The sequence below is a fragment of the Musa acuminata genome, chromosome BXJ2-8 (assembly GCF_036884655.1).
Source record: "Musa acuminata AAA Group cultivar baxijiao chromosome BXJ2-8, Cavendish_Baxijiao_AAA, whole genome shotgun sequence".
NCBI classification, from domain to species: Eukaryota; Viridiplantae; Streptophyta; class Magnoliopsida; order Zingiberales; family Musaceae; genus Musa; species Musa acuminata.
The window spans coordinates 9,069,343-9,196,677 of NC_088345.1; the positions used below are offsets into that span (position 1 = coordinate 9,069,343).

General features: G+C 43.3%; 13 protein-coding genes and 1 long non-coding RNA gene across 18 annotated transcripts in view; 9 read left to right on the forward strand and 5 right to left on the reverse strand.

Annotated features, from left to right (window-relative positions):
- LOC135619092 (probable inactive leucine-rich repeat receptor kinase XIAO) overlaps positions 1–1,733 on the forward strand; it is a 4,503-nt gene extending 2,770 nt beyond the window's left edge. Inside the window, exon 1 of the mRNA XM_065120732.1 lies at positions 1–1,733. This exon is cut by the window's left edge and continues 2,770 nt beyond it. Within this exon, the coding sequence (XP_064976804.1) occupies positions 1–1,125 (1,125 nt within the window). The 3' untranslated portion in view covers positions 1,126–1,733.
- Positions 1,734–4,382: 2,649 nt separating this feature from the next.
- On the forward strand, positions 4,383–9,074 carry LOC135619093 (rho GTPase-activating protein 5-like). The gene is made up of 5 exons (XM_065120733.1): positions 4,383–5,011; positions 6,367–6,487; positions 6,576–6,695; positions 8,019–8,249; positions 8,341–9,074. Exons 1-5 carry the CDS (start codon positions 4,554–4,556, stop codon positions 8,932–8,934), a joined length of 1,524 nt encoding a protein of 507 aa, XP_064976805.1. The 5' UTR covers positions 4,383–4,553; the 3' UTR covers positions 8,935–9,074.
- Positions 9,075–24,854: 15,780 nt separating this feature from the next.
- On the reverse strand, positions 24,855–26,198 carry LOC135619980 (uncharacterized). The gene has a single exon (XM_065122516.1). The coding sequence runs from the start codon at positions 26,196–26,198 to the stop codon at positions 24,855–24,857; it is 1,344 nt and encodes a 447-aa protein (XP_064978588.1).
- A 1,175-nt stretch (positions 26,199–27,373) lies between these two features.
- LOC135620007 (uncharacterized) lies at positions 27,374–28,885 on the reverse strand. Its single transcript, XM_065122576.1, has one exon. It carries the CDS (start codon positions 28,883–28,885, stop codon positions 27,374–27,376), a length of 1,512 nt encoding a protein of 503 aa, XP_064978648.1.
- A 16,708-nt stretch (positions 28,886–45,593) lies between these two features.
- LOC135582839 (uncharacterized) lies at positions 45,594–51,477 on the reverse strand. Of its 2 annotated transcripts, none has more exons than XM_065120734.1 (8): positions 51,178–51,477; positions 51,038–51,111; positions 50,879–50,960; positions 49,570–49,620; positions 49,309–49,409; positions 46,390–46,555; positions 46,105–46,293; positions 45,594–45,950 (listed from the first exon to the last, which is right to left on the reverse strand). In XM_065120734.1, the coding sequence occupies exons 1-8, from the start codon at positions 51,334–51,336 to the stop codon at positions 45,831–45,833; spliced, it is 942 nt and encodes a 313-aa protein (XP_064976806.1). In that variant the 5' UTR covers positions 51,337–51,477; the 3' UTR covers positions 45,594–45,830. The 2 variants fall into 2 exon arrangements, with proteins under 2 accessions (XP_064976806.1, XP_064976807.1); XM_065120735.1 differs by having other exon boundaries at positions 46,402–46,555; positions 51,178–51,463.
- A 10,005-nt stretch (positions 51,478–61,482) lies between these two features.
- Positions 61,483–77,197, forward strand: LOC135619094 (tubulin-folding cofactor E-like). Its single transcript, XM_065120736.1, has 16 exons — positions 61,483–61,945; positions 63,353–63,523; positions 64,608–64,654; positions 67,190–67,336; positions 67,418–67,492; positions 67,970–68,079; positions 68,216–68,358; positions 68,514–68,575; positions 69,758–69,865; positions 69,947–69,981; positions 74,051–74,119; positions 75,145–75,236; positions 75,316–75,392; positions 76,117–76,194; positions 76,728–76,834; positions 76,940–77,197. The coding sequence occupies exons 1-15, from the start codon at positions 61,585–61,587 to the stop codon at positions 76,824–76,826; spliced, it is 1,674 nt and encodes a 557-aa protein (XP_064976808.1). The 5' UTR covers positions 61,483–61,584; the 3' UTR covers positions 76,827–76,834; positions 76,940–77,197.
- LOC135619095 (probable protein phosphatase 2C 74) lies at positions 76,977–85,591 on the forward strand. Its single transcript, XM_065120737.1, has 6 exons — positions 76,977–77,045; positions 82,413–83,395; positions 83,886–84,059; positions 84,431–84,601; positions 84,867–85,046; positions 85,150–85,591. The coding sequence occupies exons 2-6, from the start codon at positions 82,835–82,837 to the stop codon at positions 85,306–85,308; spliced, it is 1,245 nt and encodes a 414-aa protein (XP_064976809.1). The 5' UTR covers positions 76,977–77,045; positions 82,413–82,834; the 3' UTR covers positions 85,309–85,591.
- Positions 85,592–87,827: 2,236 nt separating this feature from the next.
- LOC135618406 (endoglucanase 3-like) lies at positions 87,828–90,230 on the forward strand. The gene is made up of 6 exons (XM_065119292.1): positions 87,828–88,121; positions 88,259–88,468; positions 88,549–88,842; positions 88,906–89,055; positions 89,537–89,812; positions 89,885–90,230. Exons 1-6 carry the CDS (start codon positions 87,924–87,926, stop codon positions 90,212–90,214), a joined length of 1,458 nt encoding a protein of 485 aa, XP_064975364.1. The 5' UTR covers positions 87,828–87,923; the 3' UTR covers positions 90,215–90,230.
- A 1,718-nt stretch (positions 90,231–91,948) lies between these two features.
- LOC103993190 (heavy metal-associated isoprenylated plant protein 39) lies at positions 91,949–93,138 on the reverse strand. 2 transcript variants are annotated; one of them, XM_065119037.1, is made up of 3 exons: positions 93,006–93,138; positions 92,622–92,697; positions 91,949–92,517 (listed from the first exon to the last, which is right to left on the reverse strand). In XM_065119037.1, exons 1-3 carry the CDS (start codon positions 93,009–93,011, stop codon positions 92,150–92,152), a joined length of 450 nt encoding a protein of 149 aa, XP_064975109.1. In that variant the 5' UTR covers positions 93,012–93,138; the 3' UTR covers positions 91,949–92,149. The 2 variants fall into 2 exon arrangements, with proteins under 2 accessions (XP_064975109.1, XP_009411434.2); XM_009413159.3 differs by having other exon boundaries at positions 92,622–92,750; positions 93,006–93,134.
- Positions 93,139–102,011: 8,873 nt separating this feature from the next.
- Positions 102,012–103,998, forward strand: LOC103993189 (transcription repressor OFP7). 2 transcript variants are annotated; one of them, XM_065120738.1, is made up of 3 exons: positions 102,012–102,420; positions 102,504–103,318; positions 103,443–103,998. In XM_065120738.1, the coding sequence occupies exon 2, from the start codon at positions 102,540–102,542 to the stop codon at positions 103,272–103,274; it is 735 nt and encodes a 244-aa protein (XP_064976810.1). In that variant the 5' UTR covers positions 102,012–102,420; positions 102,504–102,539; the 3' UTR covers positions 103,275–103,318; positions 103,443–103,998. The 2 variants fall into 2 exon arrangements, with proteins under 2 accessions (XP_064976810.1, XP_018685368.2); XM_018829823.2 differs by lacking the exon at positions 103,443–103,998 and having other exon boundaries at positions 102,014–102,420; positions 102,504–103,382.
- A 111-nt stretch (positions 103,999–104,109) lies between these two features.
- Positions 104,110–105,115, reverse strand: LOC103993188 (uncharacterized). The gene is made up of 2 exons (XM_009413156.3): positions 104,516–105,115; positions 104,110–104,400 (listed from the first exon to the last, which is right to left on the reverse strand). The coding sequence occupies exons 1-2, from the start codon at positions 104,962–104,964 to the stop codon at positions 104,310–104,312; spliced, it is 540 nt and encodes a 179-aa protein (XP_009411431.2). The 5' UTR covers positions 104,965–105,115; the 3' UTR covers positions 104,110–104,309.
- Positions 104,907–105,349, forward strand: LOC135619097 (uncharacterized). Its single transcript, XR_010489311.1, has 2 exons — positions 104,907–105,034; positions 105,101–105,349. It is a non-coding gene; the product is annotated as an uncharacterized LOC135619097 (long non-coding RNA).
- A 1,373-nt stretch (positions 105,350–106,722) lies between these two features.
- Positions 106,723–110,503, forward strand: LOC135619098 (probable serine/threonine-protein kinase At1g01540). The gene is made up of 8 exons (XM_065120739.1): positions 106,723–107,400; positions 107,741–107,845; positions 107,962–108,084; positions 109,033–109,203; positions 109,288–109,417; positions 109,538–109,747; positions 109,842–109,962; positions 110,089–110,503. The coding sequence occupies exons 1-7, from the start codon at positions 106,775–106,777 to the stop codon at positions 109,947–109,949; spliced, it is 1,473 nt and encodes a 490-aa protein (XP_064976811.1). The 5' UTR covers positions 106,723–106,774; the 3' UTR covers positions 109,950–109,962; positions 110,089–110,503.
- A 2,484-nt stretch (positions 110,504–112,987) lies between these two features.
- LOC135619099 (beta-carotene 3-hydroxylase 2, chloroplastic-like) lies at positions 112,988–114,826 on the forward strand. 2 transcript variants are annotated; one of them, XM_065120741.1, is made up of 6 exons: positions 112,988–113,620; positions 113,695–113,775; positions 113,886–114,092; positions 114,173–114,298; positions 114,430–114,486; positions 114,565–114,826. In XM_065120741.1, the coding sequence occupies exons 1-6, from the start codon at positions 113,189–113,191 to the stop codon at positions 114,649–114,651; spliced, it is 990 nt and encodes a 329-aa protein (XP_064976813.1). In that variant the 5' UTR covers positions 112,988–113,188; the 3' UTR covers positions 114,652–114,826. The 2 variants fall into 2 exon arrangements, with proteins under 2 accessions (XP_064976813.1, XP_064976814.1); XM_065120742.1 differs by having other exon boundaries at positions 113,716–113,775.
- Positions 114,827–127,335: the final 12,509 nt, after the last annotated feature.

The following is a 127,335-nucleotide window of genomic DNA, read 5'->3' on the forward strand; positions in this document are numbered from 1 at the left end:
TGTTTTGTTTTCAGCCTGTTGCGCTGGCGAAGACGCTTCCTGGATAGTCGGGCCGGCGTGAAGAAACGGAGCCCCGGAAGGGGCAGCGGATCGAGCGCTGGGAGCGGCGGTAGCGGTGAGAACAATGGCGGGCCGAAGCTGGTGATGTTCAGCAACAGGAACACCTACGCTGACACGGTGGAGGCGACGCGGCAGTTCGACGAGGAGAACGTACTCAGCCGCGGTCGCCACGGACTGGTGTTCAAGGCGTGCTACAACGATGGCACCGTGCTGTCGATCCTGCGGCTGCCGTCGACGTCGGCGGACGGAGCCATCGTGATCGAGGAGGCGGCGTTCCGCAAGGAGGCGGAATCGCTGGGGAAGGTAAAGCACCGGAACCTGACCGTGCTCCGCGGCTACTACGCTGGCCCCCCACCAGATGTTCGACTGCTGGTCTACGACTACATGCCCAACGGCAACCTCGCCACGCTCCTGCAGGAGGCGTCCCACCAGGACGGCCACGTGCTCAACTGGCCCATGCGCCACCTTATCGCCCTCGGCGTGGCCCGCGGGCTGACGTTCCTCCACGCCTCCGGGGTCGTCCACGGGGACGTCAAGCCGCAGAACATCCTCTTCGACGCGGACTTCGAACCCCACCTCTCCGACTTCGGGCTAGAGCCGATTGTGGTGACGGCGGGTGCAGCGGCCGCCGCAGCCGCGGCATCGACGTCGGCAACGACGGTGGGATCCCTGGGATACGTGGCGCCCGACGCGGCGGCCGCGGGTCAGGCGACGCGGGAGGGGGACGTGTACAGCTTCGGGATCGTACTGCTGGAGCTGCTGACTGGGCGGCGGCCGGGGGCGTTCGCTGGGGACGATGAGGAAGACATCGTGAAGTGGGTGAAGCGGCAGCTGCAACGGGGGCAGGTGGCGGAGCTGCTGGAGCCGGGCCTGCTGGAGCTGGACCCGGAGTCCTCGGAGTGGGAGGAGTTCCTGCTGGGGATGAAGGTGGGGCTGCTTTGCACGGCCCCTGACCCGCTCGACAGGCCGTCCATGGCCGACGTCGTCTTCATGCTCGAAGGCTGCCGCGTCGGCCCCGACCTCCCCTCCTCCGCCGATCCCACTTCCCAGCCCTCTCCCGCCTGAATTCTGTCTGCTTCTTCTTTTTTTCTTTTCTTTTCCCGCTTAATTCCCTTTTTCTTTGTTTTTTTCCTTTCCCTTATTCTTTTTAATTCGAACTCCCTTTGTAGTATTCTGCAACCATTTTATCTCTCCTCCCGGGTTGGCTTGGCGCGGGCAACCGAAGAGGGGACCAGAACGTGGTCAAATCTGACTCCTCCACGGGGACCACAGGGCCTTGGTTTCCTTCCCGCCTCACCATTCTCAAGGATGGTGAACCGCCACGTTTGAGTACGTAGCCGTTCGAAGTGGCTAGTGAACTGGAGAACTGCTGGCACTGTTGTCTTTCGTTGATTCCCTTCTTAAACATCTCGCCAACTTGGCGGGGGGAGGACGCCAGTGTCAGTACGGATCTGATGCCCTTCTTCCCGATCCGACGGTCAATGCTAAGGAATCGTAATTGGTCAAGTGCAAATTATTTGGTCATTTACGTTTTGCATATCATCGGGATGAAGACAAGGAGAAAATGGCGGGGGAAAGGGGTCCCCTTCCCTGAATCGATTGGATCTCTGTAGGTTTGAAGGGACTTTCTACTTTATATTTAATTGCGATATATGGGAAACGGTTTCCTCGATCCCAATACAGGCCCTGGTTGGGGTCCCCCTTAAATTAATTACAATAATTGTCTGGGAATCCGGTTTGCTACTGGCTTGGACCGGTCGTCGCGACAAAAGCCATGCAGGTGACCGTTTGATTTAGAATACAACACTTTTTTGACCGCTTTTTTTCGTTTTTTTTACTCTGATGATCCGCACTGAAGAGGCCACCGTCGTGCCATTTGGCTTGTAGCGATCGTCGGACGTCCGATCCTGACGACGACGGGTGCAGACGGATACGCTCCTGTTTCTGGATCCTAACTTGATCCGCCATGGAAACATCCATTTCAAACGAACACAATGACGTTCGCTTTGAATCAGGATAATATGCACCAGTAATGAAAAGAAGTCGTTGGAGGCGAGAGAGCATCAGGTGCAGTGGTCTCTGGTGCATGGAGTAAACGACACGAGGAACAGAGCGCTGCTCTGCTCGCGCACCTGCAGAAACAGCACCATCGGACACACCCCACGTGACGGAAGCGGACAAAACAACAGACGGGGGACGGTCAGAAGCTGTCATCTCACCGCCCATTCCTCCTCCGTCTGCCCCGGCAGCCACATGCACGATGGTAACAGCCTACGCATCCACGACGCCCGAGGCAAGTCGTTGAACGGTGACGCTCGAGTTTCCGGGCCCAGGCGAACTGTATCGGCTGCGCCGTACAACACGAAATAAATACGAGACAGACGCCATAACAGCGGTAACAAAAGAAGTCCAGTACTCGGATCACACGCATGCCGTCAATCTCCATCCACTGGCTAATGAAACGAAAGAGATTTCACAAGCATTTACACATGTACTTCTTGTCCACAAGTGTCACGAGAGAATAGTCACCAACTAAGTGGATAGTACGAATGACTGGGTCTGCCTATGCCTGGAATAACCCGATAAGGACTTGGATGCCGTCTTGTCCATTGGGTCAAGACAGATGCGACCTGCCCACGGGCCAGGAATCGAAAACCTCCAATGGTTAAGATCCAGTCAGGCAATTCTGTCTCCAGGATTTCAAAGCCACTCACTTCTTATTTTGGATCATTTTTCGCATTCTTGTTGATGTGCTCAAGCCATCCCTTTTTACTTGTTTGAGGTTACATTGCTACTAATTAAAAGGTTGCAGTGGATGATAACCATCATTAGCAGAGTTGTCTCCGCTCTCCTTTTGACGATGATGGTCACATGGATACAGATCATATCCAACCTCTCGTCATCAATACGTGCTTCATTTTTGGTACCGAGAAAGTAACTAAGCCATATTGCCCCCTAATCATCATCAACCCCACCTTCATAAATACTCCTTTACGTTCTGGACTCAGCTCTGTCGCTCCATGCCACCTGAAAGCATTATACACTCACGTTGTGTGTTGCTGGTGGTCAGAGTCTTTTCTCTTCGGCAAAACAGCAGAGTGAAACTCCACAGTAGCAGAGCCGATCATTGAGCTATGCTCTCTGCTTCGAGACTAATGAGCCTCTACGTGACATTCTTCTTGAAATGGATCAGTCTTATGACGAAGTTTTCTATTTGAAGAATGTTAAGTGGAATAAGTCCCTCGCCATGTTCGGATGAACTGTCTTGATGAAGCTTCGCATATCTAATCCCAAGCAGCACATGATCTTAGTAAACTAAGTAGAAAGTCAGCCACCAAAACTTTGGAAGAGACTGATGCATGGCGAATTGGTGGCGAGTGGTGGTACCACCAATTAACGTGCGATGTCATGTCATTACATTGCTATCTTTTAATGGTTCCTTTAATTCATTTCTACCCGCTTGGGGGTTGGCAACGGCCACACTCGACGTAGTCCAATAATGTCCTTATATGACATCATAACATGTCATGTTTCCAAAGTAAGCAACATGCATTTAACTTCATCAACAAGATGGATTGGTTGCAGATTGTGCTTGGCATCAATGTCATGTTTTCCAACCCACATAAGTAAAGAATCTGGATTGGGTACCCTCCCACCGCCTAATCTTAGATTCCGCCTTCTCTGATCCAAAGTGCATGCCACTATATGCTGCATGATGGATCATATATATAATTATATACATTACATTTCACCCCATTTAGATTCGTGGCTTCATGGTGAATGTAAAGAGTGTGAATCTGTTATCCTCGTCTATTGCATGTCTTCGGCTTATCAAACATGGTGGACGTGTTTTATTGCTGACGCGGACGTTCATGTGACGCGGATGGCGGAACTCAACACGACCAACGTGCGCAAGTAAATGCGACGTCCGTGCCACGTGACAGACAGCTGTGCTGATGGCGTCGTGGTACGTTTACTGCCCATCGCGTTTCGACGGCGCTCACGCATGACATCAAGCAGATGCCTGTGGGCCCGGATCCTGCATCCAATCACAAGTCAGGTAAGTAAGCTGTTCGTTGGTTAGAAAAAGACTGTTCGCAGGAGAACGTACTACTTAGGGGAGTCCGGAGACGTGTGGGGTCGGCCTCTTGTGCTAACGAGCTGATCGCCGTCGATGTGGATCCGTCCTTGTCTATCTTCTCGCCTCTTCTCTCCCTCTCCACTGCAAAGCGGAAAAAAAGAAGGAGAAAAAAAGATTCCAGAAAAAGAGAAGAGCGAATCAATTTGGAAGGAGTGAGTATAAAGATAAAAGTCGCCATCAACTCACCACACTCCCCCCACTTCACCACCACCACCGCCAGCACCGCTCCCACTCCCACCAACATCACCATTCTGATTCCCTCCCAACCCCATCCACCATCCTTTCTTATACCGGTAAGTTGACTCTATTTTAGCCCTATTACTAAGTCCACCATCCTCTCTGCTCCGCCGCCATGGCCGGCTTCCAGCTCCACCTTGGCGCCTTCCACTCCTCGCCGCCCTCGCAGCAGCACTCCTCCTCCGAAGAAGAAGAAGACGAGGAAGAAGAGGATGAAGAAGAAGAAGAAGAAGAGGAGGAGGAGGAGATGGAGGAGGGGTGCCCGATCTCTTCGCCGCTAATCGTGCCCGGATCGGACGGGGAAGAGGGGGAGGGGAAGGAGAACCGTCATCAGCATCATCCCTTCTCGATAATGGCGGTGCTGGTGGCGGCGCTGAGGAAGTCGCTGGTGATGTGTAGCGTCGGAGCCGGGGAGGACGGGGCGTGCCGCCGCACATCCCCCGCTTCCATGGAGATCGGGTGGCCCTCCGACGTGCGGCACGTCGCTCACGTCACCTTCGATCGGTTCGACGGCTTTCTCGGGCTGCCCGTCGAGTTGGAGCCCGAGGTTCCCGGCGGGGTTCCCAGCGCCAGGTCTGTCTTTTCTTTTCTTTTTTTCCCGGACTCGTTCCTTGTTGGGCGAATTTCCAAAACAAATTTCTGAAGTTTCAGCATTTTTTAAATAACGCCTCAAGTTTGAAAAATTTCGGGGAACGGATTTTTTTCAAACCTCGCGGCCAGCAACGACGGTGAGGGTTAGGAGGCGAGCGAGGGCCGGCGGGCGGGGCAGAGGGGAGCCGTCGGTGGAGCGGAGGCGCGGCCAGGGTAGGATAGGAACTTTTCAAAATGACGAGGGTAAAAAAATCATCTTTTGATGCGATCAAAGGTGCTCTGCCAGAATTTTTCAAACTTCAAAGAGTACTACGCGAAAAATTCTGAAACTTATGGGTTTTTTTTTTCTGGGAATTCGCCCTTCTTTGTTTTGGGATTTTTAGGGTTCTTCTTTAGTAATTATGATGTGGGTAGTGTACTTAGCAATCATAGAATGATCTTTACAAACAGTTCTGGTAACTTTTTTTTGCTTCTTTTATGGTACCTAATTTCGTTGGGTTTTGGTCGAAAAGAACTCAAGACTTACAATAGGGCTGCTCAAGAACTATCATCTTTGTTCATCAATGCATCAGCCTATTTCTGACTTTTACCATGTAGGGGAAGAATTTAGGCCTTTCCTTTATCTTGCTGTATGAATCGAGCTATTTGGGCCATTCTTGGTTGACCTACTGATAAATGAACACCACTGGCCATATTGCCCATTTCTGAAATTATCTACAATCCCTACATAAAACCATGGGAGTAAGCCCTGTTTGCAATGGGGGATTTATGGGACATCCCTCCAAATCGCAGATTTCACCCAAACATCCTCTTGTACCACCTGAAGCTGGGAAACTCAAGAATTATGGTCAGATGCCTAAACTATGGGGCCTCTTGGAACTTGAAAGTCCCATGCATAAGGACTTTCAAATATTTTAAGATTAGTATAACATATGCTTAAACCCCCCTGCTAGACACAAATAAAGGTAGTCAAGCACATAAATGGTTACTTCTGTTGGAACATTTGGAACTTCAACCAAATAGGACCTTATATAGTACACACTCTGAAAAGTCAAACAAGTTTGGAAGCAATTTCAGAAGTGTGAACAAAGCACACATGTATTTTTTCAAATCTCTCCCAATATATATAGAGATAGAAAGTTGTAGGATGTCTTCGTATTTAAGCGACCAGGTGACATCGATTATCGCAAGCCAATCCATAAACTGTCATTTCCATAATGCAAGTATATTTGGAGTTTCTGTTGAATTTATGCATATCTTTTATTTAATTCTAGCTGTACAAGTTTCAATTCTTATAATCTAATAAGTGGTCTCACAAGAGGTTCTGTTTTCTTCAGTGCAAGCGTGTTCGGAGTTTCTGCTGAATCTATGCAATGCTCTTATGATAAAAGAGGGAACAGCGTGCCTAGTATTCTGCTCTCTATGCAACGGCACTTGTATTTACAAGGAGGTCTACAGGTCTTGCTCCTTCTTGTAGAATTTTGACAATTATTGTGATATATTTTTCAGTTGGATAATGACCTAGTCCTTCCTTTTCCACATGAAGGTGGAAGGCATATTTAGAATTAATGCTGAAAATAGCCAAGAAGTGTTTGTTAGAGACCATCTGAACAGAGGAATCGTACCACATGGAATTGATTTGCATTGTCTTGCGGGACTGATAAAGGTATTATCAACATCCAACCCTATGTATCTATCTATTGTTAAAGTCATTTGTGATTAATTAAGCTATATTCAGTTTGTTAAGCAGCTACTTTACTGAGCATTATTTATTTCTGGGACATGAAGATATTCTAGGCCATTCAAGATCACATATCTCCTAAAATGGTTTTCATACCTTTATCCATAAAATAACCTTTGTTCCTTTTGAACTACTCTTATTGTTACAAATAAATCGTGCCAATGATCACATGTTAAGTCCCCATGAATCTACAAATTGCTTTAGTATTGGTTCCATTTAACCCTTGGTGATGGGATGGAACATTTATTTCCAAGCCTCGCAATCAAAGAACATGTTTTAGCCATTGATCAGAAGATCTCAATGGTCAAGTTAATAGTATTCTAATGATCATGTCAGATAAACAGGTCTTTGGTCCATGGTATTGGCTGAACGGCCACCCAATCTCAGGGGTTCGGTGAATTCCCAATCTCCAATCTCTGATAAGTACCGGATGAACACTCAGCCAGTTCAGCATTGATTCTTTTTTCTAGAAGGTCAGAGGTAGAAAATTTCTTCTTAAATTTCAAAACTAAGTGCGCAAGGACAAAATGGTATGAACACATTTGCGAAATGTGTTTCTTTAGAATCTGGGTTTCTGCTTCAATGAACAGAACACAATAAACACAACTTTTTGTCAAATATGCTCCATGTTTTCTGCGTCTAGGTGTACTTCAAAAATAAATTCCCGCTTCTTTTCCCCATTTGTTAGTTCGATCAAATTCGATTTATATTAGTGTTGTTAAAAACACAATTAATGTGTTCCCATGTATCAAATTATAGAATGGTTGCTGGTGCTTGTGAATCTACAGTAGTTGTGAAATTACACATATCGTCTGATGTATGGAAGATAATAAGTTACAAGTTAGTATTATAAGATGCAGATCATTTGAGTTCAATGCACAAAATGCCCTTAACTGAGTTATTTATTTCACAAAATTTTTAAACAACATGGGGCAGTTAACTAGTGTCATAGACTGCCTAAGTTATGTATTTTATGCTGCCATCCTAGACAAGCATTTAAATAGCAAGGTGTTTAATTTTGGGGCTAAATGTGTTGTTTGCCTTTGATAGGTGTGGCTGGTAGCTTCCAGTATGCTAGTTCTGTACCAAAAAAATTAATAATAATTTCTCAAATACTTAAATTTTTGTCATTGGTTTCTTGTCGACGGTCTTTCTTTAGCTGGTTTTTTTTATTACATGGGGACATGGTGGCTCTTGAACAATGTACCTATTATTGGATGATTAGAAGCTTTAATTTTGCTGCTGCAGGCATGGTTTAGAGAACTACCCAGAGGAGTACTTGACTCACTGACACCCGATCAGGTGATGCACTGTAATAGTGAAGAAGAGTGCTCTGAACTTGTGAGGATGCTACCACCAACTGAAGCAGCATTGCTTGACTGGGCTCTTAATTTGATGGCAGATGTTGTGGAGCATGAACATTTGAATAAGATGAATGCTCGAAATATCGCAATGGTTTTTGCACCTAACATGACTCAGGTTACTAGAGAAATTTATAATTCTTAGCTATCTCGAAATCTTCCATGCATAATAAATTTCAATTAATTACCATTTCATGTCTATTTTTCAGATGGCTGATCCCTTAACTGCATTGATCCATGCGGTCCAAGTAATGAACTTCCTCAAGATACTGATCATAAAGGCACTACGAGAAAGAGAAGTGGCAGCTTTTGCTGCCAGGGGACTCCACTCCTGCTCTGAGTCTCCAAGTGACAAGGATCAAGCGAAATCAACTAATCCTTCAGAAAGATACACTCTGCAAACGAGTGAGAAAACTCCAAACTTGTATGCTCTTGACAAAGTTGCTATAGGCAAATTCTTGTTCAGTTCTGAGCAATCTCTGGGTAAAGATAAAGAGGGCTTTAATGGTGAGAAGAAAGGTGAAACTGATGAGGAGCGTGAGTTCATTTCCAGCAAAATTTCACCTCTTAGTTGTGATTTGGATGCTGTAGAAGACAAAGAAGTAGAAGGTGCAATGGATAGATCAGGTTTTAGGAAGGGCATGAGGAAGCTTTGCGGGCACCCCGTGTTTCAGTTAAGTAGCTTTACAAAGAAGACGGCAGAGCTTAACATTGTAAACTCACGCGGAGAAGGCTTGGGCATGATGTGCATTGCATGTCAAAGAGAACATGTACTATCCCGACCGACTGACGTAGCAGAGTAAGGGCAGGATAATGTTGATGTGGTAGCAAATGTATTGTATCACCATGGTTGGGTTGCGTAGGTAGGGTTTGCTATTGGTTTATACTGTTGTACTCTGGAAGATGCAATGAAAGTGGCCAAATTGATTGTTTGGATTCCAAATTCTGGAGATAGTACTCAGTTTTCATAGGCTTTTTATATGTCTATTCAAGCATCAGAATTCGATATCGTTCAACTTTTTCTTTTGACAAATGATAAGTGATGAAGATGAGATTTGATTTTAAGATCTTGCTATCAAACAGTCAGACACTTGGGTCATAATCAGGCTGCACTCTCGTGTACCGAACGAAACGAGCATGAGTACTACTAATAACAGGCTTACGAGGTCACCACGGTTCAGTTTGCAAGAGACTTGCAGCTCGACGTAGTAGAGAGAGTCGTCTGAGAACAATAAAACACGCAGGAGAGGAACGAAGAAGGGAGATCTCAATGGAGCATGGCATCACCGGAGGAGCAGGGGAGACGAAAGAATCCGTGTCCTTTCAGTAAGCTCTCCCACCTTTCCGACTTCGAGTAAGCTTCGGCCCAATACGACCACCGGTAATGGCGACGACTTGGCTTAATCATTGCATAATAACGTGGGAAGACAAAAGAAGAGAATCTTTAGACACGAATAATGAAGGCAATCAGGGATTTGAAAGCCTACCTGCAATTGTCGAAACCTTGTGTTTTATCGGTTGTCTGATGCTATTGACAACCAAGAAAATATCCGAGACGTCGGCTTGGCTTTTCTTAGCTGGTAGTATTATTAGGAAAGGATGCACTTAACGTCCCAAATTAGATTTTGTGTGTGAGAGACGCTAATGTTGATTATGATGTTTGCGTCCTGCACAAATGCCAAACTGTCGGTGCTCACAAAGTTACACAGTTATTACGATCATATAACGTTTTCCTGTGAATTGTTGGAAAGTAGGCATTCGTATTGGCCAGAGTTCATTCTATTGTTTGTGTTAAGATCAATTTCTATCAAATGAGTCCAGTGTTGGGCATATGGCCCATTAATTCAGCCAGAATGAGTCTTCATAACCCACACAGCTAATATTTTCTCTTTTAACTTACCCAAAAAAAAAAAAAGCTTGCGGTTACTATGGGTGTGACAGGGAGAAACCACAAGGATGATTGAGGTTAAAGAACAAGAGAGAAAAAAAAAAAAAAAAAAACGAAGAGGAGGGTAATATAAAGATCATTCTCAATTATTCGGATAGTTTTCTCACCTTCAAATTTGCAGTAGTTTCGATTACTTGGAGAGAGAATAAATATTATATACTATGATATAATTCTTGTATCTCTATTATTCTCTTACGGAAAACACTATCATCGTGATATAATCAACGTATAATATTTATTCTCTCTTTGATGATATCACTATCCCTATGGGTAGAAGTAAGTCAAGATTAAGAAAAGATATTGTTTATTGTTATTATAGTGAAAAAGAAATTATAAGAATTAATGCAAGAAACATAAGAGAACAAGAAAAAACGAAAAGAAGTGAAGCCTACATAATCAAAACAAAATAAAATACCACAACTATAGTGCAGAGTAGTTACTATTTGATTTTGTTGATGATATTTTTTTTTATGTGTGTCAGGATCTTGAGTGAGTGATTGACATATGTGCTTCTTACCCTACTACAACACAAAGGGAGTTTTTTTGCTATTTACAGGTCTAAAAATTATGGTGTTGTTAAGATAGAAAATTATGACACAACAAACATCATTAGAATATGTGATATCTACATAAAGACTAATCTTGATCATAAGTTTATGATTAAATATGTAAGGCATGTGGTTGACTTGAGGTTAAATTTAATTTCAGTTAGAAGGCTAGATGATAAAGACTTTGATAGTAGATTTCACATAGGGCGATGGAAGGTTAGTAAAAGTTCTTTTATTGTAGCTAGTGGGAAGAAATATTACACTTTGTATATGTTGCAGGCTATAGCTTGTGATGAGTAATTGAATGCTATGTAGAAAGACTTCAAAGGCGATTAGGACACATGAGCAAAAATGGGTTGTAAGTTCTTTTCAAGAGAAAAGTCTTACCAGACCTTAGAGGTATACATCTGAACTCTTCTATTGATTGTTTGGTTGGCAAACAACGTAAAGTTTCATTTGCTAGTCCTACTTTATTTTGAAAAATATATGCTTTGGACCATGTCTATACAGATGTACGTGGTTCTTTGAGGACAAAAACTTATAGTAAATATATTAATGTTCCTAGTATTAGTGATGTACTTTATTTTATTATTTTTATAGATGACTTTTTTTAGAAAAGTTTGGGCTTATGTTATTAATGTTTTTAAAGAGTTTTATGCTAGAGTTAAAAGATAGACAAAAAGGTAATTAAAATATATAAGATCGATAATGGTAGTGAGTACATAAAATTGTTTGATGATTATTGCAGGTCACATGACATCCAACATAAGATGACATATCCTAGTACGTCTCAACATAATGCAATAACAAAGAGGATGAACCACACCAACATTGAAAAAATCAAATATATGCTTTCACAGGCCGCCAAGCTACAGAAAAATTATTTGAGACGAGGTACTAGCCAAATAATGTATTTTTCTTGGCTACTCACATGATCAGTTTGGTTATAGGCTTTGAAATCTAGAAAAATAGAAGACGTCTAAAAACAAATATGTGGTCTTCTTTGAGGATCAAACCCTTGAGGATTTGAAGAAGGAGGCACTAGCCAAGATTTATGCATAAGGATTATCAAAATATAATCTAGTTACTCATCTAATACCTTAGGGTGATAAGGAAGATATGCAGGAAGATGGTATAGAGATCGATGTTGATATACCTATAGGACAAGTTGAGCAGGAAGAAGATGAGGAGTAACTTTTCATAGAACCTTAGTTGAGAAGATCATCTAGATAATATCAATCTTTCAAAAGATATTCTATAGATGATTATGTGATGCTTACTAATGTAGGTGAATCAAAGAGTTACTAGAAAACAGTTGAAAGTGAGTAGAGAAAGAAGTTATTAGTTGTTACACAGAAAGAGATAGAGATAGATGCTCTACAAAAGAATCACATATATGATTTAGTGCAACTATCAAATAAAATAAATGTCTTGGAGAACAAGTGAGTTTTCAAGTTGAAGACTTAATAACAATGTTCTCAACCAAAGTACAAAGCTGCATTGGTTGTGAAAGACTTTGGTCAAAAAAAATATATTAACTTTAAAGAGATTTTTTCTATTTGTGTTGTTTTTGGTATTGCTACTAGCCTAGACTTTGAGGTTGAACAATTGAATATAAAGATAACTTTCCTTCGTAGTGATTTGAAGAATAAAATTTATATGGAATAATAAAAAAGCTTCAAAGTCAAAAGTAAAGAAAATTTTATCTATAAGTTGAAAAAGAGCTTGTATGAGCTAAAACAAGCTTTAAGATAATGGTACAAAAAAATTAATTTATTTATGGTTGAAAATAAATATAAAAGAATGACTTCAGATTATTATATGTATATCAAACTATTTTGTGAGGATTTTATTATTCTTTTACATTTTATTAATGACATATTTATCTTTGAGAAAGATATGTCTACAATTGACAGATTGAAGAAGGAACTGAGTGAATCCTTTGCAATAAAGAATATAGAGCTAGTAAAATAAATATTAGATGTGCATATTTTTCATTATAGAAAAATCAAGAAGATTTAGTTATCATAGGAGAAATACATCGAGAATGTATTAGATAGTTTCAGTATAAGAAATACAAAGTTAGTAGTTCTCCTCTTTCAGGTTACTTCAAGGTGTGCTTAGACTAGAGTTCATCTAGTGATGAGGAGAAAGAGAAAATACAAAATGTTCCTTATATTTCAGTAGTCAGAAAGTTGATGTACACGATGGTATGTATGAGGTCGGACATTACATATGCAGTGAGTGTTGCTAGTAGATTTCTTACAAATCCAAGCAAAGAGCATTGGGTAGTAGTGAAATAGATCTTTAGATATTTCAAAGAGAGCTCCAAAGTTTATTTAAGCCTTTGAGGTGAACCACTTGTGTTGACAGATTACACAAATGTAGATATGGTAAAAGATATTGATACGAGGAAGTCTGTATTAGATTTTATACTCACTTTTGCAAGAGGAGTTGTGTCATGATAATCTAGATTGCAAATGTGTATTATTCTCCATCACAGAGGCAGAATATGTTGATTATTGCTATAGAGGTTAGCAAAGAAATATTATGAATAAAAAAATTCTTATAAAAATTGGGGTTAAAATAAAAAAATTATGTAGTGCATTGCGACAGCCAAAGCGCTATCTATTTATGTAAGAACCTAATTTTTCATTTCAAGTCAAAGCATATAGATGTCAGATACCACTAGATTCGAAATATATTTGAAGATAAGCAGTTGTAATTTCAGAAAATTCACACGGATGATAATGAGACAAATATATTGACAAAGACCATACCAAAAGTAAGATAAAAGATGTGCTGACGGTTGGTTGACATGACTATATATTAATGAGTCATGGGACAGTTTCCTTTATGGGTTGAAGGCGGAGGTTGTTGGGCATATATGTCATTAATTCAACCCTTGGTGGGCCTTAATAACTCATAGCCCACAATAGCCATTTAATCGTCTCTTTTAACTTAGACAAGAATAAAATAAAAGAGGGCTTGTAGCTGCTATGAGTGTGGCTGTGAGAAACGCAGTAGCAATAGTTGAGATTAGAGATATAAGAGAAGATAAAAATGGAAGAGGATGAGAGCAACATAGAGGCCATTTCATTCTTAATAATCCAGGCAATGTTCTTGCCTTAGGTTAAATTATATTTATAATAGATTCTTGTTGTGATCACTTGAGGTAACTCTGGATATTGTGCATGGTGACGTAATCATTGTATCCCTATTGTTCTCTTATGACTGTTGCTCGAGTTTTAGGCAAGAGATTCTGAGATTTGTATGTTTATTAATTTTATAGAGGATTTGTTTTTCTGGCTTGCATTGTGATTTTTTCCCTTTGCGTTGGAGGGGTTTTCAACGTAAATTTTGGTATCTTTGTGATTGTGATTACTATTTATTTTTTTTGCTGAGTGTTACAACATGCTCGTATTTGTTTGTGTATAAGATTTTTTATCTCATCATCTTGATAAAGAATACACTATCATATATTCATCATTTGATATGTAATTGTCACACGAAGTCCTCGAGGGAAGGAAAAGATTCATGTCATTATCTATCATCTGTCTATGTGGATTAGAGTCCAAAGTAAGTCTAAGGTAGATAATTCGGGGCTATCCTCCCTATATTGTTCATGTGGACAAGAGACCAAGAGCGGATTAATCGAAGTGGTTAGAGATTGCTTTATCACATAATATTCTATAAAATATTTTTATTCATTTATGATCAAGTATAAAAGCTTTTATTCATTAGGTGCTTACTTCTTTTTTCTATTCACATTTGTATCTATACATCTCCGGTTACTAATTTAGACGTTGAATGGACGGAGTTGAAAAATCTTCTCGACCTCAATCTTCATATAGGTGACACATCGAAATAATTGTGCGTATACGGATATAAATTACGTCGAACTAATCAAGATATCAACGATATTTTTTCTTGTCAAATCTAAACCCGACCATGTTGTACAGTTGGATAAGATTGGTGTCTCATCATTTTAATAATAATAAAAATTGTTATTATATTTAATTATAATGTTACATTAAAATTAATAATAAAAAAATTGTTATTATATTTAATTATAATGTTACATTAAAATTGGTAAGGACAAATGAACTATCTTCGAGCATTACGTAAAAACACCTATCAAGTAAAAGAAAAAAAAACTTTGTGGTGACTAAAACGATAGAATCGAATGAGTCAGATTTTATCGGATTCGGGCTAAATTTCAACTCCGGAACCCAAATGCACACTGCGTCTGACATATCCGGATCGCATCCCACAACTTAGATCCGCTTCAGGTGAGCAATCAATCATGGAGCGCTGTTGTCACCAGTCGCAAGCTCCAATTCGAGAAAGTGACCGCACGGCCCGAAACCGATTCAGCCTTATGCATCGAACCACAAGCTTAACATAGATTCGGATTGAATCCATCGAATAGATTTCTTATTCTGTTGGTTATTTCCCATATCAGATACATATTGATCACTGTGATTAGGCTGTCATTTGTCAATCCTCGCCAAATAATCCTCATCGTCGTCATGATTAGAGCTTCCACTTGATGGAGTCAGCAGAGTCGAATTAATCGTTTCATGATTTGGCATTGAGAAAATTAAAAGAGAGAGCTCAGAGAGCCCACTTCGGAGTTTTATTTTATTTTTGTTTTTGGGAAAGCAATACATTCCAATTCCGAGTCAGTGGTTCATAATTGCATACGTCAGTTTGGAATCCAAAGGGAGCCATGGCAGCTAACATATTAAGACATCCATATATCAGAACCACCCCCCACCAATTCCTCCTCCACCGGAACCCGCCCTTCCCTTCCGATGATACCTCTGCCGGCCCCTCCCCCGTTGCCGCCTCCGTGAACTGTTGTTTTCCGCCGCCTCCGCTGTTTCCTGACTCCCATGTCCTCCACCTCCGCCTCTGCCTCCCCCGCCCCCGCCGCAAGCAGGATGACGACGAAGACGCGCCCCTTCTCCGCGAGCGAACTGGCGCATGAGGCCAAACGCGAGGCCGCCCCGAGCGTGGAGCGCAGGTCCTGGGCGGCCATCGGCGCCAACTGCTGCCTTCTCCTCGTCGGCGTCGGCGGCGGCGCGCTGTTGGCATGGTTGGCTCTCTCCTTCCACCACTCCAACCAGCAGCTGTGGATGGTCCCCGTCGGCCTGGTCCTGCTGGGCACGCCCATCTTCGCGTGGCTTTCCGTCTTCGTCTCCGGCGTCGGCCGGAGCCTCGAGCTACTGCAGGCTAAACCCACGGCGTCGCCACCTCCGGATCTCGATGGAGAGAGATGATCGAGAAGAAACAGCGCAACCAACCAACCACTCCTTGGGTGTGTTTTCTGCAACATGTAATTCGTCTTTTCTGGTTTCCATCTCCAAGAGATAGCAGGAAAACTACAGAGATACATATTTCTTTGGTAATTATTTTGATGTTGTCTTCCTCCTCATCGTAATTACGAGTCATCGCAACCTTTTCTCCAAGCAACACAACACATGAATCCAATACCTGTCTGCAACTTGATGTTGGCCTTACATTACGAGGTAATCTATTTAGAGTCATCAGAAAAGCACAGGTGCAGTGGTCCCTCTGTGAACGCAAACTCCTCCTCTGTTCCGACTGTATGCAATTGTTCTTCCTCTCATCTGCTTTGGGTTTGCCAAGGTCGAGGCTTCTTTATAGCCTACTGGACCGAGCATTAACATGGACAACTCGGATGCAAAATAAATATTGAGTTTAGAGTAAGAAACATTGCAATTAAGAGGTGTGTAAAAGCAGAATTCATTTCTTCATCTTTGGTGAGTGACTGTGTCGATAGACCCTCTTTTAAGAGGATAACGGACCGTGGGAATTGCACGTTGTCTTCAACGTAATGGAAGTCAAGTCTCTCACTATGCTCGACTGGTGATTGATTAGAACAGCTAGCGAACCAAGAATTCAACCGTGCTTGATTAGCATTCATCCTGTCGATATGTGTAGGATGTGGTCATATCTTTATTCATCGCTGGAGAATGTAATCATTTCGTGTCCTAGTCAAGGAAGCTTGGGTTTACAAGTCCTTGCCACTCCATCTCAAATCGCCTGTGTAGAATTCTAAGATTTGAAGAAAAATCTCTGGGGAAATCCCCATGTCGAACAGGCCGTAGGGTCGCATCGTCCTTCGTCTTCCTCCACAAATCGCACTTCATATTCTTTACTGTACGAGTGTGCCGCCCCAAAAGAGCCACACCATCGATGTGTTCATTGCAGCATCCGCGGAGGTCGAATAATCCGGAAATTGGTACATCAGGCAGCAAAAGTCCGTGGAGGCGAGAAGATAGATTACTGTACCAGAGGACCAAACCTTCTTCAACGACTTCTACCGTAGCAAAATATTCTTGGGGGGCAGAGCAGACAGCGGAACAGACCCAAAAAGCGAGGGAGTCGCCGCCGACCCAAGACAACGAGTGTTACCTTGGCTGGTGGTATCTGGGACAGTAACAGCCCCGCCCCGGTGGGATTCGGGGGAAGCTCTTCCGCCCCGCTAAAAGTCCAAGAAGTCGACCGCGGTCCTTTTCGACCCCGTCACACGCCGCTACCGAATGATCGAATTGGGCGTCTCATTTGTATGCACTTATGCAAAAGCTCCACCGCAGTTCACATGTCATGGGTTAACTTGTTCTTTGGCAGCTACTATTGCCCTTTCCATATGGTGCCGACACTAGCAATCGAGAGATCAGAGTTACTCGATTTGAAGCACTAAATACCTGTTCCTGAGATCATGCAGACAGAGGGGGTACATATGTGGGGTCTTTTGACCCCGAAGCATACAAGCAACCTGCGATGGAGGGCCGGCCCGCTGCTTCAGCATTATTGTGGACGACGATGTGCACCGTTCCAAGGAATTAAAAGTGGTTTCTACTGTGTGGCATCTCTGACGACCGGTCGCTTGTCGTATCCCGACTTGGGGTACCGACAAGCTGCTGTAACGCATACCGAGATAGGGGTTTGGCGTGCAGTCCAAGAAGGGCAAGGCGTGAAAGACGACTACAGGAATAGAATCCAAACCGAATTGAATAGCTCCGACGATTTATCGATTTCAAATTGAATCGAAATTGATTAACGATCATTTAATTTTATTTTATTTTTTAAAATTTTAAAAAAATTCTAGAAACTATCAGTTGAAGAATAGAAACAGTCAGAATTGATAATTCTGATTTCGATTCGAAACATCAATAATTTTAAAAAAAATAAAAATAAATAGTCAAATAATGCTATTGATCGACCATTGGGTTGTGCTTGGTCCAATGATTCTGGGAGGAGCAAATGATCACTTTACTCCTCTCATAATTATATTAACAGCTATTTTCACGAGGATAATGATTATTTTATAATTAAAAATAAAAAATAATCTCTTCTAACAATTAAATAATATTTAGTTTTGGGGTATTTTAGTAAAAAATTATCTGAAAATCTTATAAATACCCTTGATGCGGTCTGCATCTGTTTAAGCCGTGACCTCGGGGCGGTACGACTCGGTTCAGGGGTCCGGATGCCGAGGATCACAGGTAGAGCTTCTTGACGTCTTTTGGGGAAGCGCTCGCGGCAACCCGATCGGGGCGTGGTCTTCGGAGATGGCTAGTTGCAGCGTCACGGTAACGCGGTCGCCGTGTACCTGCATAAAGGTCGGACCGTATCTTCGGCCCGACCCCTCCGACGGTCTAATTAGTGGACGAGAAGAGGATTTCTGTGTCCAGAGCTCCTGCCGTTGGCCCCTGTTCACCTTTAGGGCTCTGGACTCTTTATAGTTTGGGTCTGATACTACCTGATGTTCCTGCCTGTCAGAGCAGGGTCGTGCCTCTGGCTGGATTTGACATCGCCATTAGGGTCGCGTGGCGGACCATCCTGTCGCAGGGTATGGGCGGCCTCGGTCGTCGCCTTCTGCGTTTGGGTGAGCGTGCAGGGTATGGGCGACGGAGCCGCTGGCTGAGAGGGGGTGACGTTGGCGACGTCGGGTCAGCGTTAATGCCCGTTCACTCGGGCAGGGTGCGGGCCACGCGCGGATGGCGTCGTGGCATGTCGCGTCGCCATTACTCCCTGAGGGGAGTCACTTTGATTGTCCAACCATGGGATGGCTGGCGTCACAGTCCGTGTCCCCGTTGACTCTATGGTGACTCCCCTATCACTTCCCCCCCCCTAGGGGAGGCCGAACTGGAGCGACTCGCCATGATTGGATCGACGAGTCGCGAGTCGGGAACTGAACTGGGGTGACTCGTAATGAGCGGATCGACGAGTCGCAAGTCGGAGGCCGAACTGGAGCGACTCGTAATATGACTGGATCGACGAGTCGCAAGTCGGGAACTAAACTGGAGCGACTCGTAATGAGCGGATCGACGAGTCGCAAGTCGGAGGCCGAACTGGAGCGACTCGTAATATGACTGGATCGACGAGTCGCAAGTCGGAGACCGAATTGGAGCGACTCGTAATATGACTGGATCGATGAGTCGCAAGTCGGGAACTGAACTGGAGCGACTCGTAATGAGCGGATCGACAAGTCGCAAGTCGGAGGTCGAACTGGAGCGACTCGTAATATGACTGGATCGACGAGTCGCAAGTCGGGAACTGAACTGGAGCGACTCGTAATGAGCGGATCGACGAGTCGTAAGTCGGAGGCCGAACTAGAGCGACTCGTAATATGACTGGATCGACGAGTCGCAAGTTGCCTCGCGTTGGCGTCATGCCTAGGACGCATGCCTCTCTTGTACCTGGGAGTCACTGCTTGGCTGTCTTCCAAAGGCAGGAACGAAGGCGTCGTAAGTTGTGGCGGTGGGGTGTGCGGCGCTCCGAGGGGAGGTGGCGCGGCTCTTGGGGATCAGGTTCCCCTGGGCGGGATCTCCAAAATCGGTGAATGTGGGATTCTGAGGCGCCCTGCTGGCCTCGAGGGCCGTGATATGCTTTTCCTTCCTCGGGAAGGTCGACCGTCGTCCACGGCTTATTATACATAAGCCTTCCCCTAGAGGGGCTCCCCTGCCATTGCTTGCTTGCCGCTATTCTGTCCAACCGCTGCTGCTCCCTGTTTGCTCTGTCTCTCGACTCAGGCCTTTTCCCATCGTCTTGAGGTTAGGATGTCTTCGTCTTCCTCATCCTCTCCTTCAACTTCTACCTCCTCTTCCGAGCGCCTCGGGGTTAGGCATTTGTCTCCGGGGAGCGTACCCCTAGAAGTGGGAGGGAGTTCTGCCCTGCTTGAGAAGTTCAAGCAGTGGCATGACGTAGACTCGTTGGTGACGGAGGAGCTTCGGGCTCGCTACTGGATCCCGGAGGGTTATACCCTGTCCGCCCCCCGTCCGGGTCAGCGCCCGTATGACCAGTTTCCCTAGGGGTTTGGTCTGACGGCGGGCGCCCTCGAGGCGGGGTTATGGTTTCCGCTCCATCCCATGATTGAGGACTGCCTCCGTAAGTGGGGTATATCGCCATCTCAGATGGCGCCAAATTCGTGGCGCTATTTAGTCGTCTTCCTTGGAGAGTGTCGGGCGGCCGGGATAGAACCGTCCAGGGATCTATTTCTGGCTTGCTTTCGACTGTGTCGGGGTCGGGGCGGCTATTACTTGGCCGCGCGTAGCAGGTTCAAGATCGGCGGCGCCCCTTCCAACAATAAAGGTTGGAAGAGCCGCTTCTTCTTCGTCAGTTGCAGTCAGAGTTTGGGACTTCAGCATAGGGTGGACCTCCCGCTCTGTCGACAATGTCCTCCCGCTGCTTTCTGGCAGGGAGTCGGCGGATGTGGATCATCTGGGGGGCATTCTGTCTTCTTCTCGGGCAATCGGAGAGATGACCGAGGAGTGGCTGGCCATCGCAGGGCTGAGCCCGGCTGCCGGGGGTATGGTTGTTCTTTATGCTGCATATAGCTTTTTGTCTCGAGTCGCCTGACCAACCGGGTTTTCTCTTGCAGAAATGGTGGATTTTCAATCTATGAAGAAAGCATCTCAGGGCCGATCCAGGGTGGCCACGCCTCAGGGTGGCGACGGTTCGGGAGCCGTCCCGAAAAGGGGGGCGTCGGAGGGTGGCCCGGGCTCTCCGGACGTGAGGCGTCCATCTAAGAAACTGAAGACCGCGGTTAGGAAGGTGTCCGCGAGGTCGGCTGCTCGTGAACGCAATCTTGCGGGAGGCGTTCCGCCGGGCGAGGCCTCGGGGGCTGCCAAAGGCAAAGAGGCGGCCGGGTCAGCCGGAGGGGATCCTACCCCAGGGGCTTCTTTGCGCCCGAAGTCGATGCGGGACTTGTGCCGCGTCGATGGGTTGACCGGCGAGGAGTACCGGACTCCGGGCATGACCTGCCTTCCTACTGGAGCAGCGGGAACTCCCTATGTTCCTCGGTGGTCCGCCCTTAAAGCGGACAGCCGTGTATGGGCCAATGGATCGATGGCCCAGGAGTTCATCCGGGGCGCGCTGCACCCGCTGTTGGCCAAGGAGCTTTACGGCCTGACCTCGGAGGCCTTGGCAGATCGAGCGGCCAAGTCTCTGTTAGGATCGAGAGCACTAAGAGGGGGGGGGGGGTGAATTAGTGCAGCGGAAATCTTACAGCAATTTAAAAGCTAAAGCTGCGTTCGTCTGATAAAAAATGATTTCGATATAAAAGCAGAATCGCAGTGCAGTTTGCGTCTAAGCGCAGTTTTGCGTCTAAGCGCAGTTTGCGTCTAAACACTGTTTGCGTCTAAGCGCAGTTTGCGTCTAAGCACAGTTTGCGTCTAAGCGCAGTTTGCGTCTAAACTCAGTTTTACGTCCAAACGCAGTTTTACGTCAAAACGTAGTTTTACGTCTAAACGCAGTTTTACGTCTAAACGCAGTTTTGCGTCTAAACGCAGTTTTGCGTCTAAACGCAGTTTTACGTCTAAACGCAGTTTTACTTCTAAACGCAGTTTTGCGTCTAAACGCAGTTTTACGTCTAAACGTAATTTTACGTCTAAATGTAGTTTTACGTCTAAAGGCAGTTTTGAACCTTGAAAAGCGTTTTACGTAGAAAGCAATTTGCAGTTATAAATGGAATCTGAATGTAAGCGTAAACTGTAGTGTGAAGATCGTACGAAAACACGATATACGTTTGAATGCAGATTCTGAAAGATCAGAGCTTAGAAACTCGTTCGTAAAGGCGCAGAGGGCAGTAGCAATGTAGGAGGTTTGCAGTAATGGAAAAGTGCTCAAGGTAAAAGCAAACCAGAGATTTAGAGTGGTTCGGTCAGTCTTGACCTACTCCACTTTTGGCTTCCTCCTTCGACGAGGTCACCGACGTCAACTAGCTGCCTTCCTTCAATGGGCGAAGGCTAACTGCCCTTTTACAGTTTCTCTCCTTTTGACAGGCTTAGGAGACAACCTTTACAGATCCTTTCTCTCCTCTCTTTACAACTCAAGACTTAAAGAACAGAAGGAGGAGAACTTTAGGACTTTACACAAATTTGAGCTCTTAGAATCACTGAAAAGATCAAGAATTCGGTGTGGATCTATATCTTTTCAGTGTTGAATGGGTGGGGTATTTATAGGCCCCAACCCAATTCAAATTTGGAGCTCAAAACGATCAAATCCCGGAATTCCGGGATCAGGCGGTTGCACCTCTTGACTGGAGAGGTGGCACCGCCTGGCAGAGCTCGAAGACTGAGCTCAGGCGATTGCACCTCTCTGCCAGAGCTCGAAGACTGAACTCAGTGGTTGCATCGCCTGGCAGAGCTCGAAGTCTGAGCTCGGTGGTTGCATCACCTGGCAGAGCTCGAAACTGAGCTCAGGCTGATGCACCTCTCTGCCAGAGCTCGAAACTTGAGCTCTGGCGGTGCTACCTCTTGACAGAGGAGGTTGAACCGCCCAGTCTAGCTCGAAGACTGAGCCCTGGGTGGTTGCACCGCCCAGTCCCGCTGGAAGACATGGCCTGGGCGGTTGCACCGCCTGGCTGGGGCGGTTGCACCGCCCAGTCCCGCAGCCCTGGCGGTTGCACCTCCTGGCCTAGGCGGTTGCACCGCCTGGTGTAATCAGGGTCCGAATGGTTCGCTCCATTCGGCCCAATTTGAATCTTTTCAGGGGCCCAATTGCCCCAAGATTAAGCTAATGGGATCACCTCCCATTTTCAAGCTTAATCATCGTGCTAACTACGATTAACTCTAAGACAACTTCTGCAGCTATGCTCCGATGCGTCAATCGCTTCTTCCGGCGAGTTTCCGGCGAACTTCCGTCGATCATCCGATAAGCCCTCGGTGATCCTTCTGCGGACATCCGGCATACTCCTGGACTATGCGACGATCCACTTGGCGAGTTCCGACGAGCTTCGCTTGGCAAGCTTCTGGACTTCTCGGATCTGTTCTCGCTGAACCTCCGACGACCGTCCGAACTTCCGTCGAACTCTCGAACTCCCAACGTGATCATGATCTTGACTCCGGCGCAACACCTGCTGCTTGTCTTACTCTCATCGTAGTTAATCCTGCACAACAAAACAAAACTTCAATCGAGACAATTAATCCTAAGCAATTAACCAAGTTGTCCGACATGTCATTGGTCCCTCGACGCTTCGTCCGATTCTTCGGCGCATCGTCCTCTCGTGCAGCCTATTGCCCAATCGGCCAGTTGACTCCGCAACTCCGATATCCTTGGCACAATACCCGCTCTTCTTGGCCCGATGCCCGAGTCCACGGCCCGAAGCCTTCTGTCGATACGCCGACCGATCCACCGGCCCGACGTCCAATCTTCTGACATGTTCCTTCGGCACAACATGATTTTCCTGCTTTAATTGTCTCATCCTGATCGAAGCATCCTGCGTCACTCAAAACGCAGATTAAATCATAAACATATATCAAGTAGTTTCATCATCAAAATACGAGATTCAACAGTCTCTGGTCTGGGTGAGTACCGGCATCCCGCTCCCCTTCAACGGCTATTTCCTGTGGATCTTGACGTTACATCTCGGTGCAGGGCCAACATTACGCCATGGCTCTGCTTGACCGGGCCCTTGACGCTGGGAGGATGATCGAGCGTCAATCGAGCGCCTTCGCCGCGCTGCGCCTCGAGAACGAAGAGCTGAGGCGGTCGTCCAGCCCGGAGGTTGTAGCAGCTGCCGAGCAGCGCACCTCGGCTTTGGAGGAGGAGGTGAGGCGCTTGAAGACCGAGCTGGAGGAGAGCCAAGCTCGGGCCCGAACGCTGGATGACGAACTGCAGACGCTCTCGAACGACATCGAGTCCGCCCGATCTTCGACCTGGGCGACCGAGGAAGCCCTGAAGGAAGAGCAGCGAGCGCTGCCCGAGCGGCTGGAGAGAGCGGTCGTTGAGTATAAGGCCTCGGCGAGTTTTGAGCGTGGCCTGGTAAGGTCGGGGTGGGTGACGTATCAATTCGGATACCGGGTGGCCTGCGCTCGCGCCCGATTGACCCATCCGGAGTGGGAGCTGGAGCCGGACCCTTTTGCCGATCACCCTGCGGATGATGACGTGGATATGCCGGCGAGCGTTCCCTTTGATGACGGGCCCGAGACGCCTCCTCCGAGTTGATTTGTATTTTACTTTTTGCTTTTGGTCGGGTCGGCCTTTGATCTCTGTATCGCCTACCCATTGTATGTACATATCTTTTATATTGGAGGTAGTTCATTCTGACTATTGTCGCATGAGTCCCTTATAATGCATGCCCTCGTTTGATCTTTCTTTATGGATAGAACTTCTTCAGGTTTGCTGCGTTCCAGGTTCTTGGTAAGTGGTTTCCTTCCATAGTTTCGAGTTGGTAGGTCCCTTCTCGGACCATGTCGTAAACCCTGTATGGGCCCTCCCAGTTGGGTGCGAGCTTGCCTCCCGCCCGGGTCGGGTCGATTACCTCTGCCTTGCGGAGGATGAGGTCTCTGATCTTGATTGGGCGGGGACGAACTCTTCGGTTGTACATTCGTGCCACAGCCTTTTTATAGGCCAGGGTGCGCAGGTGGGCCTCAGTCCTCCTTTCCTCAAGGAGGTCTAAGTGCGCTCTCAGGCCTTCCTCAGAACCATTTTGTTTGTAACCCGAGGTGCGAAAAGTTGGGAATACCATTTCGGGCGGGAGGACCGCTTCGGTCCCGAATGTAAGGCTGAACGGGGATTCGCCTGAAGTCGTCTTCGGGGTTGTCCGCATCGCCCATAGAACGCTCAGCAGCTCGTCTACCCAGGTTCCGTGCGCGCCCGAGACTCTCCTCCTGAGGCCCTCTAGAATCGCCCGATTCATTACCTCGGCTTGCCCGTTGGTCTGGGGGTGTGCCACCGAGCTAAACTTCAGTTATATTCCATACGACGAGCAGTAAGCTTTAAACTTGGCGTTGTTGAACTGGGCCCCATTGTCGGTGATAATGGCCCTCGGGATCCCGAACTGAGTGATGATGTTCTTCCACGTAAAGCTTTGAACTTGCTTCTCGGTGATGGAGGCCAAGGGTTCGACTTCAACCCATTTTGTGAAATAATCAACCCCGACAATGAGGAAACGTCGTTGCCCCGAAGCTGGAGGAAAGGGGCCGAGGAGATCGAGTCCCCACTGGGCGAAGGGCCAAGCGATTTCCATCGGGTTGAGAGGGACCACCGGTTGATGCTGCAGTCTGGCGTGCCGTTGGCACGGTTGGCATTGTTGCACGTATGATGCGGCGTCTCGACGCATTGTTGGCCAGTAGTATCCTTGTCGGAGGGCCTTGAAGGCCAAGGTCCGACCCCCGATATGCTCCCCGCAAATTCCCTCGTGAAGCTCGGTGAGGACGGTGTTGGCCTCGGGTGGTGCGAGGCAGAGGAAGAGGGGCTGTGAGAAACCTCTGCGGTACAGCTTCCCACCGACTAAGCTATACCAGGCTTGTGTTCGCCTTAGTCGTCTTGCTGCCGTTGGGTCGTCGGGCTCCGCCCCATCTGTCTTGAAGAGGAGTATCTCCTCCATCCAGTTGGGCGGGGTTCGAGTCTCGACAACGCCGCAGGATGGTATGGTTGGCGCCGCTATGGGCTCAGTCACAGAGGTTTCTTCTAAACCCTGTGCGGAGGCTGCTTTCGCCAGGGCATCGGCTGATGCGTTCTGGGCTCGGGGCACTTGCGTGATTGAGAACCGGCTGAAGAGGCGGGCGAGGGGCTGCGTTTCCGCCAGGTATGATGCCATTGTGGGGTCCCGGGCCTCGTAGCTCCCATTCACGTGTCCTGTCACCAGCTGAGAGTCGTTGAATACCTCGAGGTTGTCTACCTGCATCTCCAAGGCGAGGCGTAGGCCATGTAGTAGCGCCTCATACTCGGCTTCGTTGTTAGTGGCTTGGAATTGCAGTCGGATGGACCTCTCGTAGGTTTCTCCAGTAGGGCTTCTAAGGACGAGGCCGACTCCGGCTGCGCCGGTGATGGCGGAGCCGTCGACGTGCAGGGTCCACGCGCGGTCGGTGTCCTTCCGTCCATCTGCACAATCCTCGGGCGTTAGTTCAGAGATGAAGTCAGCCAATACCTGGGCTTTGATGGCGTTCCGAGGAGAGTATTGGATGTCGAACTCGCTGAGCTCGACCGACCACCGCAACATTCGGCCTGACACATCGAACTTGGATAGGATTTTCTGCAGCGGCTGGTCAGTGATGACTTTGATTGTGTGGGACTGGAAGTATGGGCGCATCTTTCGCGCTGTTTTACCAATGCCAGAGCCAGCCTTTCGATAGGGGGGTACCGCGCCTCGGCTCCGGCGAGGACGTGGCTGACGTAATAGATAGGCTACTGCTTCGGCGGTGCTTCTCGGACCAGTACCGAGCTGACTACTCGCGCTGACGCCGCTAGGTAAAGGCCCAGGGTTTCCCCTGGCTCAGGGGAAGCGAGTCGGGGCAGGCGGGTAAGGTACGTCTTTAGGTCTTCAAAAGCTTCCTCGCACTCGGGGGTCCAGGTGAAGTTGTTGACTTGTTGTAGGGCCTGGAAGAAGGGCAGGCATCTGTCGCCTGACCTGGATATGAATCTATTGAGCGCCGCCAGCTTCCCCGTGAGGCACTGCACCTCTTTGACGGAGCGGGGTGAGTGCATCCGGGTTATGGCCTGTACCTTTTCCGGGTTGGCGTCTATTCCCCTCTGGTGGATGACGAAGCAGAGGAATCTTCCCGAGCTAACCCCGAAGATGCACTTTGTGGGGTTCAAACGCATATTGAATCGTCTGAGGGTCTGAAAGGTTTCCGCCAAGTCGGCCAGGTGTGCCTCCACGGTTCTGCTCTTTACGATCATGTCGTCCACATATATTTCCATGTTCCTGCCAATTTGGCATTTGAACAGCTTGTCGACCATCCTCTGGTAGGTTGCCCCAGCGTTCTTTAGGTCGAACGACATCACCTTGTAGCAATATATTCCTCTGTTGGTGATGAAGGCGGTATTCTCTTGGTCATTTGGTGCCATGTGGATTTGGTTGTAGCCCGAGTATGCGTCCAAGAAGGTAAGGAGTTCGTAACCCGAGGTGGCATCGACTAACTGATCTATCCTCGGGAGCGGGTAGTGGTCTTTGGGATACGCCCGGTTGAGATTGGTGTAGTCGACGCACATCCGCCATCTTCCATTAGGCTTTTTAACAAGGACTACATTTGACAGCCACTGGGGGTACTTCACTTCGGAAATGAATCCGGCCTCTGTCAATCGGTCGACTTCTTCGCTGATCGCCCTCTGCCGGTCTGGGGCGAACCTCCATGGCCTTTGCTTCACAGGCTTGGCCTCGGGATTGATGTTAAGCTGGTGTTCGGCTACCGTCCGATCGATCCCTGGCATTTCCTTGGGCGACCATGCGAATACATCGGCGCTTTCCTTTAGGAACTCGACGAGCTAGAGATGGTTTTCTTTGGGTTGGGCCGCGCTGATTTTCACAGTCTGACCGGGCCGGTCTCCCTTTATCGGCACCTCGGTAAGCTGCTCAGGGGGTTCAAGGTGCGTTGGTGTGGCAGCCTCTTCTCGAGGGTCTGGGATATGGGGGAATGCCCTCTTCGGGAGGGAGACCGCGGTGAGGTAGCACCTTCTCGACTCTCCTGGGTCGCTTCGTGACTCTCCAACCCCTGCCGAGGTGGGAAACTTGATGGCTCGGTGGTAGGTTGAGACCACCGCTTTCAGCTTGTTGAGCGTTGGGCGTCCGATGATGACGTTGTAGGCCGAGGGCAGGTTGACCACCATGAACGTAGTCATTATTGTCTTGGTCCTTGGTTCCTCCCCAATGGTGACAAGGAGTGTGGTGGTGCCGAGCGTGGAGATTGAGTCTCCGGTGAATCCCGTGAGTGCCGAGCTCAGGGGAATGAGGTCCTCGGCAAACAAGCCGAGCCTTTTGAAGGCGTCGAGGTACAAGACGTCGGCGGAGCTCCCAGTGTCGACCATTACCCTCTTTACCCGAGCGTTGGTGATCTGGATGGAGATCACCAGAGCGTCGTCATGATGGGACCGTTCCCCCTCCTCGGCCCCGAAAGAGATTTCGGGTTCTAGCTCGGGTCGGGGGCGTTTCTCGACCGAGCTCCGGGCATAGGATTTCCTTGCGCTTGAGCTGCTGCCGCCTGCCGCTGGTCCCCCGATGATGACATCGACTTGCCTTTCGACGGGCATCCGAGGACGCGGGGTTGCTTCTCGGGGTTCCTTGAGATAGCGGCCGAGGTACCCCCTTCTGATCAGCTCCTCAATATGGTTCTGGAGGTCGTGGCAGTCCTCTGTGTCATGGCCATGGTCTCGGTGGAACCTGCAGTATTTCGACCGATTTTTGTAAGTAGCTCTCATGGGATTGGGGGGCCACAAAAGACCTTTCTCCCTGATTTGGAGGAAGATCTCGGTACGAGGCGTGTTGAGTGGGAGGGGCGGAAGCCTCAGGAGCCGCTGCTCGGGATGGTCGAGCCTCCGATGGGGTTGCGGGTCGACCGACGAGGTGGCGGCTCGGGATTGCTCGGTCCGCGATTTCTTCCCGACCGTGCGTCTTCCCGCTGCCAATGCTTCGCCGACGACGTATTGGTTGGCACGGTGGAGCATCTCAGGGACAGTGGTCGGCGGCTTCTCAATTAGTGACCAGAAGAACCTCGAGGGTTTCAGCCCCGTCAAGAACGCCTGCATGATCAAAGAAGGGTGAGTATCCGGATACCCGCGGATCTCCGTGGCGAAGCGTGTCACAAATTGTGTGAGCGTCTCCTCTTCGTGCTGCGATAGCGCCAGTAGGGCGGCTATGGGAGGCCGAGGCCGCGCGCTGGTAAGGAAGTTTTGTTCGAACTCCTTGGCGAACTGGTCGAAAGATGTGATTGAGGATTGGCGCAGCCGGCTAAACCATGCGCGTGCTGGTCCTCTGAAGGTGGTCGGGAATGTACAACACATAGTGCATCGGACGTGCCGTAGAGGGCCATCTGAGTCCTGAACGCGGCGACATGCTCCGCTGGGTCGGAGCCGCCGTCGTATGTTTCTAGGGCCGGCACCCTAAAGTTGAGGGGAACAGGTTTCTCTTGTATTTCCTAAACAAAAGGGGATCCACCCAAGGTGCCCTCGTTTGATTCGTCTCGAGACTTCTGGAGCTCACGTCGGAATTCGTCCAGGCTGTCACGGACAAACTTTGAAACAGGATGTTTGATGTAATGCTTATATCTGTCCGTGTCTGTTGGCATGTTCATGCCTTGTACAGCATGTAGAGGGGCAGCCGAAGGCTTATAAATCCCATTTTAGTTGGGTGGTGACCTCTTTAGGCTTGTAAATAAAGGTTGTGTCATGTGGACACGTGCGAGAGCTTTTCGGTCTGTAATGGACCATTTTACCCTTTGTTGTGCCACTGTTCAGAGCTTGTAAAGTCTGTTTATAATTTGCATTGCCTATGAAGTGTTTTTCGGACATGTTTGCTTGTGGATCCCGATTGAGGCGTTCTCTTTAACCCGTTCTCTCTTTTGTTGGTCCTAAGGGACGATGGGAGGCTTCGGGGAGGCTGACCTTTGCGGACGGACGCGCAAGGGTGCCCCACGACTTAGGCAAAACTAGCTAAGTCCGTGTCATATGGTATCAGAGCGGGACAAGCACTCATAGAAACACTTGACATGCAAACGTGGGGGACCTAGCGGGGCTGCGTTGAGGGCAGTCAGCACACGCGCGACCGTTTGAGGGAAAACGGGCATGGAGATGTAGGGAAAAGAGTCGCTCAGAGGAGCGGGCATCTGCGATTGGCATTCAGAGGAATGACCAACCCTTCGCGCAAGAGGCACCACGAGAACAGGCAAGCTTGGAAGAATTTGGAGCGCACAAAGGTTGGGATGGCTGAGTTTGAGCTACGGCTCAACGTTGACAATTATACTTGATGGTGCTCTAGGCAAGCGAGGTGCTTGGCAAGAATGAGACCATGCAAGGTGGAATGAGTTGCTAAACGACCAAAAGAGTTATGCAAAGCTCACAGAGGTGAGGGGAATTGCTAACTCGAAGAATTTGGTACTCATGCATGGGCTTGTATGCGGACGACGGAATATTCGTGGCCATCCCAAGGCGACCGAAACTCGGCGCCATGGAGCATTGAAACTTTCTCTTTGGCATGTGAAGGATACGTCCGTCGGAGGCTAAAGTGTGCAACGAGTTCAGCATGTTGCTAGGCCTTGAGGGGTGCAGCGGGGGGGCTGTATTGACATGGAGTCGCAATCTAGCAAGTGCGTTTGCAGGAGGCAAAACAGTGCACAGTTTGTTCAGTAGATCGGAGTAGTCCAAGGGGATGGTAGTCTCCGAAACGAAGAGAGACGTTGCTCCAACGGGATAGTTATCCAGGAGGGATAAGTCCCGGCTCTCCAGAGGGAGAATCATATGAGACGGACCTCACATGTTGAGGAGGAGCACCTCAACAAACAACAACTCTACGAAGCTCGATGGACTGAGCAAGCGGCGAGGAGTTGTCGCATGATCTCACTCAAGAGAATGCATTGGTGGATGCATTGCGAGATCAAGTGGGGGAGCGACCTAAAGCAACTTATGAAGGTACACTTGGAGTCGATGTGGAGATCAGACTCAAGGGAGGGCTGACTCGTGAAATTGTGGGTGCGAGAGCCACCATCGACTCAATGCAAAAACGAGGAGCGGAGCAACTTGGGTGTAACTTGGCGAAATACCCAAGCCGCATGAAGGGAACCAGCATAGAAGTTGGAACATAGAGTAGAGGCATAGTGCTTTTCTTAGACAGAGGTCAAGGACATGAACTCTTGCAGAGGCAAGAGTAGGATCATGTTGTTCCATGGGTCCTTCATTCTGACGGAGCGGACTCATCTTGCATGGTGCCAAAGACGAAGGGAGCTTCGGGGCACATGCACCTTATCTCGGAGAAGCATTTGATGGAGGAACTAAGGCGACTCAATTTGCGGAGGCGAAGTTGGGTTCAGAAGGCCTTAGCACGGGGCAAGAGGACGCAGAGACGGATACTCTTGAAGAATATGCCACAGTGTTGCCATTCGAGTTGCTATGAAGGAAGCGGTGCGCAGCGAAGATTGTGTTGGTAGGGGCAGAGGCCTAGGATCCGGACAATGGTGCACAAATTATAGTGAAGTTGGTGGACTTCGAGAGCTACTAGGCGACGGACTGTCCTAGAGCGGTGCTTCATCTAGGTGTGACCCAAGAGTGGGTGGATGAAGGTCGATTGCCAAAGGAGCGAACAAAATCGAAGGTGGAGGAGACCCTGCGATGTATTGGCAGAGGCCACACATGGAGGGTTCACAATTCGAGTTTATTCCACAAGGATCAGAATGCAATGGAGATGTCACCAGGAGGCGACATGGTGCAGCAGATCGTGGTGGAACAGTTCATGGCAATGCGATACACACGACTGAGTCCCGTGAGGGATTGCTAGTCATAGGTGCCCAGCAAGCCAATCACGTGAGTGATGGCACGTGTGACTTGATACAGAATCTTTTTGCTTATTATATTTTGGCGTATATCACTTTATAACTATTGCATAAATGCATATATATATTGTGATGTCCTTGGATTTGTGCAATGAGAATCGAATCGTGATGAGATCACGATAATGAGATCGATTCACCTTTAAACACATATCCTAAATAATCCCGGTCATAGGTTACTCGAGAGGGACATCGTGATAACCGGATAGACTGGTGTGCTGTATACCCGTCCATATGATGGATGCAGTTGGTCTCATAGCTGCTCGTGTATGGACACTAGGGATACAGTACATGTGCTCATTGGAGAATGAGTTCACTGATTGATCCGCTTACGGAATGCTGGATGGTTGATGATGCCTTATTGTCAGACAGCGATTCCGTAGTCCTAGTGGTGTATCTGGTCCTTAGACTTGAGTCACCAAGGATGTCCTGTATGAGTTCTCCACTCTTTGATACCAGACTTATAGGTTTGGCTGACCTAGATCTAGTACAGCTGGTCATTGGGAGTGGTAGTCGACCTTACGAGGGCTATTGAGTGTCGACAGAGGATCATCCACTCTCGGCGTCATGAGAGGAATATCCCATGTGTTCTTGCTCAGACAAATCCCTGGCCAGGGTCATTCGGGTTGAGAGAGAAAGAGTTCTCTGGGAGAATCCGATTAGAGCGAGACTTGAGTAGAAACCGTATGGGTCTAACAGCACCATGCTCGATATACGGTCTCTGGGATATTATATGAATGAGGGACTATAGGTACATGGTAACTGAGGACAGATAGGTCTAATGGATTGGATTCCCTTGTATCGTCTGGGGACTACGGCGTAGTGGCCTAGTACATCCGTAGTCGATGAGTCGAGTGAATTATTATAGAGATAATAATTCACTGAGTTAGAAGGAGTTCTGACAGGTATGACTCACGGCCAGCTCGATATTGGGCCTAGAGGGTCACACAAATATGGTAGGCATTGTGATGAGTAGAGGTTCGGATATGAGATATCCGACGGAGCCCTTGTCTTATTGGATGCAGATCCAATACCCACTAGGGAAGGACCCATTAGGGTTTGACACGGGATCTCTATAAATAGGAGGGATTCACATCCTCATAAGCTAGAGTCTTTGATTGCCCTTCCTATTCTCCTCTCCCGCTCCACCTCAGAGTAGGCCTGGAGTTTTTGAGGAGCGTCGTCGTAACCCTGCTGTGTGGATCACCGCTAGAGAGGAGGACGCTTGACCTCCTTCACCCTCTCCTAAGGATCTGCAAGGAAACAAGGATATACGATCTCCCTAGGTAACACAATCTCTATACGCAGTTTTGTGTTTTGCGAATTTTTGCGCACCAATCTTCGCACGACGACGAACATCTTTTTGGGAATCGGGGATTTTTGTTTTCTTGTTCTTCCACTGCGCATATGATGTCGCCCCCCATGATTTCCCAACAGTGGTATCAGAGCCAGATTGTTCGTGCGAATGATTGGTTTTGAACTGTGTGTATTGTGTTTAGGAAAAATTTTGACGTCAAAATTGTTGATGCAAAAGCGATAAAGGGTAGCAATAGTTGCTGCCCTCGATTTGCGTGCATGCAGCGCAGCCGAAGGCGGGCTGCGCAGGGGCTGCGTCTACAGCAGCCGGCCGGCGGCCTGCTTGCAGTAGGCTTGCTACCGGCGGGGCTGGCAACCCACAGGCAGAGGCGCCGCAGGGCAGCGGCGCCTGCCGCCGATGCTCCCGCGGGCGAAACCCCCCCCCACAGGGGCGGCCGCCCGGCGGGACAGCACCGCTTGCGGAGGCAGCGACAGCGCCGCCTGCAGGCGAGGACAACGCCCTTGCCCCGCCGCACAGGCCGCCGCCGGTAGGGTGGCGGCGGCGGCAGCAGCGAAAAGGGGAAAGGGTATTAGTGTTTTCTGGGCAAAAGATAGTTTTGCCCATCGGAATTTGAGAAATTACAGTTTCTGTCTTTTATCCAAATTACGAAAATACCCTTATGAATTGAGAAATTCCCTACATGTCCTTGATTTCAGAAAAATATTAATTAATTAAAAGGTTTAGTTGATTATTATTTTTTATTATTATCTAGTAGTCCTACATGATGATGATTATTTATACATGTGATGTATGATGTGTGGACGGATGATCATGGACCGTGTGATGTGTGTACTTGTGATTATTATTATTGAGGTCTGCGAACCTCCATTATATTTCTCGTTTATTGTCGGGCATGCGTGCCTATGATTAAGTTGTAATCACATGAGGAGGCGCAGCGGGAGCGTGGATGCGATAGCGGGACCCACGAGACGAACGATCGTGATGCATGAAGATGCATCAAGATGTCGACGGAACCGACGAGGACGAGATGGACGATCACAGGGCATGGAGATGCACCGTTGCACACATAGATCTTGATGTGAGTGATTAGGCCTACTGGCTCGGGCCTAATCATATTAGGTTGTGGTCCATGATCATCTGATGTGATTGCTTATACACATACTAGATATGTATATATATTTGCATGCGATGTAGATATATATTAAATATGTATATGTGTGACATGTCATATTAGGAGACCAAATTATAGAAACATCTCTCGATAATATTAAGTCGGTAAACGTGAGGCAATTAGATTGACCCATGTGGCCTTCCATCGTTATGAGTAGGAACCGATTCCCGGTGTATGTTGAGTTGGTCGAGTCCCTCGAGACTCACCTATATCGCGATTCGTTATCTTGCTTACGACATAGAGATGTCACCGGTGACCTGAGGGCATGGTATGCTTGGTCGAGTCCCTCGAGGGTATATCATCAAATCAGACTCATCTTGTAACGAAGGTGTTGACTTAACCGAGCATCATGGTTGGTCGAGTCGCTCGAGGCCATGGTGATTCGGAGGCCGAACAGGACGGGAATCACAAGGAGTTGTGATCGGCAAGAGTTGCCTACCTTTTAGGCTTAGTGTGATTGGTCGAGTCCCTTGAGGTTACACTAAGACGCTGATTGGATCCTGATCCCCACTAGAAGTCTGCCGGAGACTTCCGTTTCACGTGCTGAGGGTGTCACGTGACTCGTTAGTAAAATAGTGGGAGCATATTAAGATAGAAGTCCATATCTTGATAGTTTATTTCTTGCAAAATCTGCATGTTATTCATTTCTGCTACATCTTTATTTTCAGAAAAAATGTCGCTTTCAAATCCCTTACGTGGCATACTTGATGTCAACCGCCTCACTGGTCCAAATTATATGGATTGGCTCCGTAACTTGAGAATTGTTCTCACAGCGGAGAAAATCGTGTACGTCCTTGATACAGTGATGCCTACGCCCGAAGAAGGGGCAAGTGAGGATGAGATCGCTCGCTACGTGAAGTACATTGATGACTCCACTCTTGCTCAGTGCTATATGTTGGGCTCTATGACTCTAGAGTTACAGAGACAACATGAAAAGATGGATGCCAGATCCATTCTCCTACATGTTCTCAAATTGTTTGAGGAACAGGGAAGGACTCAACGATATGAGATATCCAAGAGCCTTTTTCGCGCTAGGATGACTAAGGGGACACCGGTTCAGAACCATGTCCTAAAGATGATTGAGTGGATAGAGAAACTCACAGGTCTAGGAATGGTCCTAGAGGATAACTTGTGTGTGGACATTGTGCTTCAGTCCCTACCAGATTCCTTTTCACAGTTCATAATGAATTTTAATATGAACAAGCTTGAGGTGACTCTCCCAGAGCTCCTCAATATGTTGAGGGAGGCAGAGAGTACTATTAAGAAAGAGAAGCCAGTTCTCTACACTAGTGAGACCAGAAAGAAAAGGAAAGCAGAAAGGTCCCTTAAGAAGGGAAAGGGCAAGGGCAAACAAGGTAAAGCAAAGGTTGCTAAGAAAGACCCAACAAAGGACAAAGGCCAGTGCTTCCACTGTGGTAAAGATGGGCACTGGAAAAGAAACTGAAAAGAGTACCTTGCAGAAAGGGCGAAACAAAAGCTTGATGAAGCTTCAGGTACATTCATGATCAGTCTCCATTTGTCAGAATCTTATGATAACACATGGGTATTGGATACCGGTAGTGCTTATCATATATGCAATTCGTTGCAGGTTCTGAAAAGGCCTAGGAGACTTGAAAGAGGCGAGATGGACCTCAAGATGGGTAATGGAGCAAAAGTTGCTGTATTAGCTGTTGGCGAGGTCGCCCTACATCTGCCTAGTGGAGCTTTTATTGCATTAGATGCATGTTATTTTGTTCCTTCTATTATCAAAAATATTATCTCCATTTCATGTTTAACAGTTAGTGGATATAAATTTGTTTTTGAGAACAATGGTTGTTCGATATTATTATATGATAAGATCATCACGAAAGGAACATTGCATAATGGTTTATTTATGTTAGACACCACTCCACATATCATGAATGTAAATGTGTCCAAAAGGAAACGAGATGAGTTGAACAGTGCATACCTGTGGCATTTTAGGCTAGGTCACATCCATGAAAGAAGGATTCAAGAGTTGCTAAATGATGGATATCTAGATCCATTCGACTATATGTCTTATGCAACTTGTGAGCCTTGCATTCGTGGAAAATTGACCAACTCTCCATTTAGTGGAACTGGAGAGAGAGCCACTGAGTTGTTGGAACTCATACATAGTGATGTATGTGGACCCATGTCAACTCATGCCATTGGAGGTTACTCCTACTTCATTACATTTATTGATAATTCTCAAGGTATGGATATGTGTACTTAATGAAGTACAAGTCCGAGGCCTTTGAGAAATTCAGAGAGTATAAGAATGAGGTGGAGAACTAGACTGGAAAGAGTATCAAAACTCTTCGATCAGATCGAGGAGGTGAGTACTTAAGTACAGAGTTTACTCAGTTCCTCAAGGACCATGGGATATTATCCCAATGGACACCTCCTTACACACCTCAGCTCAATGGTGTCTCTGAAAGGAGAAATCGTACTTTATTAGATATGGTACGGTCCATGATGAGTTTCGCTGACCTACCCATCTCATTTTAGGGATATGCCTTAGAAACCGCAGCTTACCTTCTGAACAGAGTTCCAACTAAGTCGGTAGTGTCTACACCATATGAGATATGGAAAGGGAAGAAGCCTGATCTTAAGGTTGTTAAGATTTGGGGTGGCCCAGCCCACGTTAAAAGACACAACCCCGATAAGTTAGAATCAAGGACAGAGCGATGCATATTTGTGGGGTACCCCAAGGAAACTTGTGGGTATTACTTCTATCATCCCAAGGACAAAAAGGTCTTTGTAGCTAAGAGAGCAGTGTTCCTTGAGAAGGAACACATTCTTGGCGGAGACAGTGGGAGAATGATAGAGTTGAGCGAAGTTAGAGAACCAAGCTCAAGCACCACTCTACAGCCCGAGTCTGTTCAGGTACCTAATACACAAGTTTCAACTTTACGCAGGTCTGATAGAATATCTCATCCTCCTGAGAGATATGTGAGACATATTAGAGGAGAGGATGCTGAGGATATTGATCCTCAAACCTACGAGGAGGCTATTATGAGTATAGACTCCGGGAAGTGGCAAGAAGCCATGAATTCTGAGATGGATTCTATGTACTCCAATAAGGTTTGGAACCTAGTTGATGCGCCCAAAGGTATTGTACCCATCGGTTGCAAATGGATCTTTAAGAAAAAGATCGGAGTAGATGGAAAGGTAGAGACCTATAAAGCAAGGCTAGTGGCTAAAGGGTATCGTCAAAGGCAAGGTGTTGACTACGACGAAACCTTCTCACCCGTAGCAATGCTAAAATCCATCAGAATTCTATTGGCTATTGCAGCACACTATGATTATGAGATCTGGCAGATGGATGTGAAACCCGCATTCCTCAATGGGAACCTTGAGGAGGAGGTGTATATAATGTAACCTGAGGGATTCGTGTCCAAGAACTGCCCAGATAAGGTGTGTAGGTTGCTTAAATCCATTTATGGACTAAAGCAAGCTTCCCGAAGTTGGAACATAAGATTTGATGAGTCAATCAGATCTTATGACTTCGTTAAGAACGAAGATGAGCCTTGTGTATACAGGAAGGTAAGTGGGAGCACTATCATCTTTTTGGTGTTATATGTGGATGACATCCTCATCATTGGGAATGACGTAGGAATGCTATCCACAGTAAAGACTTGGTTATCTAGACACTTCTCCATAAAGGACTTAGGGGAAGCATCCTATATTTTGGGGATTAGAATCTATAGAGATAGATCCAAGAGGATGCTTGGCTTGTCCCAGTCCAGGTACATAGAAACCATTGTCAAAAGGTTTGGCATTGAAAATTCTAAGAAAGGGCGAACATGGATATGATACCTTATGCCTCAGCAATATGGTATATCATGTATGCCATGCTATGTACTAGGCCTGATATAGCGCATGCTCTGAGTGTCACGAGCAGGTATCAGGCGGATCTAGGCTTGGAGCACTGGAAAGCAGTAAAGTGTATCCTTAAGTACTTGAGAAGGACTAAGGATCTTTTACTAGTATATGGAGGTAATAGCCTTAAGGTTGAAGGCTTCACTGACTCAAGTTTTCAGTCTGATGTCGATGATAGCAAGTCGAATTCAGGGTATGTGTACACCTTGAATGGAGGAGCAGTGTGCTGGAAGAGTTCCAAGCAAGATACCACTGCTGACTCGACCACAGAGGCGGAATACATTGCTACATCAGATGCAGCAAAGGAGGGAGTCTGGGTGAAGATGTTCATCACAGATTTGGGAGTCGTTCTGAATAGCGAGAAGTCGACTTTCTTATATTGCGACAACTATGGGGCGATTACTCAAATAAGGGAACCCGAGTCTCATCAGAAGTGTTCTGAGGAGGTTCCAGCTTATTAGAGAGATCGTAACCCGAGGAGATGTAGCAGTGGAAAGAGTTTCATCCGAAGATAACATTGCAGATCCACTGACAAAGCCGTTGTCTCAGATTGTCTTTGAGCGTCATAAGAGTCTGATGGGGATCAGACACATAGGTGATTGGCTTTAGGTCAAGTGGGAGATTGCTAGTCATAGGTGCCCAGCAAGCCAATCACGTGAGTGATGGCACATGTGACTTGATACAGAATCTTTTTGCTTATTATATTTTGGCGTATATCACTTTATAACTATTACATAAATGCATATATATATTATGATGTCCTTGGATTTGTGCAATGGGAATCGGATCGTGATGAGATCACGATAATGAGATCGATTCACCTTTAAACACATATCCTAAATAATCCCAGTCATAGGTTACTCGAGAGGGACATCGTGATAACCGGATAGACTGGTGTGCTGTATACCCGTCCATATGATGGATGCAGCTGGTCTCATAGCTGCTCGTGTAGGGACACTAGGGATACAGTACAGGTGCTCATTGGAGAATGAGTTCACTGATTGATCCGCTTACGGAATGCTGGATGGTTGATGATGCCTTATTGTCAGACAGCGATTCCGTAGTCCTAGTGGTGTATCTGGTCCTTAGACTTGAGACACCAAGGATGTTCTGTATGAGTGCTCCACTCTTTGATACCAGACTTATAGGTTTGGCTGTCCCAGATCTAGTACAGCTGGTCATTGGGAGTGGTAGTCGACCTTACGAGGGCTATTGAGTGTCGACAGAGGATCATCCACTCTCGGCGTCATGAGAGGAATATCCCATGTGTTCTTGCTCAAACAAATCCCTGGCCAGGGTCATTCGGGTTGAGAGAGAAAGAGTTCTCCGGGAGAATCCGATCAGAGCGAGACTTGAGTAGAAACCGTATGGGTCTGACAGCACCATGCTCGATATACGGTCTCTGGGATATTAGATGGATGAGGGACTATAGGTATATGTTAACTGAGGACAGATAGGTCCAATGGATTGGATTCACCTGTATCGTCTGGGGACTACGACGTAGTGGCCTAGTACGTTCGTAGTCGATGAGTCGAGTGAATTATTACAGAGATAATAATTCACTGAGTTAGAAGGAGTTCTGATAGGTATGACTCACGGTCAGCTCAATATTGGGCCTAGAGGGTCACACACATATGGTAGGCATTGCGATGAGTAGAGGTTCGGATATGAGATATCCGACGGAGCCCTTGTCTTATTGGATGCAGATCCAATACCCACTAGGGAAGGACCCATTAGGGTTTGACACGAGATCTCTATAAATAGGAGGGATTCACAGCCTCATAGGCTAGAGTCTTTGCTTGCCCTTCCTATTCTCCTCTCCCTCTCCACCTCAGAGTAGGTCTGGAGTTTTTGAGGAGCGTCGTCGCAACCCTGCTGTGTGGATCACCGCTAGAGAGGAGAACGCTTGACCTCCTTCACCCTCTCCTAAGGATCTGCAAGGAAATAGGGATATACGATCTCCCTAGGTAACACAATCTCTATACGCAGTTTTGTGTTTTGCGAATTTTTGCGCACCAATCTTCGCACGACGACAAACATCTTTTTGGGAATCGGGGATTTTTGTTTTCTTGTTCTTCCGCTGCGCATATGATGTCGCCCCCCATGATTTCCCAACAGGGATGAGATCATATGGAGGTATGATCGGGAGCTACTGGGAGCTCCACTTCGGTGAACAACACGACGGCAAGAAGGGCTATGGATTCAAAGAGTGAAGGCCATGGTACCGCAGAGGTGGGTCTTCCGGGCGTTCATCGAATTTTGCATCGGATGAAAACCTTGGTCATCAGCATATGGGGGCTGGGTTCCACCAAGGGAAAAGTTCGAATGCAAGTACCAGTGATTTCCATGGGAGGAACTTGATCATGCAGAGGTATGATCGAAGCAGTTGGAGAGTTGGACTGCTCCAGAGCTCATATTCGCTTAAGGGAGCCCGACAAATCAGGGGACAAGGTCGAGTAAGCAAACGTTGCTACCAAGGAAGCTAAGGAGAACAGAATCGGTGCAAACCCTACAATGTGATGGCAGAGGCCATGCATGGGAGTTGTAGTCTGTCTTTCCATCGACCAAACAAACTGCTTGGAGAACACAGAGGTGTTGAAGCAGGAGGTCGAAAGGGGCGAGGAAGCGACGACGAGTCCAGAGGGACTTAGCTACCCAAAATCAAGCATCAGTCAGAATGGAGGTAGACTCAGAGGAGTGTCATGGAGACATATCTACTGATCGTGAAGAAAAGGGATACAGATGCGAGCAGATAGATAGTAGGGTCATGGGCATGGTAGCGCCATGGTACCGCAGAGGCGGGACTTTTGTGAAAGTCATTGATCCCTTGCTCTCACGGAGGGAGAGCGCTTGGTCGTGAAAGGGGTCGAGGAGGTGGAGCATGCAGAGGCAATCTCCAAGTACCGAGACAAGGCTGAAGGGCAGAGGCCAAGAAACTTCGTAAGACCGGTGTCAACAAGTTTCTCATCAAGATAGCCGTAAGTGAATGACTTTGGGTCATGCAAGAGTGCACGACCAAGGAACGAAGCAGGCAGTACGCGGTGTTGTACCTTTGCTACTCAGTGGAGTAGGCGGCAGGGTTGATGGAGAAGACGGTACAATCCCAGAGGCGACCTCATCTATCAGAGAATTACTCCAAGTTGGGGTGAAAACTTCCCATATTCCAGAAGTTCGATGGCATTGAGAAGGTGAATCACAGTAGCTAACTCAACGCAAGGAGTGCAAACACTTCAAGTGCTTCAGAAGTGTGAGCAAAGAGCAGGCGAAGGCCAGTAACAAGCTCGATGCATGAAGTACAACCTCGAGGAGGCGGGCGAAGTCAAGTAACCTTTGCCTTCTCAACTCTTAAGAGAATGGGCGAAACCGAGTACCCCAATTCTCTTATCTATCCAGCAGAGGAGCGCTGCACAAGTTCAAAGACCCTTCGAAGATAATGGAAGACAATAGTTATCAAATCCTCATCAACGGTGATCAGTGCTACTAAGAGTAGATTGTCCGCCTCATCTCCCAACGAAATGCCAATCGAAAGCGGAAGTGATGCAAACCTACTTGGATGTGATAACTAATTGAAAGAAGAGTCAATGAGCAGATTTTGTGGAGGAAGGACCCAAAACTTCAGAAGTTTGCGAGGCGATGCTCGTTAAAGCTCCAACAAGCATCCACCCAGTTCAAGCAGCATGTGGAAATTTTGAGAGACTGGCGCAGTAAGGATGGTCTTTTCCTTCATTTGCTAGATCCGCAGGAATCAACGAGGATCAACACAACTCAGCCAACCCCACACCAGAGTCAGAGACATTGGCGAGTCGAAGCAGCATAGCGGATCAAAGGTTCAACTACTCAGAAACAGCAACGGAGAGCAACTGGGAGCCGGGAGGCGCATTGCAGCTGGAGCAGAAGATTGAAGACTCAGCAAAGGCGAAGAGTTGCAGTGTTCACAAAGGCTTCGACGAGGAGGTCGAAGGGATAAGTGGGGGAGAATGTCATGGACAAACTTTAAAACAGGATGTTTGATGTAATGCTTATATCTGTCCGTGTTTGTTGGCATGTTCATGCCCTGTACAGCATGTAGAGGGGCAACCGAAGGCTTATAAGTCCCATTTTAGTTGGGTGGTGACCTCTTTAGGCTTGTAAATAAAGGTTGTCATGTGGACACGTGCGAGAGCTTTTCGGTCTGTAATGGACCATTTTACCCTTTGTTGTGCCACTGTTCAGAGCTTGTAAAGTCTGTTTGTAATTTGCATTGCCTATGAAGTATTTTTCGGACATGTTTGCTTGTGGATCCCGATTGAGGCGTTCTCTTTAACCCGTTCTCTCTTTTGTTGCTCCTAAGGGACGATGGGAGGCTTCGGGGAGGCTGACCTTTGCGGACGAACGCGCAAGGGTGCCGCACGACTTAGGCAAAACCAGCTAAGTCCGTGTCAAGGCGGCGGTTGACTTGGGAGAATTGTACCTTAATGAAGCTGTCCGCCGAGTCGGATGATACGGAGTCAGGCTCGGGGCGACGTCGCGCGGCTCGGGAGGGTGCGGGAGAAACGCGTGCGGGCGAACTCTCGTGGTGAACGGCCCCGTCTCGGGTTTCACCGGTTGCATCCTGTCCCATGCTTGGCCTTTGTTGGGTTGGGTCGGCGGAGGCCTCTGTCAGTCGCCTAATTTCGGAAATAAGTGGGACAACGGTCTGCATTATCTCCGCTATTCCCTGTACTTGCTTAGCGAGGGCGAAAAATGCCTCGGGCGGTACGGCCGGGGGGCCGACCGCGGGTAATGGGGGTGGCATCCCTAAGTCGTTGAACAGGCGCCAATAACGATCCGACGTTGACGTCGGCATTTCTCTTTCTCCGTGGGCGACGGGTCCGACGGAGTCGGCGTGAGGATCGCTCGACATTCGGGCCCTCCTTCTATCGCCAATCTGATGCGGTCTGCATCTGTTTAAGCCGTGACCTCGGGGCGGTACGGCTCGGTTCAGGGGTCCGGATGCCGAGGATCACAGGTAGAGCTTCTTGACGTCTTTTGGGGAAGCGCTCGCGGCAACCCGATCGGGGCGTGGTCTTCGGAGATGGCTAGTTGCAGCGTCCCGGTAACGCGGTCGCCGTGTACCTGCACAAAGGTCGGACCGTATCTTCGGCCCGACCCCTCCGACGGTCTAATTAGTGGACGAGAAGAGGATTTCTGTGCCCAGAGCTCCTACCGTTGGCCCCCGTTCACCTTTAGGGCTCTGGACTCTTTATAGTTTGGGTCTGATACTACCTGATGTTCCTGCCTGTCAGAGCAGGGTCGTGCCTCTGGCTGGATTTGACAGCGCCATTAGGGTCGCATGGCGGACCATCCTGTCGCAGGGTATGGGCGACGGAGCCGCTGGCTGAGAGGGGGTGACGTTGGCGACGTCGGGTCAGCGTTAATGCCCGTTCACTCGGGCTGGGTGCGGGCCACGCGCGGATGGCGTCGTGGCATGTCGCGTCGCCATTACTCCCTGAGGGGAGTCACTTCGATTGTCCAACCATGGGATGGCTGGCGTCAACAGTCCGTGTCCCCGTTGACTCTATGGTGACTCCCCTGTCAACCCTCTCAATCCCCTCATCCTTCCTCGCAACTTTGATTAAGTACTATTTGAAATTTGAATGCTCTTAAGCTTTTAAGATCTCTCCTTCGATGGTAAGTGGAAGTCATTGTTTCATTATCAAAGAGATATTTGAAAATCTGCTCGTGACAACTCAAGAAAGGTAACACATCAACATTGATGTGGAGTTGGAGAAAACCAATATGAAGGTCAAAGTAAGTCAAATATTGTTAAGCTACATTTTAAAATTCTAAATTTAAAAGAGGAGGATATGAAACTTTTCAAAAGTATATTGAGAAAAAATATCTAACATAAACTGGTACAAAGAAAAGTCAAACGTTGATTTTTGAGTACCTTATTAATCACACTTTTCGTTTTTCTATTATGAAGCATTAGCTAGATTAATTTTTATTACATATTTATTTTTAGTTTTGGTACAAAAAAATGATTTTATGGATTATTATCAATAATAATCTTACCCACACTTTTGATGATCTTTATAAGAAAATAATAATAAAAAATTGAGCTTTGAATGGCTATGTTTATATTTGTGTTGATATTTGGAATGATCACTCTCAAATGCACTCGTACATGTGAATCATTTGTCATTGGATTGATAGTGATTAGACCATATAAAAATATTTTTTTAGAATTTTTTAAAAACAACATAAGCCAATATATATTTAATTTTTTTAAAAAAATTATTGGTTTTGACAATGCAATAATAATTACCACTTTTATTCTAGAATTACATGAAGTATATCAACTTACTTTTGATAGTATCCCTTTTATATTAGATATGTTTGTCATGTTTTGAATGTATGTGTACAAGAAGGTTTTAGATCTTTGAAATTGTTCTTTCTCCCGTTAAACAAATTATTTCATTCTTATAAGATCATCCATAAGATTTTATAAGGATGTTTCTATCCAATGAATTCTACTTATGAATTGTTTAAATAATCTTTTGAATATAAGGAATTACTATGTACTTTTATTATAAATAATATTAGGCATATTAGTTTATATCCATAGCATTGTTATGTATGTAAATTTTTTTTTAATAATAATTTTAATAATATAATTTATACTTTGTCTAGTGTTTATTATCCTACTACATATTTTTAGTTGTTTATATTAATATTGATTTAAATATGATAATAATTACTATGAAATCAAAATGGATAATTTTTTAAAAAAACATTATTGATTTATTTAGTTACTTATGTTTTTTATCCTAGTACTAAATTAGATGACTTAAGTGATAATTTAGCCACTTAGTACAAAAATTTTAGGAGCAGATGCTAACTATACGAGAGAACAATATACCTTTAAAACTTGTACATCTATGGATCAAATTAGCATGATAGTAAAATCGGAAGAAAAATTATTATTACAAATAATAAAAAAACGAAGGGGGATCACTAGGCTCGAACTTGGAGCTTAATATGTATCTAATAACTTCTTTTGAGATAAACGATAGTCATAATGATTGACATTTTTAGAATGATGGACATAATACATAATGATATTTTTAATGTTGACGATGATCACAAGGCAAATTTGGCAACTCCAGCATCTAGCTGTCGAGCATGCCTTCAACTTGGGAGGACAAATCCTGAAATTTAATTGAATAAAACCCTCGAATCAATTGAAGCTCAACAACAATTAGACAAATGCGACAAAACGAAACCAAGAGATTATTCACGAATACAACTACCTCCTATTTAATGCATCAATCGAATGGATGATTTAAGCAATTAAAACTTTATAATTTTACTCAATTTTATCAACCTTTTTTTTTCATGTCATTTACATAGTTACACTCATTATAGTTGTACGTTTATTTTTTAAAATTTACTAATAAAATTATAATTTTTCATATTATAAATTTCAATTAAAAATAATAAAATATTATCAGTTCAAACTAGAATTGGCCTTGGACGATTCTGAAGCCATAGTTAGGACAATTAGATTGGACAAAGTCGTGATCAGAGCTACTAGATTGTGGACTGTTTTGATTGCCACTAATTGTGGACTGTTTTAATGTAATTTCTCTCTCTCTCTCTCTCTAGTAGAAGCCGATTCTTTTTCCCCCAAAAGAAAATCCATTAAGATTTCAGCATCACACTAAACTAAATTTGCAGGAACATATAGACAAATTTTCCTTTAAAATCTTTCCACCACCATGAAGCATCAGAAGAACCCACACGATGAACCATGTCTTCCGTGTATCGCTTGCTGTCCCATGCAAAACTGCCCGTGATTCAATTGTAATCAAATAATTCTTGAAGGAAAACACTGATGGTTTTTTTTTTTTTTACACCAACAAACAAAAAAAAAAAACGTCACCCATCCAGATCGTTGATCCGTGTCATGAGCAGTAATATAGGCATAGTACTTTTAACAATGGAAGTAGCTGTAGCTTAAAGTTCATATGATATGTAGACATGCCAGACTGTGCTGCTGTTACATAGAAACAGACCTTAGCCATCAGAATTAACTTTTGAACCAGGATAAGAGAACAAGCGAGTAGCGTTTTGGAAACTCAGCTCAGCGAGCTCCTCCTCGGGCATTTCAAGTAGTGTTGCAACATATTTCAACACCTGAAAAATCATGTCATCATTCTTACCGTATTTTAGACAGTGACTAAGTTGGGTTCAGGATTGTAGAGGTTAAATCAACTAAAAAAGGGGCAATGTTGCTCCTTTTTATGTATGACATTTGTAATCTTCGGTGAAATATATATAACAAACTTACACGATGAATGTTGGCAGGATGATTTAGTCCTTCCTTCGACAGACTTGTTGCCTCTGCAGCTGAATCTCCAAACTGGTTTTCTGTCTCTGCTATGGAAGCAACATCTGGAAATGGAAGCGAAGAACTCGTCTTCACTGATAGCAATCCATCGGGGGCATCTGTCTCAATCAAAATTCTGTCTTTGGGTACCTAGACAACAACTCTGGGGTCAAATTAAGTGACTATCGAAAATATTCCGAAATCAGTAAAAAGTTTTTCTCCCTCAGTACTTGCATAATAACGCACGTTAATACCAACCGATTTAAGCATCTTCTTTGCTTTCTCCAGCTTCATGGATGTGAGATGCCCAGAAAATGAAAAGTACGATCCCAACTTTGCCAAGCCAGGGACCAACTCAGCAGATCCGATATATGAATGCAAAATAACACCTGCTGGGAAAGGCCCCGTGGATCTGGTCATGAAAAATAGTAATAAAATTGAGTTGTTACCAGATTCATCAAGGTACAGAATGATATGGATCAAACAACTAAGTTACTTCACTCCTGTTGCAGCCACCATTGGCAAGACAAGCTCCACATTCAATTAACAGAGATACTTTTGATGCATCACATTTTTAAAAACAACAATTACAAAATATTAAAAACCATTTTTTTCTCAACGTAAATTCTTTCAAAGTCTATCACAAAGAAGCCAGAAACTTTATTTGATGAAATCCCAAGGTTCATTGTCTGCAGCCTTACCATCACGAGATCAAGGTATAAATTCAACAGTGGATGAATAAACTAAATAAGCAGGTAGCACTACTGACACTTTGGAATCATGTTCATCCATAATTTTACATTTAACAATCAGATTATCTGAATGGTCATTAATTGTACTACCTGAAAAGAACTTCTGCACATAATTAAGAATCCAGCATAAACAGTTAGTCTCTGAGCAAACAGATCAGCTCAGTACCATGGACTGACATTAAGTACACACACACACCAGCTTCTCCTTGTCTCTTGCAACAAGAAGTTTGGATGCTTCAAGCAAATTGTGTTGATAGAAGGAAAACCAACATAATCCAAAAGTATCAATGTAAAGAAACTGTGAGAAAAATAGAACAGCAAATGAAGATAACACAAAAATAACATAGCTAAATATTGCATACTATCTAACCTTATTCGTATGTTGGAAGAAATGACATTTAGCATCGGCATAGTTCACTAAGACCTCTTCAATGAAACATTTAACATTTGAAGGAAAATAAGTGCTTTGAAATATATTGACCAGCCGTATTATCACGAACTTAAATGGAATTGCCTAAGTCGTGAGATATCCTTGCGACAGTGTCACGGACTTAGCTAGAATTGCTTAAGTCGTGAGGTACCCTCGCACTAATGTCACGGACTTAGCTGAGATTGCTTAAGTCGTGAGGCACTCTTGCGCAAATGTCACGGACTTAGCTGGGATTGCCGAAGTAGTGAGGCACCCTTATATTATCTGTCCGCAAAGGGTTAACCTAGTTGCAACTTCAGTTAGGTCCCGAAAGACCTACAAAAGAGCAAATCGATTAATTCGAAAGCAAGCAGCGGACAAGTTCGGACGTCTTGCAAAGATGTCAACTTTACAAGCAATTCAATAAACACTCGGTGTGCAAGAGAGAAAAGAGAAAACAAGGACTTTAGATGGCAAACGAACAGTTGCAAGTCCGCAAATGACCGCTCACCGAGTGTCGGGCATGATGGCAAGTTCCCATAGGCTTAACGTGCGAACTAGTGAAGTCCAATCTTATGCCCAACACTACCCCAAACCCCTATCCAGCCCAGTACCACCTGGGGGGTTCAAGGGTGTTGAAATGACTAACGTTTTGCACTGCACCACAGTTTGCAGAAAACAAGTCGTGGCATGCAAAAAAGAGGTCATTTTGGGGCTTTCTATTCTGGCGAGTGATCACTCCACAGCGCTGCGATCTGTTCCTGCTCATAGTTTTCAAGCAAAAACACACAAAACCAAGGCAAAACACGCTGCCAAACATATGTACAAGCAAACCAAAGTGGCAAACGGTTTGTTGATCAAGATATTGCGGGTGTGCGACAAATGTTCGTGATATTTTCCCCCACGTAAACTGTTGACGCCCTTGTCAATGCTTACTGGTAGGCTTTGATGACTGCTTCTTTGTATCACAGAGTATCTTCAGGCTCCCAACTGGCTTTTGTTTGGGAAAGCTTTCACCACATCATCAAGTACTCGATCTACTTTGCTTCATTCGGTAGCTTTATCTTGTGATCCGTTAAAATGGTTTTAACTCGCTTTTCATAGAAGACTCTAGTGGGGGGTAGCCGAGTTGGAACGCTTTGGGAAATATCTTATGGGTCTGAGTGGTGGACTCTCAAGTTGCTTGCGTGGAAAAGATTATGAATTTTGAGCTATGCCGATAGTTGCAACTTGTAAGAGACATTGTCTATCCTACTAATAATTGAGAAATGTCCTTTGTACTTAGGCACCAATCCCTTGTGCACTTTATGCCTAAAGAGCTGGAGTGATATTGGTTGGAGCTTCACTAATACCAAGTCACCAACTTTAAACTCCTGTGGTCGTCTTCCCAAGTCTGCCCACTTCATTATCTTTTTGGTTACCTTCTCCGAGTAAGCCCGCATAATATCTACATTTTGGTGTTATTACTTTGCAAAGTGATATACTGACAAACTACTCTTAGTATAACCAATTGCCAATGTGTGAGAAGTCGACGACTATTGTCTCGTAATAATCTCGAAAGGGCTCTTATTGGATGTCGAATTTTGCTGTAAGTTATAGGAGAATTAGGCTGTGTTTAATAACTTCACCCAATCCCGTTGGTTGGCACTCACGTAATACCGAAGGTATTGCTCAAGAATAACACACAAAGTACAAAGTTCTCTGGAGCTAGGATGGTTACCAGTCACAACAAATTGAAGCACTTAATTCTTTGACATCCTTATGACCACCTAGAAATTATGACAATTCTGAAAGTAACAGATATTCTCATGTTGTAAAACTATAAGAGTAGTCATGTGGGAAAATGTAAAAAAGGCAAACAAGAACATTATAGGATTTTTTTTTCTTGGACCAACTTCTTGATGTTTTCATGTTCCAGACTAGCAACTTATTACACTTACTTTCAATAAACAGAAAAACTTAAAATCAGTTTCTTAATTGCCGAGTACTAAATTAAAGCCTTACAACATGATTTCTAGAAGATCCCCAAAAGCACGCAAGCAATGGACAGAAACAGGTTTCTCTAAGACTTTGGCGAGTTCAAGTTGCTGCCGGAAAACATCCACCTAAAAGAAAAACAAAGTTCAATGACAGTTGCAATGAGACGACAACAAAAGGCTCATTGCAGAGTCAGGGAATGAAGTAACTAGATGAAACAAGACAACAAAATGTCAAAGATAAGCATTAAAATCAAATTAGTCTATTAAAAGTTAAAATGGGCTTCACCTGTTCTCCAAAATCAATATTCTTGGCATGGGCACCTTTATCTAGACCAATCTGCATATGTTTAAGCACAAGTTAATATTAGATACATGTACAAGACATAACCATTCAACCAAAAGGATAATGCATTTCCCTTCACTTCTTTTGTTTTTTTTTTTCTGAGGGTCTAGAAGATGGGAAGAAACGACAATGTTTCACTGAACCTGAGTTTTACCATTCAAGAAAATTTGAAACACTAACCCATGTAGATGTCAAATGTACAATGCTCCCAACCCTACAGGTTTCAGAGGTTAAAACTATGCAACATCACCTAGCATGCATGATCCAAAATCATGACAACATATTACTATCAAACAAACTTTATTTCAAACAAATGTATTCTGTGTGTAAAAGATGGGAATAGGCATACTCAGTCATGAAACATCCTATATCATCCAAAAGAATCAGCATAACCCATATATATATAAATATATATTAACATACACTACCGATAAATCAAGATTCGCGATCGTTAGAAAGCAAATTAGAAGGCTTTGGATAATCATCTTTGTGTAATTTCAACAACAAATACACTAGACTTATTCTGCTTTCTGGAGATTTTCCATTTTTTAAAATATACTACTACCATTACATCCAACTGGTACGTAGATCTTGAAGGACCATCAATGAAGATAGGATTATTCAAAGTCAACCGATTTTGTACGTTAGCCTTTGTCTGTACCTAATCCAACATTGCACTTGTAATGATTCAATTTTTGTTACACGGCTCATGCCATAGTTGTGCCTCTGACACAAATCAACTCAACATGAACTCTGTTGCAAACCAACAAAATGTTGACACACCTTCAGCACGGCATGACTGCATAATCGTACCATGTTAATACAGTATGCTAAGGCTAGCATAAAACAAGATTCAAATCTATGACAGATTATTTTCAAATAAAAGAAGTAATCAAAATAAAATTCTGATAAATAACACTTTCCCTTTACATCTTTATTTTTTCACATTATTACAAGGAGGCCAGTTCGAAGTGCTTCTGTTCAATGAACATGCAATCCTCGTGTATGAAACTAAAACACAGATTGGGTCCAAGTCAGTAACAATCATTGGCTACTTTAAGACCTTAGTTAATATATGCCATGCTCATCATTCATCAATACGGAACTTAAGGATATTTGAAAAGAACGTAATGCTATAACTAACCAAGAAAGAACTAGATTAACATAATCTAGATAAAAATGAATCATATTAATCAAGATACATCTAAATCATGGACAATACAAGAACAAAAGAGGAAGAAGCGAACGCAACCTCACCAACCGCGGCCCCCGGTGTCTCAGCGAGGAATTCCCTCAACGATTTGAACCAGTTTGGGGATCGCTCGTTAACGTACCTGCTCGACACACAAACTTGAAATCGGTCATCCAAAACCCGTTCGAGAATACAGGCAGGGGAACGGACAGTTCTCACCAGGGATGAAGACCAAAGCACGGAATTATGCTAGGGTACTCATCCCCCATCTGCTTGACGATATGCCAATCCATCTAAAAGGAGAAAAGAAAGAAAGAAGGTAAAAGGATCGATCAAGAAAGAAGCTGCACAATCCCAACCTCGGAGACGCCATTGACGACAAAGCGTTGAACGCCGGAGTCGAGGGCGGTGCGGATGAGTTGGGGCGCGACGGAGGCAATCCTCCGATCTTGGAGGTGGCAGTGGGCGTCGAAGATCTTGACCACTCCCGCCTGGCGAGCGACGCCGACGCCGCTCATTCTCTTGCCGATCTCTAGTGAGACGAGTCAACGTTACCTCGACCAAGCGTTCGGCGAGAAGGGAAGGTTCTTGACGACTAACGGATCTCGAGGGGTGTCGCAACGGAGAGGCAAAGAGGAAGAAAGGCCACAAGGCCCATAAACTATCTTCGGAGGGGACAAATCCGTCCAAATGCTACGGGCTGTTTCAAGCAGGCCCTTCAGACGTAGGCCGTTCAATTGGGCGGAAGCCACCACTTCAGCAAACAGTACCAAACTTGAACTTGTTGAGATCGTTATTATTATTGGCGGTGTAGGTGTAGCAGAAGCCCAAGCTTTTTAGAGCGAGTGAGTTCGAGTAGGGGAAGCCAACAAGGCTGCAGGTCTTGCATCATTAGAACTGTTGTACTAGGCAACTGAGTATATATCAGAAAATTCACGTGTACACTGGATGACTCGCTTCGTCACTGCACACTAGCAGGTCATGGGAACTCCCATCTCGAAAGAGAGATGGATGTATACGCTGTGCAGTATCTCCAGGTTGGATTCGTGGACTCCTCGGTCGGCAAGCCAAATCAGATCTTAAACTACTGCTATGGTCTGTCCCCCCTTCGTCCGCTTACAGAACCACCGAGGGAGAAGAGGAGAAGCGGCCAAATGTTAAGCAGGAGCATGCATACCGATACAGACGCTGAAGTGAACGGTAAGGCAAGCTGCAGCCGCTGCTTTAATCACCGGCGTTGGGGACTGTGCTCGTCAACTTCTCTCAGGAGAATCCATGATCCAAGGGGGAGGTGAGAGAGGGAGAAGAACCAGAAGACGACGGTGGAACCAACTGAATCCAGGGAACCATTCATTAAGCTTAGAGGATTTAGCTTGTGAGACCAGCGTTCCCTAAAAGAACAACACTGATGCAGATGTAGGAGTCCTACAGAGATGAATGGATCATATGTTTTCATGTTGATACTACAGCTTCTGCTCGGACTAGACATCCAAGTGTCTTTGCTTGTTCCTTAAGATTGGGTTTCATGAGCATCTCCAATTTTAGACCGTCCACTGCTGCTGGATCCAAAGCAAAAACACCAAGTTGCACCCTGACAAGAGAACAACATGATTGACTCGCAGCAGTCTTGATTTGTCCATCTCTGCAGAACAATCTGCAGAATCCAATAAGAATTTAGTAATTCTATGTATTCGTAGATCTGGTTTTAAATAAAAGCTGCCAGTCCGGTAAAGACGATGATAAATACTGTTCACAAAAGGACAACTACAACTTTGCTCGGAATTGGTACGCAAATATAACTACAAGACAAACCCTTAATCATGTCAATACACATCACTCTGCACACAGAGAAGATGCTTTGCAGGCAGTCTTTGGAACGCAATGGGCGAAAGAAAATTACATGCACTACCATCTAAATCCTTCGGGAACATCCTTAACATGATGTGTTGCCCGTAGCACATAATCTGTTCTTGACATACTCATTATCTTGATACGTATTCTTAGACCGAACGCTCGTTCTGTACCATAATAGTTCCCATCGGATGATCATCAGTGATTCCATCAACATGTACACTATGGTTTGTGTGTTTTCATGTCCCTGTCTCTATGCATGCGTGCATATATGTATGTCTTAGCAACTACGTACAAACCAACTATGATTTCTTTATTATTTTGTAGATGATCTTGTTTAGTGTTGTTTGTCTCTTCTCACCAAAGCAGTACTGTTCCTTATAGTGTTCAAACTGGTAACGACGTCTTTAGCAAAGCAATACAGCAAAGAATTATCTCTTTAATTTATGTTGTTTCTCTTTCCATGTTGATTGAAGAGGTACTTCTCTTTCTCTGAGGAGGTAAACATCACTTTAAATTGCTTAAAATACATAATGCATAATTCTCAGCGTACTAATTAATACTAGTCTATATATTTGTCTATTTCTCACTCCTCTCTCGCACTTCCCTGCTTTGCTCTCTGTCCGACTCGCTCTCTGCATCCTCAGAGGGAGGAGAAGGGTGTATGGAGAAGCTGAAGTCTTCCTTGAAGTCACTCCAAGGAGCCATCACCAACATAAAGCCCAGTCCAACATGCATCCAAGAACCTAAAACCCAGTCCTTCAGAGAAGTAGGCATCCACTCCAGATTCTGTCGCCTGTATTGTGACTTTGCAGCCGCCTCAGCTTCCTCCTCTGATCATCTCAAGCTCAACCATCAGCCACCTATCGGTATACTTGTCCTTCAACCCGACGAGGAAAACGTCTGTAGCGACGCCCCAACCATGTCCTCCTCTTCCTCCACCTCCCCCACCCGAAGCGCTCGAGAGAACGACGACGTGGATAACCTCCCGTTGGGGCCGATAAGCTCCAAGAGGTTCTTCTTCTCCCCGCGAACCACCAACTGCATCATGGAGGAGGCCAAGCCGGGCACAGGTGTACGACAGTTGGCGGACACGAAGAGCCGAAACGCTTCCTTCTGCGATGGAAGCATGACGGTAACGATGGACTCGCAGGACCCCTACTGCGACTTCAGGGCGTCGATGGAGGAGATGGTGGCGGCGCACGAGCTGTGGGACTGGCGTTGCCTTCAGGAACTGTTACATTGCTACCTGAGGTTGAACGAGGAGAAGCAGCACAAGGTCATCGTGCTGGCGTTCATGGATCTGCTAATGCAACCCATGTCCCGAACCAAGGAAGGCCACCCTTCTGCTCCTCGCCATCTTACTTGGTACCCCGGTGAGATGTAAAGCTACCGATCAATATGGTAAGATGTGACTATTATCAAGCACTCCTCTGTGGTTTTCCTTTTCTTGGTGGAAGGGATTTTGCTTCAGGTGACTGAACTCAGAGGAGATAGGTGGTGGATAGGTTTCTAGTTAGTGGTTGGTAGCTGTATCTCCTTGCTGCTGGCTTAAGAAAGCTATTTGCTGCACTCTGCTGCTTCTTTGTATACCTATGTAAATGTCATCTATCTCGCCATGGTTTACTTGCTCTGAAAGGTCCATCAGTAGTCTCGGGTGGACGCCAGTAAACAGCTTCCGGATGAAGGTGGTCCTGCGGGAGTGATGAGGGAGTCTGGCGGCCTGCTGTACTTGATGCTCAATCCCATTGATTTCACGCTTCCGGCATGCATGGAATTTTCCTTTTACCCAAAACTCCATTGTGTGCATGTGTGCTTCGCTTAGTATTGTAGGGGGGAGGGGAGGAGGGGAGGGAATTATACCCGATCGTATCTGTTATTGCCTTGCTTTTACCCAAAACTACCATGTGCTTCGCTTGGTAGTTTTCCTTTTACCCAAAACTACCATGTGCTTCGCTTAGTATTGAAGCCTCACGCAATTATACCCGATCGTATCTGTTATTGCCTTGTCGTTGACTGAGGAGTTACCACAGTTTGATTCTGTTGTGAAGGCTCAAGCTCATCTTGTTTCGTTCACATGGTAGTCACGAGAGGTGGCTGAAGTGGGGGAAAAGTCCGGCTAAAGCAATAATGAGGTATTGCTTGTTCACTTGAGATGGATTCCGCATCGGACCGAGGAAATATAGGTTTGCTCGGGATTATGCGAATGAGCTGATGCGTGTCTTGGCTTCGTCAGGATCCCTACACAAGTGGTGGGGGTTCCTAACTCTATCTTTTGATGATTAAATTAGTTTCTAAAAAGAGTGAAAATAATAGTGCCTCCCCTTTCTTTAGCCTTAGGGATCGATTTTTATACCTAAATGATCGATGAAAAAAGGTCTACAATTGATGTGGATGGGTTTTACATCCTTATGGGGCTCATTTATGCATGCAGTCGATGGGTACTATTCCCTGTGGTGTGTTGCCAACGAAGGGCGACTGTAGAGGTGCTGTTTGCCAGGGTTGACGCTTGCTCGGGATAAGTAGATGATGGCCGCTTGTGTCAGGTGACCGGAAATGGAAAATAGTTCCGTTCTTTTTACTTTTTCTTTTTACTTTTTAATTTTTGTTTCATTTGTAGTTTAAGTTCACCATCACTTGAGCTTGTGCTCGAGTGGTCTTCAAATGTTCTATGTCCCAAATCCTTCCTGTTCTTTGGAAGGTGGTTCTAAAGTTCTTCACGTGCATTGCACGTCATTTCATATGTGATCAATGAACCAATTAGTTCTTCAAGTGGAAATTGGTTCAAGTTTTTCGATTCTTGAATAGTAGTTACTTTTGAATCCCAAGTTTTAGAAAGTGAGCGCAAAACTTTGTTAACGAGTTCAAAATCCGAAAAGCTTTTACCAAGTGATTTTAAACCATTGACGACATCTGTAAAACGGGTGTACATGTCAACAACGGTTTCGCTTGGTTTCATATGAAAAAGCTCGAAATCATGCAGTAAAATATTAACTTTCGAGTCTTTGACTCTACTAGTTCCCTCGTGCGTGATTTCAAGAGTGCGCCAAATATCGAAAGCCGTTTCGCACAAAGAAACCCGATTGAACTCATTTTTGTCCAAAGCGCAAAATAAGGCATTCATAGCCTTTGCGTTTAAAGAAAAATACTTCTTCTCTAAATCCGACCATTCGTTCATCGGTTTAGAGGGAAGTTGAAAACCGTTTTCAACGATATTCCATAAATCCATATTTAGAGAAATCAAGAAAACTCTCATTCGAGTTTTCCAATAAGTGTAGTCCAATCCGTTAAAGAACGGTGGACGAAAGACCGAAAAGCCCTCTTGAAGAGCCATTTCTCTCGGGTGTAAATCCGAAATGAGAAATACCCCGCTCTGATACAAATTGTTAGGATCGAGAGCAATAAGAGGGGGGGGGGGGTGAATTAGTGCAGCGGAAAACTTTCTGCGATTAAAACCGAAAGCTGCGTTTGAACGATAAGGACAACTCTGTATGAGAGTTGATACTAAGCAAGGTTACAGTCAATCTATGCAGGCAGTTTGCAGCAATGATGAAAACCAGAATATCGGCGCAAACTGAAATCCGACGTTCGTACGAAGAAACAGATTTACGTCTAAGTGCCGATTCGTAAATCACTTGTTTAGATAAAACGCAGTTTAAGTAGAAGTATAAAGACAGTGTGCTGCTATTGTACAGCTCAAAAAGTAATCTGCAAAAAGCAGATTTACGTCTAAACGCAGATTTACGTCTAAACGCATATTTATGTCTGAACTTTGAAACTCGTTTGTAAAATCGCAGAAGGCAGTATGCAGTTGAAATCAAGACGTAAATGTAAACTGAAATCTGATGATTGTACGAGGAAAGCCGATTTACGTCTAAATGCAGTTTTACGTCTAAATGCAGATTTTCGTCTAAAACTTGAAACTCGTTCGTAAAATTGCAGAGGGCAGTAAGCTATTGAGAAGTTTGCAGTGAAGGTAAAATACTCAAAGGAAATGCAAACCGAGATTTAGAGTGGTTCGGTCAATCTTGACTTACTCCACTTTTAGCTTCCTCCACCGACGAGGTCACCGACGTCAACTAGAAGCCTTCCTTCAATAGGCGAAGGCCAACCACCCTCTTACAGATTCACTCCTTTTTACGGGCTTAGGAGATAACCCATACAGAAGTTTTCTCTCCTCTCTTTACAATTCAAACTTGAAGAATAGAAGGAGGAGAACTAGCAGTTTTGAGCTCTAAGAAACACAGAAAGACAGCAAGATTTCGAGTGTATGTGCTGTGCTTTCAGTGCTGAATGGGTGGGGTATTTATAGGCCCCAACCCAGTTCAAATTTGGAGCTCAAAACGATCAAATCCCGGAATTCCGGGATCAGGCGGTTGCACCTCCTGACTGGGGCGGTTGCACCGCCTGGCAGAGCTCGAAGACTAAGCCTCTGGGCGGTGCTACCTCTGTCAGGGGCGGTTGCACCTCCTGACTGAGGCGGTTGCACCGCTTGGCAGAGCTCGAAGACTGAGCTCAAGCGGTGCCACCTCCTGTCAGGAGAGGTTGCACCACCCAGTCTCGCTCGGAGACTGAGCCCAGGCAGTTGCACCTCTAGTTGGGGCGGTTGCACCACCCAGTCTCACTTGGAGACTGCCTCCTGGGCGGTGCTACCTCCTAGCACTATTTCAGGTCCGAATGGGTTGATCCATTCGGCCTAATTTGGGTCTTTCAGGGGCCCAATTGCCCCAAGATTAAGTTAATGAGATCACCTCCCATTTCTAACTTAATCATTGTGCTAACTACAATTATTTCCCAAGACATTTACTGCAACTTGCTCCGGTACGTCAATCGCTTCTTCCGGCGAACTTCCGTCGATCATCCGATGAACCCTCGGTGATTCTCCTGCGGACTTCCGGCAAACTCCTGGATTTGCGACGATACACTTGGCAAGTTCCGATGAGCTCCTTTGGCAAGCTTCTGGACTTCTCGGATTTGTTCCCGCAGAACCTCCGACGACTGTCCGAACTTCCGTCGAGCTCTCGAACTCCCAACGTGATCATTGTCATGACTCCGGCGCAACTCCTACTGCATGTCTTACTTTCATCGTAGTCAATCCTGCACACTCAAAACAAAAACTTCGATCGAGACAATTAATCCTAAGCAATTAACCAAGTTGTCCAACATGTCATTGGTCCCTCGACGCTTCGTTTGATTTTTCGGCGCATCGTCCTTTCCTGTAACCTATTGCCCAATCGGTCAGTTGACTCCGCAACTCCGATATCCTTGGCACAATACCCGCTCTTCTTGGCCCGATGCCCGAGTCCACGGCCCGAAGCCTTCTGTCGATACGTCGACCGATCCATCGGCCCGACGTCCAATCTTCTGACATGTTCCTCCGGCACAACATGATGTTCCTGCTTTAATTGTCTCATCCTGATCGAAGCACCCTGCGTCACTCAAAACGTAGATTAAATCATAAACATATATCAAGTAGTTTCATCATCAAAATATGAGATTCAACATATAGGTCCTCATTGAAGAATGAGTTCACTAATTGATCCATTTATGGAATGTTGGATGGTTGATAATGCCTTATTGTCAAATAGTTATTCAGTAGTCATAGTGGTGTATATGGTCCTTAGACTTAAGACACTAAGGATGTCCTATATAAGTACTCCATTTTTTGATATTGGACTTACAGGTCCGGAGGTTCCAGATCTAGCACAATTGGTCATCGGGAGTGGTAGCCAACCTTACAAGGACTATTGAGTATCGATAGAGGATCATCCACTCTCCGTATCATAAGAAAAATATCCTATGTGTTCTTGCTTAGACAAATCCTTGGCCAGGATCATTCCGATTGTGAGAGAAAGAGTTCTCCCGGAGAATCCAATTAGAGTGAAACTCAAGTAGAAACCGTATGGGTTTGACAACATCATGCCTGGTATACGATCTCTGGGATATTAGATGGATGAGGAACTATATGTATATGATAATTGAGAACAGATAGGTCCAATGGATTAGATTCCCGTGTATCATTTGGGGATTGCGATGTAGTAGTGGCTTAGTACGTCTGCAATCGATGAGTCGAGTGAATTATTATGAAGATAATAATTCACTAAGCCAGAAGGAGTTCTAACAAGCCTATATCTTATTGGATATCCAATAAGCCCTTGAATTATTGAATCTTATAGATGAGATCCAATAAGAGCCAATGAGAGATTATTGGATAAAGATCCACTAATCTAAGAGGCTTTGGTAGTTGGATGGAGATCCAATACCCAATATGGCAAGATCCATTAGGGTTAAGTCGATATGGGACCTCTATAAATAGGAGGGAACTAATGGTTCATAGACTAGAGTTTTTTGGGTTGCCTTTCCTATTCTCCTCCCCTTCTCCTCCTCAAATAGAAGGCTTGAAGTTTTGAGGAGCATCGTCCTAACCCTACTATGTGGATCACCGCTAGAGAGGAGGACGTTTGACCTTCTTCACCCTCTCTCTGTAGGGATTTAGGGATATACGGTCTCCTAGGTAACACAATCTTTCATACACGTAATTTTAAGTTTTACGATTTTTACGCACTAATCTTCGCATGACGACGAACATATCTTTGGAAAATTAAGGATTTTCTTTTATGTTCTTCCGCTACGCATATGATGTCACGCCCAGATTTCCCTAGATATATGTATATGGTAACCGAGAACAGATAGGTCCAAAGGATTAGATTCTCTTATATCGTCTGGGGACTACAGCGTAATGGCATAGTATGTCCATAGTCGATGAGTCGAGTGAATTATTATAGGGATAATAATTCACTGAATCAGAAAGTGTTCCGATAGGTATGACTCATGGCCAGCTCGATATTGAGCCCACACACACATGGTAGATGTTGCGACGAGTAGATATTCAGATATGAGATATCAGTTTGAGCCCCTATCTTATTGGATAGAGATATAGTAATCTAAGAGGCTTGAGTAGTTGGATGTAGATCCAATACCCAATAGGGCAGGATCCATTAGGGTTAAGTTGACAGAAAGCCTCTATAAATATGAGAGAACTAAAGAGTCATAGGCTAGGCTTCTTAGTTGCCACCTCCTATTCTCCTCTCCCCTTCTCCTCCTCAGATAGCAGGTGTAAAGATTTGGGTAACGATTTGAGAAGCATCTTTGTAGCCTCTGTCCTGTAGATCACCACTAGAGATGAGGACACTTGACCTCTTTCATCATCTCTCACAGGTCTACAGGAATTCAAGGATATACAATCTTCCTAAGTAATACAACAATCTTACATGTAGTTTTCAGTTTCACGGGTTTTACGTATCAATCTTCACATAATAATGAACACATTTTGGGAAATTTGATATTTTTGTTTTATGTTCTTCTGCTGCGTGTGTGATGTCACCCATAGATTTCCCTACAGTCCGACTAAACCTTGTTAGTCGTCAGGGCTGACAAGTGATGCCCCTTATGTTGTCTTCTATTATTAACATACCATAGGGGGTCATACAGATCAGCTGTCCATATAAAATAGGCCACAAAAGGATGTATAGATCAGTTGCAGTCCCCCTCAGGCTTCCCAAGTATAAAAATTGGTCACCGATACTTGAATATGGACTAAGACCCCGCACCCTAAACCCCCTATATTTTCACTACTCTATAAAACTGACTTAATCGTCGAAGGGGTCAGGTGGGAAAATCCCTCCTCCACCAACCCCCCAACCTTTTGTGCAAGACCCCTTGAGGAGACTAGAGCCTACCCTAGCTTAACCTTGGAATGCTTAAGAGGCCACTTGGACGGTCTTATGCCTTTAGGACAAGATCGAGTTGTATCAATCCTCGGTTGATAGCATTCGGGCGATAACAAATCGCTTGTAGAAGTTTCACGATCATTCCATACTATAATTTAAGTGATGGTAGAATGCTTAAGATTTAGGAAAATGGTAGAATCACTTATCGACCTTTTATGCAGGACCCCCGAGGAGACTAGAGCCTGCCCCAGCCCAACCTCGGATGCTCAGAGGCCACCTCGGAACTACTTTAGCTAACTTGTCCCCGACACTGACTTCCTCGCCCGACCACCACAAGGGCCACTCGGATGAATTATGTTTTTATGACAAGACCAAGCGGCAACGAAGCCGATTAATGGCATTCAGGCAATAACAATTCACTTGTAGAAGTTTCATGATCATTTCATACTAAGATTTAAGCAATAGTAGAATACTTAAAGATTTATGGTGACATGATCTCGCTTTGAGGAGGTCCCTTTCTCCTTTGTAGTGGAGCTCTAAGGCTTAGAAGTGTGTGTCGAAGGCTTTTGGCTTTTGAACCGCAAGACGAGCAAAAAACGCTTCTAGGCATCGAAAGCTCAACAATAGAGAGCACAAAGCTTCTACCCATTTCGAAGTCACTTTTTATCTTTTTTTGCAATGTGAACCCAATATCAACCCACTAGTTGGAGAAGAGAAGTTTAACAGACCCTTTTTACCATTAACAATTCTTTTACTATTGATAATTGTATTAAAAAATAATAAAATAATGTTTATATTATTTATAATATTAATATTACTGATTTTACTTTTTTTCTCATAATTCATTATTTCATCGTCATCGTGTCAATGTTGCTTCCCTTGGTTTGTTGTTGCCTCTCGGTGTCATCCTTCCACGGAAAAAGAAAGGAGGAGAATAAAAATAAAATATTTATATCTCTTTTTTAAAAAATAATATAAATAATAATCCGTTGGAGCAATGTCGGTGGACCAATCCGTCCCGTTTCGATGATTTCCCAATCATAGCTTAAGAAAACAATCGCCGTTAGATATAAGCTGAAGAATGGCGATTCAGAAGCCGTTCTCCTGCCCTGAAAAAGTCTTTCATAAACTCCCACCGACGCAAAACACAAACCCTTTCGGTTCTCGGCTCCTCTGCCCCCGGCGATGGACGAGCTCTCGGATAGCCACCCGATCTCGGGGCCGAATGGCCGGGCCGCGGCGCCTCCGGCGGCGGAGGGCGTGGGGCTTCGCATTGGCCAGAGGGTCCACGCCGTCGGCAATCCCCGGCGGATCGGAACGGTGAGGTACGTGGGAGCGGTCGAGGGGTACGCCGGAGAGTGGGTCGGCGTTGATTGGGACGACGGTGAAGGGAAGCACGACGGGTCCCTCGGTGGGATCCAGTACTTCACAGCGAGGGGCGAGAGATCGGGGTCGTTCGTCCGCCCCAAGAACCTTAGCACCGGGATCTCGTTTTTGGAGGCGCTTCATCGCCGCTACCGAGGCAATTCGACCAAAGAAGAAGAGGGTAAGATCAACCGAGATTTTTTGCTAAGGCAACTCCTCGGTTCATGTAATCTTTGGTTAAAAGACTAAGGCAACTCTTCGGTTCGATATCATAATCATTGTGAAGGAAAGCAAGAGACGAGATAAAAGGAAAGAGAACAAAATTAGGGTTCCATATATTGCTGTCCGGACAATAAGCTCTGAGGTGTTTGAATGGATAAAAAGATGAAACTAGGGGAAAACATGGTTGGAGCATGGTGCTAATCAATAACAAATATATGATAAGTGATGCAATCAAGTGGGAATATTAGGTTGTTAGGGCTTAAGATGTGACGACTGGTATATTCATGAGTCACTCAGACAGGGTGAAAGATTGGAGCAAGCATCCCAATATGGTCCAGACACCCAATAATATTGAGGTAAGTTGAAATTGATTATAACCTTGTTACCTGGTGGTGGTGAACCTTCATATATACACCAATGCCCTGCCACTGAAACTTCATCTTGTCTGACTGGAGCTAAAATAGTTTTAAGTTATATATTTAGAACACTAACAGGTTTAACAAGAAATGAATTGCAAAAATATTGTAGGGAAGAGAAATAAAAGAGAAAGAGCTTTCTGGATTTAATGCTAATTTGACATATGAACAATTGAGATGGCTTGCAAACATAAGAGGACACACCAGAATAGATTTTAGGGCGAGAAAAAAGAAAATTATCCACTTGTTCATTTGTTTTTGTTAAAGACAAGGAAGAATAACTATGTTTGTAGTCGGACTTAAAATTAGGCAGTAAAAAAATACGAGTAATATGATGGGATTTGAGATATTGAAGCAAGCAAGAAATCTGCAGTTGCTATACATAGCTTATTTTTAGTAGCATATGAAAAACATATGACAAAAGAAAGTAGGTATTATTAGCTTATTTTCAGTAAAGAATAAGCTTCCTTATTAGGACGATATTTTCAATCAAATTCAAGACATATGTCAATTATTATTTTTTCATAATATTTAATCAAACCTAAGATTTGTCTCATTTCTTTTTTAGTTGGCTTCTTCATTCTTTCTTAGATTACTTAGATGATGCATCTAATTTTTTCAAAAATTCACAATTCACAGTATCATCTAATCCTTGTTGAGGCCTTAAGCACGTATTAATATTTAATATTTCTTCTCCTAAAACCAAATTTTAGTAATTAAATTCTATTACCAACTCTTTTTATCTTTATGACATAATTCTTAAAATTTTTATCTATAATAATGCCTACCCAAGCATATGTTTAACTTTTCTCGTATACCTTATTTATAATTCCTATGTTTTTTCTTTTTCTTGACTAATTGATTTTCTTTCTTGAATCCTATTCTTGACATGAATTTGGTGGACTTATTTTAAAACCGATGATGTGGTTATGTTTATCATGATTATGCAGATGAGATGTATGTTTTCTCAACCAGCCAAAAGCATGTATCCATTCAACTCGTTGGAAAAAATAAAATCCAGGAGAAGTTAAATCACTTTAAGGAGTTGCTTGGTGCATCTGTATCTTATTTGGGAGTTAGCTCAGCTGAAACTTCTAATGAAATTAATGCTATAGTTCCAAGTAAGTTTGTTGCCCTTGACATTTTTGTATTTCATTTCTTCCTTCGTGTTGCAATTTTAGAAAAATGACTTTTTTTTATTACTAAACATGAAACTCTTTGGAATTTTGGCTTGACATTCTTTATTATGGTAAAACTTATCAGATTAGATATGGGAGTTATACTTCCTTAGTTGGTATATGTACTTATATTTTCAGCAGGATTTGTGTCCAATAAATACGTGTAATAGTATACAAGAATGTTGTTGTAACTGTGGTTCCTCACTCAATGCTGTAATTGCAAGATTACTAACATGATTCCAATTTAGTTCTTACATAAATCCATCTTGAGCATCTCTCTTTAGACTTTTGCTTGTAGTTGTTATTAAAAGTAATAAATATGGCAATTTAACAAATAGTAGGGGCCCAAAGCTTTGCTTTGAAGGTTGACTAAATAAATGTGCGAGACATAAAATAATTATCATAATGTGAATAATTGAAAAAGAGAGGATTAAAGGTTGTTAGTCTTGAGAAATAATCCCCTTATAGTGATTATTATGTTTTCTATAACATAGAGTTAAAATTTTTGGACCATAGTTGAAAAATCATGTTCTAAATGATTGCAACAAATGTTGAAGTTTTGATCTTGCTAAATCACATGATGATCTTCCATTTCTTCAGGTGTATCATTTAAATAGGATCCTGTTTAAGAATTTACACACAAAATATTACTGTTTCTGTGATTACAATTTTATGTCGTTTTCAGTTTATCATAACTGCATCAAAATATCCATAAGCTATCAGGGTCTGATTTGCACATTGTTTTGAGAGGTATTACATGATGGACCAATCATCCTGCTTATAAGCTTTAGATAAAACTTTATATATAATGATTATGCATATTCTATATGAAGATCTTAGCTGCAATTTCTCTGTGTCTCTGTATAATTACCTGCTCGTTCTAATTACTTCTAGATGCCAACTTCAGACTTCATCATGGCTTTTGGAATGAACTTGTGGTTCAGCTTGGAGATTTTAGCTAGTATTTTGTCTACCATTTTCATTGTTGGATTTTTTCCTTCTTTATCAAATATATGTTCTTTTTCAGATCTTGAGGAACTTGATTTGACAGGAAATCTGGTTTCAAGTTGGCAGGTAGTGTTTTTATTTTAATAGCATATTTCAAGAATGCTTTTGTAGTACCCCTGACCTTGTAGTGTCAGGAACTTGATTTGACAGGAAATCTGCTTTCAAGAATGCTTTTGTAGTGTCTTGATCTTGATGAAATCTTATTTTAGACTTTACTCTTGGTACAAATTATCTTGCAAGAATTTCTTGTTTGTGTAAATGTTATCATCTTATTATCTTATTCTTTCTTTTTTTTTCTTTTTAAAGTTGGTAGACATCTCTCCTAGAATGTGTAAGACACATCAGTGTTGTTGTGGAGAAATAAACTCATTATTACAATTCTTCAATGTTCAATCAGAGTCAATGAAAATAACTTATAGCTAGAGGAAGTCTCATGATTTTTTGTCTGTCATTGATGATTGCGAATGGGACTTTCTAGTTTCTAGTCCAAACTCTAGTTTTTTCTCCATATTATAAATAAGTATAATCATAATATATGCCTACTTGTGCTTGGTCCAAATTTTATTATCTGGCCCCATGGTTCCCTTTGTAACCCCAAACTCACATGAAGTTCATTTTCTTACTCGGAAAATTTTTTCTTATCCATCATGCATAAATTATGACAAATATATCATTGGTTTTTTGTTTTGTAGTATAAGAACAGGCTCATTATAGTCATAGCATAAAGAAACATTAGAACTGAGAAGTAACCAAAAAGGATTGAATTTGATATAGTGATACAAGATATTGCCTGCATGGCACTAACATGCTACCTATGTTTGCACTAATGTAATGCCTTAGAAATGCTGATGTGGCATAATAATTGAGGACATAGTTTCTACATGAGTCCCTTATTATTTCACATGGAAACTGCATATGTGCCATGTTAACATCACATGGGATCATATGTTGAGAAACACATGAATGATTCGTGCCTACCATTTCTCATGACATTTAATGTTGCTGTTCTGTGATAAGTGGAACCTCATCTGGGTTAAGGGTTACAAAATGAATCAAAGTTGGACAAACAAAAATCATGCTTAAGTACGGCTTGATGTTCATAATTGTAATTAGTCAATCTGTAAATAGTCTGCTGGGTTTTGCTTGATAAAATGGCATTCTCTTTTTCTACAATACTTGGACCATTTCGGAGATTTAGATTTGTTTCTAGATTTCAGCATTGTGCTACTTCTTTGTTATAAATTTGGTGGACATTCATGTCTTGTCACACACCAAAGGATAAGCACAATTAAGGTTTATGTGCGTATCATCCAAGAAACTAAGATGCCTAAAATGTGGTGGAAACCATATGCATATCTTGGTTTTTAGATGGATAACTCTTCTCATTGACTAGTCAGAAACCTACTTACCTTGCCATTTGGTGTCATGTTCTTGCTGTTACTTGAGTTTAGTAATGTGCCTGAACCTCAGTCTATATTATAATAATGAACCAAGAATCTCATGTCAAATCATGCCAACATGGTACTGACATTTGGCACTGCACATTGCAGGAGCAGGAGCATATCAACAAGTAACTGCAATGGCATAATGCTTATCCTGATTGTCAAATACAATGTAGCTTATGTTGCAAAACTAAAATCCTTGCAATGAGGAATATAATGGCTTGCATATTGGACTTCATGACAGACTTATAAGTTAAAATGCTTTGTTCTTCTGCAGAAGCACTCCAAATTTACATTTGCAACAGAGCCACATATGATTTGTTCTATCATTAGAATGCTTAAAATACATTTTGTTAAATGACTGTGTCTAAAATGTAAATGGTTTATCATAAGTTTTAAAAAACGAAATTCAGTCCAAGTTACAAATAAAAGTGAGTTCAAACTGCATATTATGCTAAATTCTTTGCTTGATCATGTTGCAAAGGATGACTATGAGTATAATCTTAAGCATGGATTGCCTGATAAATCCCCTTCCAGTCAAAACAATCATGGTATATGACATGTGTCACTGCTGCATAAAGATCCTATAAGGTAGATCTCAAATAGTTGGGACCTCTAGCTTGTTGTTATTGTTGCTCATTCTACTGCTGAGAGTGGACATCGTTAGTGGTGCTGTTGTCTTGGAAAGTAGACAAGTGAAGTTGATTTCTGGATCTTGATTTTTGGTCATACAAATTTTTACTATTACCATAAGCATATCTTGATTGGATGATAAATCAGACATGCAGAATCTGTTAAAGGAAATTTAGGTTGCACTTTGGCTATTTATATAGTTATAATATGTAAATATCCTGTTAATTGTATGTATGGTGCGTTGTGAAACCTGATTTTTGTTGCTACATAAATTTGTGGTTATAAAATGCAGAAAACACCAGTAGGTATTGAAGAATCATGTGAATTTGTTATGTTCCGTTTCTTGTGGGTTGTACCATTTGTTTCTCCACTTATTTGTAACACAATATGAAGTGAGAATATCATTGAATTATCTTTTATAAAAAGAGTACAATTTTATGTGGTCATGATTTATGACTATTGGATATTGCCTGGTGGTTGGGAACTGTCTTTTCAGTTAAAGGGATAGGCTCTTTTCTTGTTTCAGGATATTGGTACCCTCTGCGAAGCTCTACCATCTCTAAAAATTCTAAACTTGACAAACAATCTTATGGATTGTGAAATTCCTAAGCTTCTGTCACTTGTGAGCATTCGTGTTCTGGTTCTCAATAATTGCGGCATAACATGGAATCAGGTGATACATATAGTCTAAATCCATGTTTTTTTTCCTTTTCTGGCCATCCTGGTTGGTGACCATTGATATTATTGGTAGCAGGTTGAGAAATTCAAAGAATCACTTCCTGCTATTGAAGAGCTTCATCTAATGGCAAATAATTTAAGCATGATAGGGGTAAGAACTTTTATCTTTTTCTTTTTGATAAATGATTCTTCTTAGAATTAAATTATTTGTAACTTGAAAGCACTTGTTCTAATGCTTATTTTGATTTGTGATATTTCTGCTATTCTATTTGTGATATCAAGAGCTTCATCCTGTTAATGCTTATTTTGAATTAAATTATTTGTGATATTTTAATTTGTGACAATATAATAAGAAAACTTCACATTGCTGGCTATTCTTTTAATTTCTTCATCAATGATCTACCAAGATGTAGCCGAAATACTAGTTAGAAGTCCTATATACCATTATGGCAGATTTTTATTCATAAAAAGGAGCGAGGCTTGTAAGCAATAGTTGTCTGACAGGCGACATGTAATAGCAACATTTTCATATTCTCTTATATGTTTTCTGATTCCTTATTCTGTGTCCTCTGTACATAATTCAACAATGTGTAGAAAGAAATAACCAAAATCTTATATTCTTAAACAGCCTACGTCTAGTTCTTATGCTCAAGGATTCGACACATTGCGGATTTTAAATTTGGAAGAAAACTGTATCAAATCATGGGATGAAATATTGAAGCTTTCTTATTTAAGAAGGTAAGAACATAGATGGCAAATTTACATGTCAGTCATTGTTATAGTTTTGAGCAGTCATGAAAATAAATGCATGATTGTGCAATTTGTGGTTCCTTTCTTGAAACTCCTTTTGACGTATTTATGGTTATGATTGCAGTTTGGAACAGCTCCATTTGAACAGGAACAGATTGAAACATATATCCTACCCTCTTGATCATCAAAGGCCAGAGTTACTGAGTGCTTGTGACATGCAAGACACGGTTATTAGGCCTTTTGAAAATTTGCAGTGCCTTCTCCTAGGTAACTTTTGAGTCTCTCTGGCATCTGTTTGTGGATTATGATATCAACTCTTTGTGATGCCTTTTGAAGTTCTTAACACATCTAGAGATCTTAACAATCTTTTTCTGAGCAATCTATGCTCTCTGGTTTTGACTAACCACTGGTAGCACATTCAGGATCCAATGAGATTGACGACTTGGCATCAATAGATTCCTTGAACCTATTCCCTAGATTGATGGTGAGCTCATTTCTTTAAACAATTGTCAATGCACAATATTGTTAGTAAATCTAGAATCATGTTTTGGATTTATATTCTTTACTTTCATTCATCTCTTGTCAAGAGCAAGAATGACCCTTATCAACTGTGCCAAAAATTACTTACCTGCAAGTTTCATGGGCCAAGACATGTACCCCTTCTGATTTATAAAACTAGGTAGCTAATTTTCAATCATGTATTCTTCGCCCAGGGTATCAAAACTTGTACTTTGCAGGTCATCTAAGCCTTGGCCCGAGAAATATACAATATCTCTATATGAGTTTCTGTCTGCCTACATGTTGGTGAATTAATAGCTCGTCTACTCAGTTGAACATACTGTTAGGTCACTGTATATGCTAGGCTGGTGAAATTTTTATATTATGTTAGAATGGTCAAGTTTAAGGCTTCACATAGACAATTACGGTTCATTCACTCAACACATATCATAAATGAAAACATACATTAAACTCTAGTGATGAACCAGTTTAGATGGATTCTTCTAGTTGAATAGTCTTTTTCCTAAATGTGTCACTTTGGTGCCTTATGTTTGTTATCAAGCCTGCTTCCAGATTCTTTTAAGCTTTATAATGATTACAAGTGAAATGTTCAGACAAATGGTCCCATCTGGCGAAAGTGCTCCTTGCTGTTGCTCCCCCCTTGAAAGTTGGAAATAGTTAAAAAAATGTGCTACCTATAGTTTTATTTTTTATTTTTTGTTCGAAGAGAGCTAATAATGCATCATTCTCTAGGAAACCACATGTTGATTCATCAGCAGAATCAACTCCATTCACCTTTTTTTTTTCTAAAAGACAAATAATTACACTTTAAGGGCAATTAAAGTGGCATAGTCTTTTAGTTAGATAAAATGTTTCTGTTTTTCTAGGTCAGTTCATATTTATCAGTTGGTGATTTGATAACCTGAGCCATAAAATAGCAGCTTTTCATTTTCTAGGAAGATCCCTGCTGCTGAAATAGGCTTGAATGGTTTCTGCAAACATCTATATTGTTCTTATTTTTACTAGTCAATGTTACTGAAAACAATGCATATTTATACTAAATAGTAAAAAGTAGCTATTGAAGAATCATATACAGCTTTGATATTGCAGCACCATTCCATGTTCTTTCATAACAGTATGTAACGATGTGTTTTGGCATTCTTTGAAGGACATCAGGCTTTCTGAGAATCCTATAGTAGATCCAAGTAAAGGTGGCCTCCCAAGATTTGTTTTGATTGCACGTCTTGCAAAAATAAAAATGCTTAATGGGAGTGAGGTAGCATCTAAAACTTGTGTAGTGATGGATTCACAAACCGTCTTTTTTTATTTACATCAGAAATTTATTTATTGTGTACAGGTAAGCCAACGTGAAAGGAAGGAATCAGAAATTCGGTGAGTTGATTTATTTATTGCATATATTGATGCTCTGTCTAACTCTAATTTCTTATTGTTGGCATTTTTGGAAGCGACGACTATGGTTGCTCAATTAAGCAAATCTCTTGATACAATAACATTTATAAGTCAAACAATATACTATATCAGGTGGCATCATCAAGCCTAGTATCTCGATCTGTATAAGAGGGTAATTATAGATCTCGTATGTACTGACTATTTGAAAAAAAAGATGCTATACAGGTACACAATTGTTCATGCCTGCAAAGAGTGGATGTGGTTGCTCTATAATACAAGTTGTCAAAGTACCCCTTATTTCTATGCATTAGAAAAAAAAAAATATTGTATCATCATTATACTAAGATATGTCAATAAAATATATTATATAGCATATTTGCATCTTATCATTTGTTGCTTAGGTTGCAAAACAACCTGCCATGAGTAATTTTGCAAACAAGTGCTATTTTTTTGTAGTTGTAATGCTGCATTCTTTGGAGTTACAAGTCATCAAGGATTAAATTCTCAATCCAGTACTCGTCTTTCTACCAACATGACATGGGTTGGTACACACACACACACACACACACTAGAGGTGTGAAAAACTAGACGAGGATAAGTAGCGGCGACATCACGTAGTGATTTTAATAGGCGCTCGGGCGAGGCAAGGCGAGGCGAGGCCCGAGTGCCTCGCTTCATTTCCAGGCGGCGCGCTTCAAAGAGGCGTCGCCTAGGCGCTCGCCCGAGCCCAGGCGCTGGGCGCTTCGGGCGAGCGCCTGTGTTAAACCAAGCGATCAAACCATCATTTTAGGTCTGGTTCGGTCTCCGGTGCTTTAGTTGGTTCAATTGAACCAACTAAAGCACCGATATCAGCACGACTTCCCCAACCCCAACCCTGCTCGTTGTTCACGTTACCGTTGCCGCTCCCGTTGCTCGCTGCCGTTGCCGCTGTCGTCGCTCGCCGCTCTCGCTCTTGCTGTTGCTTACTAGTCATAGGTGCCCAGCAAGCCAATCACGTGAGTGATGGCACGTGTGACTTGATATAGAATCTTTTTGCTTATTATATTTTGGTATATATCACTTTATAACTATTGCATATATACACATATATATTGTGATGTCCTTGGATTTGTGCAATGGGAATCGGATCGTGATGAGATCACGAAAATGAAATCGATTCACCTTTAAACACATATCCTAAATAATCCCGGTTATAGGTTACTCGAGAGGGACATCGTGATAACCAGACAGACTAATGTGCTGTATACCCGTCCATATGATGGATGCAGCTTGTCTCATAGCTGCTCGTGTAGGGACACTAGGGATACAATATAGGTGCTCATTGGAGAATGAGTTCACTGATTGATTCGCTTACGGAATGTTGGATGGTTGATGATGCCTTATTGTCAGACAGCGATTCCGTAATCCTAGTGGTATATCTGGTCCTTAGACTTGAGACACCAAGGATGTCCTGTATGAGTGCTCCACTCTTTGATACCAGATTTATAGGTTTGGCTGTCCCAGATCTAGTATAGCTGGTCATTGGGAGTGGTAGTCGATCTTATGAAGGCTATTGAGTGTCGATAGAGGATCATCCACTCTCGGCGTCATGAGAGGAATATCTCATGTGTTCTTGCTTAGACAAATCCCTGGCCAGGGTCATTCGGTTTGAGAGAAAAAGAGTTCTCCGGGAGAATCCGATTAGAGCGAGACTGAGTAGAAACCGCATAGGTCTGACAGCACCATGCTCGATATACAGTCTCTGGGATATTAGATGGATGAGGGACTATAGGTACACGGTAACTGAGGACAAACAGGTCCAATGGATTGGATTCCCCTGTATCGTCTGGGGACTACGGCGTAGTGGTCTAATACGTCCGTAGTCGATGAGTCGAGTGAATTATTATAGAGATAATAATTCACTGAGTTAGAAGGAGTTCTGATAGGTATGACTCACGACCAGCTCAATATTGGGCCTAGAGGGTCACACACATATGGTAGGCATTGCGATGAGTAGAGGTTCGGATATAAGATATCCGACGGAGCCCTTGTCTTATTGGATATCCAATAAGCCCCTGAATTATTGGATCCCATGGACGAGATCCAATAAGAGCCCATGAGAGATTATTTGATATAGATCCACTAATCTAAAAGGCTTGGGTTATTGGATGCAGATCCAATACCCGCTAGGGGAGGATCCATTAGGGTTTGACAGGGGACCTCTATAAATAGGAGGGATTCAGAGCCTCATAGGCTAGAGCCTTTGCTTGCGTCTCTTATTCTCCTTCCCCTCTCTACCTCAGAGCAGGCTTTGAGTTTTGAGGAGCATCGTCGCAGCCCTGTTGTGTGAATCACCGCTAGAGAGGAGGACGCTTGACCTCCTTCACCCTCTCGTAAAGATCTACAAGGAAACAGGGATATACGATCTCCCTAGGTAACACAATCTACTCTATACGCAGTTTTTCAGTTTCGTGGATTTTGCGCACCAATCTTCGCACGACGACGAACATCTCTTTGGGAATCGGGGATTTTGTTTTCTTGTTCTTCCGCTGCGCATCTGATGTTGCCCCCAAGATTTCCCAACACTACTGCCACTTTTGTCGCTGTCGCTGTCGCTACTCGCTTTTACCACTGCCACTGTCGTCGCTTTCGTTGGTCGCTGCTGTCGTTGTCGCTGCCATTGTCATTGCTCGCTGTTGCCGCTACCACTACCGTTCCCGCTTTTCTCAGTCAGCACCCTCGATCTTCTCTTACACTCTTCTCTTCTCTTTTGCTTCTCTTATCTTTCGATTCTCTTATCTTTCGAAAGTATACTGTTAACTGTATATTAGTAAAAGTATTTGTATTTATTAGATTAATAATATATTATTTTAATTTTAATACTGTTAATTTTTATTTATTTGAAATTATTGTTAGGTTTCAGGATAAATGACAAGTGTATAGAGCAACTCAATAAAGTTTCCAATGTCATCAAGAAGACGCAAAAGAATGAATTTTACGGGAATTTACCAGAAGACAATGCTGAACATCTCAGGAATGAAGAAGAAGATTATTCTGTGAGTATTAACCTAAGTGGGAAAAAAATATACGACAAAAAAGGAAAAGAAGTTATGAGTACTAACAAGGGTAAAAAAGGACCGATGGATCTATATATGATTTAAGGATCACAGAAGCAATAAGGGTAAGCAGGAGGCTCAAAATTTAGACAAACAAATATAAGTGATGCTTGTAATAAAGAAATAAGAGGAAGAACAATTCAGTACATTGCTCGCTTATTCTATCAGGCTGGTCTTCCCCTTAGTACAACTCGTTTAGATAGTTTTAAGGAAATGATTGAAGCTATTGGAAAATATGGTGCGTGATTAAAACCTCCAAGTTATTATGAGATGCGAGTTCCATTATTGCAAAAAGAGTTGAATTATACAAATAACTTACTAAAGGGTCATAAAGAATCATGGGCAACACATATTTGCTCCATTATGTTAGATGTTTGGACTGACAGGAGGCATATATAGATCTTACAAGAGGTAAGCTCAGTTTCAAACTGGATGAGGAAAAATTGCCTGGTCCAGATACTGATTGACTGTCAGATTTGTAAATACCAGTTTCTACTGATAGGTATGGCTGAAACTTAAGTCCATGCATGGTGATCTTACAAGAGGTAAGCTCAGTTTCAAACTGGATGAGGAAAAATTGCTTGGTCCAGATACTGATTGACTGTCAGATTTGTAAATACCAGTTTCTACTGATAGGTATGGCTGAAACTTAAGTCCATGCAGGGTATACACCTTTGCAAAAGATCCAAATGCTGCAAGCACAAAGCTTGGAATCCAAAATGCAGGCAAAAAGTTTGCTTCATATATTTCTCGTAGTTTATAAGATTCTAAAGGTTAAAATTTTATTTGTTATCGGAATCTGAATGTAACTTTTAAAATCATTTTCTGGACAAACTTTCACTCCTATAACCATCGTAATTGTTGTAAAACTTGAGGATATCAGCATGTTTGAATTAATTTTGTGGTGAAGATGGATGTTTCAGATTTCTTGGTGCTTATTCTAGTGACCCATGCAGGTATGTCCGCCTTGTCATGGCCAAGATGCAATCAGATGATTTGGAAGACTTGAGACATTTGCATCCAAGGTAATCCGTTATATTCTTGTCCGATTTTGTCAATTCAGATATTTTTTGCTGTGTATATGTGTGTGTGTGATAGAGAGAGATGCCAATTTTAGAAATTCTGATACTGTATTTTGATAGATTAACTGTTCATGGCAGAATCACCTAATGAAACCAAATTAAGTTGTGAACACATATTATATTAAGATGGATTTTTTGTATGGATACAAATTAGATTAGTTCATGTGAAGTTGTGAACCAAATATTATTTTGGAGAAATATACTAATGGAATTTGCTGCGATTGTGTTGTTCCCTTCCATTAAGGTTGCATGTTTATTCCAATTAATTCTATATCATGATAGATATAGCATGATTTATCAAAAAGTATCTCAACCCTTAACTACCAAAGCGTTATAAATATTAGGCATCTTGCCCAGAGGAAAAGCAATGTCCAGTATTGGGCCAATAATTTGAGTGATGCATCCTAGGTTTTTTTCTTAAGTGTGGAAACCGTAGGACTAGAAGGGGTAGGATTGGTTCTCATAATTATAATTAAAGTGAAATATGTTGAAAGTTTTTTTTAATAGTGCCATGCGAAGTCGAAAGTAAATGTCCAATAGCAAGTTGATCGGTTAATTCAATAAGAAATAAAGGGGAGTTAGCACTTGATTTAGTTGGTATCACCCAACTGAATACGATTCAATCGTTTAGTCATACAATGAGTCAATTTTCAAGTTTGGCCAATCTTTTTTTTTTCCAAACGAAATATTAAGTACATGAAATCACGAGTAAGTACATAAATGGCAAATGTGCAAATGTCGTGTCAGGAGCGGGGTAAAAAAAAAAGAATTCTGCTTCAAGATATCAGCACTTTTCCATGTGATAGGTTTTACAGCAATTGCAAAAAGCTTGATGCACAAACTTTTGGCATTATAGAGATGCACGTTTCTTAGATCATAGATTAAATAAATACCTCATGGTCTTACCAAATGAATCTAGGAGATAGAAAATTACAATTGAACATTTTTTCTAAGTGGTCATAATACAGGTTTGCGGAGCTGAAGGCACTGCATGGTATCGAATATGAGAGGCCATCATCTGGAATTGCAGGACCCCAAAAAATGTCTTCTGGACTTATTAGTACGAATATAAATGAATACTTGGAAGTATATAATCAGTGGCTGTAGTATTATGCTATAGTTTCCCTTTGGCTGTGCAGGTGTTACATTGAAGTGTATTGGAGCTTCCATGGGGGAGAAGCAGCCTTTGGCCAAAAAGCTGCCGCCAACTACTACTGTAAATATACCTCTTGATCCTCAATACAGTCAATAGCATTCAAAATTTATAGCACTCATTTTTGTTGAGCAAGTGTTCACGAGTTAGAGAATCATCACTCTACATAAGGTAACAAGAGCTTAGAATCTTAACCTGAATATGTTAAAACAAGATAGGTAGTATGTTTATGCTTACACATGGGTCAGTTAAAATTTAGGGTCAATTGCATATATATCATTGTTAATTTTGGAAATTCATATTTGTCTCTATAAATTTAAAGTTACACATATATCCAGAAAATATTAGGTTCTTCCATATATACCCCTTCAATTTAAACCAAGCTAACCAGTCATGGTGATAAATAAATAAAAAATGATAAGTAAAAGACCAAAATGTTCTTATCTGTTTTGGAGATATCTGACACCCACCCTACAGGGCTGCCCCTGTACATTTTGTTTCTATATAAATTTATGATTGATTATATCTTGATACATTTGATTTTTGGACATTTTTTATTCCTCTTCTATCAGTACTGGATATGTGTCTGTCATCATCAAATGCTAATAAAAAAGCACAATTTTGCTGATCTAACCTGCCTTTCACTTTTTATTGTTGGAAAACATTGCGTAAAGAATCATTTTATTTTCTCTTATAGTATAATGATATATCTACTTGGTGACATCATCAACAATCTCTCTTCTGTTTTGAGTGGGTTTGCAACTCAATTTCACTTGTCTACCTGCAGGTTGGCAAGTTAAAGGTCCTCTGTGAAAGCTTCTTTAAACTGAAAGATATCAGGTTGAGATTGTATATTCAGGAAGAGGTACTTTTCCTTTTATAGCTTCTTTCGAATATTCTTTTCTACCATGTGGCATGTCAGTGCAACATGGCAACTATGCTTACAGCCTAGAATTATTGGTGCATGTGTATTGGTGGTAACTTTTTCATGATTGATGATTATGCTTCATCAAAATATGCAGTCTTTTCTTTTTATGGGTGTCAATTGCTGTGCAAAATGTCCCAATTTGAAAGGACTGGATGATTCTGAGATGAATTGGGGTCTTGATTGATCTGAGTTGAATTGCGGATCAGCTGATAGTTATAAAGAAACTGAAAGATGTATTTACTTTTTTTTTTTTTAATTTTCCTGATAATGTTTCATTAGGTGAATAGCACAAACCCATGTTTCATACTTAGGTAATTTGTGGGCCTTCGACCATAAACCAGGAATTGATGTTTGAGGTTGGAGGATAACTGCATATTAGAGTTCTTTTTGACTGCATATATCTAATAAAATGAGGGTAACTCTTCTAAGTTTTAGATACATGATTGACCTAATTTTTTGCTTTGCAATAGGGATCGCCACTGCCTCTATTGCTAGAGGATGATATGACTGCCATTGTGGATCTTGGAGTAGGTACCGGGACGACTGTTTTAGTGGATGAAGAAGGTTAGAACCTAAGGTACGGCGATTTTGCTCATTCTTGTGTAAAAACTAACAGAACTATGATTGCTCTTACGAAGCTTGAAAGACTGATCTGTTATGTTGTTCATGGGTTCTTGTATAGACCGGTATCAAGATACCCCGCCTTCGGTTTTGGATACCACGCATTGGACATTGGTTTTGGAACTCCTGCATTGGATCGATCTTAGTTCAGCCTCAAGCATGGCCAGGTTAAAGAATATTAAATCTCTTTGAATTGGATAAGGCACGTCTTACTGATGTTGACTATTACCAGTATCAACAATTAAATCTGTTTTGTTAAGGAATTGGGCTTAATAAGAATACAAGCGATGCACCATCCCAGGAGGATGATGTTTCTTGGCGTCTGGTGTGAATACCTTTATCTCTAGCCATCTTCGGCGGATGAGTTGGGGCAAGACTTGACTACCTCTATGTAATTTGGCCCCGTCATGAATTATCACATTTCTTTATCATTGGTGATTACGAAAAATCTTTGAACATTTTTTATAGGAAATATTTCAGCACTAATCACGGATTGACAATTGGTCGCCATCAAGGAGTCGATGTGGAACGACCTGACACATGTTTGTGTGAAGATTAGCCAACTCAGCGAATGGTGCATCACCACGTTTGCGGATTGTATGGGTCAATGTTGGATAGTGAGGATTCAATTGAGTTGACTCGTGTCATCGGTGACATACAGGTCAATTGCTCGTACAAGCACGTCGAATAAGGCATCGATAACCATTAATGACCTATGTACCCCAAGTCGATTTCGTAGGTATAAATATAGGCTCCTTGACCTCGAGAGGAAGATTGAACTTTTTACACCACAAAAATTACTTACTAATCGAAACATTAAAGAGGTCGAGTCGTGAATTCCCCCTTCCGACGTTGAGTTGTCATGTAGGAACGTGACGTAGGTGAGACGATTCAAGTCCTGCCTTAGATCGGCTCGAGAGTTAACCCCTCAACCTGACCTCGCCTGTCTAGCCTCCTCACGTTAAGAAGCCACATTGATGACTTTGTGCTTGCGGAATAGGATCAAGTTGTACCGATCCCGAGGCCACGACATAAAGGTACATAACATTTTTAATGCTAGAAGGAGGGTTGAATATCACAAGGGCATCCACTAGTGAACTCTCTCCATGAGCGTTTCAGCAATGAGGCTCCCTCACCCTCTCACAATGCTTTTGGCCAAGGGGGGCAATTGCCCATCCTCCCACAAGTGGATGCGTCCACCTTAGCCCAGACTCTGGTGCACTACTGACACCTATTAAACAATCATGGGTTCTCCCCTCCTGGAACCAACACAGGGCAATTGGTGGTCCCTGTCGAGGCTTTCGTCAATCTCACCCACTAGATGCACGCACTTGCCGGAACGATGCAAGCCATCACCCTCGTCCTCTCCTAATTTGCCCAACAAGTGCCACCCATTCCACAGCCACAACTAGCAAACCAACTTACACTCCCACACCCCTCAATGCTACCCTAATCGAACTACCCTCGATGCGTTGAGACCATCCTCAACTAGCTAGGGGATAGCTCGAGGGCCCATGCTCCTCGACGGTGTAGTACAATGCTTTTCTTCATTGTCGCTCCCCCTCAACGTTCACCGAGTCGAACACTCAGACGACAAGCTCGATGAACGACTCATTCAAAGCGCAATTGCGGCTGGTCAACCAATGCCTTGATAAGGTACAATAAGAGTTTTAACAGTTGAAGGAAGGGGCTGGCGACCACATCTCAGGTAGCTCCCCTTTGCCAAAGATATTCAGGACGAGCCGCTCCCGACTAACTTCCGCCTCCCAACACTAGAAGCTTTTGATGGCAGCTCTGACCTAAGGGAGCACACTATCGCCTTTCGAGCCCATATGGCATTGTACAACACGTTGGACTCTTTGATGTGTCAGGTATTCCACACCACCCTCAAGGGCTCGGCTCAAGAGTGATACAATCGATTGAAGCCATGTTCGACCTCATCCTTCGCCTAGCTCACAAAGGAGCTTGAGTTGCACTTCCTAGCCAACATACGACCGAGGCCCTCCACAACAATGCTCATTGGGTTGAGGCAGAGGGAGGACGAGTCCCTTTCCCTCTTCGTCACATGCTTTGCCATCAAAATCCAAGGGGTTCCCGACGCCCACCCCTCACTGGCCATATATACTAGTCATAGGTGCCATACAAACCAATCACGTGAATGATGATACGTGTGACATGATACACATTCTTTTTGCTTATTATTATTATGACATTTTCTCACTTTATATTGTTTGACGCATAAATATATTATGATATTCATGGATATATGCAATGTGAATCAGATCATGATGAGATCACGATAATGAGACCGATTTGTCTTTAAACACAGACCCTAAATAATCTCGGTCATAGGTTACTCGAGAGAGACATCGAGATAACCAGGCAGACTAGTGTGTTGTATACCCGTCCATATAATAGAGACGACTAGTCTTATAGCGCTCGTGTGGGGACACTAGGGTTACAGTATATGTACTAATTGGAGAATTAGTTAATTGATTGATCCGCTCATAAAATACTAGAAGATTGATGATACATCAGTGCTAGATAGTAATTTCGTCATCCTAGTAGTGTACTTGGTCCTTAAACTTGAGACACTAAGGATGTCCTGTATGAGTATTCAACTCTTTAATATTGGACTTGTAAGTTTGGAAGTTTCAAATCTAGCACAATCGATTAATCGGGAGTGACAGCCAACCTTACGAGGGCTATTGAGTGTTGATAAAGGATCATTCGCTCTCGGTATCATGAGAGGAATATCTTATATGTTCTTGCTTAGACAAATCCCTAGCTAGGGTCATTCAAATTGAGAGAGAAAGAGTTTTCTAGAAGAATCTGATTAGAATGAGACTCGAGTAGAAATCATTTAATTCTGACAACACCATGCCCGATATATATTTATGGGGTATTAGATGAATGAGAAACTATATGTACATGGTAACTGAGGATAGATAGGTCCAATGGATTAGATTCCCTTGTATCGTTTGTGGACTGTAGTGTAGTGGTCTAATACGTTCGTAATCGATAAATCGAGTGAATTATTATGGAGATAATAATTCATTGAGCTAGAAGGAGTTCTGACGGGTATGACTCATGGTTAGCTCAATATTGGGCATAGAGGGTCATACACATATAGTAGGTGCTACGACGAGTAGAGGTTCGGATATAAGCCATTGAATTATTGGATATCCAATAAACCCTTGAATTATTGGATCTTATGGATGTGATCCAATAAGAGTCAATGAGAGATTATTATATAAAGATCTTCTAATTTAAGAGGCTTTGGTAGTTGGATGAAGATCCAATATCAAATATGATATGATCCATTATAGTTAAGTTGATATGAGCTTTTATAAATAGGAGAGAACCAAAGGGCCATAGGCTGGGCCTTTTTTATTGCCACCTCCTATTCTCCTCTCCCCTTCTCCTCTCCCCTTCTCCTCCTTAGCCAGCAAGTGTGAAGATTTGGGTAGCGATTCGAGGAGCATCTTCACAACCCTTGCTGTGTGGTTCACCACTAGAGAGGATGACACTTGACCTCCTTTATCCTCTTGCATAAATATGCAAGATCACAAGGATATATGATCTCCCTAGATAACATAATTATCTCACAAGTTGTTTTCAATTTTACGGATTTTTGTGCACTAATCTTCGTACGACAAGGAACACCTTTTTAGGAAATTTGAGATTTTTGTTTTCCATTCTTCTATTGTGCATGTGATGTCACCCATAGATTTTTCTACAATAGTATTAGAGCTAGGTTGTTCATGTAAAAGATTAGTTTTGAACTATATGTGTTATGTTTTAGAAAACCCTAACCCTCCCCTTTGCTGCGTTGCACACGCAACCACCCTACTAGCGATTGGAGAGAGGGGGGAGCACGATTAATTGTGATAGAGATTTAGTACCCAAGGCAGGATCAATTAATGTTAAGTTGATATGAGACCTCTATAAATAGGAGATAACCAAAATGTCATAGGTTGTGCCTTCTTGGTTGTCACCTCTTATTCTCCTCTCTTCTTCTCCTCCTCAGCCAACAAGTGTGAAGATTTGAACAGTGATTCGAGGACCGTCTTTGTAGTCCCTATCGTGTGAAGACACTTGACATCCTTCATCCTCTCTTACAAATTTATAGGATCACAGGGATATACGATCTCCTTAGGTAATATAACGTGATTTTCAGTTTTGTGGGTTTTTACACACCAATCTTCGTACGATGTTGAATACTTTTTAAATATGAGATTTTTATTTTATATTCTTCTACTGCACATGTGATGTCGCCCCTAGATTTCCCTATAACATAGGCTTTCATGATAGGTTTAAGAACCACATGATTCTTCTAGTCGCTGGTTGAGAGGTTACCAACGATTATTCTTGAGATGCTCCAACGGGTCAACCAATACACTATGGCAGATACACTAATTAAGGGGTGATATGAGGAATCACATAAAAGACCCTGCCAAGAGCAATCCCAAGGCCAAACCTTAGGATTACTTAGAAGAAAGCATGGTCAACCCGAGCTATCACTCCTTGTCCTCCCCCACCTCCCGTAAACATGACAAGAATGAAGATCTTTCTCTAAATAAGGAAGAAGGGTTCCTAAAGGAACCCATACCATGGAGAGGCTCACCCGAGGGATCGATTGAAATACTGTCAGTTCCATCGAGACCACGGCTTTGACAGTGAAGAGTACCGGGATCTAAAATATTATATCGAAGAGCTCATCCGCTGGGGGCTCCATGAACAGTACCTCCATAAACCTCGGGAGCCCTCCCCGCGCCCTCATGCTCTCATCAAGAAGCATAAAGATGTAATCATTGGTGGGTCAAGGGCGACAACACATCTAACACAAAACCTACACCCACTCTACAATGGAGTTAACCCCCTGACTCGACCTCATCCCTTCAACCTCCTCGTCCCAAAAATTCATATGGATGACCTTAGTCTTTTGGAACATGACCGGACCGTATCCATTCTTAAGCCACTATAAAAATACATAATATTTTTGACACTAAAAAGAGGGCTCGAATCCCTTAGCTCCCCTACAGGAGGGAGTAATAATAAAAATATTTAGTTCCAGGGTAAGAGAATCAAGGACTCATAAATCTATCCAGTTATCTTTACCCTTAAAATTATGCGGGTACGCAAAAAACGTGGTGTCGACCGAGTCGCCGAAGCGGGCTCCACTGACACGCCGGCTCGGGGCAACGGTCATACCGCTCCTCCTCCATGTCGGCATGCACCGCGTCGGCAGGCGATCAGCCAATTCCTCGGCGTATTCCTCGTTTTCTCTCACGCGGTGGAAACGTTCCGCCGCCGCAATCTGGCTTGACACAGGACTGCCGTAGTTGAAGTAGGTCATGTCCGCGGTGGGAAATGGAAGTGGCCGCATAACGCAACCTGTTGGAATTGATTATAGTTGAGCCTAATAAATTTATGGAATGTTTCTGTTTCACATGTTGGATCCATATTCATGTTTAATATGATAATTCTCATCCATTAAAAAAGACTTCTTTTGTGTTTTTTCTCGAGTGCAGCAGATATAGTCACAGTCACCAAAACTGGACTTCAAAGAATCGCCGATCCTGTGAATTCCCTAGTGCGACCGGTTCCCTTGCCTTGTTGCCTACCACTTCCTTAGCCTCGAAGCGTTCCTCCTCATCAATTACAAGCAAATTGTTCACCGCAGTACCAAATCCTCGGCTTTAACGATACCGCCCCGTTGACGGGTCAAACATCATCACCCAATCATATCAACAAGAAGACTACTCCTCCCCCACCACACACATTTATAATTAGATGCATTCCTTCTCCCTCCATGCCTCCCTCCAAGCCTTAGAGCGCAGTATGCTTAAGAATAGAAAGCCTTTGACCTCATACCTTGGAATAGAAAGTATGATACCCCAATCCAAAAGCAAAATCCCATATCGAGGAGCAGAGGGAGAGGAAGCAAGCAACAATGGTTGATCCGCCTGAGTTCTTATGCTCCTTGTTGTGTTTCCTTGCGCACCTGCAGAAGGTGGTTAGGAAGTACTTTCCCGCCATGGCTCTCTGCTCCAAGTCTCCCGGCCGTGCCTCCCCTGCCCCCGCTTTGTCGTGGAATCGGCTCGCCGAGCTGCCCGCCGTGGCCAGCAAGAGGTCCAAGGACTCTTCCGACCGCAGGGTGCGCCCCGTTGTCGACGTGGTTCCTGGAGGAAGCAAACCGGCAGGGACTTTCGTCGAAAAGGTTTCGTCCCTTCCGAAGCAAGAGAATGTGGAGTGTGAGGAAAACTCCGGTCACCCGATGGTAAAAGTTACGGCGAATAAGATACCAAGGACGAGAAGAAGACCGGCGAGGATAGCCATACCAAAGCCTTCAGCTGATGCAACTTTTGGTGTTGCGGATAGGGAGGAGGATGGGGTTGAAAGGGACTTGGAAGTCGAGGGTGGTGAGTATTGTGTTGTCAGCAGGAAAGGACACAGGCATATGATGGAAGATGGCTATGCGGTCATATCCACCGTCCATGGAGACTCCAAACAGGTAATATATAATATATGAATGCATATATGTGTATATCTTTTAAGAACATTTTGAAGCTCGTTGATTGTCATATGAACCACGAGATCCTTTGTCATCTATAACACCTTATGTCCTATGAAAGAAAAGCTTCAAGCTACTTGATTCTATTTTCTCATAGGAATTTACTGTCTTTAACTACAAGTTTAATGACATTATTACTCCCAGTTGCTAGAGGAACAATTGCCTTTTTGTGTTTTTATGATGGAGGAAGCATATACAGATAGAATTTCTCATGATGTCTTAGTCTTGCTGATCTGATAGTGTTGATGCAAATTAAATGGCTTGGACTGATTCAAACATAACTTTACAAGTTGCAGAAGGACCAAGACATGGCCTTTTTATCTTGTGAAACAGAAGATCCAAATTGTCCATTTCCTTCTCTTGCACTATTATTTGTTGCACAAGTTTGACATGTTCTCCATGTTAAGCTGCTGGTGTTACTCATCTGCAGGCCTTTTTTGGAGTGTTTGATGGGCATGGGGGGCGTGCAGCTGTGGATTTCGTCTCTGAGACGCTTGGGAAGAACATTGTGGCAGCTCTAGATGAGCCGGAGAAGGAAGACAATCAAGCAGACACGGCAATAAAAGCAGGCTATCTGACCACGGACAGAGACTTCCTAAGTCAGGTGTGTGGCTCCCAACTGGGAGATACAAAGCACTTTGAAGCATTCGAACTTGCATCAAATGGATAACCTCAATTGCGTTGACAATCTCTTTTAGTTTGAATTCCAACAAGACCTCCTTTATTGCGTTGACCTTCAATCAAATGATCAGGATCAAATCAATTTAACATCATAGAAATTAGATCCTTTCATGATGTTAAATTTTCATGGTATTATTTTATTCTTACAATACTATAAAAACACAATTCAACATTTATCCACTGTCCTTAAATCTACAACAAACATTTTACTTGCATGAGATCTGTGTCATTGCTGTGAAGACAACCATTACCAAACTATCATAGTTGACGATGGATGTTTCCTTTCATTTGCAGGGTGTTAGTAGTGGAGTTTGTGCAGCCACTGTGTTGCTAAAAGATGGAGAACTACATGTGGCTAATGTGGGCGACTGCAGGGTGGTTATGAGCAGGAAGGGAGTAGCAGATGCTCTTACTGATGACCACCGAGCTGGTAGAGAAGATGAGCGCATTCGCATTGAGAACTCTGTAAGTTCTTCTTCTTCCTCTCTCTCTCTCTCTCTCTCTCTCTCTCTCTCTCTCTCTCTCTCTCTCTCTCTCTCTGATCTCGTAGCTCAGTGAGCTTACAATATTCTGAACTCTTTCTGTCTCTCCCTGAAAATTAGGGTCTTGATCTTGTAGCTTACTAAGCTTACAATATTCTGAACTTAACATGGGGTTCTCTCTTTCTCATCAATTTAGGGGTCTTGATCTTGTAGCTTAGTGAGCTGACAATATTCTGAACTCCACACAGGGGGGCTATGTGACATGTCACAATGGAATATGGAGGGTGCAGGACTCTCTAGCTGTGTCAAGAGCAATCGGCGACCTGAACATGAAGGAATGGATCATTTCTGAGCCCGAAACAAAGAGTCTTCAGCTAACTCCAGAGTGTGAGTTCTTAATACTGGCCTCAGATGGGTTGTGGGATAAGGTATACATATGACCACTACTGATCTGCTGCACTCATAATTCACATTTACCACCTAAACCTTCAGTGGTGCAACTCTTAACACATTGTGGTACCATTCCATTAGGTCGAAAACCAGGAGGCAGTTGATGTCGTCTCAAGGCCAAGCAACGCCATGAAGTCATGCAGAGACCTCATAGAAATCTCCTGCAGGAGGGGCAACCGAGATGACATTACAGTCATGGTGATAGACCTTCAGAAATTTATACAGCTACCTGGCTCGTGAAACTTCTTCTCGGTACTCCCTGTGAATGAACAACACTTTCGTGGATTCGATCTTGAGGTAGCAGATGACGTGCAGATGATGATCAGCGAAACGCTCACTCCAAAGAATGCATCGCATCTTCGTAAATACTGAGATCAAAATGCCATGCTTAATCTTTAGGTTTAGGAGGACGAGGGATAGAGGAGAAGAAGAAGTGGAGATAAAAATACAGAAGATATGGAGAAAGGGAATACCTGTAAATACACACACTTTGGTTCATTAAATTTGTCTCCATTTCTAGCCATGTCAAGTTCTTGTGAGCATAGTGACTGGTGGATGAATGATTAAGTACCTCAACAAACAAAACTCATGTTCATGTTCTGGTATGGTTTAATTAAGTTATTGATACGGGCTAATTACATATTATCCCCGATAGTTAGACCTTTTTAATATCTCGGTCTCTAGACTTGAAAATTTTATAATAGAAACTTTATAGTTATGAAAATGAAACATTTAACTTCATTTATTGGTTTTATCGATCGAAGTACGAAAACGATAGGTAAAAAGGTAATTTCAATATCCTAGTTACATTTTCATTGGTGGCAAATGACGATGTCATAGGAGGCCATGAGTAGCTATTGTGGATGAGGGAGAGCGACAACAATAGATGAGACAAAGAGAGAGAAGGAAGAGAACGATGTAGTTGCCGAATGGCCCTTTTGTCGACGCCGCTTCGTAACCCCATCTTCTAGCTCTAGCCTAGCATAACAGTCTTCGCCCTCTCCTCAACCACCTCGTGTCGTCGCTTCATGGCCATTCATCGAGGATCTGTGAGCTTCTTTGCCTGACGTGCTATTATGGACTCAAAGATGGAGAGGAAAGAGATAAAGGATGACGAGGCTACGGAGTACAAAGGAGAGGTAGTAGGATCAAGATCACAAGAAGTGCAAAGTGAGCAGACCCACAATGGACCTGCATCGAAGATGCAACAGCAAGTGTAAGGGAGTGGTAAGCAGCACAAGTGACCTAGCAAACATGGCAAACCATAAAGAAGTTGGCACCATGGACAAATGCATCGTAGACCCAACAAAGGAAGGCCGTGTCTAGCTCGTAGAAGATTGTTGCCCTTTCGTCGCTCTGCATCTGTGTTAGTGTTGCTCGGTAATTGTGTCGGGCGTCAACACAAATGCAGAGTGGCTAAAGGGCAACTCGACATTTGTGTTGTTCTTTTTCTCCTCTCATTTTACCTCATTTCTCATCATCGTTCTCTCTTCTCATCTACAATAATCACTCACAGCTCCTAGCGACGGTTGTCCACCATTACTGAAACATAATTGGGATGTTGAAATCATCTTTTTGACCATTATTTTTGTGTTTTCATCGGTGAAACTGACGACGCTAAGGTGAATAGAGATAGATGTTATACTTTCATAATTATAGGGATTCCAATATAATTTTTTTAAAATCTAGATTTTGTGATATTAAAAAGGTCTAACTATAGGGGATAATATGTAAGTAGTCATATTTAATTAATTTAATTTATTTATTATTTAATAAATTTAAATAATTTAGAAATATTTTAGATATGTAATAAGTTGTCATGTACCAAAATCAATAGGAGATAAAAAAAAAAGAAAAAAAAATCAAATTTGATCTTAATTAAAGATTTTAAAATATTAACTATTCATTTCTACGAAATATCTTGATTAGGAATATCATCAAGAAGGAAAATTTTTTCTTCAAGTAAGCCAATAATATTATTTTTAGAGGATAGAACAGATCATATATTTAATTTGATATAATTATAATTTTTTATTTCTATGTTTTACTTGTTTTTTTCATGTGCTTACGCTTATAAAAAGACTAGAATATCAAAATGCATCGTCCAAGAATGAATTAGTTAATTAAGTTTTTTCTTCATATAACATATAAAAAAGACTAAAACATTATAATGCATCTTCAAAGAATAATTTAATAAATTAAATTCTTTCTCATATAAGATATAAGTGATAGGAGGCTAAATTCTTCTCCTATTAGGAGTTGGACGACTTGGAGCGACTCCCCTATCTTTCTTTCCCCTCATCTTCTCTTCCAAATTCAATCATCAATAACCCTGTTGAAGCTCAATCAATCTCAAGCTAACTTGTAAGTAGACTCATAGTTCGATTTGTCAACAACGTGACCCACAAGAATGATCACTCAAGTGACTTCCTCAACTAAATGAGTGATCTTTGACTTACCATACTTCAATATTTTTATTGCTTAAGTTAAGATGCATACGAATCAGATTTTTCTCATCTCCAATTTTTGATTTGGCATTTTTATAATAATAATAATAATAATAATAATAATAATAATAATAATAATAATAACAATAACAATAATAACAACAACAATGTTCATTGATCCATTGGCTTCAAAACTTCTAACTTCTCTCCACATTTGGTCACTCCATAAATAACCCATCAATTGGGACCTCTTCTACTTCTTCTCCTTTCTCTAGTTTTTTTTTAGCTTTTCCTTCCCTCAAATAGCTGACCTTCACACACAAGTAACTGCCTCTAACATCTCCTCCCATGTCTAACTCCTAAAAGGCACAGTACCATCCCCAATCTCACCACCATAGCAGAGCAAAGATGGAGGTGGAGAAGATCGTGGCTCTTGCCATTCTCATCGCGTTAGCTTCCGGCGGAGTCTCCGGCGATCCCGACTACCACGACGCGCTGTCCAAGTCGCTTCTCTTCTTCCAGGGCCAGCGGTCCGGTAAGCTCCCACCGGACCAGTCCTTGACCTGGCGAGCAAACTCCGGCCTCACCGACGGCTACGCAGAAAACGTAGGATTTGGCCTTCACCAGTCACCACGGCACTGCACGGATGTCGTCATACTTATCACCTCCTCGTTTCAGTGAATTAACCTCTCTCTCTCTCTCTCTCTCTCTCTCTATATATATATATTTTTTTTTTTTCTCAGGTGGACTTGACAGGGGGCTACTATGACGCCGGAGACAACGTCAAGTTTGGCCTCCCCATGGCCTTCACCACCACCATGCTTGCATGGAGCGTGCTGGAATTTGGGAGGTGGATGCCCAAGGAACTAAATCATGCTCGAGAAGCAGTCCGCTGGGGCACCGACTACCTCCTCAAGGCCTCCGCCCCCCTTCCTTCCGCTCTCTACGTTCAAGTCTGCACCTCCAACCTGTCACGCATCTTAAGCTCGTTCTGTACCACCAGACTCAATCCGGCGCAATGAATCCATGGCAGGTCGGTGACCCAAAAGCCGACCATGACTGCTGGGAGCGGCCGGAGGACATGAGCACCCCGCGGTCGGTGTTCAAGGTGACTCCTTCCACCCCTGGCTCCGAAGTTGCAGCCGAGACAGCAGCGGCGCTAGCGGCCGCCTCCCTCGTCTTCAAGCACGTCGACGTGGGGTACTCGAAGAAGCTGCTACTGACTGCGAAGAAGGCCTTCGCGTTCGCTGATCAGTACCGAGGAAACTACAGCGACTCCCTCTCGTCCGTCGTCTGCCCCTTCTACTGCTCCTACTCTGGGTTTCAAGTAAGCTTTTACTTCTCATCAGATTTAGGTGGAAGAGACACTGATGGAATAGTAAATGTTTAGGATGAGCTTCTCTGGGGAGCTGCATGGCTGTACAAGGCCACCCGCAACTCTTCCTACCTGAGATTCGCTCAGTCTCTCGGCATCAACTACAATTCAGAGACGTTCAGCTGGGACAGCAAGATTCCTGGTGCAGCAGTGCTTCTTGCTCGAGTACATCACTCATCTGCTAAACCTTTTGAGCTTTGTCAAGATAGGAAAACAATAGTAGCAGAGATTTCTTTGTTGATAATAAAGAAATAGAAAGAGAATAAAATATATTTTATCATTATCCATTACAATTTATTGATTCATTAGCTCTCAGGAATAAAGAACTCAATTTATTAATTCATTATCTATTACAATTTTTTTTAGTAAACCCAAATATAAGAATTAAAAAATTATAAAAATAAATAAACATGATCGTATCAAATAAAAAATATGATAAATCATTTCGAAAAAGATAATAATTCTGAAAAAATAATAATATTAATATTTTTTATAAATTCTCATATTTATAGAGATGAATATTCAATCATGATCTTCGATCTGATTTTTTTATTTATTATAACATGACAACTCATTACATATGAAAAATATATCTGAACTAATCAGATTTTTTTAAAAAAATATATATAAATTAAACTCTCTGCAGGAATCCGTGGTGGACGAGAACGAAGCAGCGTCGGGGTTCCGCGAGCAAGCAGAGAGGTTCGTGTGCAATGTGCTACCGAAATCCCCGTCGGTGATTGTCAACTACACACCGGGCGGGCTTCTGTACATGTTGAACGGAAGCAACATGCAGTACGTGACATCCACCACTTTCCTGCTTTCCACCTACGCCAAGTACCTCAAGACCTCCAGCCAAACCATGAAGTGCGGTGATGCGATCGTCACCTCTTTGAGACTAAGGAAACTGGTGAAGAGACAGGTATCGAGTGCACGCCTTGAGCTGATGAACGTACTCCACACCTGAGGAGCTGAGTTCTGCTGCTTGCATCAGGTGGATTACATCTTGGGAGATAACCCGAGCAGGATGTCGTACATGGTCGGGTACGGCGACGAGTTCCCGCAGCGGATCCACCACCGCGGCTCATCGATCCCCAGTTTCCGGTTGAACGCAGAAGCCATCGGCTGCGACGAGGGCTTCCAGTTCTACTACGATGATAAACCTAACCCTAACGAATTGACGGGCGCCGTGGTCGGAGGGCCAGACGAGAACGACAAGTTCGCCGACGACCGGGAAGACTATTCGCAGTCGGAGCCGACGACCTACATCAATGCTCCGCTGGTGGGAACCTTGTCCTACTTGGCTGCGAGCTTTCGACCCTGAGAGGGGTGCTTACCTTTGGTCCATCACGTAGGAGACAGATCACATCACATATAAAACTTGTTGAGCAAGGAAGCGATAGAGCTATCACACATAGGACAAGATAAATTTTTTTATATTTTACTCAAAAAAATTTTATAACTTTAAAAATTTTATATGTCATTACTCAGGTTTAAGTACTTTTTTTTTCATAAGATTTTTTCAAGAATCAATAATTAATTTAATTTATTCTTTTATAGATATTTTAGGATGATTCTTTTATATATATATATAGTGCAGAAGTAAGGGACTCCCATTTGCTGTCAGGAGAACTCTCTAACCTTTTTTATTGTCCTGTCGAATCATCTGAATCCTATAGCGACTTTACCATCGGATGAGTCTACGTTGAAAGTGGACCTTGATAGATTCTAAACTTACCCCACATGTGTACCATGATAGAAGATAAGATTTTCCTAACTATATAAGTAAATATCTCTATTCTGTTAAGAAAAATCCTCTATATTCTGTTGAGGGAAATCCTTCCTCATAAATATGAGAGGGACATGTTAATGTATTTAAGCTTTTTCACTTCTTCAATAAAGGTTCTTCAATAATTGTTCTTATCTTTTATTATTTTCATGGTATCAGAGTAGTGAGAAAAGCGAAATTTCGTTCTTCCCTTCGGTCAGCGACCAATGCAGTTAAGAAAAGTAAAGCTTCGCTCTTGCTTTCGATCTTCAATAATTATTCTTATCTTCTATTATTTTCATCGTATCAGACAACTTGATGTATCCTTCTATTGAATTGAATTGGCTACAGAGCGATCATGAGCCAACCAGGGATCGATTTCACGACTCCTTATGGCAGGGGGAAATAGCTTAGTTCCATGGCGCGCCTGCAAAGCTACAACTCCATCTTGCAGTAATGTGTCATCGTTACAGTCATTAGCGTAGACCAGAAGGTCAAGCTTGTTGGAACGATCCATGGAGTTACGCCAAGTTCGAGAAACTAGCTAGCTTTGCACCTTCGGAATCCAAGTCGGGGTCCTGACGATGAGGCTGCTTGATGAAGACAGTGTGGCTGGGCACCACGTGATACCGCTCAGTGGAGCTGTCCATCTGGTCCGATGATCTTGAGATTCACGTTAGATCCAACACTGCGTACGTGACTTTTCAGTGCTGGGTTCATGGTTTCCATGATTTCTAGCTAGCAGAATTCCTCTGATCCAACGATCCAAACTGATGCTACGCTTACACGACAAAATCTGAAGGTTTTCAGTGCCCGAGACGAGGTTGGAGTTCCTTGTCGTTGTCTCCGAGCTGCGCACATGAGATGGCTCAGTCGAGGTACAGCTTCCGAGTCATCTCCCCAAATAGGAGATGACAGCGACCTGTTGCTGCGGGGAGCTCATTTACCAGTGCCCAAGTGAATCATTTCTTACCACCACCTCAGGACAAAAGACAGTAGAAGGAAGAGACCACATGCGTGCCTGTAGGTCTTCGGCAAAACAGAGGAAACCTTTGCATGCCCAACGTATGACATGTCGAGGTGTTACTGTCAGATGATGATGATGATGATAATGCTTAGGGTTATTAATGCTTACGATGATGATTGCTATCAGCCTGGGCTTCAATCCAAGATCTGATTCATGTTCATCTCTCGAAGTCAATCCCCACCCTGCCATACGCTAAGATATGAAACGAAGGCATGCCATTGAGATCAGTAAATGAAGTCTTAGAACCTCTTCAGACACATAAATAGGAGAAACAATGTCAAAATTTTATGAGAGATCCGAACACGAAATGCCAAGGAGCTCAAAACCGATCACTTGTCTGCACATCATCGCCACATAGCTCCACATGTACAGGGCCAAATCTCTAATTATCTTACACCCTTGCTGTAAGCCAGCTGCTTACCAGACTCAACCAATGATTCCACGGACTCGTCGAGGGAAATCCATCACAGGATGCTGCAAGAATTTGGATTCTCTTCTGCGCTCTGCGAGTAGTAATAGTGTGTGGTCGTGTGAGGGTTGTAGTTCTTGTATGCATTGACTTGGTCCGCTATCATTTGCTCATGGGGCTCCTTCTTCTCCTCCTTCTTGGCCTCCTCTTTCTTCTCCTCCTTCTTGGCTTCTTCCTTCTTGGGCTCCTCCTTCTTCGCTTGCTCCTTCTTGGGCTCTTCCTTCTTCTCCTCCTTTGCAGGCCCGACCGAGACGATACCGGTATGCCAGAATTTTCTCAGTTTGCTCACCACATCCACGGGATCGACGGATCCGACCACCGTCATTTTCCTCTCTTTCATATCCATGGCTATGGAATCGATCCCTGCTCAGCACAGTATAGAGGAAAGCAGTCAATCTAAGCATCAATGCACCCTGACCTGATGGGGATCGAGCTACAAAAACCAAAAGAAGAGGAAGATAGCATACCCTGAAGGGAAGAGACGGTCTTCATGGCCTTCCGTTTCTCTTTGTCATCATGTAAATCCAATTTCAAAACAATTTTCTGCAAGCGATACACGAATGATAAAAAACCAGAGAGTGACAGAGACATAAATCCTGCACTTACGAGAGAAATAACCAATCAGGCTACGGTGGTCAGATTAAAGATCTCTAGCGACAAAGAAAAAGAACAAGATCTATTCGATCAGAATCTTTCTACAAGAATAGAAGGGATGATTGTAGCGCACAACTCCAGAGAATCTACAAGAGGCCAACGGGAATAGCATGGCAGAATGCAACGAAACCAGAGAGCCGTTTAGGAGGAAGGAACGAAGAATGCACCGAAAACGGAAAAGAAAAAAAAGAAAACACCTTCATCTCTTCGAGCAGCCACAGCCCAGACGAACGACGAAGAGAAGGAGAGGCTGCGAGGGGTGGAAGTACTCGGCGATGCGGATCCAAGAAGTCTGGTCTTCTACAGAAAAGAGAGCAGCAACATGACCGAGGGAACTACAAAGGGGAAAGCGGCTGCACGCTGTCACCTTATTTGTCATCTTATTCTTCAACGATGGTGACAATTTTTCTTTCTTTTCGTATCTTTTATTTTAAGAGTCGAAGAAGAAGAAGAATCCCACTTGGAAAAATCTTGTTTATTCTATAAATCTATTTGTTTTTGTTGTTTTGTTCTTCGTCATGCACCCAATTAGCTTCGACCATCACTCGTTCACCCTTCTGTATTGCAGGCGATCTTTATATTGGAGGTAATGAATAGGTATAATTAAATGCGTATCACTAAAAGGCTTTCATGGCTTACAAAAACACGCATAAATGCTCGGTAATATGCTCGATTGTCGGAATATTAAGATTTCCCCTTTGTCCAAAGTGAGATGGTCTCGCACGTCTCACTCGATATCGTTGAGCATTGTGTGAATGGAGTTGGTTGTATAGGTCAGAGAGAGAGAGAGAGAGACGACTTCATATTCTCTATAAAAAAAAGAACGAGAAACATTTCTTCTATAACGTGTTCAAAAAAATAAAAATTTTAATAAAATTGTAGAGTTATACGTGAGAAAAGATTGAAAAGGAAACAGAATAAAATAGGAATTGAAATAGAGAATCGGATGACATATATTAGATTGATCCATAATTGAACAAAATTAAATTTCTTTTATCGAATCTATGTATATATGTTAATCTTGATCAATTTATCGATTTTAAATAAATATAATATTATTTATATTTATACATATATTATACCTCAAAGATTATATAATTTATAAGATTTCTTTGAAAATCTCACCTGATTGTAATGAGCTAAGCATAAGATATTATAACTAGTAACTATGGATCCTGCAACAGATAGAACTATCGATATCATTCAGTCTTACTATTTCCTCATAATATTTAAATTAAAACTTTCTTCTAATAACTTTCATTGTTCTACGATCATTGGATGTCCCCGATCGTTAAAATTGAGAGAACTAAACTCCTTCAATTCTCTCATTCCTAGTGTATTCTAATTTGATGTCCCCGATCAACACTTTCATATCACTCAATTATTCAAAAAAAGATAAAGCAAAAGGATCGGACGTCATCGACATCATATATTCCTAAAAACATCAAAGTAATTTTTCATCGATTATTATAGTTTACTAGACCTTAATATATTTTGTACATTAAATATATCAAATATCTTAGAGATTCTGACACCACTCAAATACATCGATATATATTGTATCGATGATCAATCAATATATCGATAAAGATCGATAAAACAAATCATGCAAATAACAACTCTCTCTCGAAAATTAAATGAGTTGAAGTCAATATAGGGGTGTTATATTTAAACTTACACCACCACAACATTGCTAACCTTTTCAGGTGGTCTCGTCTGCCAATCTTGACCGCTAAAAAGGCACAAGCCGTTTTGGACCCAAAAAAGTATTCCGAGGTGGAATCCAACTTCGAAACGAGTGTTTGATGACCACTTAGTATCATACTTTTATGCTTGGGGAACACGTAATTGATTCGGAACGAAGCGTTTCCTTCCACACTGATAAAAATGGATGTACACTAACCCATTATCACATGCGAACAAGCACTGTTATCAAGATTTGGTGTGGGGTATCCCAAGAAACATCAAGTTCGATAGGTAGTACGGTAGGATTGGCCAAATGGAGACCCTTCATTCAATTCCATCCGTCCCTGTGGTATGGTAGGAAGAGGCTTGGAGTGTTCATCAAGGAGTATACATACACCTCTTATTACTTGATTCCACGATGAGCATAGGCGTTTGGGTGCTTTTATATTATTGAGTGGATTAATTCGACCATACTAGTTTTGTTAGAATAATACTGTGGATTTAAATAAAAATAACAAAGTAATATAATAAATTGAAAGATAAAATTTATAGAGAATCTAAAAGTACATTACATACTCTCCTAAGATTGTTTTTCATACTTGAAGTCGAGAAATCAACCTCAAGATATGATCCGGTAAGAATACTCCTATGAAATATCGTCGAACGTGTTTCACGCTAATAAAATCAAGTAAGCATAAAAAAAATAACTAATAGAAAAAAATAGTTAGTATAAGATAAAGAAGCATCATGCACCAAAACATCTTAGGAAATTTGATTTTTTTTTAACTTATTTCAATGAATAACCAACTAAATATTATCGTGTTACCTCACCAATTAGTTCATGTTTATGTTACCTCAACGAAATGGCAAAAGGTAATTCTCCGCTATATACAAAAGTATAACATTGTTATACATAAACTCTTAACAAATAAAAATAGAATAATGAAATCTAAAAAAAATTAAAATTGTCTGTTTTCCTTAAATATTCCATATCAAGTTTTATGACAAAAGGTCGTCGTCTCCTGCGATGGCTGCTTTAGTTTAGCCGATGTCCATATCGGGAGCTGTGCCTCAATTCGTCCACTACCTCTGCGTTCTCACCATCGCGTAGTTCCCCTCCCACACGCAACAGCGCACTGTAACGAGAGGGGGAGAGACGAGGAGAGAGCAGAGAGGTGTGGCCTATTCCATGGATAAGAGGGACTCGATCTTCTTTTTAGTTGAGAAAACCGAGCCACACAAGGATTGGAAACCTTTGGAGTTTCTCTCTCATCAATTCAGCAATCGATGTAGACTCCATATTTAAATATCATTGTCAAAGTTCACCGATTCTGTCAGATTGCATTTAATAATTCGAGACAAAATTCAACAAAATTTTCCTTCAATTTGCTCTTTTCAATACAAAAGCTGCCATCAAAGAAAATAATTAATTAAAGTGACACCTATAAAGATTAGAGGAAAGAATGTGTAGTAGTAATTAAACATCGATGCATGTCCACTTCGATTTGCTAACATCGATATCATTCTCTTGGTACTATAACTCTTATGGATACAAGCAAATTGATAATTAAATTAAGATTAATTATATATTTTTTAATAATTAATTATCTTTAGTATTTCGATCATAAAATATATAGATTAATATATCCTAACATCATTGATTTTACTAATAGAAATATAAAAATAAATATTAAAAAGATAATTTTAAAATTTTAGTTGATGGTGACGAATGATGTCGATGGTGACAAACAACGAAGCTACTGAAAGCCGCGAGTAACTATTATGAATGAGAAAAATGCCGACAAGATGTGAGGATCATTCTGTATCTTCATCGATGTCGATGTAGTTATCGAGCGACCAAAGGATTGCTAAGCATATTATCGATGTCGACAAATGCAGAACGATCATCATCTTTTATCATCACACTTCTTATCTACACTAACCTCCCGCGGCCTCCAATATCATTATCGTTCGCTACCATCAAATTAGAAGGAGTAATTCTCAGAGGAGATAAAAAGAGACAAATAATTTATAATTATTTTACTAAGAATCTTTCTTCATTTTTCCTTTTATCCCGAGCTCATAAAGCTCGAGCAACCATATGAATCAATGCCTTTCGATTAAAACATTAGAGGGGATTGTTGATTAATATACGAGGATTCGAGTACGAGAACAAGACGACAGAACACGATTAACTAATCTTTCGAACGTTGCTAATAGATCGATGGAATCATAGACTATCGAGACAAGTCTCGTCGAATCTATCCTCGACATATACCAAGTAAACTCTAGCATTCCTCGAGCATACAATCTTTTGCATTGGATTAGGGATGCCTTCGGTCTTAAGTGAGACGAGGTAAGGAAAAGTGCTATTGACACAACCTTTTGCATCCACTTCATTGCTCGGGAGGGTACATAGAAGGATTTGTTTGAAGCAGCAACTCAACTTTGACATTGAGACGATAGGAGGGCGTTGCATTACGACCCATCCCGTTCGCTGCAGCAAAAAGGGCCTCCGTTTATACGCCGGATTGGGCTTTGCAGCGTGACGGAGAAGGTACACCCCGATGTACCACCGTATAATTCTGTTCGATTCAAGCCAAAATTAAATCGATCAAAATTGGAATCGAATTACATCAATTCCAACCAAAACCGACTAGGAATGATTCAATTCTGATTCCTAGGTTTGAGAAATCAAAATTATCAATTCTAAAACTGATGATTCATAAACTAAAATATAAGATTTTGCATATAATTCAATAATTTTAAAAGAAAAAAAAAGCGATCAAATAAGACTTTAACCACGCATTGGGTAGCCCAAATGATTGAACACTCACACACTTAGCCCGACGGTCGATAACAATTATTTCCAAGAGAACTAAAATCATCGATTCTAGAATCACGATCACGGTAGCACCATAGTCATGCCCTTTTGACCTACCACCATCGTTGTTCTTTTTAGCCGTACGAACGCATTGAATAAGATTTAAAGTAAATCCAATGATTCATAGTTTTTAATAATTCGAATAAACCAATCATATCAATTAAAATTATGTCAGATTTGTATTATAGTTATGTTTACTTAAGTACCCTTTAAATAGATTTATATTAACTTAAAATCAAGGATGATTATCCTATTGTCCCCTCCTCTTCGTCCCTCTACTATTTTTTTTTTTTTGTTCTTTTTAAACTCTCTCTCTCTCTCTCTCTCTCTCTTTCTTGTGTTCCTCATTCTCCATTGCCGCTCTTTCTAACATTTCTTCTCATCTCGATTCTTGTTTTTCCTCTATTCATTTAGCTCGCTTCGATCACCTTTCTGAATCGATAACTCCTCTTCCTCGGATAAGCTTTTCCTCTAGCCCACTCATTTTCCTTTAATTGGTTTTCTTTTTCTTGACCAACCTTTTTATATTTAATATTACTTAAATTTTATTTATTTATTTATTTGATGCTATATGTATTTTAAATTATTTTATACATTATAAAACACTTATTAAACCGACTGTTTAATTGGTTGATATATCGATTTGACCGATGACCAAGTGATTCGAGGTTCCATCGAATCCAATTGTTTTTCAATTTAATTTGAGTAATTATGACATACATATACAATCTAAGTCATTCTCAATTTCATCGGTCTTTTTCATCTTGGAGTGAACAAAATATAATCTCTTATCTATAATAAAGAGCGTTTATATCTTATTTACTAACCTTTCAAGGTATCTTTATGATGAGATATTGAGTCCATTTTGATGTCCCCTTCTGTCGAGCCTGATTTGAGACAAACCTCTAATCCCTCACATAAGCTATGCTTGATGGATGTGTGCATTGGTACAACCATCGATAGGTGACAAAATATGTCCTTCAATATATATCTGGATGAGAGAACTCTTTGTGACAAAATATATCTGGATTAGTAAAGAGTTTATCAATAACATGATAAATAAAGATGATATATGAATAACCCGATGGTATGATACGTTACATCCAATTAAATATATTGTGGATCTAATGGGACGACCATGACACTATCTCATTGTGACATCGATTTAGTGTCACAATGAGATGATGTGTTCCCTCATCTTAATGTATCATTATATGATAATCATAATATTCAACGGTTCGATGCACATCGTCTTCGAAATTGAATAATGATCGATGATTCAACATAACTATCTTATAGAATAACTCCCTATTTCATAACGATTCGATCTTAATCATTAGAATCGGGACGAAAAATGTAAATAATTCCTTCTGCTGAGAGGGGCGTCGACAAAGCTCATCATCATTATACAATCCACAGCATGCCACATTATGTCACACATCATATGACCCCAAAGAGACATCTTATTGATTTGATGAAATAATTATACAGAATATTAGCTGAATGCTTCCACATCTTGTGAGGAGGCGCGGGAACAAAATATTCGGGATGATACTATACAGAATATTAGATGAACTGACGAAACATGGGAGGTTCGGTTGGTCATCATCATACGTTCCCTCATCTTTTCCAATAACTAATAACACCAACAGCAATAAGTCCACATTTTACTTCTTTATGTGTATTAACTTGGATGGATGATTTTTCAAAAAATATTTTTTTTTGGTTTTTTTTTTTTATTTCGCAAGAGGTAGCCTTTTCAAATTTTCCAAAGGCGTTCCTATCTTTTCATAATCATCAAAGTACTTCTGATATGGCTTAGCACAGTTTCTTCATCCCAACGCTATTAGTTACAATATTTTTTAATAGGCTTATAGTGTTTTTGTCACCTCAATCAATTAAACATTATAAATATATTAAAAAAAAATTATATTAAAAAATAAGTTTTCAAATAATTACCTTTATTAGTTTGGGAATAAGAATAACTAACTTATAGTATTTTTGACCCCTTTAGTAAGTCTATTAAAAAATATTATAAGTAAAACTATTAAACTCAAAACCTAATAGAAACCAACTCATATAAAATAATAACATTTTAAATATTCTTATTGATTTAGAAATAAGAACAAATAAATAGGAAGGCTTCTTCTATGTCGATCCCAATGTTATGAAAATCTTTATAAGTTCTATAATTATTAGGGGTAAATGTCATTGACGATGTGGTCTAGACTTATAGGATTGTTTGAGATGTCTCCCACATGAGACTATTGAGCTATTTGAGTGTCATTTGTATAAAAATTAAGGTGAAGAGAGATTACTAGAGACGAGAATAGTCAAAAGAAGTATCATCTTTCTCTATATTAAAAGCGAGCTTTTATACTTGAACGAAGAAAGTTTACAATTATTTTTTTTTGCCATAAATGATGAGAAGGAAGCTTGCGACTAGTAAAATGATAAGAAAATATTTTTGACTAATCACATGTCTAACACCAAAAGAGGAAAAGAAGGCTAAGCTTCTTTCTTACCATTTAAGAAAGATAATTGTAAGATTTCTTCTTGTTATTATTATTTACGATGAGAAAGAAAATTACAAGCTTTCTTCTTACCATTCATGATGAGAAAGAGAATCGCAAGCTTCCATTACACTATTTACGATCATATATAAAAACTCGTCTTTAACATAAAAAAAAGAGGATTTATTTTGGTTATTCTCGTCCACATTTATAGGCTATCAAATTGAGCATCAAAAGGATTGGGTTGAGAAACATCTCTCAATCTTAGTTTTCGTGTAAGTGGCACTCAACTATATTTTTTCCTAATAATAATAAAAAAATTAAATTGATCCATCCTATTATGGATTGATCCAAATTCGATATGGGTGTCTTATGAAAAAGACGAGGATATTTTATAAAAAAAAGAAAAGGACACCTAAAATAAACAGTGAAAAATGAGGACAAAAGGGATTGCATAAAGCTAAGTAATACTGCTGGCCCATAAGTCTTCGGTAACCCCGACCAAATCATATGTTGGATGTCTAACTCTAGTCTCGTCTTCGTTGGTCGTTCCTATTAATTTAGCTTGAAAACATGAAACAAGAGGGAGGCCTTCGCCCACGAAGGTCGCGACTACCCTTTTGTCCCTCGCGTGCCCGCTACGGGCCTGACCGCTGCGGTAGGTATTAAGACCCGCACATGGTTTTGAATCATGGTGGGCCCCCGTCCTGAGAACCAAATCCCACAACATTTTTGTTTACCCGATTATATTTCAATCTTATTATTATCTTCATATTTAAGCTTCAGGAAAAACAGATGTAAAACGTGTGAAAATAGTGTTAGACGAGAGGGATCTCACTGCGCTTGTTGTTTGCGAGAGGACTGAGAAGACGGGAGGGAATGAATGCAAGAGCAACATCGATAAGACGTTAAGCTTTTGGATCACTAGATACTCGATATGTGTTTGTTTGTGCCACAACAATCGAAAGGGGATGGCTTTTCAACGAGTAGGTGCTACCTTTGAATGAAATGAGATATAACGTAGATTCTTATGACCAGAGGAGGCCATGCAATAATTGCATCTCTGGAAGAGAGTTGCTATGATGGCATTAGTCATGCTAGAGTTTAGGGTATTGTTAATTATTTACACGGTTCATACAAAACCCTAAGGAAGATATTTCGTTTAATGAGGGCCCAGAACTAGAAGGGCTCGAGGTTAACTCGCCTTACGATTCGAGTTAGATCGGACGAGTTGGTTCAGGCTTTTCGAGTTCTTATAGGGTAAGCAAGGATCAAAGACTTCATGGGAAAGGGAGAAAAGATTTTATTAACTTCAACAACAAAAAAATACAAAGATCTAAATCAATAACATACCAAAAAATATATGTGGTTCTCATAAATTTAATAAGATGAAATAAAATGAGATCGATTATAAAACCCTTTAGTTTTCTTCACTCGAATATAAATTTTTCTGTACATTCTCTCAAGAAAATCTTAAAAAATTTATGTATTTTTTTTATTATTTTTAGACATCATACGGAGAAACTTACGATAAAAGAATCAAACCCTAATTATGTGAACTTTTTTTTCCCACGAGGCTCTTTCTTATATCAAGACTTTTTTTCTCATAAAATATTGATTTTAGGAATCTTAAATACTTATCGATCCTAATATATATACATACGAGCTTGTTATTTAAAAATATATATTAGAAAATTAAATGATAAAAATGAGATCAATTATAAAACACTTTAGTTTTCTTCACTCGAACATAAATTTTTCTGCACATTCTCTCAAGCAAATCTTGAAAAATTTATATATTTTTTATTATTTTTACACACCACATAGAGAAACTCAGGATAAAAAAATCAAATCCTAATTATCTGTACTTTTATTATTTCCACAAGACATTTTCTTATATCAAGACTTTTTATCCTCATAAAATATTAATTTTAGGAATCTTAAATACTTATCGATCTTAATATATATACATACGAGCTTGTTATTTAAAAATATATATTAGAAAATTAAATGAAAAAAAGGCATTATGTGAGAAAGGCTTTAAAACTGAGAAGTCTTGTTCGGACCTTTCATTTCTAACAGTTACGTAAGAGAGAGAGAGCAAGTGAGGCTAGTAATGTTGCTTGCGGATGGACACAGCATACTCGACTATATAGACATCCTTGTCTATGACTCTTTCCGTGGGCTCATTAATGACAAGCCACCTGAGTCAATACTTCCACCATTGGCGTCGGATCTCATCACTGCAAGCAAAACTTAAAATAGGGAAGACCTTCTGGTTCTTCGTTCTTCTAATCCCCGAAGCAGGCATCTTCTTCATCTTCGGGCGTTGCTACATGCCCATCACCTTGATCATGCCCTAGCTGTCAGAGGCTAAAAGATTCCTCTACGGTCTATCTTTTGTCTGCACTCAATGCTGACTTTGATCCCTTCCACAGTAGTCTCCCAGCAAGCAAGTGGACTAAATTCTCGAGCCTGAAATGGTGGCTGAATCGATCTCCGAGGCAGAAGAATTATATATAGCTGCAGGTAACCATCGTCTCCCACCAACTTGACCTAATTCCAGCATGTACATGTGCTGCGTAAACCAAATCTAACCCCTCGATTGCCAGTCCATGTCGGGCGAGGGACCATAAGAGGTGGATGCGATGCGAGATAATTTAGTCCACAAGGCAGCTGGGCAGATACCAGCTTTGATAGAGGGCTTGAAGAGGAAGAGGGGCAGGATGAGCACCGGTGCGCGGAAGAGGAGAAGCAGCTCATTTTTGTCCCTTGGCTGTGGCTGTACCGACTCCAAATCGGTCTCGGTGTCAGGCAGCTTCGGCAGCAAGTCTACGTCGACTCTGCCACCGGCGCGCAGGGTCGCGGAATTCTCTTCTGCGGATACCATCACCCTCACCTCCGGATCCTCGTCTTTCTACGAGGAGGAGGATGTGGAGGTGAAGATGGAGAGATCCACGAGCACGCCGAGCTTTTCGGAGCTTCTACGCCAACTCAACGAATTGGAGCAGAGCGTGATCGCTTGCGGGAGCCACGCTCCCCTGTCCATCGATGGCAAAAGAGATGAGAAGAAGGGGAATCGGTGGAGCAGCGGCCAAGGAGGGCAAGGACTGGAGGACAGCATCGTGGTGAAGGAGACGGAGGACCCGCTCGGGGAGTTTCGGCGGTCGATGCTGCATATGATCGTCGAGAAGGAAATCGTGGATGGTGCGGAGTTGAGGGAGCTGCTCCGCCGTTTTCTTGCGCTCAATTCCCAGCGGCACCATCGCACCATCCTCCGTGCGTTCGCCGAGATATGGGACGACGTGTTCTCCGGGTACGAGCAGACCCCCGATCTTCTCCGCCATGGCTACTCCGGGCTTCCACCTCGCCGGCATTTCTGAGATGCAGAAGCAGAGCCACAACCAAAAGCTACATCCATCCATCTGTACAACTCCTCTTCCCTTATCTTTATGCGTTATATGACGTCTTTAAACTCGATTTCCAGTCCCCATTACCTCTCGAGTTACCTAAAATCTCATTCGATCTTTGGTTTTGCTCATAAAATTCAGAGATTAGTTTACATAAAATAGAAGACACAACTCCTTAGCAGACAGGACAAACGAATTCAACATCTTGGTCTCCACAGAACGGCACTAGTTTCAATCGACCCTTCAACACGCCAATGCTCTGGTGGCGACGCTTATCTGCACGACGTAGGTTTAGTTGACTTTTAGGTGCTGCCTTGTGATTTCACGCTTCCTGATGGACTTTTAGAGTGCAAATGCGAGCTGGAAGCATGGAGCTGTGGAAGGGATGCTAAGCTTCGCTACGGTTTGCTCCCTCGGGCAAATGTAAGTGAGCTCTCGCGATCAGTTCACCTACCACACATCAATGCAACCGGTTTCCAGTGGAAGCATCGAAAGGTTCCTTCGTTAATGGGCCAATGGGTCTTTCCTGCGACGTACGTCTCATGAACGTGATGGGTCTGAACTCGGTGCTGACAACTCTTCCTCCGTCGATGCATCTACTACCTTTCTTGCATCAACGGCGGAATCAAATACGATCATAAATCTGGTCAGTAGAATGTTATTTTCAGCTTTTGCAGCCGATTGTATGGATAATCATCTACCCTTCCCTGGAAAATTACTGTAGTCCACATGACACACGACAAGACAACAGATGCTTATTGCTTCTTCCATCATTAATACATGAAAACATACGAAATTACCCACAAGATGAGAAAACAAAATTGATAATTAAATAAATGAATGAGCAGCAGACGGATGAGTTGATGGCCCAACTAAGAGGCAGGTTGGGCTGTGGAACTATTTATGTACATTCGTTATTTCACGTTAATCGAGTATAGCGTCTTAATATCTAATCCATAAATTTATAAGGCGAAGCATTGACATTATTCCATCAGCACCGACTCGTGTTCAGTTCATTCTTTCCAGCGCCTTCCTGCTCGACTTCCCCCTCCTATTCCATAAAGCCGACCAACATCCGAATGGGATTACTTCTCCATCTCTGCAACAATCAGAACAAACACTTCATTGAGTTACTCAAAAGATTGATATCTTTCACTTCCTATTAACTTCGTTTAAGGATCCAAAATTACTAGATTTCACAATGATTAGATTACCTCTCGTTGCTTTCGTTTGTGGATTTGCACCGACGTCCGCGGCTCGTCCGTGGCGTGGTAAGGCTTCGCGTCAAGGAAGCCGGCACGTAAAACCTCAAAAGCACACCATCGCTATGGCTGCGAAAACTACGCTTGTTGCTCCTGTTCATGTCCTGCTTCCTCTTCTTCGCCAATGATGCCTGATCCGATTTGCCTTCCTCCAAGGACGGGCTACTCTCTGCAGTGGTTGAATCAGCAGCGACCGGTCCTTTCTCGATGAGATCGGTGAGGGAGAGCTCGTACTCGCACTCCGGGAGATCATGCAAGAGACGGAGGAGCTCTTCCCGGCTCTTGGCTATCTCTGCCGTTCTCTTAGATGGAGGAACCACTGCAAAGCCTTCCATTCTGGTGCCTGGAAACCAGAGGGTCTTGGAGGCTGGGGGTGCAGCCACTGAACTGACCTTTAACATGGCTTACAGGAGAGTTGGCAGAACAAAGCGAGGAGGAGATCTGCGATCAACTGCTCTTTCTTTCCTTGAGGTGCGTCTATGGTGCCTGCCCTTTTATTCATGAAGCAGAGGTTGAACAGGTTACATGGTCCTCCAGGTGGAGTCCAATTGGTGGCTGACGCAAATGGATACTAGAACATTTGCCTACTGGTTAATGGAGCGTGATTCGAGAAGCCTTTGATCGGTCGTCGTCGTCCTTGACGTGTTTTGATGACCCAGACTCTATTACTTCCCAATAGTGACGAATAAAAGAATGGCACCGGTGGTTCCAATTCCAAGCCAAAGCATAATCTTCACAACCATCGAGTTGATTGAAGGAGAAATAAAGAGACGAATCATTCATGTCTTCAGCTTTCTCTTCTTTGAATGTGGAGAAACAGGGGAGGTTAGAGTGTGCAGTGCTGCCTTCCAGATCGTTGCTATGGCGTGCATCGCACTCTTGGCAGCTCCGTGAATTCCATCGGTGACGAACCTACTTTTGAAGTCACATGGTGGTCTTGTGGAAGACGTCTTTGAAACGGGATGCAGAACGCCAAGGATTTCAAATGGTGCAGTGACCCGAAACACGCGTGACAACTGTTTGCAGGACTGACCGAGTCCATCCATCTTTGGTGTGGACTTTCCAATGACTATTTTATATATCTAAAATACTTATTAGATCCAAATCCCAAACTCTCAAAATATAAACATGAAATTATACTTTATACCTATAATTTCATATTTATATTTTATATCTAATATATATATATATATATATATATATATATATATATATGATATTATAACATACAAATCCCAAAGTCACAAAATAAGCAATCTAAAAAGAGAGAACTTCCACGACAAAGTAACAGAGAAGTCAGCAGCAGCAGAGGCAGCGACACTATCCAGTGAGCTTGACCAGATTCTTCCTTCTCAATACTCTTTAACTACAAAGCTGGACAGGAGTATCTTTCCTTCGATACTTCCCTTCCTCCTGCAGCATCAAACCAACTGTTGGGAGAGCACTTTATTCTAATCAGTCAAGAACTGCAAGATCACTGGTAACCTAGTAAGAAAGGAGAATCCTCGATCCTCTCATTCCAGATTTCGCAGATCTGCAGCAATTTTCCCCTTCAATGAGCAGATGCCTGAGTATAGTTTATAACATGAATACACTCGTACATACACATTTTTCGAATTGTTTATATTTGGAAGCATTAATGTCAGCACCAGAATTTTGTACATCTTCTATTGTTGATCACACTCAATGTGCAATCGAAAGCGTTACATAATCTAAGTTTTAGGGCAATTCGTTTAATATCGTATGTTATACTTGAAAACAGTATCTCTCGTTAGAAACACATCGATTCCAAAAACGTTTTCTGGTAGCCGTTACATAAAACACCGATATAGTCGTAAACCTTTTTTGACACATGTCATTCGCTCTCTTACTGCGCTTCCGCCGTCACGTGTGCCACATCCTCTTCTCGGTGGCAATGGCCGGCCGAGCTGTTTCTCTCTCTCTCCGCTCTCACAAGACTCGATTATCCCCTTCATCAACCCACTTATTAATAGTCTTCTGTACTGTAATAACATCAATCACCTCTCTCTCCCTCTCTCTCTCTCTCTATTCGCACTCATTTCCTGCTCGTCCTCTTCTGTTCCTCAATTCGTTCTGATTCTTTTACCGAGAGACGGACATTCTATACATATATATATATATATATATATATATATATATATATATATTAGATTGTAGCGACTTGTTCGAGGAAGAGAGAGAGAGAGAAAGATGTCGTTTTGGCGTGGGCGATTCTTCAACAGCGAGTTGTCGAAGAAGACGTCCTTCTTCGGACTCAGGTTGTGGGTGGTGATTGGAATCTGCGTCGGCGCCGCTTTCGTCCTCGTCCTTTTCCTCCTATCCCTCTGCCTCGCCTGCCGCCGCCGCCGCCGCCGCACCCTTTCCTCCTCCCCGAGCAAGAAGCCGCAGAAGTCCCTCAAGATCCATCTCCAGGACCCCTCCCCACCGGTTTCCAAGGACATCCCCGAGATCCGCCATCAACAATCGGCCACCGCTGACACCGCCGCCGCCGATGATGTGCGGATCCACATCGGCAGTGCCGACCACCACAAGCACAACAGCCACCCGCGTTACCCGTTGGCACCGCCGTCCTCGTCCACGATGGGGACCGCCAGCGGGGAGACCAGTGGCACGCCCTCGTCCAATGTGGGCGGCGGGGGCCCGCCGGAGGTGTCGCATCTGGGGTGGGGGCACTGGTACACGCTGCGGGAGCTGGAGGAGGCCACGGGTGGGCTGGCTGAGGAGAACGTGATCGGGGAGGGTGGGTACGGTATCGTGTACCGCGGAGTTTTGGCGGACAACACCACGGTCGCCGTGAAGAACTTGCTCAACAATAGGTGCGTGCTCGATTCCCAAATGATAGATCGGTCAATTGCTCGAGTCATAGATTGCATCATGATGAAATTTGCACTTCTTTTACTTTCATGCTGTGATTCCATCCTAAAATTGTTTGTGTTTTAGATGTTTAATCTACTTTCTTGGTCGGCACTCAGTAGAAGATCGGAGTGTGCTTCCAATTCACTTGCGGATTTGATTCTTCTTGAAAAAATGTTGCTTAGATTGTAGCTTCACCTGTGAGCCGAGAGCATTTGATCATGATCTGTATTGTAAGTATATTAAAATAATTACAAGAAAACTCTACTCATGTTTTCTCCTTCTTTAATCTTTTTTAATCAGGGGCCAAGCAGAGAGGGAATTTAAAGTCGAAGTTGAGGCAATTGGGCGTGCCCGGCACAAGAATCTAGTTAGATTGCTTGGTTACTGCGCTGAGGGGGCATATAGGTACTCCAGTCAGTGTATTGATTGACTGTGAAGTTTCTTGCTGCGATTCAGCTAAATGCATAGGGTAGGATGCGTAAGGAATGATATGCTAATCTACATACTTTTGTTTTGGCTAGGATGCTTGTTTATGAGTATGTAGACAATGGTAATCTGGAACAGTGGCTTCATGGAAATGTTGGAGAAGTCAGTCCTCTGACTTGGAATATCAGGATGAACATAATTCTTGGAACTGCAAAAGGGTATGTTTTCCCATCCTCTCTCTCTCTCTCTCTCTCTCTCTCTCTCTCTCTCTCTCTCATATGGAGTAGGTGGTTAGCAACTTCTTGTCTTGTTTCATTGGATTCTTTACAGGAAGTATACAATTTGTATCATGGAAAATGTATTGATCTTGCTACTCTGTGAAAGGAGCTTTTATTGAAGTGTTTAAGAAATAATATCTTGTTGATGTAAGCATAAGAATCACCCAAGTGAAGAATCAATCTCACAATCTGATCATGACATTGTCAGATCTGAAGGCATTTATGGAATTCAGCCCTAGAAATAGTTTTTGGAATATTTTACACTCCTGTTTGTAGCTTACCACTCAAATGAGCATCAAACTGGCAATCTGATCATGACATTGTCAGATCTGAAGGCATTTATGGAATCCAGATCTAGAAATAGTTTTTGTAATTTTCTGACTGAAGGCACTTCCGGAATTCAGATCTGATAATTCAATTTTAGTTTAACTGCACTTAAAACATTTATAGAGTAACATGGCAACCATCTAGGCCTATTCAATTAGTGGTGAAGATCCTTGATTTTTAGACATCTGACTTGTTGGACATGTTCAAGTTCTTGCAAGCTATTTTATCTGATTTCTTATTCTTAGTCCAAATCTATTAGAATTGTGTTGTTATAATCCATTTATTCAGGTGTCCTGCCCTTTTCCGGGTCCTATTTCCAGCAAAACAAGGATAGAAGGAACCAGTTGATACCAAGCATAACCCCTTCCCTGACAAAAATTATTGATGGCCATAAACAAGTTCGGTAGAAAAAATGGCTGCGGTTTTTTTTTTTCGCATTATAAAATGCACTGATTTCTTACAAATGCTAATTTTCTTCGATGCTATTAGGAACATAACATGTCTACTTTTATCGATGAGATGGTACAACTAAAGATCTAAATTTGGTAATGATTGTCACAGCTTGGCCTATCTTCATGAGGGGCTTGAACCAAAGGTTGTTCACCGTGATGTCAAAGCTAGTAACATTCTACTTGATCAACACTGGAATCCTAAAGTCTCAGATTTTGGGCTTGCGAAACTCCTATGCTCTGAAAGGAGTTATGTGACGACCCGTGTTATGGGGACTTTTGGGTGAGTTTGAGCATTTTTCTATACTGAAGCCTGTTGTCTTGCATAGAAGATCGTTGTGACTCTTAAGTTAGTTGTTAATTGCAGCTATGTGGCACCAGAATATGCTAGCACTGGCATGCTGAATGAGAGGAGTGATATCTATAGCTTTGGAGTCCTTATCATGGAAATTATATCAGGAAGGGCACCCGTCGATTACACAAGACGTCCTGGAGAGGTTTCCTTTCTCCCACAGAACATGATTTCTCAATGAAATTTTCTTATGTTGATAGAAAAAGAAGTTCAACATCTTTGAAATAACTATGCTATATATAATGAATAATGTCATCTTTTTCAGGTGAATTTGGTTGACTGGTTAAAGACCATGGTTGGGGATAGAAAGTCCGAGGAAGTGGTGGATCCAAGGATGCCCAAGAAGCCATCTCCAAAAGCATTCAAAAGGGCTCTTCTGGTGGCCATCCGATGTGTCGACCCTGACGCGCATAAACGGCCTAAAATGGGGCATGTGATCCATATGCTCGAAATGGATGACTTGCTAGTCCGTGAAGTACGTCAATCTTATCCATACTCAAAGGCTAATGCATACGGTCATTATGTGTATACTTGTTGCACCAGCTGACCCTTTCTCATCACCTGCTCAGGAATGCAAACTAGACCGGGATTCATCTGCCAGTCAATCATCAGGCAGATACAACCCAATGGAAGAAGGAAGCTTGAGCAGGCGTGACCACAGGACCAGGCGGTATTGACTTGTACAAGAAGGTCTGTGCTATTCCCAAATCCAACACTTTCACTATCGCGTCTCTCATCTTCGGAAGAGCAACATGGGAGAGCAGTCGATCTTTTAACGAACCGTACCATGATGACTATCTATAAATTTACATGCAGAGTTTCAAAAGGGAGCATCAGCATTCACCATCCCTGCTAACTGCTACAAGTTGGTGGTGCACATCAGTCGAATTCCAAGATCTACGTTTTCTTCACCATTGGTTTCCGCTGTTTCTGACCTATATATCTGACTCATTCATGTTTTAGTACACCTTGATGCATAAATGTGTACATGTATGCTCACATGAGATTGAGTTGTCCCGGTCCACTATTTATCGTTCGCCTTTTAAGATAGTTGGTTCCGACTATCTTAATTCATCGTCGAGATCATATTGTTGATTAGCAACTGTGATTGGTAAATTGACCTGCCTAGACTTCCACCGGGTTTCTCAGTGTCTCAATGCTGTCCTTCAATCTGGAAACAGAGATTTTTAATCTATGCACCTATATAAATATTTCTTCTTTTATGCTTCCATTCTGTGACCACAGTATAATGTTCTATCTATGCAGCTGATTACCGTGAGAATCTTTCTCATTAGTCATTACACTTTCTGGGCATTTGGGAGTTTTGTGAATGTGAATCTGCGTAATCTCCAGTGTTTGATCTGTCGTTTCAAATTTGTTTGTCCGTCAAAGCTTTTTGAAACATAGACGAGTGAAATCACTATTATGTGCTTATTGACGCTCGAGTATTCAAACTAAACAAGATGGTCGATGTTAATAATTATGCGATAAATACAATAAAGAATCTCCAAGTCATAAATCAAACCCATTTTAATCTATGATTTTGAGAGCATTTTAAGATTAAAGTTTATAAAAGCTCTTAGTTTTGAGAAATTATATTCATTATTTCCTAAAAGATGATTTTATGCATTGCCTCCGCCTCATCCATTATCACCATTGACCCTAGTTAACTTTGTGTGGGGGCCTTTGATCGTCTCCATGCATGACCCCCTCTCATCCGCCTCTTATTGCGTCTACTCCTGTTGTACCATTATCCTCGCTAACGGTCCTCTTTGCCAAATTAACAATGGGGATGATGGAGGTGACGAGCAGAGGGTGAGGGGCCCGTGCGCCCTCGTCATCGCCTTCAATTGTCCGCCAAGGTGACGACAGGGATGGCAAGGTTAGGATGACAAATGGTGGGTGTGGGAATAGTGAGGTGGAGGCAACTACGGACCTACATACATGCAGAGGCAACCAAAGATGAAGATAGAAGCGATGATCGATAGGGCATAGCTAAGGGTAAAATCATCTATTATGAAAGAACGATAGAGTTGGATTTTTTGAAAACTAAAAGCTTTTTTCAAAAATGCCCAAATTATATTATAGTTTTTTTAATCATTATAAAATAAACAGTATAAAAAAAACATTAGGCTAATTAATCATAAAAAACTACTTTACGATGTGAATGTTACCAGATAAAATACATACAAATATACAACCTCGGAACTTATCTCAATCAACCATTAGTCCAACCTTGATTTGAGTTGGGCAAAACCCAACTCGAAGTTGGGTTTGTGTTAAAAGCTTAACTCAACTCACCTAAGTTGTAGTGCTAATTTAATTTCGTGGCACCATACAAAACTATATATATATATATATATATATATATAGAAGCTTATACAATGATACAAGTTAATAACTATTTGGTCCATGGTCCATGCATGTACCATGGCTACAGAGATGCCACTCCTCATAGCTTTCGTGTGTGGGGAAACTGTGGTACAGCCTCACACGTTGAGCTGCCCCTAACCTAACGATCCAGACTCATCCGTCTTCACCCAGAGATCGACGTGGTACAGTTCCGTCCACCTTGTGGTGTAAATGGCTTCCACTATCACTTCTTATCGCTCCGGCCAAGACAACAAAAAGCTTCTCCTGAACAGAATCAGAGCCATCCAATAGGGCCTTCTACGACCAACACAATACTCGCAACCTCATTGGCTACGTGCCAAAGCGACCCGTTTGAAGGCAATAGCGAATCGATCGAGCAACTGTGGCGCTGTCAATTCGAACCCGACCGTTCCTGCGACGAGGAGAGAAGACTTCGAGCTGAGGAGGGGATCGAGTGGAGGGGTGCAGGAGAAGAGGAGGGGAGGCGTTAACTTGTGGCGTTCCCTCAGCAAGTAAAGCCCACAATTGACCGAAGCATGAGAACGGGATTCAAAGCACGAAGGCGGAAGTCCGTTTCTCCTGCTGTCACGAACACCTCTCTGCTGCATTCTCCTCGGTCGCCCTCGGCGTCTTCCTCGTCCTCGTTGGATCCACATCAACTGACTGTGGCTCACTAGACTCTCACCACTCACCCCTTCCCTGTCTATTTCTGTGGTCAATTCATAGGTTACGTGGAAAGGACGCTGGCATACGATCCTACTATTGGCTGGTCGGTGATCGGTGAGCCTAACCCAACCTTTTACCAATATAATACGACCGGACTATTTGATTAGACTAACTGTAGTTAGTGGCTGTAGCCTTTGGGTTAGGCTCACCGATCACTGACCAGCCACTAACTACAGTTAGTCTCGTTGGCACTAAAGATACGTGTTAGGCACTCATTGCATGGAATGGCACCACATTTATTTATGTACGCCTAATCATCATCACGGTCATCAGTTAGGAACGAGTCACGGTCGCATTCCCCCAAACAGAAAACAGGCGCCATAAGGTGAGGAGACCCGACTTGCAGAGGTGCGTCTCCGTCCATCCCACCGCACGCCAGTGAGCATGACTGTGGATCACGTAAACGATCTCCCGCAGACTACTCTTTGAAAGAATGACGAGATGATAAGAAAGAGATACGTGTTAGGCATTCATTGCTTGCAGTGGGCAGTAGCTCCACGTTTTATCATCATCACCATCAACTGTGGAAAACGACGGCCACGGTGGCATTCCCGCAAATAGGGAACAGGCGCTGTGGCATTTTGGTGAGGAGGTTCAATTTAAACGCTGGAGAGCGCAGAGGTGCGTCTCCGTCCGCTCCACCGGAAACTGCACACACGCGTTCGTTGACCCCCTCTCACGCGTCGCCGTGACAACTCGTTGGAGAGAGACCGCACGAGCTGCCTCCCTCTGCTTCTTTCCGTCGAGTGGCCTTTTAATCATCAGCAGGTATTAACAGAAGAGGAGGGCATCCTCCATTCGCTGGAGTTAGGAGCCCATGGCGGCAGCCGCGACGACGCTAACATCGTGCCGTTTCGCCCGGGACCTGTCCCTGCCTCCAAGAGCCGCGGGCGACTGCTCTCTCCACTTCCGCCCGCTCCCTGTTCGCCCCCCCTTCGGTAGGGCTTCAGCGCTGCAGCCGTGGCTGCGGCGACCGACTGCTGTTTGCTTTGTGCTGAAGGAGGTAAGTAAGGAGCAGAAGAAGAACACGGGGTATACTTGGATGGAAGATGCCAGCGAGGGCGAGGAGGAGGGGGAGATGGAGGGAACGGAGGAGATCCGGATCTCGTGGAATCGTCGCACGGAGGAGAAGGCGGCAAGGAAGCAGGAGGAGAGACGGACGTACCTGATAGCGGCGGTGATGTCCAGCCTCGGCATCACATCTATGACCGTCGCCGCCGTCTATTACCGTTTCTCGTGGCAAATGGAGGTCGGTGGCTGGCCCATATCTCTGTTATTTAATCCGGCAAAATGGTCCGTCTTATTTACATAAATCAATGATAGCCATATCAATCTGCGCCGCAGGGAGGAGAGATTCCGCTGACGGAGATGTTCGGGACGTTCGCTCTCTCTGTGGGCGCGGCGGTACGTCTTATTCTCTCTGTTCTTCTTCTCCTATTCTTGGTCGGAGTAATGCGGATGAATCATATAAACAACAGAGTCGTCGAGATTTGATTTCGTTGCATGGGTTGCAGGTGGGGATGGAGTTCTGGGCGCGGTGGGCGCACCGGGCGCTGTGGCACGCTTCGCTCTGGCACATGCACGAGTCACACCACCGTCCGCGCGACGGCCCCTTCGAGCTCAACGACGTCTTCGCCATCATCAACGCCGTCCCCGCTATCTCCCTCATGGCCTACGGCTTCTTCAACCGCGGCCTCCTCCCCGGCCTCTGTTTCGGCGCCGTAAGCTCCACCCCACTCCTCCCTCTCTCTGTCTCGTTTATCCTCGGTTGATACGAACTCCACGTGGCGGAATCCTACAGGGCTTGGGGATTACGCTCTTCGGCATGGCCTACATGTTCGTCCACGACGGGCTGGTCCATCGAAGGTTCCCCGTGGGACCCATCGCCAACGTCCCCTACTTCCGCCGGGTAGCCGCCGCCCATCAGGTACCACCGACCGCCGGCGCCGTCGAGAGCCTGGCCCCTAGACGGCTGAGCCTCTTATATTAATAGCAACCATGTGGACCAATCTCGTATATATCACATCTTGTGTGTGTGTGTGTGGTTACTTCGTACAGATCCACCACATGGACAAATTCGAGGGGGTGCCGTATGGGCTGTTCCTGGGACCCAAGGTGATGCCGACAAATACTGAGTTGGGACCGCGCTGCCGATTCTAGAGACGTAACCCCATTTCCTTTTGGTGATTGCAGGAGTTGGAGGAGGTCGGAGGCACGGAGGAGTTGGAGAAGGAGATCAGCAGGAGGATTAAGCTCTACAACAGGTCCGACAGCAGCTGAAGCTTTCGCCTTCTCCAACATGGATTCACTTCGTGCACTTTATAGTATAGCTTTAGTTGTCACTTCCGAGGAACAGTTGAATGGGGTGGTGAAGAATGTATGTGAGAAAATGTTCATAGCGGAGAAGAGGAGATTCTTTTACTGTGAAATCAGACGATCGAGTTTTATTTATTTATTCCGCTGTAAGATTAGATTGAAGGGATTTCGGTACATCGTTTAGCATCACATGTGCAGCTTGTGAGGCATAACAGAAATAAGATTAAGCTTATGAGAACGAGGAGAATATTTAGTGCGAGCATACGGTCGTCCACGAAAAATCCGCGCATCCACGTGAAGTTAACTACTCTAGATATGATCCAAAACCGTATCTGTGATACTGTCAGACCATTCATGTGTTGGTTGACATGGAGTCTTGTTTATTAGGTCACCAAAGATGGTGCCGGTTAAATATGAATAACTAACGACATGAGACTGCTACCTCCGATCTAAATGATTAAGAGTCTTTGATAATCAAACATGTGGCATGCATGTGATAATCAAGTCGACAGGAGAGATAAGTTCAATACAAATGATTACGAGTTGTCTCCTTTCTTTTAAATAGATATTTCGTAACCTTCCATGCTCATATGTCATTATACATCATAAAATATAATATAACAAATATTCTAATATATCATATTTTTCTTATCATATTACAAAACCTAACATGAGAATGATATGCTCATCTGAAAGCCACTCTCGATTAGTTTATTTGACCAATTAGTAAAAGTGTCAATGATATTTTTTCCTAACAAATTTAATGGTCAATTATTGTTCATGATGAGTGCTTCCGTCGAGTGGCATTTGTTGGGGTAGATGGGACACGCGGATGTGCACAAGCAACCCCAACCATCAAATGCAGGGTATTTTAACAACCTTCTTTCTAGTGCAGACGATGATGTCACAATCGCTTTGCCTCCTCACAACTCATTATCGTGATCGCTCCTACCGATGATTTGTCACGAATTTAGCTGGAATTGTCTAAGTCGTGAGGTACCATTACGGCAAAGACTTGAACTTAACTTGCATTGCCTAAGTCGTGTCTCGCCTTTACGATATACATCCGTAAAGATCAGCCCACTTGCAACCTCTCGCAGGTCCCGAAGGACCTGTAAAAGAGAATGTTGATTAGTTCGAAGAACGAGCGACGGACAAGTCCTAACGACTCGCAAAAAGGGGAAGCTTTATAAGTAATTCAGCGAGCACCTTGCATGCACAAGAGAAAAGAGAGAGAGAGAAGGAAAACAATGACTTTAGAAGGTTGAACGAATAGTTGTAAGTCCATAAACAACTGCTCATCGGGTGTCGGGTGTGACAACAAGTTCCCGTCAAGGTAACGTGCGAACTTGTGAAAGATTATTCAACGCCCAACACTATATTGAAGCCCCATCCCCTATGGTGTCACCCGGGTGATTCTAGGGTGTTGAGATGGCTGACGTTTAGCGTACAATAGCGGGTTGCAGAAAACAACCCATGGCACACGAAAATGGAGTTGTTTTGGGTTGTTTTGCTCGATTCGGTGAGCAGTCGCACTGTAGCACTGTAATTTGTTCGAACTTATATTTTTACAACCAAAAGGATATAAACAAAGCCAAAGTATGCTGCCAAACAGCTATACATATAAACAAAAGCAACGAACGGTTCGTTGAACGGAGTTGTTGCGGGTGAGTGACGATCGTTCGTGACATTCTCCCCCACTTAAACTGTTGACACCCTCATCGACGCTCATTGGTAGTTGTTGATGATTGCTTCTTCATGTTGTAGGGTGTCTTCGGGCTCTCAACTAGCTTCAGTTCAGGGAAGTTTTTGGCACTTCACTAAGTATTTGGTTTGCTCAGCTCCAATGGGTAGCTTTATCTTACGATATGCTAAAATGGTTTCAACTCTCTTCTCATATAAGGCCCTGGTGGGGGGTAGCCGAGTTGGAACATTTCAGGAAGCATCTTGCGGACCCGAGTGATAGGTTTTTATATTGTTGGCATGAAGAACATTGTGAATTTTGAACCACGTCGGCAATTGTAACTTGTAAGAGACGTTACCTACCCTACTGATAATTAGGAAGAGCCCTTCATACTTGTGCATCAATCCTTTGTATACTTTGTTCCTAAAGAATTGAAGTGATGCTGGTTGGAACTTTACCAAAATCAAATCGTCGACCTTGAATTCTTTCGGTCGCCTTCCCAAGTCCGCCCACTTCTTCATCATTTTGGTCGCCTTCTCTAAGTAAGCCCGTGCAATATCTGCATTTCGGTGCCACTCCTTTGCGAAGTGGTAAGCTGACGGACGACTCCCAATATACCCGATTGTCATGTTGTGAGGAGTTGACGGTTGTTGTCCTATAATGATCTCGAAGGGGCTCTTGTTGGATGCATAGCTCCACTGCAAGTTGTAGGAGAATTGAGCAATGTCCAACAGCTTCACCAAATCTCGTTGGTTGGCACTCATGTAGTGCCGAAGATATTGCTTTAGGAGCGAGTTTATCCTTTTGGTTTGGCCATCCGTGAGGTGGAGGCTTGTGGAGAAGTATAACTTCGACCCCAATAATTTGAATAGCTCGGTCCAGAATCATCCTAAGAACCGAGCGTCTCGATCATTGATGATATTATGTGGGACTCCCCAATACTTCACCACATCCTTCATCATCTGCTTGGCCGCCTCCTCTGCTAAATAGTGTAAGGGAGCAATAATGAAAGTTGCATACTTTGAAAATCGATTGACCACCACGAGTATCGATCCGAGTCTCCCTACTGCTGGCAAGCTTGATATAAAGTCTAAAGAAATGCTCTCCCACGACCTTTCTAGTACGGGCAATGACTCTAAAAGTCCCATCGACTTTTGTTGCTCTACCTTGTCTTGTTGGCAAGTGAGGCACATTCGAACATATTCCTCCATATCAGTCTTCATCTTCGACCAATAGAATGCCCTCTGTTGGGAAATCATAGGGGGGGCGACATCATATGCGCAGCGGAAGAACAAGAAAACAAAAATCCCCGATTCCCAAAAAAGATGTTCATCGTCGTGCGAAGATTGGTGCGCAAAATCCGCAAAAACACAAAACTGCGTATAGAGATTGTGTTACCTAGGGAGATCGTATATCCCTGTTTCCTTGCAGATCCTTAGGAGAGGGTGAAGGAGGTCAAGCGTCCTCCTCTCTGGCGGTGATCCACACAGCAGGGTTGCGACGACGCTCCTCAAAACTCCAGGCCTACTCTGAGGTGGAGAGGGAGAGGAGAATAGGAAGGGCAAGCAAAGACTCTAGCCTATGAGGCTGTGAATCCCTCCTATTTATAGAGATCCCGTGTCAAAACCCTAATGGGTCCTTTCCCTAGTGGGTATTGGATCTGCATCCAATAAGACAAGGGCTCCGTCGGATATCTCATATCCGAACCTCTACTCATCGCAATGCCTACCATATGTGTGTGACCCTCTAGGCCCAATATCGAGCTGGCCGTGAGTCATACCTGTCAGAACTCCTTCTAACTCAGTGAATTATTATCTCTGTAATAATTCACTCGACTCATCGACTACGGAAGTACTAGGCCACTACGCCGTAGTCCCCAGACGATACAGGGGAATCCAATCCATTGGACCTGTCTGTCCTCAGTTACCATGTACCTATAGTCCCTCATCCATCTAATATCCCAGAGACCGTATATCGAGCATGGTGCTGTCAGACCCATACGGTTTCTACTCGAGTCTCGCTCTAATCGGATTCTCCCGGAGAACTCTTTCTCTCTCAACCCGAATGACCCTGGCCAGGGATTTGTCTGAGCAAGAACACATGGGATATTCCTCTCATGATACCGAGAGTGGATGATCCTCTATCGACACTCAATAGCCCTCGTAAGGTCGACTACCACTCCCAATGACCAGCTGTACTAGATCTGGGAACAGCCAAACCTATAAGTCTGGTATCAAAGAGTGGAGCACTCATACAGGACATCCTTGGTGTCTCAAGTCTAAGAACCAGATACACCACTAGGACTACGGAATCGTTGTCTGACAATAAGGCATCATCAACCATCCAGCATTCCGTAAGCGGATCAATCAGTGAACTCATTCTCCAATGAGCACCTGTACTGTATCCCTAGTGTCCCTACACGAGCAGCTATGAGACCAGCTGCATCCATCATATGGACGGGTATACAGCACACCAGTCTATCCGGTTATCACGATGTCCCTCTCGAGTAACCTATGACCGGGATTATTTAGGATATGTGTTTAAAGGTGAATCGATCTCATTATCGTGATCTCATCACGATCCGATTCCCATTGCACAAATCCAAGGACATCACAATATATATGCATTTATGCAATAGTTATAAAGTGATATACGCCAAAATATAATAAGCAAAAAGATTCTGTATCAAGTCACACGTGCCATCACTCACGTGATTGGCTTGCTGGGCACTTATGACTAGCAATCTCCCACTTGACCTAAAGCCAATCACCTATGTGTCTGATCCCCATCAGACTCCTGTGACGCTCAAAGACAAAATGAGACAACGGCTTTGTCAGTGGATCTGCAATGTTATCTTCGGATGGAACTCTTTTCCACTGCTACATCTCCTCGGGTTACGATCTCTCTTATAAGCTGGAACCTCCTCAGAACACTTCTGATAAGACCCGGGTTCCCTTATTTGAGTAATCACCCCATAGTGGTCGCAATATAAGGAAGTCGACTTGTCGCTATCCGTATCGACTCCCAAACTCCCTCCTTTGCTGCATCTAATGCGGCAATGTACTCCGCCTCTGTGGTCGAGTCAGCAGTGGTATCTTGCTTGGAACTCTTCCAGCACACTGCTCCTCCATTCAAGGTGTACACATACCCTGAATTCGACTTGCTATCATCGACATCAGACTGAAAACTTGAGTCAGTGTAGCCTTCAACCTTAAGGCTATTACCTCCATATACTAGTAAAAGATCCTTAGTCCTTCTCAAGTACTTAAGGATACACTTTACTGCTTTCCAATGCTCCAAGCCTGGATCCGCCTGATACCTGCTCGTGACACTCAGAGCATGCGCTATATCAGGCCTAGTACATAGCATGACATACATGATAGACCCTATTGCTGAGGCATAAGGTATCATATTCATGTTTGCCCTTTGGAATTTTCCATGCCAAACCTTTTGACAATGGTTTCTATGTACCTGGACTGGGACAAGCCAAGCATCCTCTTGGATCTATCTCTATAGATTCTAATCCCCAAGATATAGGATGCTTCCCCTAAGTCCTTTATGGAGAAGTGTCTAGATAACCAAGTCTTTACAGTGGATAGCATTCCTACGTCATTCCCAATGATGAGGATGTCATCCATATATAACACCAAAAAGGTGATAGCGATCCCACTTACCTTTCTGTATACACAAGGCTCATCTTCGTTCTTAACGAAGTCATAAGATCTGATTGCCTCATCAAATCTTATGTTCCAACTTCGGGAAGCTTGCTTTAGTCCATAAATGGATCTAAGCAACCTACACACCTTATCTGGGCAGTTCTTGGACACGAATCCCTCAGGTTGCATCATATACACCTCCTCCTCCAGGTTCCCGTTGAGGAATGCGGTTTTTACATCCATCTGCCAGATCTCATAATCATAGTGTGCTGCAATAGCCAATAGAATTCTGATGGATTTTAGCATTGCTACGGGTGAGAAAGTTTCGTCATAGTCAACACCTTACCTTTGACGATACCCCTTAGCCACTAGCCTTGCTTTATAGGTCTCTACCTTTCCATCTACTCCAATCTTTTTCTTAAAGATCCACTTGCAACCGATGGGTACAATACCTTCGGGCGCATCAACTAGGTTCCAAACCTTGTTGGAGTACATAGAATCCATCTCAGAATTCATGGCTTCTTGCCACTTCCCGGAGTCTATACTCATAATAGCCTCCTTGTAGGTCTGAGGATCAATATCCTCAACATCCTCTCCTCTAATATGTCCCACATATCTCTCAGGAGGATGGGATACTCTATCAGACCTGCATAAAGTTGATACTTGTGTATTAGGTACCTGAACAGACTCGGGCTGTAGAGTGGTGCTTGAGCTTGGTTCTCCAACCTCGCTCAATTCTATCATTCTCTCACTGTCTCCGTGAAGAATGTGTTCCTTCTCAAGGAACACTGCTCTCTTAGCTACAAAGACCCTTTTGTCCTCGGGATGATAGAAGTAATACCCACAAGTTTCCTTGGGGTATCCCACAAATATGCATCGCTCTGTCCTTGATTCTAACTTATCGGGGTTGTGCCTTTTAACATGGGCAGAGCAGCCCCAAATCTTAACTACTTTAAGATCAGGCTTCTTCCCTTTCCATATCTCATATGGTGTAGACACCACCGACTTAGTTGGAACTCTGTTCAGAAGGTAAGCTGCGGTTTCTAGGGCATATCCCCAGAATGAGATGGGTAGGTCAGCGAAACTCATCATGGACCGTACCATATCTAATAATGTACGATTTCTCCTTTCAGAGACACCATTGAGCTGAGGTGTATAAGGAGGTGTCCATTGGGATAATATCCCATGGTCCTTGAGGAAGTGAGTAAACTCTGTACTTAAGTACTCACCTCCTCGATCTGATCGAAGAGTTTTGATACTCTTTCCAGTCTGGTTCTCCACCTCATTCTTATACTCTCTGAATTTCTCAAAGGCCTCGAACTTGTACTTCATTAAGTACACATATCCATACCTTGAGAAATCATCAGTAAATGTAATGAAGTAGGAGTAACCTCCAATGGCATGAGTTGACATGGGTCCACATACATCACTATGTATGAGTTCCAACAACTCAGTGGCTCTCTCTCCAGTTCTACTAAATAGAGATTTGGTCAGTTTTCCACGAATGCAAGGCTCACAAGTTGCATATGACACATAGTCGAATGGATCTAGATATCCATCATTTAGCAACTTTTGAATCCTTCTTTCATGGATGTGACCTAGCCTACAATGCCACAGGTATGCACTATTCAACTCATCTCGTTTCCTTTTGGACACATTTATATTCATGATATGTGGAGTGGTGTCTAACATAAATAAACCATTATGCAATGTTCCTTTCGTGATGATCTTATCATCTAATAATATCGAACAACCATTGTTCTCAAAAACAAATTTATATCCACTAACTGTTAAACATGAAATGGAGATAATGTTTTTGATAATAGAAGGAACAAAATAACATGCATCTAATGCAATAAAAGCTCCACTAGGCAGATGTAGGGCGACCTCGCCAACAGCTAATACAGCAACTTTTGCTCCATTACCCATCTTGAGGTCCATCTCGCCTCTCTCTAGTCTCCTAGGCCTTGCCAGAACCTGCAACGAATTACATATATGATAAGCACTACCGGTATCTAATACCCATGTGTTATCATAAGAGTCTGACAAATGGAGACTGATCATGAATGTACCTGAAGCTTCATCAAGCTTTTGTTTCGCCCTTTCTGCAAGGTACTCTTTGCAGTTTCTCTTCCAGTGCCCATCTTTACCACAGTGGAAGCACTGGCCTTTGTCCTTTGTTGGGTCTTTCTTAGCAACCTTTGCTTTACCTTGTTTGCCCTTGCCCTTTCCCTTCTTAAGGGACCTTTCTGCTTTCCTTTTCTTTCTGGTCTCACCAGTGTAGAGAACTGGCTTCTCTTTCTTAATAGTACTCTCTGCCTCCATCAACATATTGAGGAGCTCTGGGAGAGTCACCTCAAGCTTGTTCATATTAAAGTTCATTATGAACTGTGAAAAGGAATCTGGTAGGGACTGAAGCACAATGTCCACACACAAGTTATCCTCTAGGACCATTCCTAGACCTGTGAGTTTCTCTATCCACTCAATCATCTTTAGGACATGGTTCTGAACCGGTGTCCCCTCAGTCATCCTAGCGCGGAAAAGGCTCTTGGATATCTCATATCGTTGAGTCCTTCCCTGTTCCTCAAACAATTTACGGACATGTAGGAGAATGGATCTGGCATCCATCTTTTCATGTTGTCTCTGTAACCCTGGAGTCATAGAGCCCAACATATAGCACTGAGCAAGAGTGGAGTCATCAATGTACTTCACGTAGCGAGCGATCTCATCCTCGCTTGCCCCTTCTTCGGGCGTAGGCATCACTGTATCAAGGACGTACACGATTTTCTCCGCTGTGAGAACAATTCTCAAGTTACGGAGCCAATCCGTATAATTTGGACCAGTGAGGCGGTTGACATCAAGTATGCCACGTAAGGGATTTGAAAACGACATTTTCTGAAAATAAAGATGTAGCAAAAATGAATAACATGCAGATTTTGCAAGAAATAAACTATCAAGATATGGACTTCTATCTTAATATGCTCCCACTATTTTACTAACGAGTCACGCGACACCCTCAGCACGTGAAACGGAAGTCTCCGGCAGACTTCTAGTGGGGATCAGGATCCAATCAGCGTCTTAGTGTAACCTCGAGGGACTCGACCAATCACACTAAGCCTAAAAGGTAGACAACTCTTGCCGATCACAACTCCTTGTGATTCCCGTCCTGTTCGGCCTCCGAATCACCATGGCCTCGAGGGACTCGACCAACCATGATGCTCAGTTAAGTCAACACCTTCGTTACAAGATGAGTCTGATTTGATGATATACCCTCGAGGGACTCGACCAAGCATATCATGCCCTCAGGTCACCGGTGACATCTCTATGTCGTAAGCAAGATAGCGAATCGCGATATAGGTGAGTCTCAAGGGACTCGACCAACTCAACCTACACCGGGATTCGGTTCCTACTCATAACGATGGAAGGCCACGTGGGTCAATCTAATTGCCTCACGTTTACCGACTTAATTTTATCGAGAGATGTTTCTATGATTTGGTCTCCTAATATGACATGTCACACATATACATATTTAATACATATCTACATCGCATGCAAATATATATACATATCTAGTATGTGTATAAGCAATCACACCAGATGATCATGGACCACAACCTAATATGATTAGGCCCGAGCCAGTAGGCCTAATCACTCACATCAAGATCTATGTGTGCAACGGTGCATCTCCATGCCTTGTGATCGTCCATCTCGTCCTCGTCGGTTCCGTCGACATCTTGATGCATCTCCATGCATCACGATCGTCCGTCTCGTGGGTCCCGCTATGGCTTCCACGCTCCCGCTGCGCCTCCTCATGTGATTACAACTTAATCATAGGCACGCAGGCCCGACAATAAACGAGAAATATAATGGAGGTTCGCAGACCTCAATAATAATAATCACAAGTACACACATCACACGGTCCATGATCATCCGTCCACTCATCATACATCACATGTATAAATAATCATCATCATGTAGGACTACTAGATAATAATAAAAATAATAATCAACTAAACTTTTTAATTAATTAATATTTTCTGAAATCAGGGATATATAGGGAATTTCTTAATTCCTAAGGGTATTTTCGTAATTTGGACAAAAGACAGAAACTGGAATTTCTCAAATTCCGAGGGGCAAAACTGTCTTTTGCCCAGAAAACCCTAATACCCTTTGCCCCCTTTTGCTGCTGCCGCCGCCGCCACCCTGCCGGCGGCGGCCTGTGCGGCGGGGCGAGGGCACTGCCCTCGCCTGCAGGCGGCACGCCCGCTGGCGGCGATGCCGCTGCGGGTGGGCTCCCCTTTCGGGCTCCGCTGCCTCCGCAGGCGGTGCTGTCCCGCCGGGCGGCCGCCCCTGTGGGGGGGTTTCGCCCGCGGGAGCAGCGGCGGCAGGCGTCGCGCGTCGCTGCCCTGCGGCGGCAGGCGTCGCGCGTCGCTGCCCTGCGGCGGCAGGCGCCGCTTCCTTTCGGCGGCAGGCGCCGCTGCCCTGCGGCGCCTCTGCCCGTGGGTTGCCAGCCCCGCCGGCAGCAAGCCTGCTGCAAGCAGGCCGCCGGCCGGCTGCTGCAGGCACAGCGCTTGCGCATGCGCCGGCGCTGTGCTGCCTGGCTGCGGCTGCGGCTGCCGCTGCAGGTGGCTGCAGGCATGCAGATCGAGGGCAGCAACTGTTGCTGCCCTTCCTTGCTTTTGCGTCAACGATTTTGACGTCAAAATTCTTCCTAAACACAATACACGCAGTTCAAAACCAATCATTCGCACGAACAACCTGGCTCTGATACCACTGTTGGGAAATCATAGGGGGGGCGACATCATATGCGCAGCGGAAGAACAAGAAAACAAAAATCCCCAATTCCCAAAAAAGATGTTCATCGTCGTGCGAAGATTGGTGCGCAAAATCCGCAAAAACACAAAACTGCGTATAGAGATTGTGTTACCTAGGGAGATCGTATATCCCTGTTTCCTTGCAGATCCTTAGGAGAGGGTGAAGGAGGTCAAGCGTCCTCCTCTCTAGCGGTGATCCACACAGCAGGGTTGCGACGACGCTCCTCAAAACTCCAGGCCTACTCTGAGGTGGAGAGGGAGAGGAGAATAGGAAGGGCAAGCAAAGACTCTAGCCTATGAGGCTGTGAATCCCTCCTATTTATAGAGATCCCGTGTCAAAACCCTAATGGGTCCTTTCCCTAGTGGGTATTGGATCTGCATCCAATAAGACAAGGGCTCCGTCGGATATCTCATATCCGAACCTCTACTCATCGCAATGCCTACCATATGTGTGTGACCCTCTAGGCCCAATATCGAGCTGGCCGTGAGTCATACCTGTCACCCTCTCCACGAGAGCCAAGATTTGGTGAATGCTTGGGTGTCCATCCCAAAGGGAATTATGACGCTCTCTTAAGAGTTCATACCTCAAATTGTCCACTTGAGGAATATAAACATATTCTCTTTTATATAAACGAGTCCCTCCTATACCTAAAACTGTCATGCCTTACCTTCTTTAATGAGCTGCATCAGGGCTACTGCTTGGGGATCACTATACAGTCCATCCTTGATCCTAGAAAGGAAGTTGGAGTGCAACTGACTTGCTTTGGCCTCTGCCCTCCAATTGTATGGCATTCACACGCTCCACTTTCTGACTCAATGCATCAGCCATGACATTTGCCTCTCTGGGCTTATACTCCATTGCTATATCAAATTCAACAAGGAAGTCCTGCCATCGTGGTTGCTTTGGGGAGAGTTTCTTTTGAGTTTGGAAATAGCTCAAAGCGATGTTGTCTGTCCTTAGTACAAATCACGATCCAAGAAGGTAGTCTCGCTAAACTCGTAGACAGTGGATCACCGCTGTCATCTCCTTCTTGCGCACCGGATACCGTCGCTTGGTCTTGTTGAGTTTTTGGCTCTCGTAGGCCACTGGATGACCCTTCTGCATGAGTACTCCCCCAATAATGAAGTCTGAAGCATCTATATAGACTTCAAATAGCTCCCCATAGTCCGACAATTTGAGCACTGGTTCTTCCAATATAGCAGCCTTCAGATCTTGGAATATAATTTCACATTTATCAGACCACCTCCAAGGTTGCTCCTTCTTCAGCAACTCCATCAGTAGAGTCGCACGCTTCGAATATCTCGCTATGAAGCATCGATAGTAGTTGACGAAACTAAGGAAGGATATCAACTCTGGCACCTTCTTTGGAGTTCATCATTCCATAACCGCTTGCACCTTCGATTTGTCCATCCGAATGGAGCCATCACCAATTCGATGCCCCAAGAATAAGATCTCCATTTGAGCAAAGTAGAATTTCTCTTTTTTCACGAACAAAGTGTTCTCCCTGATAACCTTGAAAATTGTCCGAAAGTGCTTGACATGCTCCACGAGCATTTGACTATAGATGACGATATCGTCCAAGTAGATGACCACAAACTTATCCAAATACTCTTTAAATAGCTGGTTCATAAGAGTGCAAAACATGGCCAGAGCGTTGGTTAAGCCGAAAGGCATCACCAAGAACTTAAATGCTCCATACCTAGTCATACAGGTAGTCATCGCTTCGTTGCCTTCAACAATGCGCACCTGCTAATACCTCGACCGAAGGTCGAGTTTTGAGAAATACTTGGCTTTGCCTAATTGGTCGAATAAGTCCGCGATGAGCGAGATGTGATACTTGTACTTTACCGTCACTTTGTTGAGGGCTCGGTAATCGACACATAGTCGGAGGCTCCCATCTTATTTCTTCTGGAAGAGAACTGGAGCTCCGAATGTTGCTTTAGAACTGCGAATGAGACCACCGCTTAGTAGTTCACCTAACTGCTTTCTGAGTTCTACCAACTTTGGCGGGGGCATGCGGTAGGGTGGTCTCGTTGGAGGCTTCACTCCTGGCTCCATCTCGATATTGTGATCCATGCCTCTGTATGGCAGAAGAGTTTTCGACAATAGGTTCATGAATGACCTTCTCGTTGAGTGGCTCTAGCTTTATAGCAGCCACAAATGTTAATTCACATTTTCGCACCCCCCTTCTTCAGTTGTAACGTCGATATCTATTAGGGGTCCTTGGTTCCTCTCTAAGAGATGAGAGCTACATAGGGGTCGTCACCCCCCATCATGCATAGGGAGTTTAGGAACGACATTAACACCAACTTCGTCACATGCATAAACTCCATTCCAAGGATCACTTGGAAGTTGTCCAATGACACTACCATCATGTTCATGCTCCTGCTCCATGTTCTGATCTTGATGGGGACTCCCTTTGCCACCCCGGAGATTTGCTTGGCCTCCGAGTTCACTGCCTTCATTCGGCTTGGGCTCTTCTCTAAGATCAAC

Excerpts from the sequence above, each read along its gene's own strand:
- LOC103993188 (XM_009413156.3), bottom strand. The coding sequence starts at position 104,964 with ATGTTAAAGGTCAGTTCAGTGGCTGCACCCCCAGCCTCCAAGACCCTC. Across the intron at positions 104,401-104,515 it reads ACAAACGAAAGCAACGAGAG|AGATGGAGAAGTAATCCCAT; the intron begins GTAATCTAATCA and ends TGATTGTTGCAG.
- LOC135618406 (XM_065119292.1), top strand. The coding sequence starts at position 87,924 with ATGGAGGTGGAGAAGATCGTGGCTCTTGCCATTCTCATCGCGTTAGCT. Across the intron at positions 88,122-88,258 it reads CCGACGGCTACGCAGAAAAC|GTGGACTTGACAGGGGGCTA; the intron begins GTAGGATTTGGC and ends TTTTTTTCTCAG. Across the intron at positions 88,469-88,548 it reads CTTCCGCTCTCTACGTTCAA|GTCGGTGACCCAAAAGCCGA; the intron begins GTCTGCACCTCC and ends AATCCATGGCAG.
- LOC135582839 (XM_065120734.1), bottom strand. The coding sequence starts at position 51,336 with ATGAGCGGCGTCGGCGTCGCTCGCCAGGCGGGAGTGGTCAAGATCTTC. Across the intron at positions 49,621-50,878 it reads CGGGGGCCGCGGTTGGTGAG|ATTGGTCTAGATAAAGGTGC; the intron begins GTTGCGTTCGCT and ends AAACATATGCAG. Across the intron at positions 49,410-49,569 it reads ATATTGATTTTGGAGAACAG|GTGGATGTTTTCCGGCAGCA; the intron begins GTGAAGCCCATT and ends TTTTTCTTTTAG.
- LOC135619093 (XM_065120733.1), top strand. The coding sequence starts at position 4,554 with ATGGCCGGCTTCCAGCTCCACCTTGGCGCCTTCCACTCCTCGCCGCCC. Across the intron at positions 5,012-6,366 it reads GGCGGGGTTCCCAGCGCCAG|TGCAAGCGTGTTCGGAGTTT; the intron begins GTCTGTCTTTTC and ends TGTTTTCTTCAG. Across the intron at positions 8,250-8,340 it reads TTGCACCTAACATGACTCAG|ATGGCTGATCCCTTAACTGC; the intron begins GTTACTAGAGAA and ends TCTATTTTTCAG.
- LOC135620007 (XM_065122576.1), bottom strand. The coding sequence starts at position 28,885 with ATGTGTTGTACATTCCCGACCACCTTCAGAGGACCAGCACGCGCATGG.
- LOC135619980 (XM_065122516.1), bottom strand. The coding sequence starts at position 26,198 with ATGCGCCCATACTTCCAGTCCCACACAATCAAAGTCATCACTGACCAG.
- LOC103993189 (XM_065120738.1), top strand. The coding sequence starts at position 102,540 with ATGCGAGATAATTTAGTCCACAAGGCAGCTGGGCAGATACCAGCTTTG.
- LOC135619094 (XM_065120736.1), top strand. The coding sequence starts at position 61,585 with ATGGACGAGCTCTCGGATAGCCACCCGATCTCGGGGCCGAATGGCCGG. Across the intron at positions 64,655-67,189 it reads ATCTGGTTTCAAGTTGGCAG|GATATTGGTACCCTCTGCGA; the intron begins GTAGTGTTTTTA and ends TTCTTGTTTCAG. Across the intron at positions 68,576-69,757 it reads ACCTATTCCCTAGATTGATG|GACATCAGGCTTTCTGAGAA; the intron begins GTGAGCTCATTT and ends CATTCTTTGAAG.
- LOC135619099 (XM_065120741.1), top strand. The coding sequence starts at position 113,189 with ATGGCGGCAGCCGCGACGACGCTAACATCGTGCCGTTTCGCCCGGGAC. Across the intron at positions 113,621-113,694 it reads GTTTCTCGTGGCAAATGGAG|CCATATCAATCTGCGCCGCA; the intron begins GTCGGTGGCTGG and ends AATCAATGATAG. Across the intron at positions 113,776-113,885 it reads CTCTCTCTGTGGGCGCGGCG|GTGGGGATGGAGTTCTGGGC; the intron begins GTACGTCTTATT and ends CATGGGTTGCAG.
- LOC103993190 (XM_009413159.3), bottom strand. The coding sequence starts at position 92,745 with ATGTCTCTGTCACTCTCTGGTTTTTTATCATTCGTGTATCGCTTGCAG. Across the intron at positions 92,518-92,621 it reads GACCGTCTCTTCCCTTCAGG|GGATCGATTCCATAGCCATG; the intron begins GTATGCTATCTT and ends TGTGCTGAGCAG.
- LOC135619098 (XM_065120739.1), top strand. The coding sequence starts at position 106,775 with ATGTCGTTTTGGCGTGGGCGATTCTTCAACAGCGAGTTGTCGAAGAAG. Across the intron at positions 108,085-109,032 it reads ATTCTTGGAACTGCAAAAGG|CTTGGCCTATCTTCATGAGG; the intron begins GTATGTTTTCCC and ends TGATTGTCACAG. Across the intron at positions 109,418-109,537 it reads ACACAAGACGTCCTGGAGAG|GTGAATTTGGTTGACTGGTT; the intron begins GTTTCCTTTCTC and ends CATCTTTTTCAG.
- LOC135619095 (XM_065120737.1), top strand. The coding sequence starts at position 82,835 with ATGGTTGATCCGCCTGAGTTCTTATGCTCCTTGTTGTGTTTCCTTGCG. Across the intron at positions 84,060-84,430 it reads ACAGAGACTTCCTAAGTCAG|GGTGTTAGTAGTGGAGTTTG; the intron begins GTGTGTGGCTCC and ends TTTCATTTGCAG. Across the intron at positions 84,602-84,866 it reads GCATTCGCATTGAGAACTCT|GGGGGCTATGTGACATGTCA; the intron begins GTAAGTTCTTCT and ends AACTCCACACAG.